The 109,905-nt window shown below is 41.4% G+C and overlaps 1 protein-coding gene across 3 annotated transcripts; it reads right to left on the bottom strand.

Moving 5' to 3' along the window:
• Positions 1-9,358: 9,358 nt before the first annotated feature.
• Positions 9,359-107,194, bottom strand: LOC137347433 (nuclear receptor subfamily 5 group A member 2-like). 3 transcript variants are annotated; one of them, XM_068011875.1, is made up of 7 exons: positions 107,025-107,194; positions 98,202-98,320; positions 97,714-97,855; positions 82,899-83,539; positions 41,134-41,253; positions 35,935-36,082; positions 9,359-10,402 (listed from the first exon to the last, which is right to left on the bottom strand). In XM_068011875.1, the coding sequence occupies exons 1-7, from the start codon at positions 107,086-107,088 to the stop codon at positions 10,155-10,157; spliced, it is 1,482 nt and encodes a 493-aa protein (XP_067867976.1). In that variant the 5' UTR covers positions 107,089-107,194; the 3' UTR covers positions 9,359-10,154. The 3 variants fall into 3 exon arrangements, with proteins under 3 accessions (XP_067867976.1, XP_067867978.1, XP_067867979.1); XM_068011877.1 differs by lacking the exon at positions 107,025-107,194 and adding an exon at positions 98,998-99,068; XM_068011878.1 differs by lacking the exon at positions 41,134-41,253.
• Positions 107,195-109,905: the final 2,711 nt, after the last annotated feature.

Below are 109,905 nucleotides of genomic sequence, written 5' to 3'. Positions count from 1 at the left end.
GCAAAAGGGCTGAAATAATGATTTTGAGGCCACCACACCATGTAATGCCCTCCAATCCAGGTCCCCGTAGTGCCAGGAAGGACTGCTGAGTACAGACTCTTCCACTTGAGGTGCTCACCCACACCATAAAGCAGATCTTGTTGCTATCAACGTTTATGAAACACAAATTCAATAGGAGCAAAGAAGTGGCAAACAAATCAAACATGACACATCTGTAATAGTGCTTGATAAAACACTTCACATCATTCCAAGATGGAACTTTTAATTGGTACAAGTGTTGCGCAGCTATTTGCAGAGCACACAAAGGAGAGCAGAAGTTTGTCCTAATGACTGGTTTCTGAATTCTGACTTATGGCCAAAACGTGGAAGTGAAGGTTGATGAACAGAGCACCAAAGTGGAGACAATGGCCGGAAATTTGTTGTTGTGATGGGGGTCCCGATGAAGTGTCCAAAAGCCAGGGGTGACCCCGCCATAACCATCTGCGGGGAACCTCATTTTGCGTGGCTCAGTCAACTAATTGGTTGCTGTCAGGGTTGTCGTACCTATTAATGATAGCCACAGGCCCCCAGGAGCTGCCTGCCAATCGGAGGGCCAGTTGCTCAGCAGCGCCACCAGGAGTGGTGGCCACTGCTGGGACTGCACCTGGAAGAAGAGGACACCATGGAAGGACACCCAACCAGGTTAGTGGGAACTGTGGGCGCCAGGGTCTGTCAGGTGAGAACATGCAGCACTGTTGCCGCCCATTGCTGCCAGGGGCCCCTCCATGGGCCAAAGAATGCCCGAATAGGAGGGCCCCTGCACCCCGAGCATACTGGGAGGCTGCCAGGGTTTTTCTGGCAGTCTCTCCATATGGCAGAGGGCCCACCCGCCACTGGTAAATGCCAGCAGCAGCAGCAGGAAGAGCCCTTAATTGGCTATGTAAGTGGCTTAATTGGCCTCTGGGCAGGAGGGCCATCTGCTACCTTCCCAGCTGCTGAAAAGATGGTATGATAGCGGGAAGATGACAGGCACTCCACCCCTCACCGCCTTCTCTTGCTATTTAATGTCCCCCCCCCTTACCCCGCCTCACATGCCCATCCTCGGAGAGCTGGTTAAATTCAGCCCAAGGTGTCCATCAAAGTATGAGGCCTATTCAAGGAGGGTACAGCAGGCTTGTGCAAAATGAAAAAATCCACTAAGTTAAGAAGACCTCAATATTATTACATAGCATCTCCATACGATATATACGAACATTATGGACACACATGGATGTAAAATTCACTATTTCTTACTGAATGAGAAATGAAAAAATTGTACAACACAAAAGCAGGATATACACTGAAAAAATTATTGAACATTTAAACAATCTTCAGTGAAATGCTACATGCATTGTCCTTCAGTATGGTATTATAGCTCAAATAGACTTCAGGCACAGTCCGTTTTATAAGGATCTGCGCATGCATTCGGGGCACTGCTAAATTAGTCAAGCCATTTACAGATGTCCCTGCTGCCAGCCTGAAACAGGCGTTGTGCCCCTTACATATGTAACTGAGGGAGCCTATTGCCTGTTTTAGGTCCTTTTGCTAAAATTGATTGGTAATGAGCCGAGCAGGAGCAGAAGCCAGGCCTGCTCTAGTTGGAATTGTTCAGAGGCTCCCGTGGCCACCAACAAAAGGCAAGTTATTTTTAAATAGAAATCAGAAATTGTTGCTATGGAACCAGGAGGGAGAGGAGTGCTCTCCAGCCTCCACAGTCCTTATGCCAATTTCCATCCCATAAAGTTCTTTTTAATCAAGCTTCATAGCATGCTGCAATGGTGACTTAGTATTGGATTAATGCAACCATTCTTCCTATGAGCTACTTACAAAATTTTTGCCAAACAGATACGTATTAGCAGTTTGCCAATACTAATTTTCTGAAACACTGCAACAAAATTGTTTTCCTGCATTGATACAAGTTAGGACCATTTGCAAATATTTCGCGATAACATGGAGAAAGGAAAAGTGGAGCCCAAACCTTTCATGTGTTCAGCCCAGTTTGTTACTTGTCTATGTTTATAGAATATTTGTTCATGTGAAGTAGAGCTCACTGATTCAAATTGATTAACATTATCAATGCATGTATATTTGGAAATAACTAGGATATAATACAGTAAGAAATTGAACTCCATTGTTGCCTTCCCATAAAATATTTTAATATCATAATGATTTGTGTTCTTTATTATAATTTACACGCTATTCCAAGCTTACAAAAAACAAAACGTAACAGAATTGATTGCAATACGTCTTTAATGAAAATGTCACATAACACAGTCACTTGTGGCAATGATTAAAATACAGATATTCTTAGAAGCAGTCAATTAACTATTCTGCTTTGTTGCCATTTCAAAATATCTTTAAAAAACTGTTTTCTAAAATATATGTATGAAATCCTAATAAACACTACAACTAGTCAACACTTATCTTTTGGATTTGTTGCATTTAAAATAAAATGTTTCAATGCATTAAGACACGTTGCTCGGTATACATATTTGGCATAGTTATACTGATAGCAGTGCAGAACATTGCTTTGTTCTATTGGTTCTTAAATATAACACATCAATAAATTTTGATACATGATGAAGAAAGGGAAGTACAGAAGAAAACATTTTTGAGAACAATTTTATTTTTATTTTTGACAAATGTGTCCCTAAATTAATCCGGAAAATCCTCTGGAAACCGTTACATATTTCAGAAATTAGTTATATTTCATTTTATTATTCAGTGTTCAAATGTCAGTTACATCTATCACATGGGATATAGCAAAAACTTGTATACGTCAGTTTACGTCAGCCAATAGTTAAATATTTCCCTAGCATTAAAGTCTCCCATATATCTAATGTATTTGTGATTTTACCAGCCCCTCGGCATCGGAGTTCATGGCAGAGGGGCCCATAAAATACTTGCAGGAGTGGCCCACCACAACTCCTGACGCCGAGAAGGCGCTGCCACATTTTACCGGTGGCGACAAGGCCTCTGTGCGGCACCACCGTCCACCCCAACCCCGCTGCCAACTGGCGGGACCTTCATTTCAACATTAAAACGAATTAAGATAAGATGCCAATCAATTTACTTTGTCCTGACGGCCGTCCCACGCTGATTTTACGGCCGCCAGCTGCAACTCGTGTTGCTGTGGAGCTCCGTAAGGAGTTCTGAGGCGAGACACTGGTGGGGAGGGGGGAAGGACTGAAATTATCAGGGCGGGAGCGGGGGTGAGCAGGGAAAACCTTTTTTATTGGCTGTGGGGATGGTGGGAAAGGGTTGAAGGGCAAATGTGACGAGGTTGTGGGGGGGGAAGTTCAAGATGGGAATAAATTTATTGTTTGTCATATTGGTGTATAAGACCACCATTGGGTGGGGGTTGGGGTGGTTGGGAAAGGGCCTCCAGCTTTTGATTTTTTTAAAAAACAATGAATCATTTCTCTTTAAAAATTCAAATTGTTGCTAAGGAAGCCTGTGAAAAATGGCGCCAGCACCTATGCGGTGGCACCGGACACCATTGCTGGGGGCGGAGCGGCCGCCCCCTCTACGCCATTGGGGGCGGCCACTCCACCCCTCCATTTAAATGAGCCCCCACGCGAAATATCATGAGGTCTCAGCAGCGGCACTTCCATTTCAGAAGGCCGCCGACTTCAAAGTACACCACCACGATGTGTGGTGCACTAATCAAATTCAGCTTTCTTCTCCATTTGTTATCAATTCTCAAAAAGGACTAAGAAAGCTTTGTACCAATTACTAACAAAGGAAAACAAATAATGGTGGGTGATTATGTACTTAGGAAATGGCTTTCGTTTTCATTAAATCTGCCAAAATTGATCCACATTAATGTTTCGCGTTCGAGGTTTAGTGGAGTTTCAAATGCATTTATTTTAACTGAACGTTAACTGTATAGTTCTGTAATAAAATAACATGTTAATTAATAAGAACTCAGCGAATTAAAATGCTTTTGAACCTTCTCAATAAGATAAGGGGTGGTTCTAGACTTAGTTTTCAGGAATGAAGCTGGACAGGTGGAAGGGGTATCAGTTGAGGAGCACTTTGGTCATAATTCAGTTAGATTTAGGGTAGATATGGAAAAGGACAAAGATAGACCAGGAATAAAAGTTCTCAATTGGGGAAAACTAATTTTACTAAACTGAGATATGATTTAACTAAAGTGGACTGGAAGCTGTTACTTGAAGGTAAATCAGTGCCTGATCAGTGGGAGGCATTCAAGGAAGAGATAGTGAGGGTTCAAAGCAAGTATGTTCCCTTTAAAAAAAAGGATGGGATGAACAAATGCAGAGCCCCCCGGATGTCAAGTGGCTCAAAGGAGAAGATAAAGTAAAAAAGGGAACTTATAACTGATACCAAGGTCTCAATGCTGCAGAAAACCTACTGGTGTACAAAAAGTGTTGGGGTGAAATTAAAAAGGCAATTAGGAAAGCAAAGAGAGGACATGAAAAAATATTGGCAAGTAAAATCAAGGAAAACCCAAAGATTTTTTATAAATACATAAAGAGCAAGAGGATAGCCAAAGAAATAGTAGGGCCTATTAGGGACCCTAAGGATAACCTGTGTATGGAGATGGAGGACATGGGTATGGTTCTTAACAAATACTTTCCATCTGTTTTCACAAAAGAGAGAGACAATACAGACATTGCAATCAGGGAAGAGGAATGTGAAATAGTGGATGAAATTAACATAGTGAGAGGGGAAGTATCAAGGGGTTTAACATCTTTGAAAGTGGATAAATCCCCAGGCCCGGAAGAACTGTATCCTAGGCTGTTAAGGGAAGCAAGAGAAGAAATAGCAGAGGCTCTGACGATCATTTTCCAATCCTATCTGCCTACAGACAATGTGCCAGAGGACTGGAGGACAGTTAACATTGTACCATTGTATAAAAAGGGAGAAAGGGATAGACCAGTCAGCCTAAACACGGTGGTGGGAAAATTATTGGAAAAAATTCTAAGGCTCAGGATAAATCTTCATTTAGAAAGACAGAGATTAATCAAAGACAGTCAGCACCGATTTGTTAAGGGAAGGTCGTGTCTAACATGACTGAACTTATCGAGGACATAACAAGGAGGGTTGATGAGGGTAGTGCATTTGATGTAGTCTATATGAATTTCAGCAATGCTTTTGATAAGGTCCCACGTGGCAGACTGGTCACAAAAGTAAAAACCAAGGGAAAATAGCATGTTGGATCCAAAATTTGCTCAGAGGCAGGAAGCAAAGGGTAATGGTTGATAGGTATTTTTGTGACTGGAACGCTGTTTCCAGTGGAGTTCCACAGGGCTCAGCACTAGATCCCTTGCTTTTTGTGGTATATATCAATGATTTGGACTTGAATATAGGGGGTTAAGAAGTTTGCAGATGATGCAAAAATTGACCGTGTGGTTGATCATGAAGAAGAAAGCTATAGCCTGCAGGAAGATATCAAAAGTCTAGTCAGGTGGGCGGAACAGTGGCAAATGGAGTTCAGTCCAGAGAAGTGTGAGGTAAAGCATTTGGGGAAGGCTAACCAGGCAAGGGAATACATAATAATTTGTAGGATGCTGAGAAGTGGAAAGGAACCGAGGGACTTTGGTTTTCACATCCACAGATCCCTGCAAGTGCTTGGGCAAGTAGATGAGGTGGTCAAGAAGGCATACAGGATACTTGCCTTTATTAGAGACCTGGAATATAACAGCAGGGACGTTATGCTGTAACTGTATCAACACTTGATAGGTCATAGCTGGAGTACTGCGTGCAGTTCTGGTCACCGCACTATAGGAAAGATGTGATTGCATTAGAGAGGGTATAGAGAAGATTTACAAGGGTGTTGCCTGGACTGGAGAATTTTAGTTATTAGGAAAGATTAGATAGGCTAGGGTTGTTTTCTTTGGAACAGGAGGAGGCTGAGGGGAGACCTAACTGAAGTGTATAACATTATGAGTGGTCTGGATAGCATGGATAGGAAATCCCTATTCCCTTTGGTTGAGGGGTCTATAACCAGTGGGCATAGATTTAGGTTAAGAGGTCAAAGGTTTGGGGGGATTTGAGGGGAAATTTTTTCACCCAGAGGATGGTGGGAATCTAGAACACACTGCCTGAAATGGTGGTAGAGGCAAAAACCCTCATAACATTGAAAAATTACTTGGATATCCACTTGAAGTGCCATAGCCTTCTAGGCAACGAACCTGGCTCTGGAAAGTGGGATTAGGTGGATGGCTACATGTCATCTGGCACAGACACGATGGGCCCAATGGCCTCCTTCCATGCTGTAAACATCTATGATTTCTGTGATTTATCTTTTAGACAGGTGGAAATATATTGTGAACAATTAAATTGCACCTGGGTTTATTCTAGGAATGACTATGGAAGGAAATAATCTTTCAGACTGGTCACCTTTTGCATTAACCGAGTGATTTTATAAAGTCCAAGTGAGAAAAGACCATTCAGCCCATCCACACCACTCCATCCAAAGCCCATGGATGATTATTTTACCATTGATCTCTCCCCCTGCCTCCCATCCCACACCACCACCTGCTGATGCCTTATTTTAAGGAAAATTATGTTCTTTCCATTACTTCCCTGAAAACATTTCAGTCTCTTCAAATCAAAGCATTTAACCTTGATTTCAAAAGAACTTCTTATTTTAAATCATCAGTATATATTGCAAGAGAATAGCATATTTGAAATATACCCCCGATGAACAGAAACATCAAATCAGGGTGCACAATAATCTTTTCGTAATCTGTTTTGGTACAGTCGGAATAGTGTAATCAATATGTGTGTTTTAGGAAAGTGGCAATGCATGTTACATATTTCAAAGATGTGGTCAAAATGTTAAACACTGTTGGGAAGTAGTTTAATCTACCAGAAATTCATTGTGTAAAGGCTTTAATTGTTACTGTACTGACTAGTGAAATGATTCAGTTTCAGCAGTTAGTTTGTAATAACTGATGAGGTTTCACTGTACTTTTATATATTGGACCATGGCTGCTCATGCTAAGATTGAAAAATTGGCAATTTATTTCTGATTGGTATAGAAAAAAGTGTGAATAATGTGTACAGAACAGAATATTTGACAATTATTAGTGAAAGTTCAGGGATTGAACCTCAACCTGAGATTGAGGTCAATAGCTGTATATTACTGTAAAAGTTCATTTTCAGCCAAAAGGAAGCAATGAAAAACCAGAAAAAAAGTCATATTAGAACAGTTGTCATCATTGTTATTGATTTCAGCACATAAAATTCTAGAGTTACACATTCAGTATTCATAGTTATATATGTATTATGTTCTGCAGAAATGGAATTATAATTAACTCATTATAGAACAGTACAACAGCTATCTAAGCATCTAAAATAAAAGTTACAATAAAATAATAGATCGGCGTATATAAACAGATTTAGTGAGCCATGATCTGAAAATAATCCACATTGTGAGGATGTGATGTGATTTATTTAGCTATTTAATAGTTATTAAAAAGACTGAATCAAGATAAATCACAATAAATATACTATGATTTTTAAAAATCAGTAGACTGAATGGCTCTATCAGGGTGAGAACCCTTTAATATCTGCTTTGATATGGCTCTTCCACATACCATAACTGTTTGCTGCACCTTATAATCCAGCCAATAATTTTCCCTGAATGAAATATCAAAGCTTGCCAATCGCTAGCCACATCTTAAAAGTTCCACTTAGCACATAGATAAAGTGAGTGTACAGTAGTAATATACCATCGTACTTCTCAAAAAAATGTATGTGTCACTCTCCTATGTAACCTGTAACCTCTTTCACCACGGTCAATGAGTAATTTTGCTTGAACAAAATTCTGTCATGAAGGTATGAACCCATGAATCGTCCACTGGCACTTTTATTACTTTTTGTCTAATGACTATAGTTTCATCTCTATCAATGAAATGCATGCAAACCTCTAGAAAATATTGTTAAAATCAATTAATTTTAAATAATTGCATCATTAAAAAATAAACTTAAAATGTAAGTTCACAGTTGCACAATAAGTAGAGAACACCACAGTTCTTTCATTACGTTTGAGAGACCAAAGCTTATTCATTTAGAGATACAGCACTGAAACAGGCCCTTCGGCCCACTGAGTCTGTGCTGACCAACAACCACCCATTTATACTAACCCTGCAGTAATCCCATATTCCCTACCACCTACCTACACAAGGGGCAATTTACAATGGCCAATTTACCTATCAAATTATAATTGTGTATCTTTTGCACAAATGAAAGAACTGCAGTCACAGCTATTGGTGAAATCCAGAGGACACACAAAAAGAAAGGCATAATATGCTGTCTGCTTCATGTATGAAGACATCCCAATCATTCACAAGTAACAAAATCACCCACAGATTCAGGAGATTTTCCTCGCAGAAGTAGATAAAATGGGTATCTTTCTCTCCCACATTCCCCATTCCTCTTATATAATGGATCCGGGAAAAATTTTATTTATGATAAAAGAATATTTTCTTGTAGTGGGAATGATGATAAGTGTAGGGGACACTTTAATACACCTTCTGTCATGCCTAAGCTTTATTGCCCCCTCTTTCCAGACAGTGCTTTTATGATTCCCTTGAGGCATAAAGCACCAAAATATTTTAGATACTTCTGGCCCAAACACTACTACCATGACTGAATATAAATATTTAGCTACAAGCCCTCAATAGCAATAACTAAAAAATTCAGGATGTCCCCAACTTGACACCAACCACTGTAAAGATAGAACCACCTCTTTTGTAATACTACCATGTTAAACAAAAGTGATTGGAAAGGCAGAAATTGTTTTATAATACAGAGTAAAATATTTTGTATCACAAAGGATTTTTAAAAAATAAACGATAAGTTTGTTAAAAACATCAATTCTACAAATGCAGTTTATTCACTGGGAGTGAACAGTGTCTACAATCTTAGCAGAACTTTTCAAACAACTACAAAATCTGTGCACGACAGTCAGTCTGTTAGTGTGTGTGCGCAGTTTAAATTTTTCACTTGTATGAATTATCATTCCAATGCACAGCAGCAATGTTGCCGACTCCCACACAACAGTGGCATCTATGGCGCTGTGAAGGGAACGAAACCCTCTGTAGCTAGTGGGTTGGATAACTTAAAGTTTTTATTTGGTACTTAAGGAGTTATAAACAGGAACACCACTGGTGTACAAATTTAATCAGTTTATTTCACTAAAAGGAAAAGAGGGAAAACATGCAAGAAAGCACAATACAAGAATACTGTTAATACAGTATAGTTGGTATGCAAAGAATATGTTAAATATGACAGAATTAGCAGTTATTTACTAATTAAATATTAATTTCAATAAAACATTTGTTTTTTACTGTAATGTTCTCATTTTCCACAATTTACTATATCTCTCAGAAAAAACACACTTGAAACATAAAAATAACAAATACAATACTTTTAACTGTTTGCAACTCTCTGTAAAAATACAAGTGCATTCAGCTTTCAAATATTAAAGTACAAGTGCGCACATTTTTCTTGTACAAGTGTATAAAGCAAACTCAAATGATTTATCTGTAAGACACAATTGTTCTTAGCCTGTTTTCCACAGCTATCAGTATTTGAGAGCTCTGAAAATAACACTGTGCTGACTTTACTTTTGCATATGATTTTACATTCATTTTTACTGTAATTTGAAGAATTTAAAAGGTACTGTTTTTATAATGTGCATTGTTGTTTCAACAGAAACAAGTGGAAATTGTAATCCGAACACTAGGTGACAATCAATGAATATGCGTCATGTAACATCATAGTTAAAAAGTTACCGGGCTATACACTTTTTATAAAATGTAAATGCCATTCTTTTGCTGGTTTACGGTTTTCATAGGTGCAGTTAACACTAAGTAATGATGACTGAGCTGTGTTCATAAAGAACAGGCCATTTTAAGATAAAGCCAAAATTCTTGTTATGAAAGGAAAAAAAGTCAGTGTCTGAAAAACTTTGTACATACTGTTTTGCATGTATTCCAAGATTATGTAGGTTCTGTATATTTAAAAATCATTTGTTACTACCTAATTACAGTAATTGTTCTATTAATAATATAAAGGAATATAATATATATAATGGAATTTACAACCTGCCTTGGGGAACTGTGGCTGTTGTATAGTTCACAGATCTACAGTAGGCTTTAGGCTCGCTTGGCATGAAGCATCTCAATCAGTAGGTTGTTACATGGTACCTCCCCACTCAGGTGTTTGTAGTACAGGTATTCCTCTGCCTGCATACTTATTGCACGGATTTCAGGTAACCTTAGCAACAACTGTCCAAATTTGTCCCCATGCTGTGGGTAGTTGCACATGGTGTAATCCAAAAGGGCAGCATGGACTTGTTCTTGAACACTTTCAATCAGATGTCGATTCTCTAACACCTTGACATCTGTTAGGGAAAGAAAGGATTGGACACGATTTTAGTATCACAGTTATTTAATCTCAGAAACGCACTGGTTAAAATTTAAAATGTAGCTGATCCAAATTTGCTGCTCAATTGGCAAAATGACCCAAATCCATTATACTTTCACAAAGTTCAAATACTGTATATTAGTGATGTTATTATTTTGTCGAGTTCACCATATTGGAAGAATACCCAGGCCTTTGAAGCTCAATGTAATGAAATCTTCTGTATGTCGATATTACACATTAAGTTCAATTTCCCAATATTCTTCCTGCTGGTTTCACCTGGCAGGAAAGCAGTGGCAGCTTCCCCACTCAGGCCAAAGTTAAAGATTGCCGTCAGCGTCTGGTGACATCGTTAGATCCAATTTGCATCTGTATATTAAGACCACTGGTGCTTCTGTCTTTAGACCCACTGTGCAACATAGAATTGTTGTTTCATATTTTTATGCTGGTACAAGGACAAGGGGACAGAGATTTAAGGCTTTGGGCAAGAGATGCAGGGGGGATGTGAGGAAGAACTTTTTTACGCAGCGAGTGGTAATGACCTGGAACTCTCTGCCTACGAGGGTGGTGGAGACGATGAATGGTTTCAAAAGGAAACTGGATTAGCAGTTGAGGGAGATAAGTTTGCAAGGCTTTGGGGAGCGGGGGAATGGGACTGATCGGTTATTCTACAGAGAGCCGGCATGGATTTGATGGGCCAAATGGCCTCCTCCTGTGCCAAATGACTCTATTTTTGAGTATCTCACCCTTTGAAGGCAAGTTTGTACAGAGAAAAATTATTCAAGAAAGTTGAGCCATGAGGTCCTGGGGAGTAGCATTCTTAAAGGGGAAGAAGTATTGTATTTTTGTTCTAGTTTTACAGTATCATTTTTAATATGGTACTGTTTTTATTCACACAGATGTCAGATGAAATTTACTGTGCAGAAATGTGAGAAAGTATACTTAGGGAGGAAGAATAAGGAGACAATATATTCACTAAATGGTAAAACTTTTAAGAGAAGAAGAGAGATTTTAAGGGTTCACATAAACAAATCTTTAAAGTGTGAGGACATGCTGTAAGAATGTGGGACTCTAGGCTTTATTGATAGGGGCCTAGAGTAAAAGATCAAATAGATAATGGTAAAATTGAAGCCGCAGTTAGAACATTGGGCTGAATTTTAAGTTGCCAGCAGCGGCCATAAAGGATGACGGCCCACACGCACGCACGGATTTTACTCCACGGAGCCACGCGATATTATACACAGCAGCTCATTTACATGGCCAGGGAGGACCCCCCCCTCCCCCCCCCCCCCACCCCAATGATGTGGAGGGGACGGGAGAGCCGTCCCCGGCAACAGCGTCCAGCCCCACTTCACAGGCAGCAGCACTATTTTTAAAGGGACTCCAGCCCTTCAGTTACATTTAGAGTTTTAAAGTGACAGGTTTTCCAATAAATTAAAATAATTTTATTCACACTTCCAATTCCCTCTCTGACCCCTCCCCCCAATGAATAATCTGTTTATTATTTGTCCTCTTGCCCCCAAAAAAGTAAATTTTCGATCACGACCTTCCCCACCCCCCCCCCCACCGAACTTTCTTTCCTTTAACCTTAAACCACTTCCCACCGTTCCCTCAACCAATCGCGTTTGTTTTTGCTGCTCCCCCCGCCTCCCACACTGAAAAACGTACCAACATCCCTCCCCGCCGACAGGTGTTGCGCTTCGTTTCCCTGGACGGGGATTCGAAAGCGTGGCAGTGCCGGCCGCTGGGGTGAAGATCCCGGCGGCACTTCAGGAGGCAACGGGAAAGTAATTAATGCAGGTAAGTTAATTTATTTCAATATTTAAATTATGGTCCCGTTGCCAAGCAGCAAGGGGGCTGCCACGAGGCCTCACCTCTGCCGGCAATATCGGGATGGACCCTGTCGGCATCGAGGTCCATGGCGGGCCTCATCCAGGGCAATCCTTATGCACCCCACCCCCCGCCTGCCATGGATCCCGCTGTCGAGGCCTCTATAAAATCCAGCCCATTGTGTCCAGTTTTAGGCACCCAACTTTGGGAGAGATATCAAAGCCGAGCTGTTGGTGCAGAAGAGATTCCACTGAGATAAAACAAGGGTTGACGGGCATGAGTTAGAGGAGTGGTGAGAGAAACTGGAGCTCATTTCATTCGAACAGAAAAGGTTACGAGCAGATCTAATTAAAATGTTCAAAATGAAGAAGGGTTTTGGTAAATAGAGGTACACTGGGCTCAGCAGCATCCTTTTTATGGACTATGAGTGCCGTTAAGGGTACCAAATGAATGACTTCTAACGCAAAGTGTGCCAGACACCATACTGGTAAAGGTGTTAGCACACGCACACAGTTAATGTCTGCCAGAAATACACAGAGCAGTAAGATCATGATGTCAACCGCAAGCAACACTGATTTGACACTGGCCCTGCCATTTTGCAGCTCAAAGCCCTCTTTTAAGCTCGCACAGCTGAATAAATATTAAGCTGCCAGTAGAACCCCCCAGAACAGTACTATTTAAAGGGATCATCAACTACTTAAAGGTTAGTTGCTGGTTGATTTCTTCTGAATTTTGCTACAATTCTGCACATTTTTGGTGCTTTCCCTCGTTATTACAAGTATCAAAAATCTACAGGGAATGGTGTGGCATTTGCTGAGAACTTTTTGCTGACTTCAAGGCTTCTGCACAAACCAGGTGCTCCCAGATATGGGGTCGTTGATAAGTATTTCCCTTGGAATAAAGCATGACTGGGAGAATGAGCAGACGCCACGCAGAGTGTGAAAAGCTGGTAGAATAGGGATGAGGAGGGGGAGAAGAGCTCTCGGCGGGAGGCCATGTCCAACAAGGGTGCTCAGGGAGCAATTCTCCCACCTGAGCCTCAGCGACGAACAACATTTAAGACGTTTGTGCTTCACTAAGGATATCCTCACTGAAATCTGCCAACTGCTGCAGCCACAACTACAATCTCAGAGCAGGGCAAGAACCACATTGCCAGTGGCTGTGAAGGTGACCATGGCGATGAACTTTTATGCATCTGGCTCCTTCCAGGCTGGAGCTGTAGCCATTAACAACATCTCACAGTTTGCTATCCACTGTTGCATAAGGGAAGTCACTGAGGCTCTCTCTTCAAAGAGGGCTAACTGCATTTCATTCTCTCCTGCCAGAGTCAAGCAAGAGGAATGAGCACAAGGGTTTACTAGGATTGCAGGCTTCCCCATGGTGCAGAATGCCACTGAGTGCACGCACATTACTTTGGGGGTGTGATGTGCCAACTCTGCCATGTACTGGAACTGAAAGGTTCACGGTGCAGCTGTTGTGTGCCCATAGGCACTGCATCATGCAGGTCACTGCCCAGTATCCTGGCAGCAGTAATGATGCTTTCATTCTATGGCAGTCCACTTTGCCAGTTGCATTTGAGCCACCATGGCAAATCAAAAGGTGGCTACTGAGTGACAAAGGCTTTCAGTTGACGACATGGCTGATGGCTCTGGTTCACAACCTACGCACATGTGCATTGCATGCATACAATGAGAGTCATGCTGCTGCAATAAACATGAGACAGCAGATCATTGACATGCTGAAGCAACGATTCCACTGCCTGGACCACTCTAGAGGAACCATGCAGTACTCAGTAGAATGGGTCTCAAGAATTGTGGTGATATGCTGCATGCTGTACAACATCATCATTATGAGGGGACAACCCTTACCACCAGCTATCACACAAGAAGCTGAGAAGCAGGAGCACAGGGAGGAGGAGGAATAGGAGGAGGTGGAAGAGAAGGTAGAGGAAGGGAGACAGCAATCTAGACATCCCTTGCCACCTGGGCTGAAGGTGAAGAATTCATTCAAGTGTGATACACGTAACTGCAACTATAAATTTCCCATTCATCAACAATCCCACACTTCTACCTTCCCTACATCACTGATCATCACATCATTCTATTGAACACAATGCAAAAATAAAGCCACTACAAAATAAACATTCCAAACCAAATTTATAAATCAAACAATTCCATATTGCATGCAAATGTAATCTAATCACTCTTGTGCATTCCTTTAATGCTTGTTTTCCATGTGTCTTTACCTGGCCTAGTACTGCTATGCAGTGCTACCCCAGTGGTTGCAGCATGACTGGTGGAAACCTGCTGACTTCCAGTGTAGGTGACTGCAGATGCCTTGGAGGATGTCCTCAGGCAGCTCTGGGCTGAGAAGGTCCAGCTGCAGGCTGTACCATCTCGGCTTGGGCTGCAGCAGTCTGGGTTGCCTGGCTGACAGGCAACAGCAAGAGTATTGGCGGAGAGACAGGGTGGGAGTATGAATGCTGTCATCCTGAGAGAGGACAGCAGGCTCCTGCTCCAGGGTGCTACTGCAACTATCCTGGGGAGGTGCCTCAGCAATCCTAGTAATCTTCTGGAGGACAGATTGCTGGACTGCTGCAACACTCTGCAAGCCCCTTTGAACACTGGTATCCACAGCCATGATGGCAGCAGTCTGAGCTTGTGTGACTTTGCTCCACTGCCACACTCATACCTTTGGTGGAAGATGTTTGTTCTTCATTGGAAGCTGTAACATTGGCCATCAGACGCTGCATCATGGGTGGGTCCACTAGTGTGGTAATGGAGTTGGTCACCATATCCATGCTGGAAAGAATAGGCTTCTGCACAAAGCCCTGTGTCAAGCTGATGTTGGACTCCTTACTCCTTGACATTGAATTCAGGCTTTCTGACAGGCTTCCCAATGCACCTAGCATTTTGTTGTGTATACCCCTCAACCTTCTTCTGTAGCCTCATCAAAGTCCTCATCTGAGTCCTCTGCAGCAGAACTCATGTGTGACCTCGCCTTCTGGCAAGCTGGCACCAGCGCTCTGATTGTCCCCTGCCCCAGCAGCAGCACACCTGTGCCCAATGTCTCACCACGTATAGATCCTGCGTCTAATCTAGCCTCCAAGTTACGCCAAGTGTCAGTATCTCAGCTGGTGACTGAGTGTGAAATCAAGTGACGCTGCATCTTCATCATCACCGTCTTCTTGGTGATCCTCCACTGCCTGGCCTGGTTGCACATCCTGGGTATCTGAATGTGGTAATGTCGCTGACATAGTAATCCAGAGGCTCAAGCAATGCCCTGGGTCACAGGTTCAAATCCCACCATGGCAGCTGGTGGAATTTAAATTCAATGAATTAAAAAAAAAACTGGATTGAAAGCTAGTCTTAGTAATGATGCCATGAAACTATCATCGATTGTCATAAAAAAACATCTGGTTCACTAATGTCCTTTAGGGAAGGAAATTTGCTGTTCTTACCTGGTCTGGCCTACATATGACTCCAAACCCACAGCAATGTGGTTGACTGTTAACTGCACTCTGAAATGGCTGAGCAAGCCGCTCAGTTGTCAAGGACAATAACTGATGGGCAACAAATGCGAGCCATGCCAGTGACACCCACATCCCATGAAAAAATAAAAACAAAGACACAAGGGTAAGGTTGTAGTGAAGGGAGTGGGGTAAAGTAAGAGTTGCATGCTTTCACCATCTGCAGTTTGTAAGTCAGGAGAGATTGTGGGATGACGAGGAAGTGGGATGCGAGAAGGAGGATTAGGTATGAGGATGCCATCATCTTCAATGGCTTCAGCCCTGCCACGGCCTCTGATAATGGCCAGCACAATCTCCTGCACGAGGGTTAGCGCCTCCCGCCCTCCAGTTAGCTCCTGTTGCCTTTGGTTGTGCACAACTTTCTCCTGCAGGAGGGAAGGAAGTTTATCAGTGAGTGTAGTGCAATATGTTTTGGTGATGTGGCTGTCATGGTTGAATAGTTGGCAGCGTGTGCAAGCTGTGAGATGTGGGTGTGAGGTTGGCAACAGTACTAAATGTGTGAAGCAAAGACATGTTAGGTATAGCGTGATTGATAGAGATTGTTGGTGGATGAGTGATGGGGATGTGGTGTATTGAACAGTGAGGCTAGTGGTGCAGTTAGCGGGATAAAGCATTTGAAGATGCATTTGCTGACCTTGACCACTTGTGTAAGGTCATTGAAACTTATGTGCACTGTATCCAGGTCCTTGGGGTGAAAATTCTGGCATTGACCTCCACAGCTATCTGCTCACATTGCCTTTTTACCGGGTGTCTGCGGATCCAGGACGTCTCTCCTCTTTTCCATCTTCTCCACCAATACTTCCAGTGCAGGGTCAAAAAAACCTGGGTGCCCGTTGTCTCCCTTGTTCAGACATTCTTCTGTCTTTCCCAATTCAGATTCAACTCCCACAGGACACCCAGCACCTACACCAGCTACTACACATCTCCCCTTTAAGAGGTGCAGGCTAGCTTTAACCAATGCAGCTTAGCTTTAAGGAGTGCTAGCAAGTATCGATTTTGGACCCCATGCTGATGCATGCATCCAATCAACAATGCATATAGTACTGGCTGCACATAGAAATTATGTAAATGAGCAGACAGCACTAAGATGACATGCGGCCTGCATTAGATGCAACAGGCGCGGGTTAATAAAGCATCGTGATTCCCGTGCCTGTTTTCGGTGGCTATCCAATTTTTCAATATCCATGTTTCATTCTATTGTAAAGCCATAAGGCTTTCCAGTTTGGGAGTCCTCAGGTTGGTCAAATTCAAATAGCCTCAGCTAGTTGACTTTATTCTGTTCAAACAATAACTTTAAATAATAATTATATATTTTTGAATTCAAATGTTCTCCCCAGCACAATAAACAGTAATTCACACACGCCTCTAAATCATATGAAATCTTCATTTAGAAGCAAGCAGTTGCATTGGTTCCCCTGTCATACAAAGCTCACCCTCACAATTGTCGACATGCTTCAGATTATTTCTCTCTTTAGCTGTTCACATTATTTGGAGCAATCTTTGTTCACAAGAGGCTGCTGCTAAATTGCAATCGCTTAAGAGAATGTTATAAAAGCTCTTTCCAGCAAAGGATCCTCATGATTGAAAGGCAGGAAACAGAACGATAGGTCAAATCATTAAGGCTCTATTAAATGCTTCTTCAGAACAAAGCTGACATGTACCTTCTTCATAAGTATTGCTTTTTGTAAAATTCTAATTTTAATTAAAACTCTTTACCTGCTCAGGAGAAAAATCAATATGGACAACAAATGTCACACTCTTTTGTAAATATTTTGCTTTGTGTATGCTTTAGTAGACTGAATGTAAAAACTGTGCACTGTTGAAGGTAATTATGTCTTGCAAACAGCATAAAAACCTGGCTCTGCAGCTGATTCTATGGAAAATACAAAACACCTCAACACAATGTTTTCAAATAGAAAAGGGCAAAATCTGGTGAAAATGACCCTGAATGGAGGAAAAAAGCCCGACTTCATTTTTTTTTCTGATAAATGAAGAATTTTTATGTGAAGCATTTAATTCCAGTGTGTGTTTGGAAGAAAGCCGTACATATGTCATTTGAAAGAATATTTTTCTATTTGTATTTTCATAATCATTTTCATGAGTTGATGCTTCATAACAATATTAAAATCAACATTTGGATTGTCACAGGAAACTGAACTAAGTGACTACATGGGCTGAATTTTAATATGCAGCAGCGCCTGAGTTTTGAACAGGTAAGGATTTAAAACTGGGGAAATTAACAGCGTGCCAGGAAGACGGCTCCAACCCACCAACTTCCACATTTAACACCAGGGTGCCAGGCTGCGCGGAAGCAACCCCACTGGGAGAGGCAGGTTGTCAATTTCAATATGTTAACCAGTCAATTACAGTGATATTAAAATGGCTTTTGCAACTTAACAGTGCGTCCACGGTTTCCTGGAACTCACCAGTGAAAGCAACAGCGGCGATTGAGGGGGCTGAAGGCATGACAGGGCAATATGTCAATAAATATTGAAACCTCACAGCTGCTCTCTTGCCTGCTTAGATGAAAGGCTTTGTTCACAGTGGGCTGCATTTTAAGACTCCGCTACCGAAATAGGCGGCAGGCATAAAAAAAGCGGTCCACACGCACGGGGACCACATCGCGGAGCCGTTGCGATTCCAAACGCGGTAGCTCATTACCATGTCCGGGGCGACTGCCCCCCCCCCATCACGTGGACGGGCGGGTGAGCCATCACCAGCAACAGTGTCCAGCACCATTTTTAAAAGTCTGACAGCCCTCAATGAGCATTTAAAATTTAAAGCGCCAGTATTGTAAAGTTTTTAAAAAATGAATAAAATAACCTTTCCTTGCACTATCCCACCCCCCAATGGCATATCACAACATTCCTGCCTTTTCCCCTCTGGAATACCTACCTTGAAAATTTGACCTTCCCCCACCCCCAAAGTTTGGAACCTTTGTCCTTTACCCCTTCCCATCACCACCCACCCCCCCCAACCAATCCGCAGTGTTGTAACCCCCCTCCCCCCGCCCCGCACAGAGAAAATCACCTCCTCCCTGCTCCCCACAGGTGTCGCACCTCATTTCCCCGAATGGGGATTCAAAGGCTGCCAGAATACAGATTGGAACGTTGTGCCTGAATCGCTGCAGCCTGCATGATAAGTAGGCATTAACATACAGTAATGCTGGTCCCGTCGCCGAGCAGCGGGGTGGCTGCCACGAGGCCTTGCCACAGCCGCCAATATCGGTATGGAACCTGCCGGCGCCGGAATCAGTGGTGGGCCTCCTCCGCTCCGATCTTCATTGCCCCCCCCCCGCCCCATCACTGTTTCCGGAAGTGGAGTGTGGAGGGCCCTTAAAATCGAGCCCAGTAGTTTTGCTGAGAGGTTACTGACAGCTTTGGAGGTTTGTATGTCTGACCTGCACTTTGAAGCGCTGACCTATCAGATCAACATGGGTGCTACTTATGCTGTATTACTTTGGACCTCAGGTGAGGACCTAGGTGACCAGCAACAGCAGCAGGAGCAGCACCATCAGGAGTAGCAATAGCCGACTGTTCAAAGACTTGCAGTTCCACAGGAGAGAGCGGATCAGCAGAGAGGTGCAACTCACAGAAGGCCGTTCCCGACACAGAGTTTGCAGGCAGAGGATAAGCTTCCTCAACATGTCAAAACACTGGGGTCTCAGGGTATCACATCAGGTGGTGGCAGATATTTGCAGTCTGCTGGAACAGGATCTGCTGCTGGTGGCTATGCTTTACCAGTGGCTGCCAAACTCACCATCAACTTCTTTGCCTCTAGGTCCTTCCGGGACTCCGCTGGATACATTTGCAGCATCTCGCAGTCAGAGGCTCACAGATGCATAAGACAGGTGACTGATAACTTGCTTGTCAGGACAGGCAATTGTGTTAACTTTGTCTGCGATGATGTCAGTCAGAATGAATGGACACTCAGGCTTGTGGCTCTAACTGGCTTCGCATAAGTGCAGGGCAACATTGGCAACACACATGTGGAAATTAAGGCATCACGAGATCACCCAGGAATATTCATTAACCACAAGGACTTCCATCCCATCAATGTGCAGCTGGTGTAAAACCACAGATGTGCACAAGATTCCCAGGCAACTGCCATAATGCTTTCATAGAGTCCACCCTCCCTGCTATTTGCAACTTGAAGCAGACTTACTGGCTGGCTGCTTGGAGACAAGGGATACCCACTTAAAATGTTGCAGATGATACCCATGAGGAACCCAACCAATGAGGTCCAGGAGTGATACAGTGGAGGCCATATGACAACCAAGTGTGTCACTGAGCAAACCATGCTGAAGATGCGCTTCAGGTGCCTGGACAGATCCGGAGGCCCCCTCAGTACACACCAGCCAGGGTCTCCAGAATGGTCCTGATGTGCTGCACTTTGTCCAACATTGCACAGCAGCAAGGTTCGGACTTGCAAGATAAACAAGGCACGGAGCAGAGAGCCTGCAGACTATTATGAGGAAGAGGAAGTGGAACATGATGTGGCCATTTCACCACCTGAAATCCACATGCAAAAGCCTCCCCGCCCGCCACCTCCCCCGCCCACCATTCCCCCAACACAAAGCAATCCTCAAACAATCAAGCATCCCTTCCACAGCCTCACATTGCTCAGCATCAATTCATGCCTAAGCATTCATCACATGAAAAGGTTACTTGCCAGCCAGCAACCAAAAATGGGAAAGATGAGAAAGTGGTGGAAAGAAATAATATTTATATGCCTCAAACATTAAACAGAAACTTACCAATCTAACACTGGGAACACATCCATGTGCATACCCTTGTGCAACTACAAATCTTTACTCTTCCTCTTCTTGGCAGTTCTACGTGGTGTAACCCTATGGAATCAGCAGAGGTAGAGACAGGCTGCTTGCATTCCTACTCTGCCTACTGAGATGCTCTAGGCTGACGTCCTCTGGGTGTTGGAGGCCCTGAGTGCCCCAGCAAAGACTGCTCCACCTGCACCAAACCAGACTTTGCCACTGGGACACAAGGCAGCACGTGGGGTGCTGACTGAGGGCGGGGGGTGGGGGAATCAATGGGTCAGAAGTGGAAGTGCTTTGAGCCAACTCCTGAGTTCCATGTCCCCTTTCACTAGCATCCCTCTCATGGCCCACCCGCATTTCCCTGCTAGCAATGAGCTGAGGAACACTTTGCTGCAGATCAGTGGGGCAATGAACGGCTAAGGCTATTTCATCCTACTTAACGAGGGGTTCATAGTGTGCAAGCCATTGATGAAGGCGTGCCCACACTCATTGAATTGCTGTGTTTGATGCTCCACGCAGGCAGATATTCTTTCTATAGGCAACGACATCATTGCAAAGGCCTGTGACATCATCCTACTCATGCTTGAGACAGCTTCCTTCCATCTGTCTGCAAATGTGCACAGTCTGGCTGGAATGCCTGCCAGTACATCGCATATTCTTTGCTGCTGCTCCAGAAGTATCCTGTTCAGCGACAGCCCCCGAGGTACTGCATCTGTATCCAGCTGAGCAGAGCTTGGAGAGTCCTGCAGCCTCCGATGCAGACTCTCCACTGCTGTCCTTGACTGCACTATCTGTTATTGCTCTTTTGTGATGTGTGAGTCGCCAGGTGAAAACCCAACTATCTGCCTTACCAGTCCCACTAAAGTGTGAGTATCTGAGCTGGTGCACGGTCCTCATGTGTCCTGTGACAGTGTACACTCAGAGGGAGTGACCTCCTCTGAAGAGTTGTCATCCTCCTGGACCACCTCCTGCGGGATGCTTAAAGGCCCTGTGGATGATTAAATATATGAAATGGAAATGTCAAGGTAACAATGTTTTAAGTGATCATTACGCAATGATCATATTTCACTCCCTGCTGACATCAAGTCAAAATGACTGAGGTTTGTATGCCATGTGGCTGTCTGATATTTAATTCTGTCACCAGGTAGTTGAAGGCCTCCATCTCCCCATCTCCAACAGCCAGGTAAACCGAGACTCCACTGATATCCAGCATCTCTTCCGCTGCAGCTGTTGTTTGCGAGATGGCTGGAGGGCCACCTCCGGTTCTCTGCCTCTCCCTTGTATTCTGTGCTCTCTTCTGCAAAGAGAGAAAGACATCCAATGAGTGAGGGTAATGGCATAAGTTGAATGAATGGATGGAGAGCATTATTTTCTTGAGGATGACTATGAGGGAGAGGCATGATATTACATAAAGATGAAGGTGAGTGCCAGTGGTGGATGGCGATGTGAGGAAGTACACAGATAGATACGGGTAGATGTACCTGCAAGATAAGTTGGTGTGAGGAGTGATGTGCTGAAATAGGCTTGAGACGGCAAAGTGAGAGGGTGGGGTGACACACACGTCAGGATGGAGGTGAATGTGCCACGATGCTCACCTTCCCAGTATTGCTTAGGTCATTAACTGCTTTCGGCATTAAATCCATGAGCATTAAATCCTGCTGCAACCTCCAGCCACGGCTTCTTTGTTTCACCTGCAGGCTTCTTCCTCCCATCATTAGGAAAGAGAGCCACCCTGCAGGCTCTTACAGCCTTCAGTAGCAAATCCAGGTAGGCATCACTAAAATGAGGTGCAGCCTTCGAATGCCTGCACTCCATTCTGCTAATTCCTTCTATATTACTCCCAAATCCTTTGAAGACTGGAGTTGAAATCAACTCATGTGGGTCGTCATCATGCCCACTCAAGCTAGTTGGTCAAAAAACTCAGAAATGATATGGTAATGCAGTGACTGGGTTAAAAGGCCACTGACACTTGCGGGCAGGTTTCTCACGCATTACCAGCCCTGCCTCTTCCACCTTGTCGGCAGCTTAAATCAAGTCCCATGACTCTGATCGACAAGCAAATCTTATCATAGAGTCAGCTGGCATTTTTGATGCTTGTGAGACTTAGTTACCTTTCAAAGTGTAAATTTTGTAAACCACATTTTTATACGGTTAAATAATCATTTATCATTTTCTTCTTACTTTGGAATTGTTCCATTGACAACGGTGTCCCTGACACTGCTTACAGCTGTGAAAGGGACAGCACAGAGAGACAGAGCTTCAAAACACTGAGCCATGGAGCACAAGAACATAAGTTCACCTCGCATATCAACTTTCTCATTCGGGGGGTTGTTGTGAAGATGTATTTTTGACTGTATTTTCATGACTATAGAAACCTCTCTCTACAAGGCAGGAGAGGGATTGGAAAGCAAATCACACTGGCCATTTCCTTTACATCTTCAAATTGTCATCAGCAAGCATCCAGGAACAGGTTGTTAGAATCATAGAAAGTTTAAGTCACAGAAAGAGGCCACTTGGCCCATCGTGTCTGTGCTGGCCGAAAAATGATCCACCTATTCTAAACCCACCTTCCAGCATTTGGTCCATAGCCCTGCAAAATACTTGAGGTGCATATCCAGACTCCTTTTGAATGAGTTGAGGGTTTCTGCCTCAACTACCCTTTCAGACAGTGAGTTCCAGACCATCACCACCCTCTGGGTGAAAAAGATTTTCCTCATCTTCCCTCTAATTTTTCTACCAATCACTTTAAATCTATTCCCCCTCATCACTAACCTCTCTGCTAAGGTGAATAGACCCTTCATCTCCACTCTATCCAGGCCCCTCAAAATCTTGTACATTTCAATTAGATCTCCCCTCAGCCTTCTCTGTTCCAAAGAGAACAACCCCAGCCCATCCAATATTTCCTCATAGCTGCATTTTTCCTGTCCTGGCAACATCCTCATAAATCTCCCCTGTACCCTCTCTAGTGCAATTACATCCTTTCTGTAATGAGGTGACCAGAATTGCACACAGTGCTCAAGTTGTGGCCTAACCAATGAGTTATACAGTTCCAGCATAACCTCCCTGCTCTTGTATTCTACACCTTGACTAATTGTTAAAGGTTGTTAACTGACCTTACTAACCAGGAAATGGACTGTGTCGTTGGAGGGGGGGGTGGGGGGGGGCAACTCAAAAGCAGAAAAAATACATTGTTGAAATAAAAACATGATGCAAGATGGCTGCGATTTGAGAAATTTTGTAGCAATGTTAAATCATTTCGTGCCGCCATTTATGGTATTGGAAAAAACTACTTTCCTTGCTCTCTTTAGTTCACTGCTCCAGTGCTGAGAAGGGGGAGGCACACCAGTATATTTAGGATGTGTCAAGTGCTGCAAGCAGGAATTCAACTCCTCCAATGCCTCCTATAGCTCTGGTGGTGTCATGGTAGAGACACTCACCGTTCCCCATAACTAATAAGACAAATGGGAATAGAATGTTTGAATGCTGGATTTGAGACATTCTGCACTTACTAGCTAAAATGACTGATGCAACATATCTTATATGTGTAGTGCACAGTCACTCCTCTCTGGCATTTCAGAAATAAAAAAGTGGATGCAGTGATTCATAACCATGGCAGAAGTATACGTAGAATATAATTTATACTTATATGTATTGCAATAGTAAATAGAATTCTGACTTATATGTGGTGTTTGTGGTATGATGATGTAATGAGCAACAGATAATCTAATGAGATTGTTGGCAGTTCTCCTTTTCCTGCAGGAGGTCCAGTTTTGAAGAAACTGTATGGCGAGTCACCTCCTGGTGCCATTGGCAGAAGCTTGGGAAAGATATCAGCCTATCCTAAAACAAGATGATGGTTAGGTGTATGTAGAATCCAAACGAAGGAAAGGAGAGTTAAAATAATGTTTAAAAAAAACTAGGCAACTTTTTAATCTAAGTATTGAATATTTTGAATATGTGGATGATGAGTGTGTTATACCTCAATTTATTGCATCGAGAGATGTTCTGCACTGTCGAGTTACAACGTACGTTTTCCCTCAATTTGGCCCATAATCCCAATGAGTTAGTGTAGAGCGTTGTGATGGATCCAGGCCTTAAGCATTGACAGGCCATTGTCTGCACCTCCACCCATCGACTGAAAATCAGGAAACTCAACCAAAAAGCGTCATGATAACTGCCAAGTGGAACTCCATAAATTCTGAATGGAATCCATGATGGAACACTGGGAGAGACACATGTCTGAGAAACTGAGGCCGCAGTAAGCTGTAAACCCAGGTAACTTATCTACAAAGGGCCCCAACCAAAACACATGATCTGAACAATTGGGGATGCTGCAATATCATGTATCAATAACAGGCATCCCTGAAGGTCTGAGGAAAACAGGCTTTTTAACAAAAGCATCCCAATTTTCTTTATCATATTGTATAACAGAATGCTAGATAGAGCCCATAGAATACTGTCCCTTATGTCTACTTTTCCCAAGAGACTTTAGAGAATGGACAAGAGATAGGAGAAATTAGAATTAGAATATTACAGCGCAGTACAGGCCCTTCGGCCCTCGATGTTGCGCCGATCATCTGACCTACACTATTCCATTTACATCCATATGTCTATCCAATGACCACTTAAATGCCCTTAAAGTTGGCGAGTCTACTACTGTTGCAGGCAGGGCGTTCCACGCCCCTACTACTCTCTGCGTAAAGAAACTACCTCTGACATCTGTCCTATATCTTTCACCCCTCAACTTAAAGCTATGTCCCCTCGTGTTTGCCATCCTCATCCGAGGAAAAAGACTCTCACTATCCACCCTATCTAACCCTCTGATTATCTTGTATGTCTCTATTAAGTCACCTCTCCTCCTCCTTCTCTCTAACGAAAACAACCCCAAGTCCCTCAGCCTTTCCTCGTAAGACCTTCCTTCCATACCAGGCAACATCCTAGTAAATCTCCTCTGCACCCTTTCCAAAGCTTCGACATCCTTCCTATAATGCGGTGACCAGAACTGCACGCAATACTCCAGGTGCGGCCTCACCAGAGTTTTGTACAGCTGCATCATGACCCCGTGGCTCTGAAACTCGATCCCCCTACTAATAAAGGCTAACACACCATATGCCTTCTTAACAGCCCTATTAACCTGGGTAGCAACTTTCAGGGATTTATGTACCTGGATACCAAGATCTCTCTGCTCATCTACACTACCAAGAATCTTCCCATTAGCCCAGTACTCTGCATTGCTGTTACTCCTTCCAAAGTGAATCACCTCACACTTCTCCGCATTAAACTCCATTTGCCATCTCTCAGCCCAGCTCTGCAGCCTATCTATGTCCCTCTGTACCCTACAACACCCTTCGACACTATCCACAACTCCACCGACCTTCGTGTCATCCGCAAATTTACTAACCCACCCTTCTACACCCTCATCCAGGTCGTTTATAAAAATGACAAACAGCAGTGGCCCCAAAACAGAACCTTGCGGTACACCACTAGTAACTAAACTCCAGGATGAACATTTGCCATCAACCACCACCCTCTGTCTTCTTTCAGCTAGCCAATTTCTGATCCAAAGCTCTAAATCACCTTCAACCCCATACTTGCGTATTTTCTGCAATAGCCTACCGTGGGGAACCTTATCAAACGCCTTACTGAAATCCATATACACCACATCCACGGCTTTACCCTCATCCACCTGTTTGGTCACCTTCTCGAAAAACTCAATAAGGTCAACAAGGGACATGAGCACGCAGCACAGCAGAGCCATATACACCAGTGCAGCAGATGTACATCGATTCAAAATCCAACTTGGCGAGAATGCAAAAACAAGGCATTAGTGGATCAACCATCCGTTATACACCCTGCCCGAATTTCCTTCCACTGAAATCAAGCATTGACAGACCATAGTCAACATGTCTAGCGGAAATCAGGAAACTCTACAATGGAAGGCAGTAGAAAGCAAAATCAGGCAAGATATATAATGGGCGGTTGATCTATCACCTGTTTTGTGTCCCTGCCAAAGTTGAATATCACCCCCAATCTATTCGAAATTGATCAGAGTGACATTGGACATCAAAAGATATGGGGTAAGGGAAAAAGGGAGACAGTAGCTCGCAACTTAACCAGGACGGTTAAGAGAACTCACATGACTGTGCTGAAATGAGGCAAGGAGACCAAACTGCAAATACTGCTGTTAGTTAGAATAGAAAGAGAGAGACCTTTGCTTCCCATCTGGACCTCCCAGTCAGCTCTATTGGCTTAGTGGTGCTCTGAACAGACCCCAAGTCAAACAGTTAAATGAAGCTAAACGACTGCAACTCCCCTCTTCTCCCACTCATCATAAAGGATATGCTGCTACTTAGTAATAAAGCAATAAATAGATTAGGTCTAAAGGAAGTATGCTACGTGTAAAGGCTCAACCCTAAAGTGTAAAAATTGCACACACTCAAGTTTACATAGACTGTTCCTATTATAAATGTGGATATAAGAATGTGTAATGGGAAAAATAGACAGGTGCTTGTCCTTTTTCTGTCTACTTTTCCCATTATAAATTCTTATATCCACATTTATATAAATAAATATATATATCTATATAAATATATGCCTTTTGTAACTTAGACTCTTGGGCTGAATTTTGTGGGTCGAAAAGGTGGCAGGGATCCCACCCCAGCGCAATTCTACGGCGCCAAGCCGATTAACAGCCCAGCGCTGGGATCCCTATCCCTTTAAAGACAGGAATCCCACCCCCAACAGCTGCCGGCCAATCACAGGGCTGGCAGCTCAGTAGTATCAGCATAAAAAGGAGCGGCGGCCACTGCCGGTACAGCACCAGGCCTTGGACTCAGACCCAGTGCTGGACACCCAGACCTGAGGTAAGTGAGGCAGGGTCACGGGAGCCAGTCCAGCATGCCCCAGCAAATGATGGGTGGGTGGACATTGAGTATGGGGGAAGGGAGATACAGGAAGGTGAGTTGTTTGCTGGCGGGGGCCCTCAGTGGACCACAGATTGCCCGTGGAGCAGGCCCTCCAACCCCAAGCCCACAGGCAGGTCACCTCGTTTTACTGGGCAACCTCCCCCTGTGGCGGAGGACCCCCCCGCCACCCCGGCTCCTGGCTTAATGCCAGTGGTGGGGGAAAGATGCCATTAAGTGCTTGTTATAGGCCTCTTAAGGGCCTCAATTGGCCTCTGAGCGGGAAGGCTGTTTTTGGCCTATCCTGTCCACGACTAAATTGCGGTGTGACGGGAAGGCAATGAGCCCTCCACTCCACGCTCCCCACCTCCCCCCCCCCCCCCACTACCACCGCGTTCTGTTGCAATTTTATGGGGCCCCCCACCTCCTAGCTCATCTCCAAGGAGCTCATAAAATGCAGCCCACTGTGATGCTAGTTGGCTGCATGACAACAATTTTTTTGTTTTATTTGTTTCATGGGATGTGGGCATCGCTGGCCAGGCCAGCATTTGTTGCCCATCCCTGATTCCCCTTGAGAAGGTGATGGTGAGCTGCCTTCTTGAGCCGCTGCAGTCCATCTGGAGCTGGTACACCCACAGTGCTGTCAGGGAGGGAGTTCCAGGATTTTGATCCAGTGACAGTGAGGAACGGCGATATCATTCCAAGTCAGGATGGTGTGTGGCTTGGAGGGGAACTTGCGGGTGGTGGTGTTCCCACACGTCTGCTGCCCTTGTCCTTCTAGGTGAAAGAGTTCACTGGTTTGGAAGGTGCTGTCGAAGGAACCTTGAAGAGTTGTTGCAGTGCATCTTGTACATGGTACAAACTGCTGCCATTGTGTGTTGGTGGTGGAGGGAGTGAGTGTTTAAGGTGGTGGATGGGATGCTGATCAAGTGGGCTGCTTTGTCCTGGATGGTGTTGAGCTTCCTGGATGTTGCTGGAAATGCAGTCATCCAGGCAAGTGGAGAGTATTCCATCACACTTCTGACTTGTGCCTTGTAGATTGTGGACAGGCTCTGGGGAGTCAATAGGTGGGTTATGTGCCACAGAATTCCCAGCCTCTAACCTGCTCTTGAAGCCACAGTATTTATGTGGCTGGTCCAGTTCAGTTTCTGGTCAATGGTAACCCCCAGAATGTTGATTGTGAGTGGATTCAGCGATGGTAATGCTATTGAATGTCAAGGGGAGATGGTTGGATTCTCTCTTGTTGCGGATGGTCATTGCATGACACTTGTGTGGGGCAAATGTTACTTGCCACTTATCAGCCCAAGTCTGACTGTTGTCCAGGTCTTGCTGCATCTGGACACAGACTGCTTCAGTATCTGAGGAGTTGCAAATGGTACTGAACATTGTGCATTCATTGGCGAACATCCCCACCTTTGACCTTATGATGGAAGGCAGGTTATTGATGAAGCAACTGAAGATGGTTAGGCCTAGGACATTACCCTGAGGAACTCCTGCAGCAATGTTTGTGTGCATTAGATTGGGTTACATTGGTAATTAGTAGCATCCAGGTAGTGTGTTCTTTGTTCCTGGACAGTTCTAACTCAAACTAGCCAGTGGGCTTGCATGATGTTTAGGACCAAGTGTGCTCTGGGATTATATATCTTCCTGGCAATTGCTAAACTCTATCACTTACTCCATCATCAGATCATCCAAGTCTCTATGTTATACTTGACAGTGAAAATGTCCATTAAAGTTGATGCATTTATGGCAAGTTGTTGCTGCTGCTGATATGGACTTGTTGTCATTGTTGATCCACAGTTCTGTTTTGCAGTGGATTAATGTTCTGGATACTGACACCTTCTCTGTCCTCTCACACAAGGACTTAAAAGTTGTCTATCTTCCCTGAGGTCATTTAGAAATATTTACACACCAGATTGTATATGTACATAAATTCAACCCATTTCTCTTCATAAATCTAAACATCGGGTTGGGTTGTAATTGAATTCTGTGAGATTCATCTCCATGAACTCCAGGCACTTACCTTCCAGGAGAGCAGTGGAGAGGAGCAGACCTGCGGGAAGAACACGGGGCGAGGAGCAGATAAATAGAGCCCGAGGATCACGGCCTAGAGCACTTACCTTCCGGGAGAGCAGTGGAGAGGAGTTCAAGCGCACCAGAGTTTGAAAATAAAGTGAACGGTGACGTCACAGGAAAGCTGAAAGGTGATTGGTTGGTGAGTAACTGCTGTTGGGGAATAACTCTAAATAGTTGGGTTAGTACACTACTGTTAGGGTGTATGTGTAAATAGCTTAATAATAAAGGAACAAGTGAGCAGCTGGTATTTTTTTTGAGTAAGGTTTATTTTAACTAGTGAACTGTATTGATTTTTAGTAGGATTTATCAGTATTCGTATGGTTTTATTAATAATATAAGCTGTTGTACTATCAGTAAGGTTTTTTTTAGCAGTAGCAAAGGGTCAACTAATAAATAAAGGAAAGGCAGGTGGTCTTGCAATCAGAATTTAGGGAGTTAGGTAAGAAATTAGCAAGCAGGATCTCAAAAGTAGTATTCTCCAGATTACTCCCAGTGCCACGTGCAAATGAGTATAGAAATAGAAGGATAAGACAGATGAATGCGTGGCTGGAAAGATGGTGCAGGAGGGAGGGCTTCAGATTCCTGGGACATTGGGACCGGCTCTGGGGGAGTTGGGAAGTGTCGAGGCCAGATGTGTTGCACCTGAACAGAGCTGGAACTGATTTCCTTGCGGGACGCTTTGCTAGTGCTGTTGGGGAGGGTTTAAACTAGTTTGGCAGGGGGATGGGGTCCAGAGGATAGACTCAGCTGGGACAAAATCAGAAATGAAAATGGAAGGTGGAAAATTAATGGATGAGTCTGTAAGACAGAGGAAACGAGGTTTAGAAAATAAAAAAAAGTTTGGCAGTGCTCAAGGTATCTATTTCATTGCAAGGAGTATAGCAAATAAAGCAGATGAGCTGAGGGCACAGATAGACACGTGGCAGTATGATATCATAGCTATTACAGAAACATGGCTTAAGGAGGGACAGAAATGGCAGCTCAACATTCCTAGTTACAGGGTTTTCAGACACGATAGGGAGGGGGATAAGAAAGGAGAGGGAGGGGGATAAGAAAGGAGGGGGAGTGGCAATTTTGGTCAAGGAAACTATTACAGCTGTGAGGAGGGATGACATGTTGGAAGGTTCATCAAATGAGGTCATTTGGATCGAGCTAAGGAACAAATAAGAGGCAATCACACTGCTGGGAGTGTACTATAGACCCCCAAACAGTCAGGGGGTGATAGAAGAGCAGATACGTAGGCAAATCTCAGAAGTGCAAGAACAATAGAGCAGTAATAGTAGGGGATTTTAACGACCTCAATATTAACTGGGCTAGTTTTAGTGTGAAAGAAATTGAGGGAGCAGAATTCTTGAGGTGCATTCAGGAGAACTTTTTTGCCCAGTATGTAGCAAGTCCAAAAAGAGAGGGCACAGTTTAGACTTAGTTTTAAGAAATAAAGATGGGCAGGTTGAAGGAGTGGCGGTGGGAGGGCATTTTGGTGGTAGTGATCATAATTCAGTCAGTTTTAACATAATTATGGAAAAGGACAGAGATAGAAAATGAGTTAGAGTTCTCAATTGGGGAAAGACCAATTTTACTAAACTGAGGAGTGATTTAGCGAAAGTGGACTGGAAACAGCTACTTGAAGGTAAATCAGTGTCAGAGCAGTGGGAGGCATTCAAAGGGGAGATACAAGGGGTTCAGGGTAAACATGCTCCCACAAAGAAAAAGGATGAGGCGGCCAAAGCCCCATGGATGTCAAGGAGCCTACAGGGTAAGAAAAGACAGAAAAGGAAAGCTCATGTCCGACACAGAGAACTCAATACTACAGAAAGCCGAGAATATAGAAAGCGGACGGGTGAACTCAAAAAGGAAATTAGAAAAGCAAAGAGAGGGCATGAAAGAATATTGGCAAGCAAAATCAAGGTGAACCCAAAGATGTTTTATCAATAAAATTTAAGTGTAAGAGGATAATTAAAGAGACAGTAGTGCCCATAAAAGACCAGAAAGGTAGGAGCAGAAGATATTGGTATGGTTCTTAGTGAATACTTTGCGTCTGTCTTCACAAAAGAGGGGGGACGATGCAGATATTGTAGTTAAGGAGGAAGAGTGTGAAGTATTGGATGTGATAAACTTAGGGAGAGAGAAAGTATTAATGAGATTAGAAAGTTGAAAGTTGATAAATCACTAGGGCCTGATGAAATGTATCCTAGACTGTTAAAAGAAGCAAGAGAGGAAATAGCAGAAGGTCGAACCATCATTTTTCAGTCCTCACTGGATACAGGTGTGGTGCCGAAGGATTGAAGAACTGCTGATGTTACACCTCTGTTTAAAAAGGGAGCGAAGGATAGACTGAATAATTACAGGCCAGTCAGTCTAACCTCAGTAGTGGACAAATTATTGGAATCTATTCTGAGAGACAGGATAAACTGTCACTTAGAAAGGCACAGGTTAATCAAGGAGAGTCAGCATGGATTTGTTAAGGGAAGATCTTGTTTGACCAACTTGATCGAATTTTTTGATGAAATAACAAGGAAGATTGATGAAGGTAGTACAGTTGATGTGGTCTACGTGGATTTTAGCAGGACTTTTGACAAGGTCCCACATGGCAAACTGGTTTAAAAAAATAAAGTCTCATGGGATCCAGGGAAATGCAGCAAGGTGGATACAAAATCGGCTCAATGCCAGGAAACAAAGGGTAATTGTTGACGGCTGGAGGACTGTTTCCAGTGAAGTTCTGCAGGGCTCAGTACTGGGTCCCCTGCTTTATGTGGTGTATATTAACGATTTGGACGTAAATGCAGGGGACATAATCAAAAGATTTGCAGATGACACAAAGATTGGCTATGTGGCAGATAGCGAGGAGGATAGCTGTAGGCTGCAGGAAGATATTGATGGTCTGGTCAGATGGGCAGAAAAGTGACAAATGGAATTCAACTTGGAGAAGTGTGAGGTGATGCATTTGGGGAGGTCAAACAAGGCAAAGGAATACATGATTAATGGGAAAATACTGAGAGGTGTAGAGGAAGTAAGGGACCTTGGAGTGCATGTTCACAGATCCCTGAAGGTAGCAGGACAGGTCAACAAGGTGGTTAAGAAGGCATATGTAATCCTTTTCTTTATTAACCGAGGTATAGAATACAAGAGCTGGGAGATTATGCTGGAACTGTATAATTCATTGGTTAGGCCACAACTTCAGTACCGTGCACAGTTCCGGTCACCTAATTACAGAAAGAATGTAACTGCACTAGAGAGGGTACAGAGGAGATTTACAAGGATATTGCCAGGACTGGAAAAATGCAGCTATGAGGAAAGATTGGATAGACTGGGGTTATTCTCCTTGAAACAGAGAAGGTTGAGGGGAGATCTGATTGAAATGTACAAAATTTTGAGGAGCCTGGATAGAGTGGAGGTGAAGGGTCTATTCACCTTAGCAGAGAGGTCAGTGATGAGGGGGCATAGATTTAAAGTGCTTGGTAGAAAGATTAGAGGGGAGATGAGGTAAAATGTTTTCACCCAGAGGATGGTGATGGTCTGGAACTCACTGTCTGAAAGGGTAGTTGAGGCAGAAACCCTCAACTCATTCAAAAGGAGTCTGGATATGTACCTCAACTGCCATAAATTGCAGGGCTATGAACCAAATGCTGAAAGGTGGGATTAGAATTTCGGCTGGCGAAGACATGATGGGCCAAGTGGCCTCTTTCTGTGTCTCAGACTTTCTATGAATCTATGATTCTATGAGCTTTTGTCAGACTAAAAAGTTGAGTTATGACAGTACTGATTGCCATTCTTGATACTCTTGTCGTTAGCATTCAGTCCAACAGTTTTCTTTTCTGATTTGGAGCATGTTCCCTTTGGACCACATGAAATTTTGATTTGGAAGTACAGATGTACATTTTCACCTTCTCCCTTTGACATTCTCACACTGAACTTGTTCACATTACACTCAAATGTTCTGTCTCTGTCACTTTTGGGAGTTTGGCTGGGGGGCGTTTCCTACTTCCAAGAAAATCCTGCCAGATATCTTCCTTAATGGCCAGAAAGCAGGCATAGAATCCAAAGTCAATCGATCTAATGCCGTTTAAATTTGAGGCCTACTATGAGGTAGCAGCTAAAGAGATGAGTTTTCTTTTTACCATCTTTAGCCAAACTGGCCTGATGCCTCCTCCCATGAAGTAGGAAGGGGCCCTCTAATGTCTCACAAGTTGCACTGGGTGGAAGTGCCACTACTCATGTGGCACTTACCCCTAATACTTAAATGATCCCTTCCCTGAGTTTTGGGACATGGTCATGGCAGGTTCAGAGTGATGAGTGGAACCTCTATGCTAATGCCTTTTGTTGTTGATGCAGTGAGACCCGCTGGATCATAAACATTTGAAACTGCTGCTTCTCTGCCTTTGACTTTATTTTACATTGTCCTTTTTCATTAGATTGCCCTGTACTAACATTGTATAGGTGTGTTGAGCTGCAAACTTATCTATTAGCACGGCCTTATGATTAACCAGCAGAAGAGGCACTTATACAGGGCACAAAAAATGGCATAGTGGACACCACTTTTTAAGATACTGGGAACAGCGACTTCTCCTGGAACATTCTGTGCCTTTAGCATCACACCACTTGCTGTGGTCTATCTATCTGAGAGTCAGTGGTGTTGTAGCTCACTACTGCCTAATAACGTTTTCATTATTACTTATTTTTTTCTAACTTTTAGGCATTCTTTCCCTAGTAATCTGCTTCTCTTTTCCCAAGTAAACAAAATTCGACAGCCTGTAGTTCAAAGTCCAGCACTGATTCTTTAAAATCAAGGCTTCTATTCCATTCACGAGTGCATGCATATGCAGTCATTTTTCACAGTAACTTAAAGACTGCTGAAAAGTCACTTGTCATGTTTGTTGAAAATGTGACAATTATTCAGATGTCAGTTCAATGTCTTGGAAAAGATGCACATATATAACTCCTAATCTTACCCAATTTCAACAGAAAATGAGAGTTTGGATGCCCCTTTAGTTAAAAAATGGGTTAAATTTGGTGACAAAAAGTGTTCAAAGCCAAATACTTATAGATGCAGAATAGACAATTTAGCCTTCACAGACATGAAAGGACAAACAGACAAAGGCTGGCAGCACTACAATGTAATGCCTGCACCACTTCAGCAGCATGAGTGATTAAAAAGTTAATGCTTGCCTAATTATGGCAGAGGAGGAAATTGAAATACTTGTTGAATGCACTTGAATAATACACTGATTCCAGAATAGGAAGATTCTGTGATCCTTTATTCTATTACTACTTTTCTGGTCCTGTCTGAATAAATACAATTTTCCACTTTGTACCTTTTAATTAGGACATTCTTTATTTAATATTGTTGTCCCTTTACACCCTGAGGATTGCCAAACTTTGGCTCAATAATCAAGTAAAACTTTCTGAATCACAGTTTAATTTGTTTTGTCTAAGAGGAATAGTCATGTGCATAAAGACAAAGCTGGTTTTACCAGACACTTTCTGGCGGTTAATAATCCACAGTCTACAACCCAAAGACATGACGGGTTTGGAAAAGTCATCCGACTGACGCACATTAGAACAGACATAATCATCCAGATTGTGCTAAGCCGCAACATGGCTGTTTGTTTCAGTTTCTGCTATCAATATCTACTTATTTAACGGTCTGTTCGGCTGCGTTGAAAGAGAAAACACATTCATTTTTAATTTACTTGCAAGAACTATAGCAATAACCCCATCTTGTAACAGATTTAAGTTATAAAATATAGGGCTTCATATTTAATATAGAAATTCAAAAAATAATGTTGACTTTTTTGTGCTTTATAATTTAAAAAAAAAAGCAATCTTTAAATAAAAAACGATTTCTCTGCTGATTTCACAGGAACTTCATGTGATTCATTTAATATCGTGACCGCTACTTTCAGCGGTAATTTACCACAAAGGTCAGCTGGAACCACATGAAAACATTAATACACATTTCAAACTGGCTCAGCACAAATCTGGAACACAAATACTTTCATTGAGCTCATAGAACAGGGGCCTCTGCAACTGATATAAACCTACTTATTAGATTATCTATGCTGGTAAATATGAACTGTTGAAATAATGCAACTGACCAGAAGGATTTCAGAGAATATCCGGGAGTTATATTAGCCGAAAATAGCCAGCAGGAAACTGACGATATCCAATGGAATGCTAGTTTTACATCCTGCCTGATTTTAGTCTCGGTTGACTTCAATGAAGAGGAAAATTGTGCAGTTGTAAAATGTGCGCCGACTCGAACTGGTCCTTTTCCCTTCAGACAAGTTAAAATTACCCCCTGTGATCTTAAATATAATAAAACGTCTAGCTAACATGCAATTGAAACTGCTCTTGTTACATTTCACAACTAATTAATAAGATCAATGTGTGTTGCTTACCCGGACTAAACAAGAGGAGGAACTTAAAGCAGACAATATCCCTTCGATCGACCTGTAAAGACTGCAGTTTAGCTGCCAGCTCCTGAGCTCTCAACACCAAGTTAATGAGAGTTGCTCCAGCTTGGTTGGCAATTGTGGATAACTCAACCTGAATGGAAAAAGGATAGTTGTTGCAATTTATTGTACTCATTAGTATGAGGACTTGTACTGCTGAAGAACTCAACATTTTCACACAATAGATCAAGTAATACATTCGTTGGCAGAGGACTTATCTGGACTGAAATGACACAATTCCTACAGCACTACCTGAAATCCTGCATTCGAGAAACAAACTCCCTTTCTCAAAGGGTAATATTAGGCAGATTTCTCTTCAGGGATTAAACATTGCCACAACTTGGACATTTTTGTACATAAAACTATATAAAGGCTCAACCCCATGTAATTTTATACAAGGAAAAAGTTTGATTCGATACTGGGGGCCACAGAGACCTTTATACATAATGCAGGGGAGAAAAATACAGTACATTACTACAAAAACTGGGGGATTCAATACTCAGTTGTGCATCCATTGGCAACTCCTTACGTCTATATATCTTTCTCCAGGAGTCTGGATGAATAGGCCTTGGACTACTCCATGAATTATTACCCCAATATTTCTCCAGAATTCAAAATACATAGGCATACCTCCATTGGTTCAGATAATATTGCCCCGCCCCTCCCTCCCCTCAAAAAACCCAGCTAGCAAATCATCAGAGAAGGTTGGTGTGTGACTCGAAACTGGACGTTAAAGCACATTTATATTTCAGAGTCAGGGCAAGGCAATGATTTACAGTATTTGGTTCCAAGGTGTTCCATAAGAGGCTGTACTATATTTTAGTTTAGCTTTCCACTTCTCTTGTGTGAACATCAAACAAAATAAATATGTATAAGAAGTGAGTGCCACAAAATACTGTACGCATGGAAGACCAGTTTGCATCTGGCACCATGTCAAGGGGATCTCCAGGTATCCAGCAACAATAATGCCATCAAGCAAGATAAGCAGCCAATCACATTGAGGTATTCTCACAGACAGGAAACTAAGAAGTAAAAACGCACTGAATTTTTCACTTTTAATTAAAATTTTACAGAGAGCGAAATAATTGATTGGAACATACACATGGGATTAAGACTAAGATAGGCTGAAATATCATAAATAAACTTTAGTAAAAATTATTTTAGATGTATGTGAATTTTATCATAATGGAGCAATTTGACATGTAACAAATATAAAATTAGGTATTTAGTATGCCACTAAAATCCCAATTACACCTCATTCAAGAAGGTTTTTCAAGGGTTTTTACAATAAGACTAATTGCGTAAAAAGGCAAGTTTTCATCAGTTCGTTGATTTCTACTTGATTGCAGTCTCGGGGGACTTCTACAGGGCACCTTATGGAGAAGCATAGAATCACTGACAGCAATATCTCGATTTCTGTGTTTAACTTCACATGTGTGGACTCTAGGAGTTGCTGTCAATTTCAGAAGAGCAATGAGGGCAAAGGCGGCCAATTTCACTATCATTACTACTGCAAAATCTAGACATTAGTTCACTGGTATCAGAATTCGATCATGATATCTTGTCATGTTCTTAAAGACGATATTGGGCTGTGTTTTAAGGCAGTTTAGTAGAAACTGATAATGAAAAAATAACAGGAGACATTGTTAAATGGCTCTGGATATTTAATCAATCCAAACTTGTTTGTAAAGCAGCATGCAGAGCACAGGGTTTTCCTGATGTTTCAGAACACTGCAATCTTCCTAACTGTGCTTTTTAAAATATTACTAAAATGTCCATTTGATGCTGTGGCAAGGTTTACCACTTAGTCTCCATCATTGAAGTTAATTCACTCAAGAGAGAACACAGTTGCAGAAGTATTTATTTAACATTAATTCTCTGTTATTTGCGCAAACAGATTTACCACCTCTGCTATGTAAATCAAACATCTCCCCATGGAATTTCAGCACTACGTGTAGCTTAGAGCAGAAAGAAAGGGAGAGAGGAAGGAAGAGAGGTCTTGCATTTTTTGCAGTGTTTTTCATGACCTCAGGACACCCCAAAGTGTTTCAGAGCCTTCGCATTACTTTTGAAGTGTGGCCTCTGTTGAAATGTAGGGATCCTGAACAGTTTGCACCAGCTCCTGTTTTCAGTTGAACTGGTATCAGTTCTCACCAGTTATCAACTGGGAAATGAAATGCAGTGCACCTGTTAAACTGGCAGTACGTACCAGTTGAACTGGTCCCAGCAGGCCAGTTGAATATCCCAGTGGGAAGCACCATTTGAACTGGTGACATAACCCATTATGTGAATGTTATTATCCATTATGTTCATTCCGTGTACAGCAATCAGTATACAGTATCCTGGTGCTCAGTGTAGAATGGGAAAAGCAGTGCATAAAATAATAGGATGCAAGTTTGCAACTACAATCATTCACTCTCTGAGTTTCTGTCATCAACTGCACTAACATGGGGCTGAATTTTGCCACCTTAATTTTTAAAGGGGAAGCTGTTTTATTTCCAGGTCTGTAACCCAGAGGCAAGAGTGACACGCCTTCTGATTCAATCTTCCGGAAGGCTTCAAATTAAGAACCTGCCTACAAGAACCCCATCCAATTAGGGACAGTGGGTGGGTTGAAGAGGTGAGAGGACGAATCAGTGTGTACGATTTAAAGGGCAGCTGGCAGCCTTCACTCTGGCTGCAGTGAGAGTGCTGCTGAAGAGACTGGCACACAAGAGGGTGGAGCGAGATGAGGCTGAAGGAGCCAGCAGGCATTTCTTCACCCCAAGTACCAACTGTAACAGTAGTCTCAATGAGATACTACTGCAATGGCAAGCCTCTGCTTGATGACACCAGACTTTATCCCCATTTAAAATTCAGATTGCATGTCACTTACAAGCCATCCCAACCTCTCGCTGTGCACCTGCCGTCCGTGAGTTGACGAGTTACAGCGTAGGTTCCATGCACGCTGGTAAAATTCCATTGCTTTCAGCCAGCCCCTGGGAAAAGCAGCCTGAGGCGGGAACACCTTGGCAAACCGGCCCGACATTTTTTTCAAATTTTCCCCACCGCTTCCCCACCTGGGAATATTCCCCCCATTGACTTGAATGGAAAAAAATATCGGGAGAGATGTAAAGTGTGCTACTGATTTGCTATCGCTGTGTTACAATATCGCACAAAATGGATCCCTACGGAGTATAAACTAAGGGCTTAAATAAAAGCAAAATACTGCAGATGCTGGAAATCTGAAATAAAAACAAGAAATGCTGGAAATACTCGGCAGGTCTGGCAGCATCTGTAGAGAGAGAAGCAGTGACCCTTCACTGACCTGAAACATTAACTCTGCTTCTCTCTCCACAGATGCTGCCAGACCTGCTGAGTATTTCCAGCATTTCTTGTTTTCATTTTATTGTTATAAACTAACAATCTCCATTCATTAATGTTATCAAAAAATTAGTGTGTATTTAAGGAAGGTATATTTATCTTTAGTTACATTTTGTGCTTCCTCAAGCAAGCAAGGAAAAGTTAGGGGGGCGGACACCATTAGATGCTTTTGCCGGTCAGCTTAAAACGAGCATTGTCAGACATCTGGGAGTAGTTTGTCCGTCTCCATTTTATCTTGAGAATAGCAAGCTTTAAAGGTTTTAGTGTTTTAAAAAATCAGAACAATTTTTACAAATCAAAAGAGTTACAAAATTCTGATATGTTTGGTAACGCCATTTGCGGACCTTATGTGTTACTTTAAGCTTTTGTTGCTTCTGTTTTTAAAGCAGCGCGCTAATTATTTCCAACTAAAATTAACAGTAGTTCCAGTTGTCTGCTTTGTGAACGATGGAGACTGTTTCTCAAACCAGCTGCTATAAACATGAGCACCAAACCCTACTTTCGTGTGGGAAACTGAGGACCTAAAATCACTACAGTGCACTAAGGGTGGCTGGAAAACCATCACAATGTTTCTGACTGTGGTTTGTGGACACATTCAGTCTATCTGTAGATCAGTGTTTTTCTCTAGTGCAGAAACAATTTCAAAGTCAGTCAAACACATATGGCATTTGCAAGGGATTATTTGACTATTTTGCATCTGCGAAAAAAGTTTTATTTTGTCAAGATGGCACCATTTTCACAAACTAATGTGTCTGAAAGGCAATTATTTGTATTTGCATTGAAAACAGCGACAGAGACTTTAATAAATATACGTGTGAACGAGCAAATAAAAATAAAGGAGTGTACTGGCACTTCACTTAAAGTTAATCTAAAAAGTAATGATGATCTATTTATAAAAGAAGTATGAGTCTACGATTTGTTTGGGTTCTGAAATGCCGAATAGTCAAAACTCATAGCATGGCAAATCTTTGGCCACAGGACCAAACCTGATCCTGTTCTCACCTGTCGTCTACAGTCAGGGAGTCACTGGGGATACTGAAACAAAGTGTGGCACCTCCCTTCCAACCCTTCCCCATCCACCATTCTCACCCCAGGTGTAGTGAGATCAGGGATCCAATTCAGAACTTCTTTTGTACGGCTCAGTATCGGAGCATCCTGGTCGACCCCGATACATTAAATTCACTGAAACAATAATACTTCAGATGGTTTTAAAATAGTTTTCATAGTTGGATGATGTGTTTCAACTATATTGCTGTTTATTTAATAAAATCGCACCTGTTGAATTTAACAGGAAACCAGAGTGTTAATCTCAGCATTAAATTATGTTCCTTAGGAACACATTTGCCCAGTCTCAGCCAAGTCAACTTGAGGAAGAATGCAAGGTCTTTAGGCAAGAGATCACTCACATATCCCTAAACTGAATCCCCTCCCCCAAAACACACACAACATAAGAGCTTGAGGTGGATATGGGGGAAGGGTAGAAAATGTTTCAGTTTTGGTTTTACAATTAAAGCCAATAATTGACTTAGTATTTCTAACATTACAACAGTAGCTTCACGTCAAAAATACTGTCTGTAAAGTGCTTTGGGACGTCCTGAGATCACAAAAGGCGCTATATGAATGAAAGTTCTTTCTCTCTTTAAAGCACCAAATATTTTATCCATGTAATCTTTGTTAGTACAGAGAGTTACTGTGTATAGTCCCAAACCTCTATACATAGTATTTTTGTTGAATAATGAGTCTGGGATAATTTTGCTACAGAACCATTGGAAAACCCATTACCTCTTGGCCTGTCACTAGAAGAAGGCTGTTTTCCTTCCCATGGTGCACTTGTCTGCAGATATGGTCCAGTACCAGCAACTCACTCCAGCAGTTCTGCAGGAGTTTCATTTGATCATCCACCTAAAATTCAAAATACTACATTGTCAAGTTAGAAATTCCGCTGCTGCACAAATGAAGACTAATAACGTGTAATCTCCACACAGTAATGTTCAATGTAAATTTAGCAGAGTTTTCATTCAATTACTGCCACACAGGTATTTGCTGGTAAATCTAAGGATTTCTCTGTCTCTCAGCAGTAAGTTACTCTCCACTTTATAGCTACAAGGTCTCCTGTAGTATATATTAGTCATCCAGGAATTCGAGTGCAGTTTCAGATATGAACTTAGAAACAGGAGTCAGTTATTTAACCCTCGAGTCAGATTCACCATTCAATTAAATCACATCTAATCTGTATCTCTACTTACCCACTGTTTCTCCATATCCCTTTTTGTTTTGAATAATTTTAATTCAGATTGACAGATAAAATTCATTGATTGATAAATCAAATTAAGAAACTTTGAATTTAAGAGTGGCTTGCACATACATTATAAAATATTTATAGTTTGCTCTATGTCCCATGGTGGATTTGCTGTAGCCCACTCTGATAATTCAAAGTTATTTATTATCGAAGAAAAAAATAATTATCTATTTATTCAAATTGAGAAATGTAAATGACACAAGAATGTGGGAATTTAGAGCTCCAAAAATCTGAATTATCAGATAATTCAAATTAAGATGTTTTGAATTAAGATTATTTGGGCATGAAATTGAGCTCAGTAGCAGCTGTTGTTTTGACGTTGTCTGGGACCAAAAATGAGTGAAGCTACTGTCTGAATCGAACCCATGCACACGTCTGATGGGAAGCTCACCGGATGCCATATTGGTGAAAGCGTTAGTGCTCACACGCAGCTAACGTCCACCGCATGCAGAGCAGGCAAATCATGGCATCAATCAATGTGCAATGATTTGACCCCAGTGCTGCCATTTTGGAGCTCAACGTTCTAGCTGGCACTCCCTCTTAATTTTGCATGACTGAACATGTATTAAACTGCAGGAAGGACACCCCGCCCCCACCCCCCACACCCCACCAGTCCTATTTAGAGGGATCATCAACTGCTTACTGGTTAGATGCTGGTTGATTTCTTCTGGCTGTTGGTATGATTCTACAAGTGGTTGGTGCTTTTCATAGTTGTTTCAAGTTGCACATGTCTACAGGGAGTGGTGTAGCAAGTGTTGAAGGACTTTTTCCAGACTTCCAGGCTTCTGCACAAACCAGTTGCTGTCAGACATGGGTGCACCAGTTGGCTATCCCCTTGGAATAGAGCATGACTGGGAGAATGAGCAGAGGCCATGCAGAGCAGGACAAGCTGCTAGAAGAGTGAGGAGGAGGGTCAAGAGGAAGAGGAAAGGAGGCAGTAATCTATACAGCTGCTTTCTGCCCAGGCTGTATATTAAGAACTATTTTGAGTGAGATGCCAGTTACCACAACAACAATTTGCCATTCACCAACTTCTTTCCTTTCCTCTTTCACTGACCATCACTTCATCTTCTTGGCCACAATATAAAAATAAAAGCCACCATAAAATAAGCATTCCACACCAAATTTATAAATGAAATCATGCCATATTGCATATAAACATCAACCCTTGTGCATTCGCTTAAAGATTGTCTTCTATGTGCCTTTGCCTTTCCTAATGCTCCTATGCAGTGCTACCCCAGTGGCTGCAGCACGACTGGTGAAAGTCTGCTGACCTTTTGTGGAGATGACTGCGGATGGCTTTGGAGGACAACCTCCAGCAACTCTGGGCTGAGAAGGTCTAGCTTCAGACTGCACCATCACAGCAGTCTGGGCTGGCTGGCTGACAGGCAACAGCAAGAGCAATGGCGGAGAGGCGGGGACTGCTGCCACCCTGAGAGAGGTTCATATTGCATGGAGCCACTGCCACTCCCCCGAGTAGCGCTTCAGCAATCCTAACCTGTTGGATGGCAGATTGATAGACTGCTGTGAGCTCCTGCAAACCCCTTTGAACACTGGTATCTGCAGCCATGATGCCAACTGTCTGAGCTTACAGCAAGCTTGACCGTGTATGTCCTCAGTATGAACTTATGTTGCACACTTCTGTGGTAGATGTTTGTTCTGCAATGGAAGCTGAGACATTGGCTATCAGACACTGCATCATGGTTGGGTCCACAAGTGTGCCAATGGAGTTGGCCACCATTTCCACGTTGGAAAGGATGGGCTGAAGCTCTGTGCGAAGTCCTATGCCAAGTTAGTGCTGGACTCCTCCAGGCTCTAGACAATGCATGCAGGCTTTCTGGCAGGCCTAGCAATATGACAAGCATTTCACTTTATATGACCATCAGCATTCTTCTGTAACCTGACCCATTGAAGTCTCACTGGACTCCTCTCCGGCAGAACTTGTGTGCAACCTCACCCTGTAGCAAGCTGGCACCTGCACTAACCTTGCTGCAGACCATGTGTGCCCATGTATTGACCCCACTTCAATGCTATCCTCTAAAATTACATGCAGTGTCAGTATCACAGCTGGTGGCTGTGAGTGTAAAGTCGAGTGACGGTGTATCTTCATCATCACTGTCTTCTTGGTGATCCTCCATGGCTTGGCTAGGTTTCACCTCCTGGATATCAGAAAGGAAAAAAGGCACATGGGGGAAGTAAGAGGTGCATGCTTACACCACCTGTAGCTTGTAACTTAGAAGAGATTGTGAGATGAAGAGTAAATGGGATGTGAGAAGCAGGAATAGGTATGAGGATACTGTCATCTTCAATTAATTCAGTCCCACCCCTGGCCTGGGCTCAGCAATTGCCATTAAATTCCTGGCCAGCATCGTCTCCTCCCTGAACATACAGGCAGTTTGGATGGAGCAGTTTTTGTCAGGTGTGTCCAGGAAGGTTTCCTGACTCAATATGTAGCTAGGCCGACTAGAGGGGAGGCTATGTTGGACTTGGTGCTTGACAACGAACCAGGCCAGGTGGCAGATATCTCGGTGGGAGAGCATTTCGGTGATAGTGATCACAACTCCCTGACCTTTACTATAGTCATGGAGAGGGACAGGAGCAGACGGGATGGGTAAATATTTAATTGGGGAAGGGGGAATTACAATGCTATTAGGCAGGAACTGGGGAGCATAAATTGGGAACAGATGTTCTCAGGGAAATGCACGACAGAAATGTGGAGGTTGTTTAGGGAGCACTTGCTGCGACTGCTGGATAGGTTTGTCCCGATGAGGCAAGGAAGAGATGGTAGGGTGAAGGAACCTTGGATGACAAGAGATGTGGAACAGCTAGTCAAGAGGAAGAAGGAAGCTTACTTAAGGTTGAGGAAGCAAGGATCAGACAGGGCTCTAGAGGGTTACAAGGTAGCCAGGAAGGAACTGAAGAATGGACTTAGGAGAGCTAGAAGGGGACATGAAAAAGTCTTGGCGGGTAGGATTAAAGAAAATCCCAAGGCGTTCTACACTTATGTGAGGAACAAGAGGATGGCCAGAGTGAGGGTAGGGCCGATTAGGGATAGTGGAGGGAACTTGTGCCTGGGGTCGGAGGAAGTAGGGGAGGTCCTAAATGAATACTTTGCTTCAGTATTCACTAGTGAAAGGGACATGGTCGTTTGTGAGGACAGCGTGGAACAGGCTGATATGCTCGAACAGGTTGAGGTTAAGAGGGAGGATGTGCTGGAAATTTTGAATGATATGAGGACAGATAAGTCCCCGGGGCCAGACGGGATATACCCAAGGATATTATGGGAAGCGAGGGAAGAGATTGCTGCGCCTTTGGCGATGATCTTTGTGTCCTCACTGTCCACTGGAGTAGTACCGGATGATTGGAGGGTGGCAAATGTTATTCCCTTGTTCAAGAAAGGGAATAGGGATAACCCTGGGAATTATAGACCAGTCAGTCTTACGTCGGCAGTGAGCAAATTATTGGAGAGGATTCTGAGAGACAGGATTTATGATTATTTGGAACAGCATGGTTTGATTAGAGACAGTCAGCATGGCTTTGTGAGGGGCAGGTCATGCCTCACCAGCCTTATTGAATTCTTTGAAGATGTGACAAAACACATTGATGAAGGAAGAGCAGTGGATGTGGTGTATATGGATTTAGCAAGGCGTTTGATAAGGTTCCCCATGGTAGGCTCATTCAGAAAGTGAGGAGGCATGGGATACAGGGAAAGTTGGCTGTCTGGATACAAAATTGGCTGGCCCATAGAAGACAGAGGGTGGTAGTCGATGGAAAGTATTCAGCATGGAGCTCGGTGACCAGTGGTGTTCCGCAGGGATCTGTTCTGGGACCTCTGCTCTTTGTGATTTTTATAAATGACTTGGATGAGGAAGTGGAAGGCTGGGTTAGCAAGGTTGCCAATGACACGAAGGTTGCTGGAGTTGTGGATAGTGTGGAAGGCTGTTGTAGGTTGCAACGGAACATTGACAGGATGCAGAGCTGGGCTGAGAAGTGGCAGATGGAGTTCAACCTGGAAAAGTGTGAAGTGATTCATTTTGGAAGGTCGAATTTGAATGCAGAATACAGGCTTAAAGACAGGATTCTTGGTAGTGTGGAGGAACAGAGGGATCTTGGGGTCCAGGTCGATAGATCGCTCAAAGTTGCCACCCAAGTTGATAGGGTTGTTAAGAAGGCGTATGGTGTTGGCTTTCATTAACAGGTGGATTGAGTTTAAGAGCCGCGAGGTTATGCTGCAGCTCTATAAGGCCCTGGTTCGACCACACTTGGAATATTGTGTTCAGTTCTGGTCGCCTCATTATAGGAAGGATGTGGAAGCTTTAGAGAGGGTGCAGAGGAGATTTACCAGAATGCTGCCTGGACTGGAGGGCATGTCTCACGAAGAAAGATTGAGGGAGCTAGGGCTTTTCTCATTGGAGTGAAGAAGGATGAGAGGTGACTTGATAGAGGGGTACAAGATGATGAGAGGCATAGATAGAGTGGATAGCCAGAGACCTTTTCCCAGGGTGGAAAGGGCTATCACCAGGGGGCATAATTTTAAGGTGATTGGAGGAAGGTTTCGGGGAGATGTCAGAGGTAGGTTCTTTACACAGAGAGTGGTGGGTGCGTGGAATGCGCTGCCAGCGGTGGTAGTAGAAGCAGATACATTAGGGACATTTAAGCGACTCTTGGATAGGTACATGGACGATAGTAGAATGAAGAGTAGGCAGTTAGTTTGATCTTAGAGTAGGTTAAAGGTTCGGCACAACATCGTGGGCCGAAGGGCCTGTACTGTGCTGTACTGTTCTATGTTCTATGTCTGTCCTTCTCTGGTTAACTCTGCTTCCTCTGGTTGTGCGCTACCTTGTCCTGCTAGAGAGAGGGAAGTGGGTCAGTCAGTATGGTGCAATATATTTGGGTGATGTGGCCATCCTAGTTCAATAGCTGCTAGTGTGTGCACGCTGTGAGATGTAGGTGTGAGGCTTGCAGCAGTGCTAAGTGCATGAGAGTGCATGTGGAGCATATGAATTTTAGATACAAGTCCTGATTGCTAGACTGTTGATTGACTCGAGTATGGTAAATTGAGGATTGTCCATGGTGCAGTTGGTAGGATATAACATTTGAAGATGGAGTCCCTGACCTTGACCACTCGTGTGAGGTCATTGAGCTCTTTGCAGCAATGAATTCAGGGCCTCAGAGCTGGGATACTGACATTGACTCTCATGGCTTTCTGCTCCCCATGCCTTTTGAACTTGTGTCTGGAAATCCTCCTGGCACACTGTGGAGACAGGATATTTCTCCTGCTTTTCACCTCCTCCACCAGGGCCACCAGTGCACTGCTGAAAATTTTAGAGCCCGCTCGCTCCCATATTGTGCCCTTCTTCACTGTTTCCCAGGTCAGATTCACTTCCTGCATGACTGCCAGCACTTTTCCCAGCCCCACTGCACCTCTCCTTTAAGAAGTCCAGACTAACTTTAAGAAGTGATGGTTTTGGGCCCCGCACTGATGTATGCAGCCAATGAACAGCATGCTTAGCACTGGCTTTAAGCAACAATCGTTCGAATGAGCAGGCAGCACAAAACTGGTGTGCTGCCTGCACTTTAATCAATGGGCGCGAGTTAATGAGCATTGCGAGCCCCACATCTTTTAAATTAGGGCTATTCAATTTAGCCCCTTTTGTTTCTCCAAGTTCTTGCTGAAGTTGTTGTTGGTGTAATACTTACGTTACTCCCAGTGTTGAATCTTCAATGATGAACACCTGAACAAGTGGTCATTCACTGTGATCCAGGTTTGACTGGCTCCAGTTACAACATCCAAGATAAGTATTAAAACACCTAACAAACATTCCGCTCTACCCTCAGCACAAACATCAGCCTACCTCAGTGATACAAAAAAAGCTCAGGGCAACTAACACTATTCCTCAGACATTTTTCTTTCACATTTTACGATAAGAAGTAAAACTCCTATGATGGATCTCTCCAACACACATGTTTCTTCACAGAAGTGAAGGCACAGGTGAAATTTCTAACACAAACTCCAAGGTCCAGACTTAAGAGTGGGCCTTTAGGGATGAAATTTCTCATTGCTATTTCTAACATTAAATAAACTATTTAAAAGGTAAATTTAGGGATTTTAAAAAACTTTTATCCTTTTACAAGTTTCATTTTTAACTGTATACACACTGACCTGAGTGAAGAAGGAAACATTGTCACATGGTAGGATATATACTTGACTGAGACTGAACCCCACTGTCTGACCACTCCTCCTTCCTCTTTCTGGACCAAAAGCCACCAAACTATCATTTAGCAGGTTATAACTAATCTCATCTCTTCTGGAAACATTCTCCCCACTGTCTCTCACCCTGCAGTTCCACGATGCCCCATCTCCACCATGTGATACACAAGGACTTTGCTGCAAAACTGATTGTTTCCACTTACTCCTGTCCAAACAAACTTACTTCCTGTTATAAAAGCAAAGTACATCAAATGCTGGTAATCTGAAATAAAAAACAAACAGGAAGTGCTGGGAACACAGAGCAGGTCTGGCAGCATCTGTGGAGAGAGAAACAGAGTTAACGTTTCAGGTCTGTGACCTTTCATCAGAACTGGAAACTGTTAGAAATGTAATAGAATTTGAGCAAGTGAAAGAGGTCAGGGGTGGGGCGGGAGGGAGGTTGGTGGTAGAAGACCAAAAGGGAAAGTCTGAGATGGGGTGGAGGGCAAGAGAGATTAAATGACAAAGATGTCACAGAACAGAAGGCAAAGGGAGTAATAATAGCCATGGTAAAAGACAAAGCATTAGTCCAGAGAGAGTGTTAATGGCAGAATAATGAACAGCTCTGTCCGAAAGCAAAACCCTGAGAAACAAGTTTAATACTGGTACATGGTAAAAAAAAAATCAAATCAAAATAGCAGTCATGGTCAGAAGTTGTTGAACTCAATGTTGAGTCCAGAGGGCTGTAAAGTGCCTAATTTGAAGATGATGTGCTGTTCCTTGAGCTTGCTTTGAGCTTCACTGGAACACTGCAGCAGGCCGAAGACAGAAATGTAGGTGTCAGAGCAGGGTGGTGAATAAAAATGGCAAGTAACCAGAAACTTGTGGTCATGCTTGCGGACCAAGCAGAGGTGTTCTGCAAAACGGTGACCCAATCTGTGTTTCTTCTCCCCATTGTCGAGGAGATCACTTCGTGAGCAGTGAATACAGTATCCGAAATTGAAAGAAGTACAAGTAAATAGCTGCTTCACTTGGAAGGAGTGTTTGGGGCCTTGAATGGTGAGAAGAAAGAAGGTAAAAAGGCAAGTATTGCACCTCCTGCGATTGCATGGGTAGGGGATGAGGTTTTGGGGGTGATGGAGAGATGGAGCAGGGTGTCGTGGAGGGAGCAATCCTTTTGGAATGCTGGGAGGGGAGGGGAGGGGAGGATGTGTTTGGTGGTAGCATCATGCTGGAGATGCCAGAAATGGCGGAAGATAATCCTTTGGATGTGGAGGCTGGTGGGGTGAAAAGTGAGGACAAGGGGAACCCTGTCACGGTTCTGGGAGGGAGGGGAAGGGGTGAGGTTAGAGGTGCATAAATGGGTCGGACACATTTGAGAGCCCTGTCAACCAGCGGGGGGGGGGGGCACTCCTCGGTTGAGGAAAAGGGAAGACATGTCAGAAGCGTTGTTGTGAACGGTTGGATTATCAGAACAGACGCGACGGAGATGGAGAAACTGGGAGAATGGAATGGAGCCCTTACAGGAGGCAGTGGGGAAGTGCAGTTGAGGTAGCTGTGGGAGTTGGTGGGCTTATAATAAATATTAGCAGACAGCCTATTCCCAGAAATGGAGACAGAGAAATGGAGGAAGGGAAGGGAAGTGTCAGAGATAGACCATGTAAAGGTGAGAGAAGGGTGGAAATTGGAAACAAAGTTGAGGAAGTTTTCCAGTTCGGGGCAAGAGCAGGAAATGGAACCGATACAGTCATCAATGTATTGGAAGAAGAGTTGGGAGAGGGGGCCTGAGCAGGACTGGAACAAGGAATATTCGACATACCCCACAAAAAGACAGGCATAACTAGGACCCATGCAGATACCCATAGCAACTGGTTATGCCTCTGTTCAAGGAAGAAGCAGAGAGCCCTCAGACCGTCCTGGTAGGGGATGGAAGTGTAGAGAGATTGGATGTCCATAGAGAAGAGGTTAGAGCCAGAAAACTGGCAATTGTTGAAATTGCGTAGGGTGTCAGAAGAGTCACGGATGTAGGTGGGAAGAGACTGGACAAGAGGAGAAAAAATTGAGTCAAGATAGGAAGAAATAAGTTCAGTGGGGCAGGAACAGGCTTTTTATCTCTCTACCCACATATATCCATGACTATTCCGATGGCCCTTTGGTTTTAAAGCCCTAGCCATTTCCTTACACCCTGGATGTCCAGCCTCCCTCTATCTCCATTCCTCACCAGAACAGACTGGCCACTTCTGTTTGAATGGCTGCCCAACCAGACCATACACAACTGTGCTCTTTCCCTCGTAAACTTGCCAGATTTTCTAGGCTTCACTCATCCTCTGCTATCGTGCTGTAACCATTTACACTTCCTCTGGATCCATGTTTTGTTTCTATTCTTGTCTCATTATTACCTAATTTTGCCTTGTGCCATCATCACATTCAGCATTTAATTAGTCCTGCCCTCCTCCTTATGGCAGACTTCTCCCTTTTGTTCCTTCCCCAGCCCCTCCCCTTGACCTGCCTCTGTACTTGCTTAAAAAGCTGTTCACCTCTAATGTTGTCCAGTTCCAATGAAAGGTTATCGGTCTGTAATGTTAACTCTATTCCTCTCACTACAAATACTGCCTGATCCACTGAGTGTTTCCAGCAAGTTCTGTTTCTATCTTATATATTATATAAAAATCCATAAATATGGTCTAATTTGGATACACTCTATAGCCCTGATTTTGCGAGACCAGAAAAAATTTCGTCTTCTCTGGGTTGTGACAGCAGGAGAGAGAAATAGCCTTTACCCTCCCCTTACTTTCAACGTGCATGAAAAATGTGCTGGGGGGGCAGGTCTGATTGGGGTTTGCAAAAATCCAGCACAGCATCAGCTTTTAAAAAGCAGCTGCTTGCTGTGAACTGTTTTTTTTTCACAATCAACTGGACTCTAGAAGGATAATCATTGCCGGGAGGAGGTGGATATATGTGTAACATGGGCAATGGGGAAGACTCACTCCTTTTCAGGGGAGTTTTTGAAGGTCTGGCTTAGAAGGTGCAGCAAATGAAAGAGGTCTTTTTTTGGATAGGAAGAACATCCTCTTGTAAGATCACTGGTCCAAGCTGCATGTTTGGAGTTCGATAGTCTCTTTATTGCAGTCTCCCAGTTCCACTGGTCTGATGAAGAAGTTCAGGTATATCAGGCGATATGGCAAGGTTCACCTTTGTTTACATGCTTACTATTTAACTGTGGTAGGCATAGTACAAATAAAAATGTTGAGCTGTTCCACCCTCAGGGGATCGCATGCAAAGGAGATCATTTTTACCACCTTTTCTTGCATCCTATTATTGCACAGAAGCTATAACAATTCTAGATTTGCATACTAATAGTTTGCACACAATATTACTGATTTGATTTGATAAACAATATTGGACTATAAATGAAGTTCACTATAGTAAAATTACTGAACCCTAGGGGGATGCTGCTACTTACATAGTGTGGAAATACTGGTTGAAATGCTTCAACTAGAAATTATTGTTACATTACATGCACACTAAAGTTTTACAATGTCACAAGTTGATGATAAATATGTTGACAGAAATCATAGAAGCCAAGACTTTCTGCTCCGACATAATTGCCAACAGAAGTGGACCTCTGTCCATCCATATTACCCAGCAATGACTCCAGCAAACATTCTGGGATCAGCCTGATCTAAATTTTTGTGGGGGGTCCCTGGCTTTTAGGAATTTATCACGGGAGGGGATGGGAATGGCCACTGCTTCAGGCAACAGGCAGCTCCAGCAGCCTAGACAGCACCAAATATTTTTTAAAAGTTTGTTGGCTTCAATGAAATGGTAAATTCTATTGATGTGGAACAGTCAATACATCGCCCCTTGACTGATTGATGATCTTACTTAGGACTTTTTCATTTTTCTTGGCATCACACCCTTCTGGCAACACTGGGTGCTTGTTTTATTCCGCCGTTTCTAATGTGCAACATGGCAAAATCACTCCATCGTTACTGCCAGATGTGTCTTATGTCAATTCTGGCAGAAAGTTCACTGCACGCAAAAATAGATGGGTATCAGGCAAAATAGAAACCCTGGTCCATTGCCCATACCCATTTCCAAATACCCCCCCAAAACATCTGCATGTATTAACAGTAAAATCTCCCCTTGGTAGTATTTCATCCCACAATATCCCCGTGTCCCCCCCCCCCCCCCCATCCCATTCCACAGATAACCTCAATATATCCCCCCTTCATTTGATAGGTTGGTGTCTGAAAGCAGTCATTAGTGGGACAGACACCACCAAGTGCATCTGATGACCATACTTTGATCTTTATGTCCTCAAACTAAGAAATTAAATGCTTTGGAGAAAAGTGTCTACTTCTGCTTTTATCCCCATATATATATGCAAACCTATTTTCTAGGAATTTGCAAATATCTATTTATAATGTATACATGCATACAGTTTAAGTTGAAAATGAGAAAAAAACTAAGCATAATTTAATAACTGCAATGGCCAGAAGGTTGTAGACTATTTTATCTTGTCCCTTTTAAGTATTTCGTGTTTTTTTCCACATTGTGTTCTAAGTGTGAAGTAGTGCCTTTTATTTGCTGAGATTTGCCATTTCAACAGCTTTGCTATTTTATAGCTTCCTTTTGCTATACCAATTGTATTTTCCTGAACCTGCCCTCCCTTCCCAAAGGCATGAATCAGGTAAGATTGCATATCGATGGGCAGCAGGCCTCCAATCTCAAACTAGTAACTTCTTCATGTGTGAATCTGAACAGTGTCAGTAGGCTACTTGACTGTCTGCTTTTATTTTTAATGAGGTGAGCTAAATCACAGAACTACTATTTTGTTCTTTGCTGCATGAACAATAGAGCAGCAAGCATCAAAAATATAGTGAAGGAAAATCCATACAAACTAATTTTAGATGTGTCGCTGTTTGCCCATGTAGTTTAAGTTGTGTCTTGGTTTCTTCCAAAGGCCCCATGAGATGATTTTGTATACATCCCAAAGTCCCAAATAGTAGCATCTCCACTAGTGGTTGCTGGCTTGTCCAGGTTTTGCAGATTATGAAAACAGCATCTTGTTGTATATTTGGTGCATTTCTGGTACAGAACAATTCCTGATAGTAATAAACAAGGAAAAAATCTTGGCATCAAATGAATCCTTGTTTAGAAACATAGGAGGTACAGAATAGTCACATAGTGAATTAGGAGCTCATTTTACACACACCCTGATTTTCTTTTCCATTAAAGTCAATGGAAATCAAGTGAAGTGTAAATCTTTGGCAAAGTTGTACAGAAGAGGACATGTTCATTTGATTTGAGCTATTAATACACTGGGCTGAATCTTAACTTCCAAAAACTGGTGAGTTGGGGCAGGGTGAAATATGAAAAGTTTAAAAATCTGACAACTGATCCCAACCCGCCCACTTCTGGGTTTAACAGATGGCGGGACAAAGGATGAGCAGCCAAACCACCTCCAGGATACAGGTTGGCCAATTAAATATTCTAATGAGGCTGGGTCTGGTCGGGTTTCCCAGACCTCGGGAAGCCCTGCAACTCAAGGGTGGGGTGGGCAAAGAAAGCTTCCGTGAGAAAGTAAGTGCTTCCCTCGGCCCACCCTGCCCACCAGACCACAACTCCCATACAAACCTGTGATTTGGGGATTGGACCCTCTCCAGTCACAAAAAAGACCCTACCCTTTGGTCAGGATCGGACCCCACCCTGGAGTTGGGAATCAGACCCCTCCACGCTCCCAGTTACAGGCTACCTACCTGGACCGCAGCCTGCTCTGGAGTGCTCCCTGCCCGACTGGAAGCCAAGCCTGTCAATCAGATTGACCTCTGGGTTATAAACCTGTCAAAGCAAAACTATGCACAGCATGCAGGGAAATGTGAACTTCTGGGTTTCCTGACAGATATTCTGCCCCCTCCCCACCTATTCAGCCTGTCCCAGTCAAGATTCAGCCCATTGATTCCAAGAGCTACCAGTTCTTAGATTCTTGGTTAATAATGAGTGGTACTGGTCCAGCAACTCAGTAACAGGAGCTATTGTAAAAGTGGGAAACAGTATAGGAGTTCAAATTCAAGTTGCAGAAGTTCCAAATCAATCCATCTGCATGGTGTTGATTTGAATTGCTTCATAAAAATTGGATTTTTGTCCTAGTTCAGAAGATATGGATTTAAATGCCTGTCCCTTTAAGAAAATGGTAGTATGTGTGTACACAAGGATTTGTTTATTCACAGCATACACAACACCCACTTATTAGAAGGGTTATGTTTCATAGTTTCTGGTCCAGTAGCACTTCGGTAAGTGATTCTTCTTATATAATGTAATAAACCTCTCTTTAGGAAAGCTCTCCAATGTACCACAACAACTGATCTCCCTGGCAAATCTCAGGTCCATGAGATGGTATCTTCAGACTTGCAGGTGCATTAGGAATTGAGGAGTATCTGCTGCAAGAATGGCCTAAAGCTTCTGTGCTTTTAGCAACAGAAGTAAGATAGCAACTGACACGCTGCTCATAATTCAGAATAATAAAGTTAGTTGGACTGTTAGAGACAAATATCTGCATATATGCAACTAAAACATAATTCTGAATTAAAAATAAGTTTTGCATTAATTTATGTCTGTTCAAAATGTGTTTCTATAAGCCATTAATTATTAGCATCAGTAAAAAGGAAAATCTAATTTACAAATTAGATATCTAATATTTCAAGCTTTGTTACTTTACTGGGTGTTCTATACCATCTTTAACAATGCTCACTTGTTTATAATTGCACTCTAAAAATCTCATTATTCTGAAGCATTTTCCTAGTCTCATGATTGAAAAGTGACTTCGGTAAAGGTTGATCGGTGTTTTCTACTGACTCACCTGCTTCCTTTTCTAACTGTAATGGTGCCCATTTAATACAGGTACTGGCAACTAAATAAAGGAGGTTATGCCTTACTCTCCATTTCCTTGTTCATGGAGGCAGTTCAGAGGAGGTTCAATAGATTGATTCCAGGGATGAGGGGTTTGTCTTATGAAGAGAGATTGAGCAGTTTAGGCCTTAACTCTCTAGAGTTTAGAGGAATAAGAGGAAATCTAATCAAGGTATATAAGATGATTAAGGGAATTGACAAAGTAGACGTAGAGAGGATGTTTCCTCTGGTGGGGCAATCTAGAATGAGAGGTCATAGTTTTAGGATAAGGGGTAGCAGATTTAAAACAGAGATGAGGAGAAATTACTTCTCTTAAAGGGTCGTGAGTCTGTGGAATTCACTACCCCAGAGTGCGGTGGATGCCGGGAAATTGAGTAAATTTAAGGAGGAGATAGACAGATTTTTAATTAGTAAAGGGTTGAAGGGTTATGGAGAACGGGCAGGAAAGTGGAGTTGAGGCCAAGATGAGATCTGCCATGGTCGTATTGAATGGCGGGGCAGGCTCGAGGGGCTGAATTGCCTATTCCTGCCCCTAGTTTTTGTGACCTTATGACCTTATAAACTCTAGAATCTAGTTCAAGATGTTATGTAATCTTTTTCATACTTAAATTTAAACCAAAGGTACATGTGCCTAGATACTAATTTGTAAATACAAGTAAAAAATGTATTCACTCCAAACTATCAGTGCAACTTTAAGAGCACACAGTTCAATAGAAAGTCTTTATGCCGATATATAACACAGTCAAATAACCATTGTTGCCCTACATGTACTGGCATTTGCCAATGGTGCAGTTCTCCTTTAAACACCAGGAGGTTTATTTTGTGTCTCTATCACTTGTGTTAATAACTGTTCTGTTCTCGGCAGCACAGCTATCATTGCAAAGACTGAATGATACATTGTGTTAGTGATAGTCATGCAAACAGTATTTTTTTTCATTTGGCAGCTGAGAAAAATTCCCTTTCACAGGTTTTCCAACTTTTTCATCAACCTCCCACCACTTACTGATAATAACTGGGAAGGATGCTGTGGGACTGTGTTTGCTGCATGTATGAATTGTGTGTGCTGGGTTTTAAGGGAGCCGCCATATTGATAAGACAACAGTATCCAATTAATGGCATGTATGCTTTTGCACAGACATGGGGGTTTGCCAAGTTTCTCCCCTTACCACCTGCATGTAACACAATGTGTGTCTCTGAAGTTCATACTAAGACAAAGAACAGAATAGGTCTTCTGTTCTTGTCTCTTAACTTTTATAAATTCTCTTGTAGTCTTATTGTAGTTATTTAATTATACTATAGAAGCACCCCTGACAATATAATGTCACCTTTTTAAAGTTTATTCACACAATAATACAACTACAAAATGTTCAGTGATTCAGAACATAACTCTAACTGTATAGGATTTGCAACATACTTTTTTTTGTAGAGGCTTAATTATTATGATGTTAACTTTAGTATTGCCTCTTTAGTTTATTAATTAAGTAATTTTTCTCGCATTCTTTCTGCATCCTGCATCATGCCCCAGAAAAAAGGATGGGTGAGGAGCTTGTCCCTGTATTTTTACCGAAACAACTCCAGAAAGAGTGGGCTGGATTTTACATTGGGCGGTCGGGAGCTGGCCACAGCATAAAAGTCGGTGGCAAACCCCACTTCCGCCTAGCCTGAGGATCCGTCCTGCTTTTACGGGTTTTAATTGTTCTGAGGTGGGGCTTCCACCTGCATGAGGGAGGAAGTCCCGCCTCATTGAGCTACTGGCCAATCATTGGGCCAGCAGCTCTTAGTCCTAGCAGCACCATCGGGAGCGGTGGCCACTGCTGGGACTGCAGCCCAGTCGAGGACATGGAGCCAAGAGTGCAGGTAAGATTGGTTTGCGTCGCCAGGGGTAATTGGTCGGGAGGGCGTCTTGGGTCCTGGGGGTGCTTGGGGATGTTCTCTGTGCCTGTTTGTCAGGGCCCACTCCCGGGACACCAACAGGCCGCCAGCTTTCACTGGGCCTTTCCTGGCTTCAGGATGCCCGCTTGCCATGGGTAAAATCCCCGTGGAGGTTAATTGGCAACTTAAGGGCCTTGATTGGCCTGGGGCGGGCAGCTCATCTTTCACCCCCCGCCCCCCTCCCCGCCCTACATAAAGTGGTGCGGGAGCGGGTCAGGAAGGCCTCCCGGAGCCTCCTGCTCCACTTTACACCACCCCCCCCCCCCCAATCCCCGCCACCATCCGGCTCGCTGGGGTGGCGTTAAATTCCAGCTAGTGTCTTCGAATTCATCTGTTGCAGAAATGGTTGGCCTCTATCAATGCCAACCTTTTATGTAACCTTCTTGTATCAAATGGAGGCCACTACCATTGTATTTTGTCTGGATAAGATAACTCATAATGCACCAAGGGTTAATACAAACTGTTTTCAACCGACAGCGTTTCCATTTCTTCCCTCCAAAGTTCTGCCTGACCCACCCAGTCTCTTACAGGTAGGGGGTTGGAGCAAGGCCCCACCTGCACTCCTGAGCGTAGATGACCCAATGGAGGTTGGGATTCATACAGTGGCCTCAGGAAGAGAGAGACCCTCCGCCCATCCCACTCATGGGGCCAAGGGAAATCCTATACCAGGAATTTCCTCAGCATTGGCCTCCCTACAGCTAAGTGCCCTGAATGCCGGGAGGCTCCCACGGGTACAGGCTGCTTCAGTGGGAGGCAATGGTCTGGACCCCATAAAAATTCAAGCTCCATTATTTATATCAGCCTCCTTTGGGATGAATTTTTTTAAATGTTGTTATATAGTGGTTCTGGATGTCAAACTGGTGGGTGGACTTGTCAGCACTGCTTTTCCTGTTCACCCTTTGTGGGGGGTTCCCATGTTAGCACAGAGGCCAACCGATCATATGTTAATGATGTGACCCTATCCTGACCTCAGATACGCTGACACTAATACTGGTGGAGCTGGGCCCAGGATTCTCAGCCCTATGGACTCAACGACCTTTGAGATTTGCTGAGCCAGGTACTGTGTACTGCAATCATCAAATGAATTTCAAATGAGCACAAAAATCATTTGCTGAGCAACATATTAAATAACTGTAATGAGTTCACAGATACACTCATTGGAAGAAGTGGTGATCAAAAATCAGTTATAGGTTTACCTCTGCCCTTTACAATAAAATCTACATTTTGAAAAGAATCTAGTTAATAGCTCAAGATAATGCACCTGAATGGGTTAACTCTAGTTAAGTCACCAATTTTAACTAAAAAAGTGTAATTACAAAAAAAACTCCCCTCCCCTACCCACATAAACGTACACACATTCATCTATCATTATCACGTCTGCATATATTTTAGTAATGTCACTGGCAAACAAAGGAAATGTCTCAAACTTATGAGAGGTTTTGATAAGAGTAGATAAGGGGAAACTGCTTGCAGTGGCAGCAGGATCAGTAACAAGAGGATACAGATTTAAAATAATTGGCCAAAAAGCAAGGGGGAAGATGAGGATTTTTTTTTTTAATACTAGGTTGTTATGATCTGGAATGCAAGGCCTGAAAGGGTGGTGGAAGTAGATGCAATAGTAACCTTTAAAAGAGAATTGGATATTAACTTAAAAAGGGGATTATTTCAGCCAAAGGGTGAAAGCAGGTGCTAAATGGGTGCTTTGTTAACAAGAAACGCTTGTTTGAAAGTCCAGATTTTGCTCTCAATTTTCAGGCTAATTGATGTTTATCATGATTTGAATGTGCCTATAGGCCCTTAGCAGAAACCTGCAGGTTTAGCACACGAGTGTTGATTAGATGCAGTTCCTGTGGAGTGTTTCCACTGAAGGTCTGAATTAGGCTGGCCGAAATACAGCGGCAGCTTTCAGCTTCGCTCAGATGCGGCAGTGGACGTCCTGGTGGAGGATGCTCTGAGCAGGGGGAATGTCCTGTACCCATCGTGGTACTCTGTCCTGCAGCAGCTGGTGCAGCTCTGCTTCCATGTCCTCCACTACAAATCATCCAAACTAAGAAGGACCCCAAGCAAGATGCCCATGACCAACCATTCCCTTTCTCCTGCTGAGTCCTATAAGGTCTCCGATAGGTGGAGTAGCACAACACTTACTCTTTTGAGATGAAGTCCTCAGAGAATTCCCAGAATAAATGTTGCTCAAGTGTTGATGAAGTCTTGACAAACTGTCTCAGAAAATTACTTGTTGTGTTTCAGAGATCGTCTTCACAACTCCAGCAGCAAGGATCATGAAATGGTAAGTGTTCTTTTAAGTGGTGAATGTCCATTTAAGTATTGCTTGAAATCAATATCAATGCCATGTTTACTCCCAAACAGCTGGTCCCTGTTAGGAGAGGGCATTAGTTGAAGCAGTAGCCACCAAAATGCTGTGCAACTTCTTTAATAAGTGCGTGCAGGCATTTTAAGTAGCAATCAGCTGTTTAACAAGCTTCTGGGTGTCCATTTCTAGCATGCACTTCAATTTCTTTACCAAGATGGCGTGTTGTGCTAAACATAGGCTAAACTGGCATTTCAGCTTCAGACTCCACCTCGGCCACCTCTTTACCTCTTTAGCACCTAAAATATTTGGCAAAAAAATCACCCCCGAAATATTTGCTGTGGGGAAGGAGCTGGGGTGTGGGACTAATTGGATAGCTCTTTAAGGGAGCTGACACAACCACAATGGGCCGAATGGCCTTCTACCGTGCTATACAATTTTATGATTCTATGTGTACAAGCTGCCAAGTGAGTTCTTAAAGACAAACATTGCTTTGTTAGGGAAAAATACTTATTTAAAATTGCCATTGTTTAATCATTTTATTCTGATAATACACATGCACAACATCAATGAATTGTATCAAATTAAATAGCTAGAATTTTATTTTAAAGTTATATTTCTTTTCCCTTTGTCATGGATTTTGTGCCTTGGTCAGGGTGTTGGTATTAATGTTTTCCATTTCAGATGTCAGTCACCTCTAGGTCAGGTACAGCACAGTAAAAATTTTCTATTCTGCCCTTCCATTGTATCTAACCTGAGCGTCACAAAAGAGTTCCCCAGTGCAACAACATGACATTTTCCCATTCTCTATCTTGCAGAATCTTTGAGTGAGCCTGTCATTGTAGCATTAAATCAGGCCAGTTTTGCACTGCTGATCTATTCACACTCGAGACTGGATTGCCACTAACTTACCTAACTACATATTTTCCAGTTGGTCTGGACTGAATCTGATCTCAGGTCCCAGAAGTGAAAGACCAGCAACTAACTTATTGCACCACCACCCTTAGTTGCTTATTCCATCTATGCTTACCCTTTTTTTTTCATGTTTGTACTTGCGGCTGTTCAATTTTTCAGTCCATTAACACCCCATCTGTGCTAATGCTTTGTCTTTCAACACACCATTAACATATTGTTTGTCTTTGCTCCATGACCTTCTGGTCAGCTATTCTGTGACCTTGTCCTATTTACACCTTCTCCTTTGTTATCTCTTGGCCCACCCCCGCTTTACTTGCTTATAACCTTTGACATTTCTAATATTTGCTAGTTCTGAAGAAGGGTCACTGACCTGAAACGTTAACTCTGCTTCTCTCTCCACAGATGCTGCCAGACCTGCTGAGTATTTCCAGCATTTCTTGTTTTTATTTCAGATTTCCAGCATCCGCCGTATTTTGCTTTTATTATTATGCTTACCCTTGAATGGATTTGTTTAAAGGCGAATGTCAATAAGATAATTTGGGGAACTGACCTGACTGAGTTACAAACCTAGACGTCCCCACCCGCTTTGATTGGATCCCGTCCAGTGGGAAGGGAATTTCTATCTGAGAGAGACACACCTTGGATGCAGCAGAATTTCCAGCCATTGGTAATTTAAATACAAGAGGCAAACTCACCAACTTCCTATTTAGCATTCCAAGGCAGAAGAGGACTCGAGGATTGGGCTACTGTGCTCCAACAATGGCAATCCAGTAAGTCCTTAGAGTTGACTGGGAAGTGGGGGGCAATTGGGATGGGAGGGCGGTAGTGGTAATTAGGGAGGATACCGGCTAGGATTGGTAAGGTGGCTTTGCCAATTGAGGGGGTTGAGGTGCCAATTGGGGTAAAGATTTGTCTGGCAGCAGCCAATGTGGTTGGAACAGTAAGTATATTTTAAACACCTTGTTGGTTGCAGCCTGTATTGGTCCCTTTAAGCCACATGTAGATTCCTGAATGCAGCTGGGTGCATGCAGTGCAACCCGATGTGGCAAAGGGGGTCTCAAACACACCGCTTATTTGAGTATATGAAGAGCCCAAAACCTCTTCCAAATGTGCGCCCAGGACACTTTTTTTTTGTCTACACTAATATTGTGGGCTGTGCACTTTTGACTTGTAGTGACTGTGCACTTTCTGCCTGCCATACTGGTGGCTTATGCACTCAGTTAGCACCTGAAAAACTGGTGCAGTACCATACAATTTCAAGATCTGTATCAGTCTTAAAAAATGTATGTCTATATTTGAACCACTGCTTAACATGTGATAACTTCCATGGTTGACAGCTAAGGTACAACAGGAGGGAATAATACATGCAATTCCACAAATGGTCGCAACTTTTGCCCTGTGTCAATTTCAAATTTTCCCGATTGAATAATACCATAAAGTATGATTCAATTTGAAGGTTGCAGTCTGTAATATTGTATTATTCAATGCAAGTTTGATTTGGGATTTTATCTTCTATTTTCTCCCAACAGTTTCTCTCTTGCTTTCTCTGTTTCCTGCCCTCCTTCCCTCCACATATTCCAACTACACAATACTAGCAGATAATGGATTTGCTCTTACAACAGAGAAGACAGAATGTGCGGCAGGCAGCAATTCTCCTTTTATTTCTCAATTGTGTTTTTGCACCTGTGACTGCATCAATAAGACACTGAGTCAGTAAGTCTACCTTAAATGGAAATATTTTTCCTATTCATCAACGCTTTCAAATAAGTGTTCCAGAAAAAGACAAATATAAACTGGAGCTCAATAGAAAAAGGAAAAGAAAAAAGCACTTATTATAATTTTTCTGCTGTTGTGGCCTTGACTGGACTGCCCAGGACTGCAGCAGCATTTTAACACAGGGAGAAAGGAATCAAAATCACATGCTGTTAAATGTCTGGAAGAATTCTGTGAATTAAGCGATGTTTGCAAGCTACAAATTTACATAATTCTTCTTTGTAATACTCAACATTAAAAGTGCTTTTGTCCCAGTTTGTGCAGAATAGAAATGTGCAGATATTGAACAGAGCAAAAGATGTCAGTACTCTAAGGATTAAAAAAAAGCACTGCTGCATATCTTCATCATGACAAATGTGTTACAGTCTGTCTACTTGAACGAATAAGTACTCCTGAGATCAGAGGTGACTTATTACTCTCATCCAGAAACTCATTGCCTCTTTGGGGTAGAAATTATAGTGTTTGAACTCCAAATACGGGAACAGGTTAATTTTTCATAACCATCATTTTCATTCCATGGAATTATTGAGCATCTGAAATAAATCACTAAGTATACAGCAATTTTAAAAATGTATTGTTTTACAACAATATATTGTGGTGGTGTGTCTGAAGTTCTTTTGGGCCTCCTTATCTCGAGAGACAATGGAGGTGGTCAATGGTTTATGAAGCAGCACCTGGAGTGGCTATAAAGGCCAATTCTAGAGTGACAGGCTCTTCCACAGGTGCTGCAGAGAAATTTGTTTGTCGGGGCTGTTGCACAGTTGGCTCTCCTCTTGCGCCTCTGTCTTTTTTCCTGCCAACTACTAAGTCTCTTCGACTCGCCACATTTTAGCCCTGTCTTTATGGCTGCCCGCCAGCTCTGGCGAACGCTGGCAACTGACTCCCACGACTTGTGATCAATGTCACAGGATTTCATGTCGCGTTTGCAGACGTCTTTAAAGCGGAGACGTGGACGGCCGGTGGGTCTGATACCAGTGCTCAGCTCGCTGTACAATGTGTCTTTGGGGATCCTGCCATCTTCCATGCGGCTCACATGGCCAAGCCATCTCAAGCGCCGCTGACTCAGTAGTGTGTACAAGCTGGGGATGTTGGCCGCCTCGAGGACTTCTGTGTTGGAGATACGGTCCTGCCACCTGATGCCAAGTATTCTCCGGAGGCAGCGAAGATGGAATGAATTGAGACGTCGCTCTTGGCTGGCATACGTTGTCCAGGCCTCGCTGCCATAGAGCAAGGTACTGAGGACACAGGCCTGATACACTCGGACTTTTGTGTTCCGTGTCAGTGCGCCATTTTCCCACACTCTCTTGGCCAGTCTGGACATAGCAGTGGAAGCCTTACCCATGCACTTGTTGATTTCTGCATCTAGAGACAGGTTACTGGTGATAGTTGAGCCTAGGTAGGTGAACTCTTGAACCACTTCCAGAGCATGGTCGCCAATATTGATGGATGGAGCATTTCTGACGTCCTGCCCCATGATGTTCGTTTTCTTGAGGCTGATGGTTAGGCCAAATTCATTGCAGGCAGCCGCAAACCTGTCGATGAGACTCTGCAGGCACTCTTCAGTGTGAGATGTTAAAGCAGCATCGTCAGCAAAGAGGAGTTCCCTGATGAGGACTTTCCGTATGGACACGTGTGGACACGAAGAAAGTGCATGTCTAATATTCTAAATATATTTGTTTGCTCCGTCAGTTGTTTTAGCAAAATGTTCAAATAATCTGCAAGGTGTAATTTAAGGTCTCAGAGACCTTACAGATAAACTGAAGAAAATACAACAAATCATTAGCCACACTTTTCACCCCTCTCTCAGATCTGTCAGCCCTTCCCTCTGATGCAATTCCATGCCACATTTGACATGAGCCATGGAGGAATGTGCTGTAGCAATTATATCTAAGCATTGTATCTATTCAGGCATCTAACACTCCATGCTGATCAACGAGAAATATCTTTTATCCTTTGCCTCATGGAGTTGTGGAAGTGCCTAGTGAATATTCTGCTGACGTACTGATGGTCCTACCTTGCAGGTTTGCCCACCTACATCTAAATCCACATTCTCCTGCTCTTGCGGCTGCTGTTTACAACACCTGCAGCTTGAAATGGGGCTGCCCATTTTGCCTCCCTCACTACTAATGCAGGAAAGCTAACCAGTGTTCCTGGTGAAGTTATAATGTGCTGGTCACTGTAACCTGAGTTGTGTTTTTGCAGATGGTTCTAATGGTGCAGGTGCTGCTTGAGGTAGTGCTGATCTTTGACTTGTGGCTGAGCCACATATGGACCAAGAGTATCTATGGACAAGAAGAAAATAATGAAGTTAGAAGTGCATCACTCTACTTTCACAATCTTCACTTCCTCAGAGATAAAGACTATTGTACATTGCTCAGTAATAAGTAGCAGTTTACATTAAGTGATACATTTATTGCGCTTGGAAAAGTAACATATTTATAGTTCTACAGTGCCATTGTCAAACATACAAAACAGGATGCCAAACTTACCACAGTTTGTGGAGTATAATTCACATTTCAAGGTCATTAACTCCATGTAGAGGTTCAGTAGGGAAGAACTGGATGCTTTTCTTTTTTGCCATTGTTAATGCTTCCTGGTTCTGTAGTCTTCCAATAGTTTGAGTTTGAATTTGAATTTATCTTTTCAAGGCCACCTTCAGCTTTGCTATCCTTGCTGCATCATTTAAATACTCTAAATAACTAGCCACAAAGTTTTTTTGTGGCAAAAATAGCAATTCACCATCTCTCCGACTTGAGAGCCACTTTCAGTTGGCAGTGCCAAATATCACTGCCCTTTGGAGCATCATTTTCTCCATACACTTTTGGTATCATCAGAGTTTGTAACATTCTCCCCACAATGCCCTGACCACCTGGCTGAAGTAGAATGTCCACATTTGCCTTTTTAGCGATTTTTGGGTTCATTTCCAGCTCAAATGAAATCATTATTTGTGCCTCCTCCCAGCTCTGTATTTCACTGTCTTGCTCACCTGCTGCCGTTGTCACTCGATGCTAATACTTAGAATTAAATGACAAAGAGGTGAAAATTGTTCATGTAGATGTGGCACATGTACAGAAAAGAAAACCCTTTTTAAAATTCTGCTGTGGAGCTTGCTGTCAGGAGCATCCAGCATAACCAGTGTAGCCCAAACCGATGTACCTGCACAGATTTAATATGCAGGAGCTGCTGCAGGGTTTTAGTGAAACCACAGCACAAATTGTAATGGTCCTGATCCTCTCCAGGACTTTCCATCAGTGCCTAGAATCCCAGAAATATCGAGAGACTTGTTAATTGGGAGCTCCAGTTGTGTCGCACTGGACCTGTACCTACATATATGTTCCTAGTGCAGCTCAAACACATGTCGTATATGGACTGCATTTAATCATCTTTAAATATAGTTTTTTTCATATATACTAAGGTAGATGGGAATATAGTGAATATAAAGATGGACAATTTGCTAATGGAGTTGTCAATATGACAACATATGTCCTTAATGAAAACAAATATTTCAAGGTGTTTCACAAATAGCATTAGGTAGGAAATGAACATTGAGCCATGGAGGGAGGCATTAAGAGGAGCAAAAAGAGGAGCTTGAGAGGATTTTAAAGGTGGGACAGATGTGGTGATGGGGAGTAGTTAAGAAGGAGGTCTGAGGTGTCTGAAGAATTTGTCACCGATGATGGGGCGAAGGGACGGGATGCCCGAAGTCCAGAGTCACAGAGAAAAGGCTTTGGAGGTGATATAAAGCAGGAGGAGGCTGCAGAGGTGGGGGTAAGGGTCATGAAAGGATTTTGGATTTGAATCTCACCTCTGGTGATGCAAAGATCTCTCACAGCCTCTTTCAAACCTCAGTGAGTGGCCAGGAAGAGGAGTTGATGCTAAGAGCCAGAAACAAAGGGCCAGATTTTATTTTGGTGATGGAGGTCCTGGCAACAGGCTGAAAGGCAAGGGGGGGGGGGGGTTATGACCCCGCCTCAGCCACTTATCGGACCTCCAGCCAAATTCAACGGCAGGCAGACAATTAACTGCCCACCGTCAGGGATGCCAACTCCTTTAAGGGACAAGATCCCGCCCCAAGAGCTGCCGGCAAATCAGAGGGCCAGCAGCTCAGTAGTCTCAACAGCGCCACCTGGCAGCGGTGGGCGGTGGCCACGACTTGTACTGCAGGAGGCCCAGAGCAGCAGCCATGGAGGAGGCCCCTGAAGATATGAGAGTGGGCTCGGGCTTGCTGGGGCCATTCTGTCAGGTCCCAGCAAAGGGGGGTCATTAGTGAGGGCAGGGGGCCTTTCAATGGAGGGGGTCCTTGCTGCCAGGGAGCCTCGCCGTGAGCAACAGAGTGATCTGGCCACCAGGTTTCACCTGGCAGTGTCTCCAAGTGGAGGCATGCCCCTCCGACATTGGCTAAATGCCAGCGGAGGTGAGAGGTGACCCTTAAGCTGCCACTTAAGTAGCTTAACTGGCCTCCCAGCGGACTTCCCGTCCGCCACAGTGCCCGCCGCAGACAAAATGGCATCTTAGCAGGATAACATCGGGTATGCTGCCCAATGCCACCCCACGCCAGGGTCATGGAGGAAAATCTAGCCCAAACTGCCTAAATTTTCAAAGTGTAACAGATGTCTCTCATAGATTGTATTTTGCCACAAGAATGCATTCCTGCGCAATATCAGTTTTATTAAAATGAATTTTTTTGAAAGCTGAATCCTAAGTCTTCATTTCAAATAGTTGGACCTTTAAGCCGAGGAAATAGCTTTTTGTAAAGCAGGTTTCCCACCTCAGCACTAACCCTTACCCATCACCCAAGGCAGTGTTCGAATATATTGTATTATTGGGAAATAATAGGACTATATACACACCTAGAAGTGGTACAGTTCCAGTATAATCCCAATTATGGATTATAATATTTTAAATTCATCCCACCTCATAAGAACGTACAAAGCAACTGAAACAACCTTGTCTGGTCAGTGGAGTAGCGCTTCTGCTTTGGATGCAGTGATCTGGACACGTTTGCACTAGTTTTGAGAAGTTTTTTTTCCTCAAGTCTCCATTCAAACTCATTTGCATATCGCCAAAAGTAAAATCTGCCATGAATCAGCATAAGCGGGCAGAGTTTTAGAATGTAACTTTTTTTAAAAATATATATTTTCTTTAAAATATATTCCTTGATATATTGAAGAGTCGTAACTTGGTGTAGCTTTATAAAGACAACTGAAAATGGGTTTATCACAAAAAAAGTAAGCTTTTTTAATCAGTCAATCTGCCACCTGTGAGTAACCCGATTTTAAATAACTGAAAATGACTTTCCAAAAATTTACAGAACCACCTGCTGCTCTTATATTGGTGTGCACAATTACATTTTTTAGTAAATTAAAAAAATTATATTCAAAAACTTTAAAAACGTGCACTGAATGTCCTTGTGCTCAAAAGAACCAGCTTAATTTTGAGAGCTTCCTCGAAGCCCTGCAAACAGGCGCAATAGTTAGTGGAAACTCACAATTATGATTGGTTCATTCTTGGGGGCAGGGCCTGTTTGGAGGCGGGGCCAGCTCCTAGCACAATGTTTTCAGCCAACAGAAAAGATTTCAGGAAACTCGATTTGCACTGGATGTAATCTACGCTTAAACTTCTGCAATCGTTTCAGTTGATTTGGTGGATTTCGGGCGAATTGTGAAAGAAACAGCACAAGCGACCAGAAACTCTAGGCCCAGGATCGAATTATTGAATGAAGGATTTTGCAGCACACTCATAGTTATCCCTTACTTTCTATGCGATGCAATTTTGCATTAGAGTAGTTGGCATTAACAATCAGTTTTCAAAAATATAGCGATTACTCCAATCAGTTCAAGAAGTGAAGACATTTAGTATATAAGGTACAAAAGAACACTGTCTGATATTAAACTGGTTTACTATTTCAACTAGCAGCATGTTGCGTGATGTACACTGCAAATTCCACAAAGACACACCTGCATTTATGATTGTCTGCTCTAATCCATTCCATTTTCTTGTGTAGATTTGCCCGTGCATATCCAGTAAATGCAGGCGGTGTCCAAACCCCTGTTGCTCAGCAGTGCCTATTAGTCTCCTTGTTGAAGGCCAGTTCAGTCAGTAATTCTCAATTGCATGACATTGGGTGAGTGCTCACTGTTAGCTGATGGCCTTGCTTGCTCATTTGTCAGTTGTAAAGTGACAGAATTACTGTCCCTTAAATGAAACAATATATCCCAGGAAGTTAAATCTGTTTCCAATCTGGTTACTGTACGTCTTGGTCTCAGCACTGGCTGTGAGCTAGTGTCAAAGGGACCATTAACATGCACCTTGCTTCCTCTGTCCTTCATGACAGAACTGCTTGCAGTACATGTGTTAAGTCCCACCACACTGAACGACTGCCAATTTCAGAGGGAGAAGCTGGATGGTTTTATTATGTACACCAGATCCATGAGAATCAGATCCTTGTCAGTTTAAAGCAATGGCAACCTTGATAATTTGATATCAAAAATACAGAAATAAGCAACATGGGCAGGCAGTGGCGTAGTGTAATGTCACTGGACTAGTAATCCAGAATCCGGGCTAATACTTTGGGGACATGGGTTCGAATCCCACCAGGGCAGATGGTGAAATTTGAATTCAATCAATAAATCTGGAATTAAAAAGCAAGTCTAATGATGACCATGAAACCATTGTTGTAAAAACCCGTCTGGTTCACTAATGTCCTTTAGGGAAGGAAATCTGCTGTCGTTACCTGGTCTGGCCTATATGTGACTCCAGACCCACAGCAATGTGGTTGACTCTTAAAATGCCCTCTGAAATGGCCTAGCAAGCCACTCAGTCCAAGGGCAATTAGGGATGTGGGCAACAAATGCTGGCCTAGCCAGCGATGCCCACATCCCACAAATGAATAAAAAAGATTTCAGTTAAAGCAAATTCAAGCAATTCCAGGTTACTAAAGTAATAATTAAATCCAATTTTCTATCCTCCGTTGCTGAAGGCAGAAAGCCACGCTGCAGAGTTCCACTTCGGGTTAGTTACTCCTACTGGACTAGTTCCACTCCAGGTTATACTCCCGCTGGAGTAATTCCACCCCGGGTTAGTTACTCCTGCTGGAGTAGTCCCACTCCAGGTTATACACCCGCTGGAGTAATTCCACCCCGGGTTCATTACTCCTACTGGAGTAGTTCCACTCCAGGTTATACTCCCGCTGGAGTAATTCCACCCCGGGTTAGTTACTCCTGCTGGAGTAGTCCCACTCCAGGTTATACACCCGCTGGAGTAATTCCACCCCGGGTTCATTACTCCTGCTGGAGTAGTTCCACGCTGGCTCAGTTACTGCTGGAGTAGCTGCACTCCGGGTTCATTACTCCTGCTGGAATAGCTCCACTCCGGGTTTCTTACTTCTGCTGGAGTAGCTGCACTCCAGGTTCATTACTCCTGCTGGAATAGCTCCACTCCAGGTTCATTACTCCTGCTGGAGTAGTTCCACTCCGGCTTAGTTACTGCTGGAATAGCTCCACTCCGGGTTTGTTACTCCTGCTGGAGTAGCTCCACTCTGGGTTCGTTACTACTGCTGGAATAGTTCCACTCCGGATTCATTACTCCTGCTGGAGTAGCTCCACCTCAGGGTTCATTACTCCTGCTGGAATAGCTCCACTCCAGGTTCATTACTCCTGCTGGAGTAGTTTTATGGATTCTTACTGTCTCTCTTCCATTCTTAACATGTGAGCACCAATAGTGGAAGTCAGTGGATGATCAGTCCAAGGAGAGCTATCTGTGCTCAACCAACATCCTCACAGCAGGGCAACTGTTTGCTTTTTATTCTTCCTTGCTCAGAGGCGCTGAGGTCATTTGTAAGCCCCAAAGCAAGCATCTACACAAGCTAACACAGAATCAAAACAAAGGGAGAGAGGAAGTATTAATGGGATTAGCATCCTTGAAAGTTGATAAATCACCAGGGCCAGATGAAATGTACCCTAGGCTGTTAAAAGAAGCAAGAGAGGAAATTGCAGAAGGTCTGACCATAATTTTCCAGTCCTCACTGGATACCGGTGTGGTGCCGGAGGATTGGAGAACGGCTAACGTTGTACCTCTGTTTAAAAAGGGAGTGAAGGATAGACCTAATAATTACAGGCCAGTCAGTCTAACCTCTGTAGTGGGCAAATTATTGGAATCTATTCTGAGAGACAGGATAAACTGTGACTTAGAAAGGCACAGGTTAATCAAGGATAGTCAGCATGAATTTGTTAAGGGAAGATCTTGTTTGACCAACTTGATCGAATTTTTTGAAGAAGTAACAAGGAAGATTGATGATGGTAGTGCAGTTGATGTGGTCTACGTGGATTTTAGCAAGGCTTTTGACAAGGTCCCACATGGCAGGGGCCCCCTATGGCAATAGCACCGCAGGCACACCACGACCTCCTACCACCCCCGATCACCGAGGCCTGCCTACCTGGCCCTGGCTTCCTCACAAAAACCCTTCTGCTGTTTAAAGACACGTCACCATTGAGATGCCCTCTCTCTGGTGTTGCAGCTGCAGCCATGACCACCTCTAGCAGTGGCACTACCCAGACTGCTGACCCTCTTCAATTGGACAGTGGCCACGGCAGCGGCCAGCAAAATGCCACCCCAGGGTCCCATCACCTGTTAGAGCGGGCCTGGTTCCTGCTTTTAGCCCCAGTGGCGGGATTTCAGCCCCTGCCGAAAAATTTACCCTCCACCGAAAAATTCAGCCCTATGTTACAGAGTTGGAAGCGATGGATGATGCATAGGATCAGAAATTCAGCTCTGGGTTGAACAGGACAACATAGTTTTGGTGCCAAAATCATGGTGTTACTTTCCTGTGATCCCTTCAAAAATTAAAGTTTATATTGCAACCTGTGAATAGAGCATAAAATTGGTAAGCAAGCAAACTGCTTGGATTTGGGTTGGTTCTTGCTGGAGAAGGCATCTTACGACATGCCCTGTCCATTAGACTATTTTCTGCACATTTCAGTCCAAAAGTATTGGTGCTATAGCTTGCTGGAAGTGTGAGCTGATAGCACAGTGAGGGCAAGGGATAGCTGTAACTTCAGTGAACGGAGCGAGCAACAGTGTATCTGCTTAGCAAACGAGATTTAAGGATTGAGAAAGAAGCAGAAAAACATCAGAGTAGGAGAGTGGATTGGAGTGGGTGAATTCAATGTCAAATCAGGTAAAGAAAGAGAAATAAAGAGAAGGAAAGGAGTTTTTTTGTCTCTGTCTTCACAAAGGAGAGGGATGATGCAGACATTGTAGTTAAAGAGGAAGAGTGTGAGATATTAGATATGATAAGCTTAATGAGAGAGGAAGTACTAGAGGGTCTGACATTCTTGAAAGTGGATAAATCGTCAGGGCCAGATGGATTGCATCCCATGTTGTTAAAGGAAGCCAGGGAGGAAATAACGGATGCGCTGAGGATCATCTTCAAATCCTCACTAGATACAGGAGAGGTACCAGAGGATTGGAGGTCTGTGAATGTTGTACCATTGTTTAAAAAGGGTGCGAGGGATAAGTCAAATAATTATAGGCTGGTCAGTCTGATCTCAGTGGTGGGTAAATTATTAGAATCAATTCTGAGGGACAGGATAAACTGCCACTTAGAAAGGCACGGATTAATCAGGGATAATCAGCATGGATTTGTTAAGGGAAGATTATGTCTTACTAACCTGATTGAGCTTTTTGAGGAAGTAACAAGGAGGATTGATGAGGGTAGTGCAGTGGATGTGGTCTACATGGATTTTAGTAAGGCATTTGACAAGATCCCGCATGGCAGACTGGTCAGTAAAATGAAAGCACATGGGATACAGGGGAATGTGGCAGGTTGGATCCAAAATTGGCTCAGTGACAGGAAACAAAGGATAGTAAGTCAACGGATGTTTTTGCGAATGGAAAGCGGTTTCCAGTGGCGTTCCACAGGGCTCAGCGTTGGGTCCCTTCCTGTTCGTGGTATATATTTATGATTTGGACTTAAATGTGGGAGGAATTATTGGGAAATGTGCTGATGTCACAAAAAATGGCTGTGTAGTTGGTAATGAAGGGGATAGCTGTAGACTTCAGAATGATATCAATGGCTTGCTTGAGTGGGTGGAAAAGTGGCAAATAGAATTCAATCCAGAGAAGTGTGAGGTTCTGCATTTGGGGAGGGCAAACAAAGTGAGGCAATACACAATAAACGGGAGGATATTGAGTGGGGTAGAAGAAGTGAGAGACCTTGGAGTGCATGTCCATAGGTCCCTGAAGGTGGCAGGACAGGTAGATAGAGTGGTGAAGAAGGCATATGGAATGCTTTCCTTTATGGGCTGAGGTATAGAATTCAAAAGCAGGGATATAATACTGGAACTGTATAAAACACTGGTTAGGCCACAGCTGGAATATTGCATACAGTTCTGGTCACCGCATTAGAGGAAGGACATAATTGCTCTAGAGAGAGTACAGCAGAGATTTACAAGAATGTTGCCAGGGCTTGAAAGTTGCAGCTACGAGGAAAGGTTGGATTGGCTAGGGTTGTTTTCACAGAGTCAGAGTTATACAGCACAGAAACAGATCCTTCGGCCCACCGTGTCCACGCCGGCCATCAAGCCTATCTATTCTTATCCCATTTTCCAGCACTTGAGAACAGAGATGGCCGAGGGGTGACTTATTTGAGGTATACAAAATTATGAGGGGCCTACAGTAAACAGGAAGGACCTGTTTCCCCTAGCGAGAGGTCAATTACCAGGGGCCACAGATTTAACGTGATTGGTAGAAGGAATAGAGGGGACATGAGGAAAAACTTTTTCATCGAGTGTCTGGATTTCATTGTCAGGAACGGTGATGGAGGCAGAAACCCTCAACTCATCTAAAAGGTACCTGGACATGCACCTGAAGTGCTGTAAACTGCAAGGCTATGGACCAGGTGCTGGAAGGTGGGATTAGATTGGGCGGCTAGTGTTTTCAGCCAGCGCAGACACGATGGGCTGAACGGCCTCCTTCTGTGCCATAATTGTTCTATGGTTCTATGGAAAGAAAGATTGGATTAAGAGAGAGGGAAAAAAGGAATGGAAAATTGGAAAAAATGTAAAAATGTAAAGATTAATTTTTAAAGAAATCTCCAAGAGCAATTTACCACCTGAAGGAATGAGACTCCATAATTTAAATTGTTCCTTTCTTGATTGAAGAGATTGATTGGCAATATCTAATTACTAAAAAAGGTACTTACGCTGTTCGGTGCCAGACTTAACTTTCTGCAGCAGATTAAATGGGCAATTAATGTGGAAAACCAGCAAGTTCTTAAAAATAATGGGAAGAATTGAAGGCGAAATATAATTTGTACAAAGAAAACAATGGAGTGACGTAAATCAATCAGCAAATTCAAGAGATTTGTAACTCACAGAGTTGCTGGCTGATTTGCGCACTAATAACAGTGTGCATTGTTAACGCACCATTATTTTTACAGCAAGATAGGACCCAATGTATCATCTACTCCTTTCTCTGAAACTCAGCAATCTATAGACTACAATGAAAGAACCTATCTGTTATTTTTTTAAATTAGAATTTGCTGCTTCATTCATGAAGATAATTTAAGACTCTAATCTGCTTCACCTTTATGTGTGGTATAAAGATCACAAGGTACAGAATTTATGCACCCATTAAACATCGTTAAAATATTTAAATAGAATCACAAGAAGTAACCATTCTATCAATCTAGATACTAAACACCACACACTAGATAATGATTTAGCATCCTTTTAAAATCAAGAATTATGCTTAAATCTGCTACTGAGTTCACTATATTCTCTCCCTGTGTGTAAAGCTGTGTTCAGTTGCCATTAAAAAAAATGACTTTATCTGGCCATTTGTTCAACTGGACTGCTCTCAAGTGCTCCTAAGGCTTGATTACTCACTTGTCAATACACGATGAAACCAGGATTGATAATCTTTAAACACAGGTCACGGGGTTGAGAAAGAAACCATCAAAAATTGACTGGAAACAATACAATTTAAAATGGGGACTTACTACCACTGCCGGTCAGAAAATATAGTCACAGCTTTTATTAGATATTTTTCCGATTGAACCCATGCAAATAAAAGCATCCTTTCAATCTGACAAGATATACATTGGGCAGAGAGCGCTTTAATACCTGCACTAATTCTCACCAAAAGGAAAAAGGACAGGCAGAAATACTGTCAAGACAAAAAAAAAACTGTTTGCTGGTTAAAGCTTCAGTGTAAGCATTTCAAATGTTCTAATTTTTGATTATAAGAGCTTTGTCCTTCAGGTGATGGTGCAGATCATATGGCAATGGTCTCAAACAAACTGTTTACAAGCTTCAAGTGATGCAGGTCACATTAGGTTCAGGTCAAAGTGACCCAAACTGAATGCAATCTCCAAGGATTTAAAGTTAGAGTTTTCACAAATTAGCTAATGCAACAAAAGTGAGAACTATTAAATTTACACTATCGCCAACAAAACCAAATGTACAGCACAAATATAAATGAGGTAGAAAGCAGATTACTCTAGCACACTGATGATATTCTCCCAAGAAGCCATCTTATCATCTTGGGGCAAATGGGATGGTAACAAAAGTGATTGTAAATGAAAGGTTGAGCCAGATTCATGTTGCTGTTTCAAAACTGTTAAATTTCAATTTTTTACAAATATGTTAAATCTAAACAGGAATCTCATTTATATGCAAAATAAATATTTTCCAGTGACACTGGACCTGATTTTAACTCTGTGTAAGTGAATGGGTTTTGAGTCAGTCAAAATCTTGCACACTGTCTCTACTGATCTTGAACTAATCTCAGCTGAATTACAACAATGATGTGTAAAAGCCTTGCTTATAAAACCTGACACTGAGAGTGGTTTGAAAAACCACCTTGAACAATATAATCTGATATTTAACCCCAGTGTTCAGCAAGGTTACATCCAGTTATGTCAACTTCTGTCATAAGCAAAACAAATGATGTTTATAATATTATGACTAACAAGACATAACACTTCTTTTTCCTTAATTACCTTGACTGATAAAACAGGATTTCACAGGAAACAATTTATTTACTCTGGATAGTTTGATGTGAAATAGAATCTGTCTGCATTGTTGCCTCATATGAAGCCAATACCCAACCAGTATTTCTGCCACATACATTTTTACAGCTGTGACTTTTCAACACATTGCAATGTGATGGATCTATACAATCCCTGCAACCAAGCCAGACCGAGAGAATATAGGCATATTCACAGTTCAGGCTGCAGACAATATCTACCATCGCAGCTCATAAATAATTAAGTAACTAAGACGTACATAAAACTATCTACGTTCAGCACAAAACTACAAGCAAAAGCTTGAGTTATTTGGTATGAGGATATAGCTCAGCAAACCACAATATAACATTGGAAAGTTAAATTTCTGTGTGTGAGCACATCAAGGAGTAATGGCATATTGACATCAAATATGTTTTTCATGTTGCAGGCAGTGAAAGCATTAAACTCTTCATGAATTAACACAACTGCACCACATGCAATGCAAAGCTCACCTGTTAATATCAAAATATAACACAATCTAAGGCTAGGTGGAGTATATTGCCTCACAGTGTCATTTTCACTTGCCTTTCAATGGCCTTTCTTGGACAGACTAAAAGATTAGTGACAAATTAAAAACTAAAGAATTTTGTGCTGTTTACTCTGAAATAAAACTCTTCATCTGGTTTAATGTGAGATTCTCAACAGCCATTGGAGAATATTCCATACCATGTACACAGGCGCAAAGCAGAACTCAGGTCTAATAAGTTAAAAGGCAGTGCTTCATTCAGATCTTCAATTTTAATGTCCTCAATTCTAGTTAAGAGGCCAGGCTGGTGACAATATTTTGCAAGTAGTTGTGAGGATACATGGAAGAGTACCCAAAATTGACTTGGCCTCTGATATTTTTCTGATTTGCCTGTAACAAAGTGGCTCTTTTCCACTTGGTATCTCCTCCTGATATCTTTTTGTAGATCACGAATTTGTTATGTGGGGATTCACATGGACAAACCGACATCTAACTCTCTTTGGTGGGTTTTCTTGACACAACACAGTATGAAAGCTAACGCATGTAAGTCCATCTATAACTTTGATATAGAACCATAGTATCACAGAATGCTACAGTGCAGAAACATGACAATATTTAGAGCAATCTGAAAATGTTTGCTTATATCATTATTATTTTGACCAACATTTTTTATCATATCTAATGTATCAGACCTGTTTAAAGGAGGACTGCATTCAATTTCAATTTGTTTAAAACGTCAATGCTTTATTCAGAGAAAAATGCTCTGCAATGTGTTACAATGTGTTGAGTAGTCCAGTTTGTAATAATTCATTTTTTAATTCAGATGGGATCCCATTGTTCATCCTTCTTGCAATGTAATCTGGGAAGTATCATACTACCTAATACGGCTACAGATCACAAGCTGCCTCCAATGAAGTCATCCTTCCCGGAATGCTTTGAATTAAGGGTAAACAATGGTGGTAGAATATTGTAATGTTATAGGCTGAATATCACCATAATTTGATTGCAAATACTTGGCAAAGAATTGTGTGTTAAAACAGAAGTGGAATTTAAATTGAAAAATACCACAATCAAACATACAAATGTTTCACTTAAGATTGTTAAGCTGATGCATGTTGCTCCATAAAATTATAAAACAAAATTCCAGTAATTTTTATTTCTTCAAACAAAGTACAATTTATGTTTGAGCTACCTACTCTGAAAATACCATTTTGGAAAAAACTTCATGCATTCCAGTAGGTATCATTGGGTTTGAAATGTGGAATGCTTGGATTTCTGATGATCCAATCTTCAGCACCATTGAGTCTTACTAAATAAGAAAATGCTCATTCAACATCAGAATTCAACTGCAACTATCCAAATTAAGTTCAAAGTTATGCCTGAAATCAAGTTTTAGCAGCTTACATTTCAGCATTCTTCCATTTGACCTCATGTTTGGGCATTTAATCTTTTGAAGCCATATTAAAGGCATGAACTATCCCTGGTACTTATAGTCAGATATAGCCAATTTGAAGCTCAGGATTCCATACTTGGTGTAGTACAAGTGTCTCTGCAGTGTTTAAACACTTACATTAATTGTAAGCAGATTTAAAACATGTCCATGAAATCCAAGAGACCCTCATAACTTATTTAAACTGATTGACATATTTATACTCTTGGAGTGTCAAACCCAAGATTACCTCTTCTTGGGCTCTGGATTTATACTGAAAATTAACATTGCCAAACCACTTCACAGTGTTGGCCAGGATTTAACGTGGAGGCGGTGGCCCCGCCCATTGGCTGGAAAGTTGGGGGCGAGCCCGGCTCTGCTGGTCCTAGAAGCTATGAATGTATTTTAAGGTCCTCAGGCAATTAATTGCCTGCAGACGTGGCTTCCACCCCTCCAAGGCAGGATGTCCCACCTCCAAGAGCTGCAGGTCAAGCAGAGGGAGCAGTGGCCACTGCTGGGACTGCAGCAATCCTTGGAGCAGCAGCCATAGAGGAGGCCCCAAGTGCGGGTGAGTAAGGTCGGAAATCGCCAGGGCCAATCAGGCAGCTCCTGGGGAGGGGGGCGCAGGGTCGATCATGAGGGCGGTCAGGGGTCTTCCAGCGGGGGAGCATTTGCCACTAGCGGGGCCCTCCCTGGGGCACAGGGTGCCCTATCAAGAGGGTCCCCCCTCCACCAAGCCCACAGGGAGGCCGCCTGGTTTTACTGGCTGGCCTCCCAGGTGGTGAAGCGCCCATTTACTGCTGGTAAAATACTAGACGCAGCAGGAATAGGCCCTTAATTGGCCATTAATTAGCCACTTAAAGGCCACAATTGACCCAAGGGCAGGCATGCTGCCCGCCACCTCCCCCACCACTGCTAAAATACTAGTGGAGGCGGGTAGGTGATGGGCGTGGTACACCCCCACCATCCCACCTGACTTTACACTATCCCCCACCCCTGCCTCGCAGCCCACTCCCAGGGGTCGTAAAATTCCAGCCAAAGATTCAGCATAAAACAATCCTTAAAATTAGTGGCAGCATAAAATCCTTAAGTTTGTTTCAAAAGCACTGATTGAATATTTAACCACAGGTAGTCTTTTTCTCTAAAATGTTACCAAGCTTACTCTGACACCACCTCCCAGTTCCATGACACCAACTACTGAGAAGGACAAGAGCAGCAATATCATGAGAGCATAAACATCTTCAACTTTTCCTCCAACTCGCACACCATCCTGACCTCGAGATCTGTTGCCCTTCCTTGACAGTTGCTGCATCAAGATCCCGGAATTCCCTACTTAACATCATTGTGGGAGTATCATCACCAGAGGGATCGCTGCACCTCAAGAACGCAGCACCCCCCCCATTTTCTTGGCAACTAATGATGCAACCTTGCCAAGCCACATCCCGAAAACAAATAAAAAATAATTAAGAAGCTTGCAACATAGAGAGAAAACTACCATATTTGTAACATTAAAAGTTGTGCTGAATGCATATCCTGGCCCTGCAACACTGCTAACAACACGAGAGTAGAAAAGGTATGGCAAAACCATCACGTCTGAGATGTCCTCCAAATCAAACATCATCCTGACTTGGAAATACGTTGCTGTACTTTCATTGTTCCTAAGAAAATACCCGCATGTAGCAATGATGTTTAGTATACTTGTGTTCTGCATATGTGACAACTGATCACTTTGCATTTCACAACTTGCTGGAAGGTTAAGATGCTGAGTTATCTTTAACACAGGATACACTTAAGCATTTTATTTTATTTTAGTTGAGATTCCCTGAAAGAGTATGTACTCATTTTAATACAGGAAACAAAGGCATAGAAATGTGGTTATCACAGTACAACACTCAAGTAGAATAAGGGAAATGAAGTACAGAACCTAGTTTCACCATTGTTTAGATTATCTCACTTACCTAGTTACCAAAATTAACTTTCCACAATCATATCGCTTTTTAAACAGGGGCATCTCTACAAAAGTCCATTGTGAAAATATTACTTCCTGTCACCATTGTTTATGTTGGAGTTATTTATTTTAAAGTGAATTTCCACAGCTGCCAAGATTAAATTTCCAGCTATAGTTCTTTATCAAGAGGTTTGATAAAGGATGGCAACAACTTGAGCTGCAAGTGGAATCTGACAAACATGGAGGTGACCTTGCCTGCTCTGTCCACTGCTAATGTGGCCCTTCTATGACATTATTGATTTTCTCCCAAAGACCACAGATAGAATTTTCTCAACTATAATTTCTCAATGTGACATCTTTCAATTACATTTTTCACTTGACACCATGCTTCACACCACTAGTTATTGCATCGATGCCTATCCTTTGACAAGTGATATATTTTAAATCATTATCCAAAAGGAGATAGGTAAGATTATTTTGTCACTTTGATTGTTCTTCAGCTTTGTTGTCTCCACTTTAGAGTTTGTAACAATCTCAGTGATTTGGTCTAGCAATACATTAACTTCTAGCCAGCTGCTGTTAAATGCATTTACCTATAACAATTCCTATATATAGAGTTCTGCCAGAAAGCAAACAATGAAGAAAACTACAAGTGCAATTTGGGTTTATTTATGTCACAACTCATTTGCTCTACAATGCAGAACAGCCTATCAGGGAAGCCTGGTGTACTCATCAGGGATGCATAGAACATTGGTTTCCAGTCAGATCTGGGGCATTTGCTGTGAAAAGCATTACCTCATCAGTCTCAGTTGGCTAGCAGCATCAGTGCTGGGATGCTTGATGTAGCCAGTGGTGAAGATTTGCAAGATCTGGCAGGTGACATGTAGAGCATCAATAATGACAAGCCTGGCATGTCAGTGGCCAGAAAACCATGGTGTGACCATCAGAGAAGGTCAGAGATATTCAGAGCACCATTCTTAAATGAAATATATAGTGCCAAATCATGATTGTTAGATTATCCTATGGAAAAATTAAGAGCATTATTGGCTGAGGCCTGGACCAAAACGTTATCATTAAAGCTGGCCATAGGAAGGAAGTCATCACGTGGGAATTAGAAAAGGGTAGGAAGCTGCCTGTTTCACCTGGTGTAGTTAACATTTACATTTAATGTAAGGGCACATGTCTTGACATTAGGAAAAGTGACAGAGATGTTGGACAGCTTTGAACAAAGAGATTGTAGGTTTTAAAATGTTTTGTTTAGTCTTACTTTAATCAATTTAAATCATAACCGAATCTTTAAAAGTTCAATCTGTCTGCTGAATTAGTAGAGCTCATTAGTAAAATTTTTATTCTCGAGATGTGGACATCGCTGCAAGACTGGCATTTATTGCCTGCACTTAGTTGCTTTGAGAAGGTAGTGGTAGCCATCTTGAACTGCAGCAGTAACTTCTTTACTGCTATCTCCGTAACACTGTACCTCTTCACCCCTGCCTCAGCTCATCTACTGCTGAAACTTTCATCCAAACATTTGTCATCTCCAGACTTGACTATTCCAATGCTTTCCTGGCCAGCCTCTCATCTTCCACCCTCCATAAACTCAAGCTCCTCCAGAAATCTGCCGCCTGTATCCTAACTTGCATCAAGTCCCGTTCACCCATCACCCATGCTCATTGACCTACAGGGGTCCCTGTCCAGCAATGCCTCAATTTTAAGATTCTCATCCATGTTTCCAAATCCCTCCACGGCCTCACCCCTCCTTACCTCTGTAACCTCCTCCAGCCCTACGAGATCTCTGCGTTCTTCCCCTGCGATCTCTGCATTCCTTCAATTCTGACCTATCGAGCATCCCCGATTTTAATTGCTTCAATATTGGCAGCTGTGCCTTCAACTTCCAAAGTTCTAAGCTCTGCAATTCCCTCCCTAAACTTTTCTATCTCTCTCACCCTTTAAGATGCTCCTTAAAACCTAGCTCTTTGACCAATTTTTTTGTCATCTGTCGAATATCTCCTTATGTGATTCAGTGTCAAATCTTGTTTGATAATGATTGATAATGTGAAGCATCTTGGGATATTATGTAAATGCAAGTTGTTGCTGATACAACTGAATGGTTTACTAGGCCACCTATCATAGAATCATGTGGATCATAGAAAGGTTACAGCACAGAAAGGGGCCATTTGGCCCATCGTGTCCATGCCAGATCGCTGCAAGAGTAGCTCAGCTGGACCCACTTCCCCGCCCGTTCCCATAACCCTGTAAATCTTTTCTCTTCAGATAATTATTCAATTTTCTTTTGAAAACTACTACTGGAACTGCCTCCACCACGCTCTCAGGCAGTGCATTCCAGATCCTAACCACATGCTGTGTAAAAAAGATTGGTTCATTTGCCATTCTCCTTAAATCAGTGTCATGAGGGGGCAGTTATGAGTCAACCACTTTGGTATGGGACTAGAGTCACCAGGTCAGGATGACAGGTTTCCTTCGCTAAGGGACATTAGTGAAACATTTGTGTTTTTAAGACAATCTGACAGCTTTATAGAAAACTTTATGGTAAAGAGGGAAGCTGTTCAGCCTATTGTGTCTGTGCTATCACTTTGACTGACTTTTAAAAAACAATCCCGATTTTTACAACTAATTTTAAATTCTTAAACTGCTGTGCTGGGATTTAACCTCACGATCTCTGGAGTATTAATTCAAGCCTGTGGAATACTATTCCAGAAACATAACCACTACACTGCTGTACTTTATCTCTAACTAATAATGAGGGCGGCACAGTGGCGCAGTGGTTAGCACTGCAGCCTCACATTTCCAGGGACCCGGGTTCGATTCCGGGTACTGCCTGTGTGGAGTTTTGCAAGTTCTCCCTGTGTCTGCGTGGGTTTTCTCCGGGTGCTCCGGTTTCCTCCCACAAGCCAAAAGACTTGCAGGTTGGTAGGTAAATTGGCCATTATAAATTGTCACTAGTATAGGTAGGTGGTAGGGAAATATAGGGACAGATGGGGATGTTTGGTAGGAATATGGGATTAGTGTAGGATTAGTATAAATGGGTGGTTGATGGTCGGCACAGACTCGGTGGGCCGAAGGGCCTGTTTCAGTGCTGTATCTCTAATCTAATCTAATAGCTTCCAGTTTCAATTTCAAAGAAATTATCCCAAATATCACTTTACCAGTTTTTATATAGCATGCACCAAGTGGCCAAAATGTACCTTTTTGGAAATGGCAGATATTTGTTTTGAGATATTGGTTTGTGTCTTTTATTATACTGCCACAATGATGATCTCTAAATCTGATTCTTCACTTGCGCAAAGAAATATCAGCTAATGTCTTCATTTTAGTGCCTCTTGGCAGCTTGACAACTGACTTCAAAGCTTCACAAAAAGTAACCTGAAATAATTTTCCAAATAATCATCTAGAAGATAAAACAAATGATTGAGAATGGAATCATTAGTAGATTCTTGCTGACCTGGTTAACTCGTGTGTGGCTGCTCATTAAATTAAAGTGAAAATTCCACTCTCCAATTTTCTATGAAGAAAATCTCTTCAATCGATAAAAGGGTACAAGAATAACTAAAATACTTTCATTTTGTACCATATTTTCCAAGAATATAAAGTTTTTATTTCAATACAAGATCTCTTAAATATTGATGTTAATAAACTAATTTTGCTTTTAAAGTTCACATCTTTGCTTATTTTATATTGGTGTCTCAATGTTTTTAAAATTACTTATATTTCCCAAAAGGCCAAATGTAGCTTTAGAGAACATTTAGGGTTCAATTAAAATCATTTCCTAAATGAAATGAAAGAAAAGGAAAACACTCGTAACTGGCCAAGTTATTACTTCGAATGAAGCACTGAAAGCTTTCAGCTGCAGAATATCTAAGTGTCATCATGTTGTAAAGTTTTACACTTGCATGAGGCCCAGCAGCTTAGGTGGTTCAATACTTGACTTTTAAACCAGAAAGTTGCAAATTGAAACCTTTGTCCCAGCAGCTGCCACTCAAACTTCTGTAAAGGTGGAATGAGACCACACAGAAGGCAATCTTTTCATATCTATGGCAAGAAAATTGACAAAGTCTGACTCCAATCAAATCATGCCTCCTGCTGGCAAATAGCCGAGAATTGTGGACAATAGTCGTGGATACACAGGTGAAGTAGCCCTCCCAACTGGAACTAGTTGTGCAATGTTAGCTACTAAAAAGACGAAGTAAATGTAGAAAATGTAAGAAACAGCACTCAACATAATTGGTCAGGAACTAAATATGATTATTTCCTCAGCAATGACTTTTATTAATCAAGTTGAAGATTGTCTTACCTTTAGTTCTCGGAAGAATATACAACTGCGTGCCCATTCAACTATGGAAAAGAGCGTCTGGTCAGCCATTTTGCACATAAGACCAAAGGTGCTAAGTTTTTCATGTTTGCCCCTATTGGCCTGTTCCTGTTGCAGATACGTCAAAATCTTAGTTTGGACTTGAAGTTCATCAGGTTCACACCGTAAGAGCTCTAGAATCAGCTGTGGGATTGAAGGAGGAGAATTGGATTGATAGGTGTCTGGATAGGGGTAGCCAGCCAGAGATTCTGGTGAACTTGCGTAGTGGTCTGGGTACTCGGACTTGATAGTCCGGTTAAACGATGTATACTGATAGTTTGGCAGTGCTCCATGGTTTGGCACAGACATGCCGATTGATGGCGCTCCATATAGGTTTCTATCATAATCTGTAGCCGGTAAAGTGGCTGGGTTAGGTGGCATGCCTTTGGATACAGAATGTATATTATGTATGGCAGTTGAGAGTGAATAGTCAGTCTGCCCTGAAGACACCATTTGAGGCACAGTCTCTAGCTTAAAGCCATTTGCTCGTATCAGGGCTTTCTTTTGCTGTTTTAAGGCTCGGTCACGCTTGTACATTGGCCCAAATTTGTTTCTTCCTCCTCTCATTCTGTCTGCGCGGACAGCTAGTTAAGAAAGCAAAAAGAGAATACTCATCAACTCAACCTAGGCAGAAAGAGTTAAGATATCACACTATTTCAAACACATGATATTAGGAGTACAGCAGGCACGAATCTTCAAAGATTCACAAGTTCACGAGTCAACAAAACTTTATAAAGTTGTTTGACATACAAATATTTATTGCTAACTTCATCAACTAATCTCTGAATAGGGATGAAGGAAAATTAGTATCAAAAAGAGAAAATATCACTGTTTTTCCCTTAAAGCTAAGATAAACCATTTTTTCAACCTTTCAACTTTTTTTGGCAAAACTTCTGAACCTTCCTATTTGTTTCTTTTCCTCTTTAGATTTTTTTTCATATGTGATTCGCAACAAAATGCTGAGCTGGCAACTGCTTTGAGTTATATTGTTTGATATGCTGATGAATCTATAATAAAACAGGGATTGGAATGTGTGACCGGAGGTTATTTAAGTGATAAACAGTGTTAATAGATTGTATAATATAACTAAATGATAAAATTAGGAACCCCCAAGCAGATATGGCAATAAATGACTCCTGTGTGTCATATAAATATCGAAGATCACTAGTTGTAGTAATAGTCTCCAGGAGTTGTTTGTTGTTGCATAGTATACTCAACAGAACATGTCAAAGTCCCTGATTCATAAGTAATTACGGTCATGATTACTGAATCTATTAATTTCTAGAAATGTATTATTTTATTTAATGTTCAGCAATGGTGTGAGCTGAAGATTAAGAATCCTAGATGTTAAATAAACATTAATTTACTAACAACTGTGAGTGAATCATTGTCCTTTTCCTAATTGCAACATACAGAAGTCATCTAATAATCCAATTTTGGATTTGAAAACTCTTTTCAACTTTCACTTGTTTGTGACGACTTCTAGTGAGTTACATAAATTTATTCATACACTAATTCAAAACTATTGAAAGTATGGAACATTGCATAAAGAACAAGCTGAAGATGTTTAAATTATGTTTAAATTAAATCTTTGTAAATGCAATAAAATGAGTTTTATATTGCGCATTCATGGTAGAGAGCAGATCATATGACTGGCATAGCATTCTATAACTGCATTCTGATACCTACGATAATTCTTACAGCTATTTTGAAGGGATATTGCTATGAAATGGAGAAAGATCTGGGTCTCAATCTGAACGTGCCCAGTCTAATCAACACCAATAAAATTAGCCAAGTACCATGCATAGTGAGCCCGTGAGATTTCAATCAACACTAATTATTGAGCCTGGATCTCCCAATGGTTCAGTGAGTAAAGATGATTTTTTGCAGTGAGACTGAGTTATCTGGGCTGGAAACATCCAAGGTTCAACCCCTGATTTGCTGATCTTAGCCAACAATGGCAGGTTGTCACAAGTGGCCTTGGTGTACCCAAGCTAGGCATGGTTCATAATGCTCCTGATGATTATCCAGGGACGACTGTTGGGAGGTGCTTAACTGTTGAAGTTGAGCAAGGACTAAACTAACTATAATGCCTTCATTGGCAATATGCTGCTGACACTCACTATCTAGGCTGAAGCAAGAACGATGATCACTTGAACAAGACATTGGTGGGTCATAACCTGGCCTGGTAGAGCCTTGTGCAGATAACTTTGTGAGGCCACATTTGAAATGCTGTGTGAAATGCTGTGTGCAATTTTGGATATCCTGGCCCCAAAAAATTCTTTGAATGGCAATCCCAGTGGTGATGCAGGGATTGTGTTTGATGGTGCCTTTCAGAGCTGAGCCCATTGGAGTTTGTGGGAACAGTAAGAGGACATCTCATTAGCATGGGTCAGGCAGGCACAAGATGACACTGAAGCCATAAGGCATAAGAACAAATGCTTTTTACTGGGACAATGAGAAACATATTACATGTAAATGAAATAATCTTACTCTGTAGGGAAATAAGACACATGTACTTATCCTCACAACAGTTTGAAGCAGTTTGTTCACCTGAATACTTTTCATTGTGCACACATTTAAACATTTAAATTAATATTCTGCACAAAATTACTACAGATAAACAATGTTACTCAAATACTGATAAGTATACTTGAAGAAAACAGTAACATAGAGCTTCTTTTTCATGTCTTCAGACTTAAGAGCACCATTGAACGATAATTTACATGGTGTTACCTGGAGGAAACAGGAGGTCATCTCAAACACAGGGGATGTGGATATCAGTTCCAACTAGAAAGGTGCTCAAATGTCTCAATATAGCTCTGAATAGCTAGAGTCCAGAGCACAGAGGAGGGTTACTGATTATGAAAATATGTTGTGAATAGCTTGATTAGAGAACACATTTGTTCAGTTATGCTTGCCCAGCCCACAGCGAAACACAAGTATGATGCAGATGAAACAAATCAACACACATCTGATTAGAGTCAGATCACACAATGCGATGAACATCATCCACAACCTGCTTCATTGGTATAGAACATCCTCTACAAGGTACTAGGATATGGGGGAGGGGGGTGGTGGGGGATGGGGTGGTCTTAAAAATGTTGGAATCTGCCCACTGTGGCTGATGTATTCCATGTTTGCCAGTGGAGAACCTCCTGAAAGTCTGAAATACCTCAAAGCAACCCTATGTAGGACATGGTGATGTGTGAAAGGTCTTCCCATCATTTGTCAGTAGAATGTGGACTCTCCTTTCTGGGGGATGCTTTTTCACAGCTGCAATACAATGACTACTCCTCATCAGAGGATTCACAGGTTCCACTGGTGTCTTATAGGAGGCTCTAAAATGTTAAGGACCATGGAACTGGAAAACAATGACACACCTGAGAAAACAGAAAGAGGACCAGTGCACAAACTGTTAGTTATGAATTGAGTTCTTTTATGTTGTCTATGATGAGATGCATAGAGTCCAGTTGGTTGAAGATCTTGAGCAGGTTTATTTACAGCTGGACTATTATATACAGTACAGAGCTAACTATTTACAGAACCTTACTCTGCGTGTTACAGTTGCAGAGTGAATTTGGCTCTGAGTCACATGACTGCATCCTGGTACTTGTCTCATTAGCACACTAAGATCTTAAAGGGATATCACTCTTAAAAGCATTCATACAAGTTATATGATCACAAATGATCTGGAACTGGAGACAGATAGCTGTAGATGTCATTTTGAAAAAGACTTGCAATATAGATGCAGTATAGTTGTGGCTGCTGTATATGGTATTATTTATATGAATATTAGGCATTCAAAGTAGTGGCTTTCTGCAAATATTGTCTTTGTGTACAGTGCTTTTTCATTTTGTTTTACTGTATTGGGAGATTGCATGGAAGAGGAGACTAGAATATAAACTTAGCAAACATCTGGAATAGTGGAATAGGTATTTCAAAATCAGGTACAATCTTGAAGAGTTTCACAATTTATTGCTCTGACCTAATTAGACTTTTTCAGATTATAGATTGTGAAACAAATGATGTAGTTTGACAAAGCTTGGATTCCTTCTGTTTCCAACTTATGCCCTGCCTTCTGCTGTTAGTTCTAGTGATATAGCTGTTCCTTGAATGGGGTCTTATGTTTGACATGATTTCAACAAGAGCAAAGGGATAAATATGATCATTATTATCTACTAGACTCCACTTTCTGGTATTTCTACTGTCAGCAGCATATGACATCTCATTCATTTTCTAACATTTATAATTATAATTTGTGAAGTACTTCATTGGAACAGTAATTTCAAGCAATTGGACTTCTGATTGGGTACAATTTAAGATTCCAATTTTTGGAAATTGAACAACACCTTTCAGGATGACTATGACCTGTTACTCTCAAGATTGTTCTTCAATGCTCAAATTCCAGATTATTAACCCTCCTTCCCTCCCTGCATCCAGCTAATTCATTAAAAGTGAACCTTTGAGGTTATGCCCAGATTGGAGTATCTGAGAAGAGGCTGCCCGCAAGCTCCTCCAACTCCAAACAGGTAAGTTGGGTCAGTAATGAGGGGAGAACTGATGAAGCCCCTCGAGCTGGTGCTTATGGACAGTAACCAGAAGGCCTTAAAGCTGGTAATTATTGTCACTGTATCAGGCCCCTTTGGGTGAATACTTTTCCAATGGGTGCCTCTGCACTAGGAGAACATTGTGACTATGCCTGACCAGAGAAATGAATGGATTCAGGTCCGTTTTGCCAGAATGCACTTCAGTTATCTTCTACCTGACTTGCACTGAAATGGAAAGGGGAAAGGAAATTCAATCCCATAAATTCTTTGCTTCCATTCATGTAGTTTGTGATTACCCAACAATTTTGTGATCTTACGAGTTGGTTCATATGTGAAATAACAATAATATATTTGAAGTACACATTTTGGAAGAAAATCTTACAAAGACTAGAATACAAACAAAACAAAAACTAAATGTTTGATTAAAAGTTTTCCCAAGACTTAAATGTGACTAAAGTTTCAGAACAGAAGTCTAGAGTAGCATTAGACCAAAAATTATTCTTAAGGCTGTGGAACCAAACATTGACTGGCTGTCTGGTGCATTCCTGCTCAGATACATCAGGGCTGTTTTGGGGCCTTGTAAGAGGCAGAGGCTTCGCCTGCCCTTTACAAGGCCAGCAGCGTAGGAGGGGGTCGACCAGAGACATGGTCTTCCAATGCCAGGAGTTCCTGTATCCCTCGCTCTCGGAGGCCTGTCAGATCTTATATAGGGGGCTGATGAGAGCAGTTCGAAAATGTTTCCAGGGAGATTGGGTTGGCACACTCCGGACATGCCATCTATAAACAAAATTTGCAGCCTCTAGGGGTACTTGGGCACCTGAAATGCCACCCTAGTGGCATGACACGCAAATGGGCCATGACAATGAAAAATACTCCTCCTTACCCTGTAAAATTTTACAGGGTCAGCAGTGGGGCTCCCAGGTTGGCTCATAATAATATGTTAAAATTTGAGGTCCAGAAACAAGACTAAAACTAATATTAAAATTATTGTTGAACTCAACAGCAGTCTGGGTTTATGTGTTATGTTATACACACTTCTACAGTGTAACAGAATTTGACCTGCTGTGCAAAGTATTTACTATGGTACATTATGGGTATAAACAGGAAACCACAATTTGTAGCCTTTATACAATGCTCCAATGCTTTGTATGTTTGATCCAGGTAATATTATAGATTTTACAATTATATATTCCATAGTTATACAAATCTCATTTCTCACTAGTAAATCATATTGCATTATAATTACAATACTGTTGTAATTGCACACATTGATAACTTACTAATACAGTATACACTTGTTTTCCGACGGTAACACTGCAACTGAATAATTTAGTATCTTATAGGTGGAAGCAAACTCACAGTGGCATGTTTCTTTGCCAAAGCTCCCTCCGTGTTTTAAGTTAATGGTGATGTGTAAGTCTGGTATGCACCATCAGATTTTTGTATCTAGGATATCAAGGTGACTGACATATTGCAAGCTACTCTGTGTAGGCTCTCCAGCTATGAATCCAAATCAATCCTTGGTTTCAGACGTGCAAACCTGAGCCTTAATTCTGCAGGCTTGGTAACTGTGGGGTGGATTTATCTGACCCATTGGTGGCGGGCTGGGAGGTGGGCGGGTCTGGCAAAATGGCGGGGGAAGGTATCAGGAGGAGAGCCCATTGTCTTTCTGCTGACTTGGCATATTGCGAGAATCTTTGCAGCATGGCCACACAATCGAGCTGCTTATTGATGAATTAAGGGCCACTTCCCGCCCCTGCACAGATTTTGCCCAAGTCGGGAGGGCCCACTGCCACATGGGGAGACCCCAGGTTTGCCCTGGCAGCCTCCCACTGGGTTTCTGGGGAGGTCCCTCCTTAATGGCAGTAAATGGCCCATGGAGGCCAACCCCACCACCCCGCCCTCCCCCCCCCACCGCCACCCACAGCAATGGTTGCCTTCGTGACAAGGCACTACCACCATAACTACCATCACCCCGCCCACCATTAGCAGGGCCCTGCCTGCCTGGCCCCGGCTTCCCGAAAGACACTTACATGCTTTTCAAGGGCACCTCGCCATTGAGATGCCCTCATGTTTTATCTGCAGCTAGTGGTGATGCTGCTAAGGCTGCTGGCCCTCTGATTGGGCTGGCAACTCTTGGAGGATGGGCCGCTATCCTCAATTGGACGGTAGACCTGCCAGCGGCCTGTTAATTGGTGCCATGGGCAAAATGCTGCCTCAGCGTTCTTCCACCCACTAGAGCAAAGTTGGCTTCCGCCTTTGCCCCCGCAGCAGGACTTCAGCTTTCCTTGAAAAATTCTGCCCACTTTTAACCCTTTATCAGGCAAAATGAAGCTCTACTTATGTGAATTCTCATTGCTTGGTTTGGAAACCCTTATTCATCGTTGTGCCTGTAATATCTGTAGCAGACTAAAAACTAATCTTGTATTTAGTTCTCACATGTTTGGGACTCATAGCTGCATTCTGATTGGTCATGTAATATAATTGCGAATAAACCTGCCCAAATATATCCAAAATAGTTTCAAAATTTTAATTCTTCATGATTCAGATTTTAGCGACAGACTCATGGACAAAAGTACAACAGTGAGGCCATTAGCACCTCATGAAGAGATATTAAACTCTTGAAATGTAATTTTACAATTACTATTCTCCATTAATTACTACAAACATATTTCAATATTTTGATTGTCCACTGTAAATTTGGGGTAAATCCCACAGAAAGAGCTGAAAAACTGGAGGGCCCCATGAAAATTCACCCCCAATATACTTGTATTATTTTTAATGGGTAATTTATGACTCAGCATAGTGAGACATGTCCATGCTGCAGAAGCAATATTTTCTAACTTCACATCTACTGTTAACAATAAACACAACTGAGATGACGGGTAATAGATTCCCACTATATTATCCCAATAATATAGGGAGAAAAGATCCCTCCAGTTAATCTCAACAATGCTTGCAGTGAAAAGATTCTCACTAGTCTCTCGAAAGCACAAGAAGAATAGATTTTCCTTATAATAGCCCAATAATGCACAAGGTGAAAAGATACCCTCTGTACCATCCCAATAATTCACAGTGAATAGTTCCCCTCTGTACTATCCCAAAAATACACAATGAATAGAATACCTCTGTTCAATCCCAATAATGCACACGGAGAATAGATTCCCTCTGTACTATCCGAATATTACAGTGAATAGATTCCCTCAGTACTATCCCAGTAATACACATGGTAAATAGATTACCTCTGTTCTATCCCAATAATGCACACGGAGAATAGATTCCCTCTGTCCTATACCAATAATACACAGTCAATAGATTCCCTCTATTCTATACCAATAATAGTGAATATATTCCCTCTGTACTATCCCAGTAATACACATGGTAAATAGATTCCCTCTGGACTATCCCAATAATGCACACGGAGAATAGATTCTCTCTGTCCTCTACCAATAATACACGGTCAATAGATTCCCTCTATACTATCCCAATAATACAGTGAATAGATTCCCTCTGTACTATCCCAGTAATACACATGGGAAATAGATTCCCTCTGTACTATCCCAGTAATACACATGGGAAATAGATTCCCTCTGTACTATCCCAGAAATACACATGGGAAATAGATTCCCTCTGTACTATCCCAATAATACACAGTGAATAGATTCTCTCTGTTCTATCCCAAAGATACACATGGTGAATAGATTCCCTCTATACTATCCCAATAATACACAGTGAATAGATTTCCTCTGTACTATCCCAGTAATAAACACATTTAATAGATTCCCTCTGTACTATCCCAATAATACACAGTGAATAGATTCTCTCTGTTCTATCCCAAAGATACACATGGTGAATAGATTCCCTCTGTACTATCCCAGTAATACACATGGTGAACAGATTCCCTCTGTACTTTCCCAATAACACACACAGTGAATAGATTCCCTCTGTACTATCCCAAAGATACACATGGTGAATAGATTCCCTCTGTACTATCCCAGTAAGACACATGGTGAATAGATTCCCTCTGTACTATCCCAATAACACACACAGTGAATAGATTCCCTCTGTACTATCCCAATAATAGACATGGTGAATATGTTCCCTCTGTACTATCCCAGTAATACACATGGTAAATAGATTCCCTCTGTACTATCCCAATAATACACACAGTGAATAGATTCCCTCTGTACTATCCTAGTAATAGACATGGTAAATAGATTCCCTCTGTACTATCCCAATAATACACACAGTGAATAGATTCCCTCTGTACTATCCTAGTAATAGACATGGTAAATAGATTCCCTCTGTACTATCCCAAAAACACACATGGTGAATAGATTCCCTCTGTACTATTCCAATAATACACATGGTGAATAGATTCCCTCTGTACTATCCCAATAACACACACAGTGAATAGATTCCCTCTGTACTATCCCAATAATACACATGGTGAATAGATTCCCTCTGTACTATCCCAATAATACACACAGTGAATAGATTCCCTAGGTACTATCCCAGTAATACACATGGTGAATAGATTCCCTCTGTACTATTCCAATAACAAACATGGTGAATAGATTCCCTCTGTACTATCCTAGTAATAGACATGGTGAATAGATTCCCTCTGTACTATCCCAGTAATACACATGGTAAATAGATTCCCTCTGTACTATCCTAGTAATAGACATGGTGAATAGATTCCATCTGTACTGTCCCAGTAATACACATGGTAAATAGATTCCCTCTGTACTATCCCAGTAATACACTTGGTGAATAGATTCCCTCTGTACTATCCTAGTAATAGACATGGTGAATAGATTCCATCTGTACTATCCCAATAATACACATGGTGAATAGATTCCATCTGTACTATCCCAATAATACACATGGTGAATATATTCCCTCTGTACTATCCTAATAATACACATGGTGAATAGATTCCCTCTGTACTATGCCAGTAATATACATGGTAAATGGATTCCCTCTGTACTATCCCAGTAATAGACATGGTGAATAGATTCCCTCTGTACTATCCTAGTAATAGACATGGTGAATAGATTCCATCTGTACTATCCCAATAATACACATGGTGAATAGATTCCCTCTGTACTATCCCAATAATACACATGGTGAATAGATTCCCTCTGTACTATGCCAATAATACACATGGTGAATAGATTCCGTCTGTACTATCCCAGTAATACACATGGTGAATATATTCCCTCTGTACTATCCCAGTAATACACATGGTGAATATATTCCCTCTGTACTATCCCAATAATACACATGGTGAATATATTCCCTCTGTACTATCCCAATAATACACAAGGTAAATAGATTCCTTCTGCATTATCCCAATAATACACACGGCGAATCGATTCCCTCTGTACTATCCCAGTAATGCACCTCGTGAAAAGAGTCCCTCTATGTTTTTCCAATAAAGCAGGGTGTGAATAGATGCACTCTATATATTCCCAATCATACAGAGGATGAATGTTATCAATTCTATAATATTTCAATAATGCACATTGTGAATAAACTTCCTCTATACTATTCCGATAATGCAGGCTTTGAACAGCTTCCCTCCATGCTTTTCCAATAATCCACGGGTTGAATAGATTCCCTCTATGCTAATCCAGTAATTGTAGAATCATAGAATAATACAGCGCAGAATGAGGCCACTATGCCCATTGTGCCTTTGCTGGCCCTTTAGTAGAGTTAATCAATTAATCTCACTCCCCTGCTCTTTACCCATGACCCAGTAATTTTTTTCTTTCAAGTATTTATACAATGCTCTTTCAAATGTTACCAAATCTGCTTCCACTAGCCTCTCAGCAATGCATTGCCAATCACAACTCGCTATGTAAAAAAATGTTTCCTGATGTCACCTCTGGCTTTTTGCTCGTCACAGATCTATGTCCTCTGGTTACTCAACCCTTTTGCCATGGGAAACTTTTTCTCTTTATTTACTCTATCAAAATCATTAATGATTTTGAACACCTCTATCATATCTGCTCTTGACCTTCTCTGCTTGGAGAACAACCCCGGCTTCTCCGGTCTTTCCACATAACTGAAGGGCATCATCCCTGGCACCATTCTAGTAAATCACTCTGCTCTTTCTCCAAGGCATTGGCATCCTTCCTATTGAACACAATACTCCAGCTGTGCCCTAACCAATGTTTTATAAAGCTTTATACTGCATATAATGAATAGATTCCCTCTATTCCAATAATGCATGTAGTGAATAAATTTACTATATACTAACCCAATTATGTACCTTAATCCTAATCTGAGAAAGGCACCCCTACCTTAAGAATGTGAATTTTTCCAATTTTACTGCAGTCAAACTCATGAACCCTTTTAGAGCGACTATCTAGGTCACAATAAATTCTTGACAGTTTTTTCCCTGTGGATCCTTTTCAGTTCCTGTCAGAAATTTCCCACCATAGACACTGATTCATCCTGTTCAGGCTAAATCTAACAGTGTACAACCTGCACTGCCCTGTTCTAACCTGAACTGAGATTCAAACCCACAATCAGTCCATCACCTGGATCCAGCTCCACAATAGCACCTACCTCTGCCTCTATCTTACCCCAGCTAACATTGATACTCTTAAACACACTCTCTTTTCAAGTCTGCTAAACTGCAATGCAACAACAGCTGTACTACCGTCATCCCATCCAAAACTGCGTTTTCCCCACTGACCTTCACAGGTAGATGGACAGTACACCATTTAGAAAATGCCTCTGGTATTTGTTTGTACTGGAATTGGAGCTTAATATAAAATAACTGCAATATCAAAGAGACACTGGTTATTTAGAACAGATGTACTTGCCTTAAAACTGAATTCTTTTTCTTTCTCACGCTGTGACATTAGTTCAACAAAATACATTGATTTGTTAATTACAATGAAATCTGGTGCTGGAAGAGTTAAAAGGATTAATTTCAGCAATTTGATAACTTATGTCTGCCTACAGAAATATATGCCATCCAATGTGTGATAAGATACAAGAGCAAGTTAAGAACATGTCATCTCATTGGGTCACTGATGCTTTTCTGCATCTACAGCTGAAAACAGAGATGTTTTTCTTTGCTAAATCCAAGGGCTCTGTTCAGTACTTCCTGGAGCCAGAAATAACTGAAATGTCCCAGTTAATGTTACGACTGTATTGAATGTCCTTCTACGCATGCCTGACAATGTTTTGTACTTTGATATTGTACATGTGTATTATTTAATAACATTTTGTGTTTGTTAAGGGGAAAGGTCAGACTGTAGTTTACAAAAAGTGTCCAAATGTAAATGTGAGTCCACATCTACAATACATGATTGCAATTGCTTTTAACTTTTTTTTTTATATAACCCTATCATCCTGCACTTTCTCCTTTTCAAAGGACTCCCATCACCATACACGCTCCTCCAGCCAGCAAGAAGGAACAATGTCAGCCCAGACAGATCAACAGCCATTATAGATGCAACTTGGTAATGGGATGACAGAAGGTCCAATTCAATAAGGCAAAATGGGTTAGGTTTCCTTGGTGGACCATTTCAGCAGCACCCCACACAGCATCAATTCCATGATCTTATGCACCAGAGGAAAGTTCTCCACTGCCTGCAACATTGGTCCAGCTCTTTGCAAGCGTTTTGATCAGGGCTGCATTTTCTCAATATAATTAAAATATACCCTAAATTTGAACCTTCTGTAATTATTTATGTGTCATTTCAACAAATAACCTTAACAAATAAAACCTCTCCTTCACTTGCTGTTCATCTCATTAAAATATTAATAATAAACTCTGTGCCCCTCCATTCATTGTCTCTCACTGTACCTACTTTGACTGACAATTTAATTATGTATAGAATTACTTGAAATTCTCTGCTCACTCACACTTACGTGTTTACTGTTTTTTTCTTTGATAATTATTAAAATGGATGTGCAATGTTTTCATGTGATCCAAACAACTACACCATGCTAAAATTGAACTCAACAAAGTAGAGAAATTAAGCAATCTAGATATATCACCATGGTTTTTCTACAATGTAATTTGGAGTATCAAATGGGGGCAGGATCTACCAAATAAAAATGTAAAGGAAACATAGCTGTGGCATCCACACAATCTCAAGCAGGTATATCTTTAAACAGTCCACCTTATTCATTATCAAGGACTTCATGCTATACTATCATTAATATCTTACTGAGACAGTAACATTTAAAATCTAAATTCACTGCTATGACATGGTCCCAAATATCACCTATATATTTGTGTTTATCGCTACACAATTCAGCAGCAGAACATAGTCACATGGGAGACTAACTTTTTTTTGCAATGGAGGCTAGCCTTTTGCAAAAGTAAAATTGCACTTTCTGATACCTTTTTGGTATATTAGGTACCATAACAATAGGGTTACAAAATAGATTGTGATGAATAAAGACCTCGAGCTGATTTGATCGCAAGGTTTTAGAAAACCAATTCTATCATCTCATTACAGAATCTAGTTATTTCTTGGTTCACTGTCCTGGTCTGTATGCTGATGAACCCGTTGCAATGAGCAAAATGTCTCAAATTTGATCCTGGTGGTTGCAGGGAGCATAAAAAAAAATCACATAAAACATATTGGGACACCAATTGGTAAGTCAAATATTTCCAGAATATAGTATCTGAGAAAATTCTTGCAGTTGGTTTTCCAAAGTGTATTTAGAGTGGTCTGTATACTTTACATGCTTGTAGTCCTCAGAGTTTATATAGATAATGACCTTCATAAACCACAGGAAAAAAAAGATCAAACCAGTCAGAATCAAACAAGAAAAAGCACTCAGGAAGGACTTTGTTAAAAACTAAACATTAGGTGGTGCCAATGTAAATTCAATTTTAGTATTTCACACATATCAATGACATATCACTTCAATAAAACTGCAAATACATCAACACTACTCAGAAATACTTCAGAATTCTGCATAGCTGGCCAGATCTTAAATCATTTTTTAAAATAGTCAAGTATACATGTGACTCAACACCATATATCGTATATCTATTTTGTACTTACAGTAGGGATTCTTGATATGTAATAACTATATTTCTATACATAAGCATTACACTGCTTGATTTTAAGATGAAATGTAATATAACAAGTTCAATATTCTCACCTGTAATATTTCTTGTAAATACTTTTAAGTAATTTGGATATGACTACAGTACCGACAAAATTAAATTTTCTCTGCTAACTTGGTATTACATTTACATAAAATTAAACTTAAGGTTGAACAATATAACATAAACACTTGATCATCTAACTTTATCAGATATATATGTCTTCCAGTTGTTATTTATATGAGATACCTCATTTGCATTTGAATTTCTGTGGTTGAATGAAATACATTTCAGAAAATGCTTATATTCAATCTAATTTTTGTTGTGATCTGGAGATTATAACTAATTAGTTTTACTCTCATTTTTCACTGCCCATCCACAGGAAGTCTAACATTTTTTCTCATTGTGAAAAGACAAGACTTAGAATTATCCATGAACTGCATGTAAACAATTAATGGTACATTTTAAAAACGAACCTCCTGGAACCTCCATAAGTGAATCAAACATCCTAACTCAGCCCAGTTGGACAACTCCCAACCATGATGTACATTTCTAGATCATATAAACTTCCATTTTACAGCACAATATAAATACTGAAGTCTATCTCTGGGTGCCTAAATTGAACATCTGCGACACATTACTCATTATTTCTATCTATACTCTCTGAAAGACATACTAGATTTGGTCAGAAGTTTCCATTGCAAATTTTTTTCCCCAATAAATCTCGCTAATAGAATACACCAACCATTAATATACACACCAACAAGTTTATTAGATCTCCAACTCAATAAAATCGATGAATCTGCGGGAAACTTCAGTCTCGGCCCAATGAGTTTTTAAGAGAAATCTAGTCTATATGATCTTTATTTGACTATATTTATACCCCATAGAATTTTGGCTAATATGAATGTGATCAACTGTCACTAAAATGTGCTTAAGTTAAAAGCCACTTGTTTCTATCGATGCACCTTTCAATGTATCTCATCTGTATATAACTGTCACGTTAACTTAAACCTGTTTCCAAATACACATTCAAACATTATTCATTGATGAAAGCCGGTCTCATTAATTTCGATGTCCAAATGAAATAATTTCAAACTGCAAAAAATGAACGCCTTACCTTCTAACCTCATTCCCACTGTCAGACATTTCTGAAAACGGCAATACGGACATCTCTTCCTCTGGGTTTTATCTATTTTGCAATTCTGATTCTCAGTGCAAGTGTAACGCTTGCTATTCTGAACAGTTCTCTTGAAAAATCCCTAGGAGAAGAAGTTTGAAAGTTATTTAACACACAGGAGTGAATCCCTTTACAGAATGCAGTAAAACTGAAAACAAATCGATCATCTATATTTCTTCCCAGGCATTCCCTACAAAGAAATCCGCGCCAATAACAGTCTTCTGCCATCTTTTTGCACCTTTGTAATGATATTGTTTTAAATTTTAATTTTAGTAATAGGATCTCCTCGCTACTTGGGCCGTTTCCTCTATCAGTCTTCAGTCTCGTTTAATTTGGATTCAGTCTGAAATGACGCTATCACTGAGAAAGGAGTTTCTGAAATAACTAAAACCCTTCCGAATCCAAACAGCCGGCATGTTTTAACTCACCTTGCAACTTTCACAGGTCAGTAGACCATAATGATAACCGGATACTTTATCTCCACAAACTGGACACAGTTCATCCAGATCATCATCATAAATGTAGTCCATCACCTTGAACTGACGGGCTGAACAGAAGAAATAAAAATTAGGTTGACAGTGAAATTTTCGGTATATTGTCACACACACAGGGGGTTCGAGCCGGGTGGTCCCTGATATAACCGAAGTTCAGAGGTAACTGGATATTAAGAAATGTCTTTTGCTTCTGACGCTCTCTGAAGACAGTAATTTATAGAAACCACACAAATCACACATCAGTTTGCCATGGAGACGCTGACCAGCCCACAGACGTAACTGAGAAATGCTCCTATCGAAGCATCGATAACAAATGATTATTTGGGGGTTGTGTACACTTCCACTGTTGTGCCCTACACACGCATCTCACATTTACAAAGCAATAACACGAACTGAAATCCAACTATCTTAGTTATTAAGCAAATTGAGCACTCTATTAATTTATTTTAAAATATTAAAAAATAATTTGTGCGTCACACAACATTGTTAGTAAAAATGTCTTTAATATCAACAAATATTGTGATAAAGAGTTCACTCTCTTCCGGATCTCCATTCTCTCCATAGCTTTCCCACAAACTGTTATTGGATTATTGCCTATACTGTGGCATTTAGATTTAAGCATTCTTAATATTAAACACATTAATTAAATTGGTAACCATTCAATAAAATCGTTAATAAAATCTCTATTCTGTCCAGCAACTTGTCAACTAACAATACTAGATACTAAAACCTGTGAAGATTTGGTGTTCTGTTTCTCCTGAAATGAAGAGAATCCACTGAAAGAGCGGTGGCTCACTGCGGTCTCACGCTCAAATACAGGCTGAAATTCGATGCATTGATCAAGAAGACAAACGCCAAAAAAGTCAAAGAACACGAAACAGCCCGAAATTCAGAACATAGAAAGCAACAAAGACGGCGAAGACTTCCTCCAAATTGTTTCTTTTAACTGTGAGGGGATATTTTTTTCTTACTAACTAACCACTCCTCTGAAAAAAGTTGAATTATATCCTTCCCCCAATTATCAAGAAACGTAATTGTCCGTGTCAGGCAATATTTGGCTAATGAGCCATGTTTCTCCTGGAATTAATAATGGGACGGCGCGTCACTCAAGAAGCAGTAAGCTCTCTGTATCTATTCCATTATAAAATTGAAAATGTACGGCTAAAAGTCTACATCTCAACTCATATTGTCGACTACAATTAGAGTCAGGTTTAAACCTGGCCTAATACCACCACATAATAACGAAGAACATAAGTTTAGTTTTGGAATGGCACTATGTTTAACATGTACCCTTTAATGCTTGGCAGATCCCGAAAAAAAATGGTACGATATCTTCTGCGTGCTAAATAAATGAGATCGTTCTACTTACTAAAAATACGGACAAAATAAGGTCGCGGGCATTCCATTGCTTCAACCTTTGAACACGCTAAGAATTATAACATCAATTATCTTTCCAAAATATTATTAATATTTAATTATTTCACCACTGGCATTCAGACGATGTTAAGTAAAACGTCGAAATCCAAGACAGAAGTATGGATTGGTCTAGATTTTAATTTATTGTTTTTATTTGTCTTTTTTAGACGACGCGAAATTACCAATATCATGTGAGCTTCAGTCAGTATTATCCATGGGAATCAATGTCTCTTTTTAAAGTCAAAGATGCTGTAACTGGACAATTTACCCCAAAAAACACAACCTAAAACCTGTTACAAGTGTCACCTTTCGTCAAATTAACTTATTTGTTCAGATAGAGTTGAAAATAAACTGAAACGGAAAGAGTTTATTTCAAATATTTTATAGATTCAAAATTTACAAGTCAAAGTTTGAATAATTCAGCAAAAAGGGGGGGTTTCCCACCCTCTATCTTTTTTGGATGAAAAGACAGGGGTAATTAGGATGCTCCGGAACAAGCAGTGTGGGTAAAAGTGTACGGCCCGTCATTCACACGGGTTGCACGGTTTGGTAACTTGTGGTTTTAACATGAGAGCGCCTGCGGAGTTTATTAATAATAATTATCGTAACATAGTACAAAAAAAGTGATTAGAGTGCAGCGAGACAGAAAGCAGTGTCAATAGATTAGATCAGATTTGGACAAAGAAAATAAATCGAGGCCAAATAACACGTTGCACATGGAATTTATTAAAATATATATATTAAAATACGAAGATGAAGATGGATCATAAAGCTAAAATAAAATAAGTAGCCTTGACACTGAAGGGGAATGTGTTCAGTTGCACAGTTGAACAGTAACATTCCTCTTTACCAGATCCATTCACAGGTAAAATAATCAGTCGGGGGTAATTCAGCATTTCGTGAAGGTCAGGAACTGGGCAGAAAATTATTCCTAATCTGACGGCATTAATTCACTCAAAAGTCCTTCTCTGTACTTCGCAATTGCAGGGCAATTCTGTAGAGTCATATGAAACTTAGTAAATATCATGAGTGAATCCCAAATTATTGAACAGATGCACTAAATGTATTTTTCGAAAATTATATTACCAGAGTTTAATTCGTCAATTTTGTGCCAACTGCGGGTGCGAAATCATTCTGTTCCAGGTATTTTATTAGATTAATAAAGCTGATGTATTTTATGTTAAGTTACAGACACCTGTCTTCGAACACATGGATTAGTTCAGAAATCCACACACAACACTGAGGCTACACTTACTGAAGTCAGCACTAAGCATATGCATTTGACCGCGAATGAAAATCTTTCTGAATTCAAAGAACTACTTTATTAAACTGAGATCAGCTACAGAAACTGGCTGAATCCGTCTAGAACATTTCACTAACCACCTTAATGTATGTCCAGTTTCTGTACTCAATATATTAAACAGCCTAATGGCATCTCAGACGAGAATCGCATCGATTTACAACCTGTCAAAAAATGTTCTGTGTATCAGGCAGTCACCACAGCGAGGCATCTGTGTCACCGCACTGACATCAGCTATCGTTTCAATGATTACATTTTAAACAAATATCATTATTCCAGAAAATAAAACGTGGAAGAACCGTCCATTCTGAAGTAAAAGGCGCCCTTTGTAAAGACAGAATTCACCGGAAACCTCATTTGGATTTTTAAAAGGCGGATATTTGGGGTCATTTTACGCAAGAGATATTTATATTGTGATATTTCAGAAGGACCTATTAACATTGCTCCCCCTGTACTCAACAGTAACCTCACGCCTCTGGGAAAGAAACTAAAACATTTCCGGGAGAGTGCTTTGGTTTTAAGCTGTGCCTGCTATTTGGAGTTAAATTTTTGACTTTTAAAAGATACGCGTCCTTTGATAACACTTTACAAAGGAAGGTTCGCTTTTTGATCTAATTTACCACTATCCACACTGACCAGTCCCACCTCCTTGGACAGCATTAGGACTGAAAAATACCACAACCGCCCCCCCAGTCTTGAATGTGACTCAGAGTAAAAAATGCGCTGATCTCGCCGCTGAGTTGACAGAACCTGCTCAGGCTCCCGCACGCCCCACAGGTAGGAAGCTGCGCAGCCCTTTCCTAGCTCTTGCATCTTATTGGATAGTGGCGCCCTTGATTGACAGCGCCATGACGCAATCAAGAGCCGAGTTGCTCCTGGCCGCGCGCTGGAAGGTCGTCCGAATACATATTGAGACCAATCAGCGTGGGGCGGGCGCAGCGCGCGCCGGCCGGGTCTGAATGAGTGCTGAACTTTCCAGTCGTGGGTTATCTGATAGCGGGGGCGCGGGCTGTGAACCGGACGGGGTTCCAGCTGTGGCCCTCAGGTTGGTTCTAATCCCTTTGAACCCACTGGCCTTATTTGCCAGTGCTTAATAGAGAAACGAGGTGTCCTCAAACTGGTCTTGTACCTTGCACACTCAGGTGATCTTGTGATTTTATTGCCACTGTACCTAATATTTTTTGGTGCGATTAAGTACATATGCATTTCATTCTCCAGTGGCCCACACTCAACACAATAGGGGTTGTGTTTTTACAGATTCTTGGGATGTGGGCATCGCTGGCAAGGCCAGCATTAATTGCTTGTCACTAGTTGCCCTACAGAGGTGATGACGGGCCTTTTTTGAGCAGTGACATACAACCGAGTGGCTTGCTGGGCCACTTTAGAGGGTGGTTAGGAGTCAACTAGATTGATGTGGGTCTGGAATCACGTAATAGGCGAGACTGGATAAGGACAGCAGTTTTCCTTCCCGAAAGGACATTAGTGAACTGGTTGGATTTATGTCAAGCTGATAGCTTCATGACCACTTTTACTGATACCAATTTTTTATTTCCAGATTATTTTTGAAATCTGAATTCAAGAATAGTCTGGAAATAAGAAGCGTGTAGAACTAATTTCATATTGAAGTGAGGGTCCTGGACTAATAGAAAACAATGGACAGGAGTAACAAGGCTAGTTTATAAACTAGATGATAACACATATCAACTTTTAAATTAGGTTTTAAAATTGCTTCCTCTCCCTCATGTTTTCTTAAGGAAAAGCTGGCCAATTTTTTTAATGGACAGTTTGACCTCTGAATCCTGTTTTTGACATTGCCAATGATTTGTAATTACATTTACAGCATGGTACAAATAATGCCTTTAATATTGATAAAAGAGTATCACTGATCCTCAATGTACTGCTAATTCCCAAGATTTGTCACAGTCAGTAGATATTACAATTGAAATGTAAAATTATAATTTCTAATTTATACTTTCAATTGTGTTTGACATACCTAATAAACACAGTTCTTTGCAAAGGAGTTTCACAGATTTCTAACTTCCAATGACAGGTCATGAAAGTTACTAAAGTTTAAATGTTAAAAAGTCAACAAAACTGTAATTCAAGTTCAGCAGTTATCTACTGGTCATTAAATACTGTGCAAATAGTCTGATGATTAATAAGAGGGGGTAGTAAAGCAAATCATTTTTAAAATTCTTAAAATATTTAATAATCTGGTTTGTCTTGTCTTTAACAAGGCCTATGGCTGTCAAATCAATTTGTTCCTTTCTGTGATGATAATACTTTCTTTTTTTAAAATTTCCTTGCCCTCTTTTGTTTTACTCCTTATCAATTTTTTCTGACATTCACTCTTTTGTTTCTCCCTTTGCTTACACTTTATTTATCCATCACTCTATATTTTTCTTTATTTCTTTTTTTATTCTGTTCCTTAGTTTCATACTATGCCCTTTTAATTCTTTACCTATTTTTCTATGACTTTTATTTCCTTCTCTTTGTTTATTTCTTGTTCTTTATTTCTGACTCTCTTTCAATCATTTATTGTGTCTTTATTTACATTTTTCTATTTTGCTGACTCCGTAATATCCTGAGCTTTGTCCTGCTCTATCTTTGGCTTTATTCCTGAAGTGTCTGGATGCTGTTTTTGTTTCACTCCTGGTTCTGTCCCAGTGGCGTCTTTTTTTTTCTGTCTGTCTTTGTCTCCCATCTCAGTCCTCAAGATCTACAGGCCTTGAGTTAGTTCACCAGGACAGAAACATGAATGTTGCCACTGCAACATTCCAACAGCTGTTGTTGTTCTCATCCCTAGTGCAGTATCTTTTATAAAAATGTTAAATGTTACTATTTATTTTAGCTATTTTCAAAAGAACTGGGAAGCGCCAAAATCAGCATTATATTGGACATAATCTTTACCAAGGTAAATTTCAAACTCGCTTTTTTGTTAATATGCACATGATCAAAAATTAGTATGAGTGCAGAATTAGAAGAGAAGGGACAGCTTAACACAGAATGTTTTCAAATATCCTTAAAAAAGCCTAACCTATACTGTTTCAAACAGATGAAGAGGATTAATCAGAATATTTTCTAAATCTTTTCATAAAATCCTCACTTAGTACATGTTAGTAATGGAGGGTAATTGTTAAAGACATTTTTATATATAGCTATATATGTAAGCAGGGACTATTTCACATTTTAACTCTCCTGTATAGAGAAAAAGGTAATGGAAATGAGAATCATATTTTGGTTAAAGCATATAGCTCTTCCTACAATAAATCTTTTAAAAAGGAGGAAACATGTCAACATGCAATACACAACCATTCCTACACAGGTCTGTGTAGGAAAATGTAGTTATTATATTGTATTATGTAACATCAGTATTATAATTACAAGTACACATTTTAAAAAGCTCACCTAAGATTTTTCACTTACTAACCTCATGAAATGTAACTACTAGTGTTAACTTATAAATAAACATTTTTCTTTATTAAAAAATCTTTTACTGATATAATTTGAATTTCTTTTAGAAACCAGATAAATATGGAGCCCTGACATACGTGCAGCTGGGACACTAAAATCTTTTATCCCATTGAATGCTGAAATGCTAATCAACTGTCAGTTGTTTCAGTACATTAAATGCGATGTTTTCATTTCAGTGTGGCTCAATGGTTATTCGACCATAAATTATAGTTAAATTACATTCAGGGAACACTAAAGCCTTGTCAGAAAGTTCTGTGCAGTTACCTTTCCAAATTCATTTAAAAATTAACTCTCAAAATATATTTGAAATCATTTGTTAAACAAAGCTCGTAATAGAGATAGAAGAACTTTGCATAGGCCTAGCGTCTGAGCACAATCTCGTTGCACAATTCATTACTGCTAATATTTTTAGTGCACTTCTTATAACAGTAATCCACTGTGAATTTTCTAATGTTAGGAAGATGCTGTTCACTCCTCCCTATATTGGTCTATCACAAAATTGTATTTTAAATAAACACGAATATTCATGTAAAATATTTATACTAATTTATTAGAGAATAATTAAAACTATTTTCAAAATATATGCTGAAAAATTAAATGCTGGCGTTCTTCTTCGGCAATGAACATATGCATTTGAATAAAGATGTAAAGTGTGGTTAGAATTACATCAGTAATTGTGAGGCATTTTATTAAATAAAATTTGCCTTCTTCTACTGATTTAATGTGAATCACAAATATTTTGGAACTCATTAAGGAAATACATTTTGATCCAATTAAAGAGTTGTTATTCCCTACTAAAATTTATGGTGTATGATGTGTTATGTGTATAACAATGTTGAACACACACAGCAAATAATCCCATCTTTCCCCAACCCCTTCAACAAATGTAAACAATACCTTTAGGAGTTGGAATTCAATCATGGCCACCCAATGTCTTTAGAATGTTGCAATTTTCTTAGCAATTTACTTAAAAATACTTTATATCAAATGTAAATACACATTTAGGTCTTTGAGACTCCGTGAAACTATAGTGAACATTTCTACCTTAAGAAATATTGGTGAACAATAAACTATCTACGAAGCATACAGGGCATTAATGTAATTTTAAAAATTTTCTTGAAATGTGAATTCTGGTTTATCTGGTAGTGTATGACAATTGACAGAATCTCACAAATCAATATTGCAAATTATTTCATTGAAACAAATGCGAAAGTTTTCTTTAAAACACAAGAGATCCACAAGTATAAACTCCTCAGAGCTCCACAGTGAAATAATTTTGCAATAATATAGCATAAATTTTATATTTTTCTGAACTCATGTAAAACAAATGGTGAACACTAGTACTCTGTGATTTTAGTTGTTACTTGAATATCTGCAGCAGATTATAAGTATTTGATTACCTGCCTACCTATTTACAATTTAATATATTTTAAAGTATTCTTTTGAAGCAGTATATTTGTAACAAAATGCTTATTAAACAATATAATTGCACTTTTATGACAACTTTGTTTAAAGTATGTTATTTCTCGGTGCTGTACATGTAGTTCTCTAAAAATGTTCACTGTTAATCCTTTTTTCTAGAATATAATGTGTTTTCTATTGCTTCAATTTTGCAACTGCTATCACAATGTAATTTTCCTTGTTAACAGAACAAGCAAGTGGCAAACATGTACCATTTGCTTATTAATACAAAATGCCTGAGCATTCTAAAAGGGTGTATTTAAAAAAAGTATTTAAAACTTCTATCAAAGTCCTGTCAAAACATCCTTGGCATTGTCTATTTCCCCATAACTATATTTTTATAAGGGCAGCACTGAGATTGAGATGCAGCTTAACATTTTATACAGATCAAAATAATAACAAAAACTTCTCGGAGCACTTTTAAACACATATAAAGCAAAGATTGCATATACCATGTTCCGTGTTATCATTCAAATTAACATAAAATAGTGACAACTACAATTGTACTTTGTAAGAGCAGTGCTAATAAATTAGATACTTTGAACTGCATGAATTTGTGAGTCTATTACATTTTATGTGCCACAGTTCTCAAATCTAACTTTTTGATAACATAATGTGTGCTCCCAAAAACATGGCTGGTACTTTCAATCTTTCCATTAGTGACCATGTTCTTGATCCATTTCTTTCTAAAGTTTACTTTCAGAAACAACATGTCTTACATTTTGCCATTATTCATTTGCTAGGTATGATTGAAGTAAGTCATTCAGGATTAGTTTTATTTACTTCTGTTTACAGTTAGTCTAGCAATATTTCTGGAGTATTTTCATAAAATATAATTATGAGTATTGCTTAGAAATGAATAATCTCTATATGTTGGTCACCATCCTAGACTCACCTATTACTTCAAATCTTAATTTCACTTTCAATAAACTTTGACGTACTTGAATGTAAAATACTCTGTAATTCAAAGATGGTATTCTACTGAAACAAGACTTTATAATCTCATAGTGCAGTGTTATGAACTTGTTTATTTAACCGGAAATCTCTAGTGTTTCAAATTTTATATGTAACAGATAAAACCTTTATAAATGTTTGAAAATACTTACGTGTATCTGGAGCAGTTGGTTTGAAGGAACTGCAGGGAGCTACCAAAGAAGGACTACCAGACATTACTCCTTTAAGAGAATCCGCTCCAAACAGCTTTACCTCTGGCCTAGTTAAAAATATCTTCCAATTTAAAAAAAATCAAGTGAGTTGGAAAACTAAGATGGTATGCTTGTTACTGAACTCTGATCAGGATGTGTGTCAGTGGTGCAGTAAACTGCACAGGCCAGATCATGATGGGGGCTAATCAGAGGAATAAGGGTCTAGCCTAGATATTTGATTGGCCCTTCTGGTCAGGTGACCTCATGGAAGATGATAAGAAATCCTAGTTACAAACTGACAGAATGGGAGATAAGGTTTTTTTTTAACACAGATAATACAAAAGAAATAATTAACCAAGTCTAGTGGAGAGGGAATGAATGGAAGAATTTATCATAATGGAATGAAAAGAAAGACTGTGTTAGAAGGACTTACTGGTTTCACTTCTTTAAATGGTCAATCGTTTATTTTCAGTATAGATCCATCGTGACTTCAAGCTAGTTTCAGTTTTTGCAGGATGAATGATGAATGCCAAAAGGATTTCCCATTGGAAATATAAAATTACAGTGCACAACTCACTCTAAACTTGAAAAGCTGTGTGGGTAGCAGGAGCTACGAATTCATATTAACCAAGGAAGCTGATGTTTGCATCTTGTACTATGAAGGCAAATAAAGTTATGTTGAAAATGCATAATGCTTGCAATATGTAGCTAATAGAAACTGGGAAACCAGTAAGTTATTTTAAATATAAATTTTAAACAAACAAATTTCTCTGCAGCACCTGTGGAAGAGCCTGTCACTCCAGAATTGGCCTTTATAGCCACTCCAGGCGCTGCTTCACAAACCACTGACCACCTCCAGGCGCGTATCCATTGTCTCTCGAGATAAGGAGGCCCAAAAGAAGATTTTAAATATATATACACATACAGTACTTTACCACACTATTTGTTAAATCAAACAGCGGCAGAGTAATAACAGCTTTCCACTTATACCTTTAACACAATGAAACATCCTAATACACTTCACAAACTGGATGGATTGGATACCAAGCTGATGTTGGGAGAAGTTAGGGGAGGTAACGAAAGATGTGATTGAAAATTAGGTTTTGAAGATGCTTTTGAAGATGTGGGAGATTCAGCAAGGAAGAGGATTTAGGAAGGGAACAGCAGAATGCACAGCCATAATAGCTAAAGGCTTTCCCACCAATTGCTGGGTGGAGATTAATGGGGTGAAATACAGTGCAGTCTAGCCTCAGAAGAGCAGCAGTGGTCAGCTGAAACATTGGGTTGGAGAAGGTTGAAAAGGTAGGTTGGACTGAAGCCATGGAAGGGTTTGTAAATGAGAACAAGGACTTTGAAATTATTGTGTTGGGGGTGGAAACCAGTGGAAAGCAGCAAGGACTTGGATATTAACTGAGAAGGACGTTGTACGGGATAGTATGTGGCCAGTGGATTTGGTGTTTACACTGGGTTGAAGTCAGGAGGCCACCCATTAAAATGCTAAGACGTCAAGCCTGGAGGTGACCAAGGCGTAGTTATTTTGAACAATGACCATGATAAGATTATTGGTGCAGGAAGCATCTCTGTATAATTCATACTTGCAGGAAGGTGCAGTTGTAATCACCTAAAATAGAGCAGTCTTGCAGGGACAAATAGCCTTTTCCCATACTTAAGTTTCAATGCATCCTCATTTTAAGATATTTGCTGCACAAAGGATAAAACTGAGTTATAAGAGTTACTTGTAACTGACTGTAGTTGCTGCAAAGTGTTATTGACGCAATACTAAAATTGATGTTAACAACTATAACATTGTCATGTTCTAAAGCACCAAAAATAGTTTGGATGTCTAAAAAATGGTGGAGGTGGGGGGCTGGGTGGTAGTGATAGAGAGAGGTAACAGAACATGTGCCACATGGAAATATAACATTTCGTGTTGGGATCCTTTAAGGGAGGTTATTGCATATGGGGTGAGGGAAGCTTTGGAGCTTTAGGTTTTTTAGTAGCGTGCTAGTTGTGAAATTATATTTTTATATCTTCATACTGTATAAGCTTTGAATATTTTGTTCAGTTTGAATCAGAAAGAAGTACATATTGTACCTCTTGTGACAATATTTTTGTGGAAGTACCCGAAATGATAGAAGATGTATCAATTCAGTGGGTTTCCCTGGTTCGACAGAGAATAGCAGAAGGTTGGCAGTATGTTCAAGGCTATAACACATTTGTCGTGTTTGCCATTTGAGAAAGCCTCATCATTGTGAACATCGATAGGTCCTCGGTAGGAAAACGATGCCTGGTTGGAAATTGCATTAAGCAGGGTGCCCTGGGGATGAGTGCTGAGGCTCCGATTATTTCTGAGGACCTGGACTCAGAAACACAAAGCAAATTGATCAGATTCATAAATGATAACCAGACTGGGGACAGGGGCAGTCAAGTCTACTGAGTATCCAATGAGCTACAGAAGAATATGGAACTAAATTGCAAGTGGCAGAATTATAGCAGTTGAAATTTACTTCATATAAGTGCAAAAGGCAGCACATTGCAAGCTACAATAGAAGACATGCTTACAAGAAAACCAATAATTTGTATTTATATAACACCTTTAATGTAGATATATATCTCAAAGTACTGCACAGAAACGTAATCAAAAATGGAGACTGCTCTAAAGAACGAGATATAAGAAAGGGTGGTACTGGAGTTAGTGGATAACAAAGGCATGGATGGGGTTTTCAGCAGCAGAAGAGCTGAGGTAGGGACAGAGGTAGCAATGTTACAGAGATGGATGTCGACAATGTTATAGAGGTGGGAGTAGGTGATCTTTCTAATGGAGAGGAAATGTGGCTCAAAG

Source organism: Heterodontus francisci, chromosome 32, assembly GCF_036365525.1.
Source record: "Heterodontus francisci isolate sHetFra1 chromosome 32, sHetFra1.hap1, whole genome shotgun sequence".
NCBI classification, from domain to species: Eukaryota; Metazoa; Chordata; class Chondrichthyes; order Heterodontiformes; family Heterodontidae; genus Heterodontus; species Heterodontus francisci.
Note: the sequence above shows the minus strand (reverse complement) of the source record. Positions and strands in the feature narration are given on the sequence as shown.

Coding starts and splice junctions, on each gene's coding strand:
- LOC137347433 (XM_068011875.1), bottom strand. CDS start 107,088: ATGTCTGGTAGTCCTTCTTTGGTAGCTCCCTGCAGTTCCTTCAAACCA. Junction 41,254..82,898: donor TATTCTTCCGAGAACTAAAG/GTAAGACAATCT, acceptor TTTGAATTTTAG/GTGGATGATCAAATGAAACT. Junction 36,083..41,133: donor TTCTAGTGACAGGCCAAGAG/GTAATGGGTTTT, acceptor TTTTCCATTCAG/GTTGAGTTATCCACAATTGC.